The sequence below is a fragment of the Macrotis lagotis genome, chromosome 1, assembly GCF_037893015.1.
Source record: "Macrotis lagotis isolate mMagLag1 chromosome 1, bilby.v1.9.chrom.fasta, whole genome shotgun sequence".
Classification (NCBI taxonomy): domain Eukaryota; kingdom Metazoa; phylum Chordata; class Mammalia; order Peramelemorphia; family Peramelidae; genus Macrotis; species Macrotis lagotis.
Genome location: NC_133658.1, coordinates 858,131,391 through 858,275,569, shown reverse-complemented (window position 1 = coordinate 858,275,569; position 144,179 = coordinate 858,131,391). Strand labels below are relative to the sequence as shown.

Genomic DNA, 144,179 nt, shown 5'->3' with positions numbered 1-144,179 from the left:
TTAGTGATCTCTTTTTCTATTTGAATTTGACCTTCTTAATCTAGAAGATGTACTCAACTTATTGGGTAGACCTCCTAAGGAGGATTTATCAGAGGATAGGGACAAGGGTCTACTGAATGGGAAGACATGGACAAGACTCAATATGCATCATTGGATATGAGATCACAGAAACAATTACATTCAGATTCAAAAACTTCACAAATCCTGAATAGTAGAAGAAAGGTTAGAGTTCCTAATCTGTTCCTAAGAACAGGAAAAAAAAAAAGGTCTGGGGGTTTTGGTGAACTGCATGCTCAGGTTGGAAATTCAAGACACTAATTTGATCTTAGGCTGAATAAGATAATATTTATAAAGCACCTGACATTTAGTAGATACTATTTGTTCCCTTTCCCCTTCTCTGAATGGATAGAAATATAGTGGATGCAAGGCAAGTGATGATGGGAAGCATTATATTCAGGCATCACATTTTAGGAAGGATATTGTCAAGTTGACTTATGCTCAGAAAGGGGCAAACAGAATGGTGGAGGGCCAGAGACCAAACTACATGAAAAAAAAAAAGAGGATGTTTAATCTAGAAAAGAAAATACTTGGTCAAGGGAGGGTCAGAGTTGAAGAAGAGCATGGTGGGAGATGAAGAGAGTAGAGGAAAAGATAGCCGCCTTTAAACAGTTATCATGTCAACAAGGGTTTCAATTTGTTCTTTGTCCAAGAGGGAGGAAAAACAATAATGGAGGGAGGATATAGAAAGAGATATTTAGGCTCACTGGGAGAAAATATTCCCTAACAATTAGAGTTGCCTAAAAGTAAAATGGGCTACTTTGGTAAGTAGCAATCTCCCTGTCACTGGAGAAGTTTGAGAGAAGACAAATGACCACTTGTCATAGATATTGTTGAGGAGGTTCTTGTTCAGGCATAGGTCCTATAAGATTCCCCACTAAGGTTGCTTCCTATCTTCAAATTCAAATTAGTCACATGGGATTTAGAGCTAAAAGAACCTTGCTATCTAGGTCAACCCAGGTCTTCCAACTCCCACAGTCTTTCCACTGAAATGTTATGATTCTGTGATTCCATGACCATCCCTCCTCCTCAACAAGACTAAAGTGTAAAGATCTAGAATAGAATCAAACTCAAAGGGCTGTATTTGTTAAATACTCAAAAGATATGAATAGGCAGTTTTCAGATGAAGAAATTAAAACTTTCTATAATCATATGAGAAAATGCTCTTAATAACTATTAATTGAGAAATTAATAGGGGTACTTCATCACATGTAACAGATTGGCCAACATGACAGTAAACAGAAATGATCATCATTGGAGAGAATGTGGGAAAACTGGAACACTAATATAATGTTGGTGGAGTTGTGAACTGATACAAGCATTCTGAAGAGCAATTTGGAATTATGCCCAAAGGGCTATAAATTTGTGCATACCCTTTGATCCAGCAATACCATTACTAGGCCTGTATTCTAAAGAAGGAAAAGACCCACATTTACAAAAATATTTATAGCAGCTCTTTTTGTGGTGGCAAAAAATTGGAAATTGAGGAGATGTCCATTGATTGGGGAATGGCTGAACAAGTGGTGGTATATGAATGTAATGGAATATTATTGTTCTTTAAGAAATGATGAGCAGGTAGATTTCAGAAAAACCTGAAAACACTTATATGAACTGATGCTGAGTAAAGTTAGTAGAAGTAGGAGAACATTGTACACAGTAATAGCAAACTGTGATAACTTAATTCTTCCACTAATGGAATCTGAATGCGGATCCAAGCATACTGTCTTTATTTATTTTAATTTTGTTTTTTACTTTCCCTTCTTGTTCTGAATCTTCTTTCATAGTGTGACCAATACGGAAATATGTATAACTCAATTATACATGTATATAACTATATCAGATAGGGTGGCAGGGGGAAGGATGGAAGGGAGAAAACCTTATAAAAATGAAGGTTGAAAATCATCTCTACATATAATTAGATAAATAAATAAATAGATAAATAGATGAATAATTAATAAATAAAAGAAATTATAACCAGGTTAACTTCAGAAAATCCTGGCAACACTTACATGAACTAATGCTGAATGAAGTGAACAGAACTAAGAGAACATTGTACACAGAAACAGCAATAATGTGTGATGATAACTCTAAAAAAAATTTGTGGTGGAAAATGCCATCCACATTCAGAGAAAGAACTATGGAGTCTGAATGCAGATCAAAGTATATTATTGTTAATTTTTTCCATTTGTTTTTGTTTTTCTTTCTCTTGGTTTTTCTTTTTTGCTGTGATTCTTCTTTCATAGTATGACTAATATGGAAATAAGTGTAACAAGAATATGCATTTACAACCTATTTCAGATTACTTGCTATCTTAGGGTGGGGGAGAAGAGTGGAAGGGAGATTATTTTACAAAAATTAATGCTGAAAATTATCTTTACATATAATTGGGGAAAAGTAAGAATTTTTTTTAAAAACAAAGGGTTAGGGGCGGCTAGGTGGTGTAGTGGATAAAGCACCAGCCTTGGAGTCAGGAGTACCTGGGTTCAAATCTGGTCTCAGACACGTAATAATTACTTAGCTGTGTGGCCTTGGGCAAGCCACTTCACCCCATTTGCCTTGCAAAAAAAAAAGGTTAGAAAAGGAACTTCAGAGGACATCTGATTCAAACCAAATCCTGAACAAGACTCCCATTTGCAATATACTCAACACGTGATTGCCCATCATTTGATTGAAAATTTCTCCCATGCAATGCATATGGATCTATATTCCTACCCACTGGATAACAAAACTCTTCTCTGTTTCTTAACTCTTCTTGTTCAGTAGCCTCTTTTTTCCCTTTCTCCTTTGGGAGACATTCTCTGAACTTCCACCTCTAGATCCAAGTTTTCCCACCTGACTTTTCTTCTTTGTTTTTCTTGTTTCTCCTTTTATGTTTATGGAATGCTTCCATTCTCCTTCATCACCTTGAGATGGAGAGGTTTCCTCCACCTCCTTTAGAAGGAATCTTCCTCTAAAAGAGAGTCACACTTTGAGATCACAATCATTTGACTGTGACAGAAATACCTAAACCACACCATCTATGCACTGAAAACTTCTCCATACTTCCTGCAAGCAAGATCCTCAGTCTTTTCTTGTTCTTTCTAGTCACAAATCCTAGAGAAGTTCAATGGCAAACTGCCTGGTGAAGTCTTAAATTTCTGAATGCCAAATGCATCTTTCTCATCATTAGCACCTTGGTGGCCACATCCAACTTTTCTTTTGCCTTCCTAGCCTCTTACTTTGTCTTTCCAGATTGATTTACTCTTTTCCCCTAGTTCTTCTATGTGGCCTCTTTGGATCTTTCTCCTTAAATCTTCCTTTTTCTTCTACTTCTTCTTCTTGGGTTCTTCTCATTGAGTCTTCCTTATTTCCTCACATCCTTCTCCTTAGAAAAAGATCTGAGGGTTTCAGTAGCCTGAAAATTCAATATGAAATATCCATATGAGACAGAAGTTCAAACAGTTCATATGATCTTAGACTGTCCTTCTCTCTTGTGTCCCTCAGCTCAAATCATTCTTCAAATTCTCCATTTTCCTTTCTCTGAATACAATCTCTAGGTTTCTGTTTGACTCCAAAGTCACTGTTTGACTCCAAATCACTATTACAAAACTTTCAGATCCTTCAGTTCCTTCACCCACACTACCTTCTACCAGGAAAATTAGAAGTAGAGTGTGCCTGGCTAGTTGTCTTGCTGTCCCTGACTCCAGACTGTAATAATGTAGGAAGCAGAAAAATGCGAGATTCATTCATATGATTGTTCTCACTACAGGATCTATCCACTTCACCTCCATTCCTCCTCACCATCTCCCTATTCTCTGGCCCTTTCCTCAAATGGGGTGCAAAGCCCTCCACACCCCAACCACCCCTCTTAAATTATAGAGTCTTTTAGGTCTAGTTCCAAGTATGTCTCACCTCTTAAAACTTTACCAGTCATTTGTGAGGGAAAATACCATACATATCCAGAGAAGAAACTATGAAGTCTAAATGCAGATCAAAGCTTACTGTATTCATTTTTTTAATTTGTTGTTATGTTTTATGGTTTTTTTCCCTTTCATGTTTTTTCTTTTTGTAAACTGATTCTTCATTCACAACATGCTTTATATGGAAACATGTTTCACATAGTTATACATGTATAACTTAAATTGCACTGATCCCTATCGGGGGAGGGGGAGGGAAGGTAGAAAAATGTGAAACTTAAATTCTTACCAAAAAAATGATTGTTGAAAACTATCTTTGCATGTATTTGGAAAAATAGATTGTGAAATGCTTTCTGAGAAGTAATCTGGTGCAGGGTACAAAAGGGAAATAAGGGTTCAACACCAGCTTTGAATATTGACCAACTATGTGATCACAGGGAAGTCAGCCAGCCTCAATATCCAACACCTCTCTCACCTTTCTATTTACTCACACAACCACCACCTTAAATCAGGACCTCATCACCTATCTCCCATTGCTTTGGAGTTCAGTCATTTTTCAATCATGTCTAACTCTTCATGACTCCATTTGGAGTATTCCAGCCTCTTGATTGGTCTCCCTGCCTCAAGTCTCTCCCTTATTCAATACTTTCTCTGTACCATTCAACCACATTATACTTTACTCCTTTCTCAAATTCTGTGATCCAACTAGCACCTTCTAGCTGTTCAACACACACAGCATGCCATCTTTGAATCCCCTACCTTGAACTGACTGCCCCAAGCAATCCTTTCTTACCTCCTTCACTCAGAGCTCCTTTTTTCTTCCCAAATTCAGCTCCAATATCATCTTCTACATGAAATCTTTCCTAAATCCTCCAGCTGCTAATGCTTCTCTAATTACTTTAAGTTATTTTTGTATATACTTAATATGAGTACAAGCTATCTTTTACCACCTTGAGCCTCCTTTCTCCCACTCCTCACCAAAGGGTGTAGGCTTCTTGAGGACAGGAACTGTTTCATTTTTCTCTATCTCTCCAGTGATTTCTGCAATGTTTGTTACTTACTGGGTGCTTAATAAATGCTTGCTGATTATTAACTAATCTATAAAATGGAGATAATTATGTCTACAATACCTACCTCATAGCATTGTGAGAATAAAATGAGATCGTGTACATGCAGCAATATGAGGTGAGAGTATATGATGCCAGATATAAGTGATGCTCCCCCCCCACTAATTTTCTTTTTTTATTATTAATTTACCAAATAGCAGAATGTTTCTCAGAGGTAGTCAAGGACACCATGTTAGAAGGTAAACTACTCTGTCTGCTCTGACATTTTCAGGAAATTAGCAAAACTATAGAAATTCTCTCTAATCAGCTGTAATGAGAGTAAAACCAGGGAAATTCTCTTTTCCCATGGACTAGATTCCCCTCTCTCCATCTTGAATCATGAATTTATAGACTTAGACAAAATCACTATTAATGACCATGTAATTTATTAGCAGTATCTAGTAACACAAAAAAGCAAATAAACATTCCAAAAAATGGCATACAAGAATGCAATGAGGCTCACAGACAAGGCTTCTCCCTTCCTTCATCCTATTTCCAGGCAATGGGGAGGGGAGATTCTAAAGCATAAGATCAAGTTTTAATTCTCCCAGCACTTTGCTCTGAGGAAAACAAGTTCTATTGGCTGGATTTCACTCTCACCAACTGACCCAACTGCCTCAGTTCCACTATATCAGTTCCACCACGTCTTTTGTCTTCTAATTCTTGAGTCCACATGCCCATCTATTCACATATTAGTCTTGAGCCTCTATCTTTTCCATTTGGCACCTTTAAAACCTGAATAGTTGTCCCTTCCTCCAACTCATGGAAATCCCCAAACTGAGGTCTCTTGAATGCTATAAACAGTCTAAGCCAAGGAGTCACTCTCATCCAAAGAAGATCTTCTGAAGTCCTCTTGGAAGCTTCTTAGATCTCTTCAAAGTCCATCATATACATATTAAAGTGCTATATGGATGTCAGATGTTACTATTACTTTTAGTATTATTAAAGCAACTTAGCAAGTGCTTATTATGTGTAAGCCACTGTTAGTGATACCAAGACAAAAAAAGAAACTGTCTCTGCCCTCAAGATACTATCATTCTATTGGCCATTGAAGAGGAAGGACAAGACAGAACACAAGACATCCCTAAATCACTTAAGCAGAATGAGATTTGGAAAGGGAGAAAACTGTAGCAACTATTTAGCAGAGTTTGAGAATCAAGGATTGCTTTCTAGAAGGATTGGTACTAGAACTGAGTCTAGAGGGAGACTAGGTGGCGTAGTGAATTAAGTACCAGCCCTGGAGTCAGGAGTACCTGGGTTCAAATCCGGTCTCAGACACTTAATAATTACCTAGCTGTGTGGCCTTGGGTAAGCCACTTAACCCCATTTGCCTTACAAAAAGAAAGAAAGAAAGAAAGAAAGAAAGAAAGAAAGAAAGAAAGAAAGAAAGAAAGAAAGAAAGAAAGAAAGAAAGAAAGAAAGAAAGAAAGAAAGAAAGAAAGAAAGAAAGAAAGAAAGAAAGAAAGAAAGAAAGAAAGAAAGAAAGAAAGAAAGAAAGAAAGAAAGAAAAGAAAGTCAAAAAGATTTCAAGAGGGAGAGATGAGGACCTGGTGACTTCCAAGCATCAGGATGGTAAAGGAAGCTTTTAAGAAGCCCATCCAAACTCTAGTGTCTTCCCTCTTTTAATTATCTCTCATTTATCATGATTCATGGATGCAAATACTGACTGTTAAGCCTGGAATCCAACCCAATTTGGCTATAAGATGGAGTTTGAGAGGAGTATTGTGAAACCAGAGTGGGGAAAATCAAACGAAGGCAGGCTGAAGAGAGCAAGTGGCAGACTGAGGAGTGTGTCCTAGAGGCAACAAGATACTCCTAAGTGTTTTTGAGAAGGATTGATTATGAAGTCAGGCCTGTCTGCTAGGAAGATTATAAGTAAAACAAAGGATGGGCTGGAAGGAGAACTGGAGTCAGGTAAGGGAATTAAGAGGTTATTAAAATAGTCCAGAGAGAGCTGCTAAGGGTTTTGTGAGGAATGAAGGGTGTAGCTGGTCTTCACAGGGTGTGGAGGGGGGCCCCCTTTGAAATCCATTACAAAAGGGGAATGGCTCCAGTCAATCACAAAACTGGGAGAGTTCTCCTAATCCCATTCCAAAAATGACAAACTAGATTAGAAGAAACTAATCTTTAACTGGTCAAGAGTAACCTAGTCTTGACCTCCTTTGCACATGCTCAAAGAGATCTATCTGTTCTTGCTCATTAGTATAATGAGCAGGGTGGGGAAACATATAGGAACCAATGTATCAATTAGATTTGTGACCCCAACCTATGGTTGTCATGAAGGGGCAGGAACAAAGTCTTTCAAAGTGCATAAAAGAGCTTGTATGTCAAGATTTCCCCACCCCACTCTCTCTCACCATGAGAGAGGTGTGCCATTTTGTTAAGATATCTTAATAAAATCATTTTAATCACTCTGGACTAAGTATTCTCAAGCCATTTAAAACAGGTTTCAATAAGGTCTTTGCAATAGGACTAGGAAGAAGAGGACAAATATTGTGGAAGGACAGTTGTTAAATCTTGGCAAGTATTTGGATGTGGAGGAGGGGAATGAGATAGATGACTTCAAATTTTCAAGCCAGGATTCCTGGGTGGGTGGGTGGTGGTATCTTCAACAGAAATGGGGAAGTCAGAAGGAGAGGCAGAATTATGGAGGAAGATGACATATTCAAGTTTAGACCTGTGAGTTTTGAAGTATTAAACATCATAGCCCAGGTGAGAATGTCCAAAAGGCACTTGAAAATGCTGGACTGGAGCCCTGTAGAGAGGTTGGGGGTGGATTTACAGTAGTCATCCACTCTGAGATGTTGATTCAAGCTCTGGGAGAAGATGAGATCATCAAGGAAGAGACTAGAGAAAGAAAGAGGATCCATAGAAGGACACCCACACTTTGTGGACAGAGCATGAGGAGAGGGTTGAAATAAATCAGCATCAAAAGAAATTGAAAAGGAACCAATGACAGGCTACGACTAAGAAGAGAACTGTGTTCCAGAAGCCAAGGGAGGGAGGGCAATGTTATAGAAAAGATAGCATTCAGTGGTGTAAAACACTGCAGAAAAGGTCAAGGAGAACAAATTATTTATCAATGAAGAGATCATTGGTTTACCTTTGACAGTAGTTTTATCAGAATTGTAGAAATAGAAGCCAAATTAAGGGGAAAAGAAAAGAATGGCTGATGGGGAAGAGAAAATAGTGAGTGGAAAGTGTGAAGTAATCTCTTAATTTAAATTTAAAAGGCCATTTCCAATGGCCTTTTCTCAAACTTTATTCATCTTGACTTCTTTGCTCATTCTCTCCTCTTTAAGGTTTGTTTGGATACCTTTCTCTCCATGTTCTCCTCTCATCAGACCACTCCTCTCTCTCCTTTGTTGGATACTCATCTACATTATGCCCTCTAACCTTAAGCATCCTATAGGGTTCTCTATTAGACTCTTTTCTCTTCTCCTATGCTATTTCACTCTACCTTTCAGACTTCTCAAAAATGGCTATGCAATAGACATCTTATAATCAATTTGTACAAAACTGAACTCATTATCTTTCCCCTAAACTCCCTTTATCTCTACCTACAGCCTTGGCTTCCTTTAAGCCCTACTTAAAATCTTCCATAAGAAATATTTCTCAACACCATCTTAATTTTAGTGCCTTCCCTCTTTTACTTACTATCAATTTAATTATTTCCTCTATGTCAATGATTCTCAGATCTATCTACCCTACCTTAATCTCTTTTCTGGCCTTCAGACTCACATCTGCAACTGCATTTCAGATACCTCAAACTGGATATCCAGTAGACATCCTGTAATCAATATATCCAAAACTGTACTCATTATCTTTCCCCTAGACCCTCTTCATCTCTATCTCTTGGCTTCATTCAAGTCCCAATTAGTCCTGCAGGAAACCTTTTTTTTTTTTAACACAGCTTAATTTTGGGTAGAACCTTCCCTCTTTTAATTATTTCCATTTATCTCATACATAACTGGTTTCCACATATTTCTTTGCTTATTTCCCCTGTGAGCTCTTTGAAGGCAGAGACTGTCTTTTGCCTTTTTTGTATTCCCAACACTTAGCAGATTTCCTGGTACAGAGAGAATAGGTGCTTAATAAATATTTATTGACTGAATGATTGAATTTAGGCTACTCTATACATTTAATCATAAATGAGAAAGAGAGATTTTAGGGTAATAGCTTGAGGGGATATAATGGTCAAGGACTGGCATTTTGTTTTGTTTCTTAATGATAAAGAAATCACAAATGTGTTTTTAGGCATTCATTCAACAAGCATTTGCTAAGGAACCTTCGGTTTGGGGAGTTTTGAGAATGGTGAGCTGATCTGGAGGAGAGATAACTGACCCACCCTTTCCAAAAGTAATAACTATGCTGATTTATTTACTGTGTTCAGAGCAGGGAGAGGTGGAAAGATAGTGGGGATTGAGGGAAGGTATGCCATTTAAGGTAAATGGTAAAATGACTTGGGTGGATGGTTGGGTGGAATGTGAAGCATAATCTGAATCTCAAGCATGGAGGGCTGTCATAGCAAAAGAAAATAAAATGTTATGTGTAGAAACCATCAAATTGACCATTAGTGAAGGGGAATGATAGGGCAGAAGCTTGAAAATGATGTTTGAGCCAGATTGAGAAAAGTTCTTAAAGCCAGAGGAACTGGTTTTTCATCTTATAGATAAGAGGGAATTACTGGAGCTTCTTGAGAAAAAGAATGACAGGAACAGGACTCTGCTTTGGGAATAGAAATTTGAATGCTGCTCAAAAGGAGGATTAGAGAGGGGAAGAGGACAGAGGTAAAGGATGACGTCTGTGTAAGTGGGAGAGGTGACAGATGTGGGATAAGTGGAGCTAAAATACACACTTGGAAACTATTCGAATATGTGGGGTAAGGAAGAATCAAGGGTAATTCAGAAGCTGTAAACTTTAGTGACTGAAAGTATGGTGATATCCTCAAAAGAAAAGAGTTTGAAAAAGAAATAGATTCGGGGGCGGCTAGGTGGTGCAGTGGAGAGAGCACCGGCCCTGGAGTCAGGAGTACCTGAGTTCAAATCCAACCTCAGACACATAATCAACCTAGCTGTGTGGCCTTGGGCAAGCCACTTAACTCCATTTACCTTGCAAAAACCTAAAAAAAAGAGAGAGAGAAATAGATTCGTTCTTTTTTGAACAGAGAGAAAAAGTGCCAATTGAGAAGAGAAGGGGAGAGACAGAGACAGGCAGAAACAGACAGAGATAGAAACAATGACAGTGATAGGGACAGAGAGTCAGGGAGAAAGAGAGACAGACAGAGACTCAGAGACAGAGATACAAGAGTGAGACAGAGAGAACAAAGAGAGAAGAGAAAAGAAAAGAAGCAAGAAAGAAAATGTTAGAACAAGGTCTACAAGAAAATAATAAGGGGATAGCATCAGGGGCACAGAGAGATATCTTTAAAAAATAGATATAGAACTGAAGATGATCTGACATTTTTACAGAAGACAGAACTAGGGCCCAGGCAAGTTCACTGATTTACCTTGGGTAACAGGTGGTAAAGTCAGTATGTAAAACCCAGGTCTTCTAACTACAAATCCAACTATTTTTCTACTGTCCCACCCTGACTCTCCTCTGAATCTCAATGAATGAAAAAGCTGCTTCACAGATTAGTTTCAAGTGTGATGAACTTGGAGTCAGAAACTCTGAGTCTGAATCCAGAATAGGCTACTTACTCCCTATTACAGAGAAGTCATCAACTCTTTTTGGAACTCAGTTTTGTCTGTAAAATGAGATTGGGTGAGTTAACCTCTAGGGTCTCTTCTAATTCTAAAGCAATGATTCTGAAGATGAGATGTGGAGGAGAGAAGACTGGAAATTCAGGTTGAAAGATCTCCATATTTGATTTATTTTTCTTTTGGGGTTTTTTTTGCAAGGTTTTAACATGGGATTAAGTGATTTGCTCAAGGTGACCCAGCTAGTAAGTATCAAATGTCTGAGATCAAATTTGAACTTAGGTCCTCCTGACTCCAGGGTCGGTACTCTTTCCACTGTGTCACCCAGCTGCCCCAGGAGATGTATTCTTTATTAAAGAAGATAGAGGTAATTACAAAAGATAAAATAGATAACTAGGATTACTTGAAACTGAAAAGCTTCTGCACAAATAGCATTAATGCATCTAGGATAAAAACAGAAATGGTTGAATGAAAGGAATCTTTGCATCAAATTTCTCTGATTTCTCAAAGATTTAGTGTAAACAATTAATATACATAAGTCTAATGACTATTTTCCAAAAGATAGCCAGAGAATATGAAAAAGTGATCAAAAGAACTGCAAAGTATTCACAACCACGTAAAAAATGCTTCAAATCACACAAAATAGGAGAAATACAAATCAAAATCATATTGCAATTTCATCTCATAAAAATTGTCAAAAATGAAAAAATGGCAGCAGTCAATGTTGCAGAGGTTGTGAAAAGATAGGCATACTAATAATTATTGGTGTAGCTATGAAATGGTACAATCATTTTGGAGAATAATTTGGAATTATGCTAATGAGGTTTCTAAAATTTCTATACTCTTTGAACCAGAGACTCCATTATACCCCAGAAAGCCATTGATGAGAACAAAGTTCCCATATACATCAAAATATTTATAGCAACACTTTTTGTGATAACTAGGAATTGGACATATAGTAAATATGCATCAACTGAGGAATGACTAAGCAATTGTGGTACATGAATATGATGGAATATAATGGACCACTTATTATACTATAAAAAATTACACATGTGATGAATATAGAAAGACTTGGAGAAGTCTATGTGAAGTATGCAAAGAGAAGTAAGCAGAACCTAAAAAAACAATATAGACAGTAACCACAATAATGTAAATAAAAAGAATGACAGTAAAAAAAGTAGATGTAAAAAATTATAAAAATCAAAGAAGAAACACAATAAGACACCCCCCATACTGCCCCCCTTCAAGGAGGTAGGAGGCCCATAGGTATGATACATTGCACATCTTCAGACTTTTTCAATGTATTGATCAGTTGTGCTGAATTTTTTTTTCCCCTCTTTATAAAAATACTATTTCTTATATAGAATGGAGCTCTAAAAGAAGAAAGGACACATGGGATAATGGTTATGAAGTAAGAACAGAAAATAAGAATACAAGCTTATTTTTCAAAAAGAGGAGGCAAAACAATCATGCTTATTCCAGGGTTAGGATTCAGAGGTTGAAGAGAGAGATTTGGAACAACAACCAGTGATGGTGATGAAGTAAATAATGTAACAGAAAGTCCTTTTCTTTCTTCCAAAATGTGATTCTGGGGATGGGGATCATATCTGCCATATCAGTGCCTCTGAGCTTGGCAGATTTGCAGATTTTCCCCTATAAATTTTTTTTTCTGTTTTCTTTTTTTTTTGTCTTTTTTTAGGTTTTTGCAAGGCAAATGGGGCTAAATGACTTGCCCAAGGCCACACAGCTAAGTAATTATTAAGTGTTTGGGGCCGGATTTGAACTCAGGTCCTCCTGACTCCAGGGCCAGTGCTCTACCCACTGCGCCACCTAGCCGCCCCCTGCCCTATAAATTTTTTATGATAATCATATAGTCCAAACATAAACAAACATAAATCCTCCTGGACTGGGCTGAGATCACTTACTGGTGGCACTGATAGAACGAATGCAGAATGAGAAGATCGGTTGTTTCCCATTCAAACAGCAAAGGAGGCAGGCACAGTCTAGTAATAGATTTTTGGGGTTCAAATCTCACCTTGGATATTTACTCATCTCATGATCCTGGACAACTGCTATGAGCCTCAGTTTCCTCAACTAAAAAATGAGAGGTTTAGACTCAATTTCTATAGTACCTTTCAGCTCTGGATCTATCATCCTATGGTCTATGTGTCTCAAGGGAGACTAACCTAAAGTCTAGCAAAGGACTGATACCCTAGTCCTGGGAAAAGGTCACCTCAATGTCTGAAGGGTTAAACCAGGAAAGGGTGGTTGGATTGGGGGCGGGAGGAGTGACTTTCTCACCTCAGCCACAGATGAAAGGAGGGACATGCACATCAATACTGTGGGAGCTGTTTTGTTTGGGACTGGGTGGAGGCATATTGGTGGCTCACACACATTCTGGGGCTGTGTTTGCCACCTGGGGTCGGGGAGAGGAGGCCAGGCACTCATTGGAAGGAAGCCCCCTCCCCCTCCAGATCCCACCAGAACAAAGTCAAGTTTTGAGAAAATTCCATTGTCTGAGGCCACGTCTTTCCGTCCTCACATAAGCCAGGAAGCCGCTTCCTTTCCTCAATCAAGAGGTGCCCCCTGCCCAGAGGAATGGGGGGAGAAGGGCGGGGCAGGCCTGTCTGAGACTCTCTGGGGCAGAATTTTCTATGTACCTTGAAACAATCTCTACTTACCAGCAACCCTGAAATGTTGCCCTTCCCCATCCCCTGAACCTTCCCACTTCATGAGAAGACCCAGAAGTACCTAGGAAGCAGTCCCCTGTCTTCAAACACATGCTCCTCACTGAGGACTAGGCTAAGCTCCCACAGAAGGATGATGGGGAGGAAGGCAATGGGAAAAGGAGAAGGAAGCATGAGATAGTCAAAAAGAGTACTAGATTCGGACACAAAAGTCCTGTGTTCAAATTCTAGCTCCAACACTAGCCTTCTGATCCGGGACAAGATATTTCATCTTTCTGCACCTTATTTTTTTCTTCTGCAGAATGAAGCTGACCCTTACCTTCCTTAACTCACAGGATCACTGTTTTTTTCTTTTCTTTTTTTTTTGGTAAGGGTTCAGTGACTTGCCCAAGGTCACACAGCTAAGTAAGTGTTAAGTGAATGAGACCAGACGTGAACTCAAGTCCTCTTGACTCAGGTCCTCTGTCCATTGTGCCGCAGGATCATTGTGATGAGAATACTGGTCACAGAGATAGGAATTGTTCTCAGTGTTATTATGACTAATAATGATTGAATAGCCACATCTCAAAATTTCAGAACTGCAATGGACCACCGGGACAAGCATCAGCTATCACCTGAACAGGAATCCCCTTCTCAGCACCACTGCCGTGGCCACCCCCCCCAAAGAGCTTATCAAACCACAGTTCTCTTGAGAGGGTGCCTACTGCCTCCTACAGCTTCCCGGTCTGCCTTCTCTCCTCCTCATTTTAGGGAATGTCTCCCAACAAGAATTCTCCATCTTCCTCTCATCAGCTTCTAGACATCTCTCTTAGTTCTGCCCTCTGGGCTCACATTGAATGAAACTAATCCTCCACATGTCGGTCCTCAAACACTTAAAGATAGCTCTCTGTTCTTCACACTCATGTCCAACGTCATTCAGGTTCCTATCCTCACCTGTGCAGGTCTCTGGCTGCAAGGGGCAGAAACTCATCTGTGCCCAAGATGAGAGGAGTCTGAGGCTATGACTTGCTATCCTAGAACCCAGGAATACACACACGCATACACACACACACACACACACACACACACACTACAATCAACAGGTACCACAGCAGATGCACATAAGTGTGTGCATGCATGTATTGAAGACACACATGTGTGTATACACTGTGTGTCAGTATATTCTATGGGTGTATAGCTATGGTGCACCTAGGCATTGCATGTATGCACACTTCATAGGACCACATACAACATATGTACCACACATAACACATTCATCATGCAGGCATATACAAACATCTGTGCTACACCAATTCATATAACATGTAGATCCACAGATCACACAGAGAGGCTCACATACAACCCAACACACACACATCCCAGACACACAACATCCACTTTTCATAGACCTGATCAGATGCTTACACAAGGAAGCTGCTTTACTGAGATCTAACATGCTGGGACCTGCGGTAGAGTTTGATGACTGAAGACTTGGGTGTGTTCAAGTTCTGAGGGGGCACTGGGAGCTGGTGAAGATCCCCAGAGGTGGGAGGGAGGGGGGAAATCCCCACCAAGGAGCCAGCAGTCCAGGAAGTGCTCCTGAAAGAAGGGGACTTTGGAGCTCTCCCCCAAGATGGGAAGGAGAGAGGATAGGGGATGGAAAGCATGGTGGGTGCCAGCAACTGAATGAAGTGCAGTTGTTGGGGATGGGGAGATGGGAGTGAGAATAAGCCAAAGAATGGGAAAAGTAAATTGAGATTATTCAGAACAGATCTCTAATGAGCTTAGAAATTAGGCAGGCCCAAGAGATTTGGGGCCAAGAGTTTGGGTGGGAGTAGGGAGAGTTTAGAAAGAAGTGAAAGGTAAAAACTCTGAGGCCAAAGTCAGAGTTCCTCTGGATGGGCCCCAAAAGAAGGTGCTGGTGCCCAGAGAAGCTCAAGGAGAACTGGAGCCTTCCTGCTCAATCTTCCTCTCCTTCCTCTTCTCATGCCCCCCTTGTCCTCAATCATCACTGACTCTTTCTTCCCCTCAACTCCCAAATCTCCTTACCTGACAAACCCTGTACTAAATCTCCCTCACCACACTCTCCTTTCTACCTATAGAGCTCCCTCATCTCTTCTCATCTATTCTATTATTCTTCTTGCCTCCAGGCTCTCCCCTCTCCAATCCATCCACATACAGAAAAGAAATCTTTTTTAATAATGCTTAACTGATTGATATCTTTTGCTTTGATATCACCTTCATTTTCAAATATATCCCTTCTGCCTCTAAAGGCATCCCTTGTAATCAAAGATTAATTGGAAAAAAAATCAATCCAGCAAAACATATCAATCAATCCTGGCAGTATATGCAAAATTCCACATCCATAGTCCTCCACTTTTGGAGATCAAACACATTTTGTAAGATGCCACTTTAACTACATCACTCCTCCATTCAAAAACCTTTGATAGCTCCCTAGTGATAACCAGAAACTCCTAATCCTGATATTCAAGGTCAACCACAATGTAACTCCAGTCTATCATCCATCCTTGTTTTAGGACCATTCTTCACATGCTCTGAAATCTAGCCAAATGGGGATGCTTTCAGTACTTTGTTCCCACTTGTCTGAGTTCTGCCCTTTCTCATCTCTGGGACTTGGCTCACATCATCTCCCATGCTTTGAATAAACTCCCTTGTCATATCTGCCTCTAAAATTTCTTCCCTTACCTGGAGGCTCAGTTCAAAGGCCACCACCAATGAAGCCTTCCCCAACTTGCCCAAATAAAATTGTTCTTTTCTCCACCTGCTCCCCAGCATTCTTTGCCTTGCTTTCCCAGAATTATGGAATCTCATTGCTGAAAGAGACCTTGGACACTATCTCATTCATCTATTAGAGGAACAAGAATATCCTTCAACAACTTCACCAGTTGTTGGTCATCCAACATCTGTACAAAGACCTCCAGAGACAGGGTTATCAGAACTTCCCATGTTAGCCCAGTCACATTTGGATAGCTCTTAGAGTTAGGAAGTTTTTCCTTGATATCAAACCTAAATTTGTCTTGTCTCCCTGCTCTAGTCCTTCCTACCAGGGCCAAACTAAGATTGTATCCCTTCAAATCTTTGAATATAGCTTCCATGTTCCTCTGAGTCTTCTCTTCTTCAGATCAAACAAGCCGTTCCTTCATTTAATCTTCATAAGTCAAATTCTCTAGTTCCTTTGCCATTTTAGTCATGATTTTCTGTAGGTTCCAAATTCATTCCCCAAAAAGTAGCCCCCAGAACTGAAAGAAATACCCCTAATGTAGTCTGACCCAAGCAGAAAACATTAGAAACCTAACTGTAATCCTAATCCCACCTTTTCTTGATGTACCTCTCTCTAGTTTTTCCCTTCTTTTGAATTTATTTACTATTTTATTTTTACTCCAGTTACATGTAAAAACATGTAAAACATTCATTTTTAAAATTTTAAACTTGTAAAACCATTCATTTTTAAAATATAGAGTTACATCATCTTCCCTCCTTGAGAAGGAAAGCAACTCAGTATAGGTTTTTCATGTGTAGTCATGCAAAACATTTCCATATTAGTCATGTTATGAAAGAAAACATAGATCCCCCTCTCAAGTCTCAAGAAAAATTTAAAAAGTGTGTTCCAATCTGTATATTTCTCTGAGTAAAAATAAAATTTTTCATTGTAAGTCCTTCAGAGTTGCCTTTAATCATTGTATTGATTAGAATAGCTAAGTCATTCACAACTGATCATTTTACAATATTGCTTTTACTTTGTTCACAGTACATTTCACTTTGGTTCATTTAAGTCTTTCTAGTTTTTTTCTGATATCCTGCCCTTCATTTCTTAAAGTATAGTATATAAAATAGTGTTTCATCACAATCACATGGCATAATTAGTTCAGCCATTCCCCAATTTATAGGCATCCCCTCAGTTTCCAATTATTTACCACCAAAAAATGACTACTATAAATACCTTTCAGTGGAATTTAGAATAGCTTTGGTTTTTTGCTTGCCATCTTGGTTTCCTGGTTGACTCATCTTTACTTCACATCACATTAAAAATTTCCAGATTCAGGGCATTTAGGGGGCACAGTAGATAGAGCACTGGTCCTGGAGTCAGGAGGACCTGAGTTCAAATCTGACCTCAGTTACCTAATACAATGCCTTGAAAAAAGAAAAACAAGAAAAAAGAAAATTTCTATTGTTATCAAATGAATTGCTTGATTTGTTTCTCCCCATCTGAGAGGATGAGACTGACTTTTTGGAACTTATGGACAGAACTTCATATTTAACTCTAATGCTTGTTATCTTATTAGTGTTGGCTTACTATTGTAGCCTGATCATATTTTTTTCCATCCTGGCACTGTTGTCTAATGTTTTAGCTGTATAAAGAGGACAGGATTTTTTGTTTTGTTTTTGCTGTTGTGTAAGGATTTCAGGGAAAAGGCCCCCATCTTCATACCTCCCCCACCCTCCTGGGTTACTAAATGCTTCCTTGATGCTTATCAAAACTTCTAGGCAATTTGCATGGTTCCTGAGCAACCTTCCTCCAGGGACACCACAGGAGCTGAAAAGACAAATGAAAACAAGTACATATGTTTATTTCTGGCCATAGAAAAAATCAGCAAGAACTATAAACTTCATGGAAGGGCACATAGCCTATGTTTTGAATGATAGATGAAGAGAAAGAAATTTACAGAATCAGCTAGGTGGATAGAGCACAGACCTTGAATCAGGAAGAATTGAGTTCGAATCCTTGACCCTGACCAAGTCATTTAACCTTTGACTATCTCAGTTTCTTCATCTGTAAAATGGGCAGAATAATAGTATCTACCTCCTAGAATTGTAAGGATAATTTATAAAGTTTTTTGCAAATCTTAATACATCATATGAATATTAGCTATTATTGTTTTTGCTCACTATAGCCCCTTTTTAATAGTTTTCCTAAATTTTTAATTTATTTAAATTAAATTAATGATCAATTTATTATTAATTTTTCATTCATTTTTTGAGATAAAAGCTTGCTTTATTATTATGCTCAAGTTATAGGTTCAGTCCTTAGAGAAAACCTGAACCTCCATTAAGATCTTTTTTTAAAGATTTCATTTATTTTGAATTTTACAATTTTTCTCCTAATCTTGCTTCCCTTCCCCCATCCCTCACAGAAGACATTCTGTTAGTCTTTACATTGTTTCCATGGTATGCATTAATGTAAGTTGAATGTGATGAGAGAGAAATCATATCCTTAAGGAAGAAACATAAAGTATGAGATATAGCAGAATTACATAATAAGATAACATTTTTTTTTAATTTAAAGGTAATATTTGGTCTTTGTTCAAACTCCACAGTTCTTTCTCTGGATACAGATGGTATTCTCCATTGCAGATATTCCAAATTTGTGCCTGATTGTTGCCCTGTTGGTATGAGCAAGTCCATTAAAGTTGATCATCATTCCCATGTTGCTGTTAGGTTGTATAATGTTCTTCTGGTTCTGCTCATCTCACTCAGCATCAGTTCGTACAAATCCTTCCAGGCTTCCCTGAATTCCCATCCCTCCTGGTTTCTAATTGAACAATAGTGTTCCATCACATACATATACCACAGTTTATTTTTCTTCCTCTCTCTCCCTTCCCCTCTTCTTAAAACAGTAGGCAGTTTGATATAGTATGTATGTGCAAAGATGTAAAACATATTTCCATATTAGTCACAGTTGTGAAAGAAGAAAAAGATCCAAAGGAAAAAAGTAAAAAAAAAAAATGAAGTGAAAATAGTATGTTTTGATCTCTATTTAGAATCCATCAGCTCTTTCTCTGTATATGGATAGGATTTTCCATCAGGAGTATTTTGTCATTATCTTGGATCATTGTATTGCTAAGACCAACTCAATTATTTCAGTTCATCATTATGCAATGCTGCTGTTACTATGAATAATGTTTGCCTGGTTCTGAAGAACCTTTCTAATCATGGAAGCTAAGTAAGCAAGATCTTGGAAGTCCTTTGAAGGTGTATCAGCTGAGACTGATGTTGATCTGATTAATAAAAGAGTTAGAAATGTGCTAATAAGCCCCAAACACATTGGCCAGTAATAAGTTCCCCGGAAAGATAATTAAGGGTAGATAATAATTTCTTCAATAATTAGCACCTGCTATGTTACAGAGACTCGACTAAGTGCTAAGGCCACAAATAGAGTCAAAAGACCTACCTTCAAGGAGCTCAAAATCTAATAGGGAAGGCAATATGCAAATACATATATACAAACAAGATATAGACAAGATAAACAGAAAATGATTAATAGGGGCTGGGAAAAGCTTCCTGTAAAAGATGAGATTTTTGTTAGAACTTACTGGAAGCCAGAGAAATCAGTAGACAGACTAATCAAAAAAGAACACAAGTTTAATCTAGTTTGGCATGATTTGTCCTTGATGAAACCATACTGATTGTAAGTGATCTTTATTGCCTCTAGGATAAAATACAAAAGTTTCAGGTTAGGATTTAAAGCCCTGGTACCATCTGGCTCCGATCTAACTTCTTGATTTACCTTATATTCTGAACATGTCTTTCTCCTAATCCTGCTCAAGTTTGGATCACAATTGTTATTCCCTATCTTGGTATTCCATCTTCCTTCTCCAAGCATTTGTACAAACCTTTTCCCAAGAATGAAATACACATCTTCATCTCCAATTTCAACCTTCCCTTTTTTAAAAACTCTATTTAGTTGTGGCCTCTTCCATGAAACCTCCCTTGATTCTTATATCCAATACCTTCCAAAGTTTCTTTTCCCTTTCAATTGCCTTTGATTTATTTTGTTGTTGTTGTTCAGGCATTTCAATTTTAGTAATAGTTGCCCCTCAATATCTATGACATCATGACTTGTACATAAGATTTATTAGAGTGAGGGAATCTTGTGCAAAGATGCCATTCTCATTATCCCATGTGAGTCCAGTGGTCTGACATAGTAAGATCAGGACTGTTGATGATCCATGGGAAACTTTGACCTTTTAGAGTCAGATCTTTCCCATATCATTGAGGCTTTTTGATGGTATGATATGGAAGCTCTTTGATATGGTCAGGAGACAGATTTTCACCAATAGGATAAAGCTAATCTGACTTTCCATGATCTAATCATCAGTATGGTGATTTTCAGGCAACAAACTCTCATCCAATTCCTCTTGACCCCATTTGGAGTTTTCTTGGCAAAGCTACAAGGCAGGTTTCATGAAAGTCACAACTAAATAGAGTCTTAAAGAAAGCAAAAGCTTGAGTGATTGAAGATGAAAATATGCATTTCATTCTTGGGAATAGGTTTATATAAATGCTTGGCGAAGGATGATGGAATACCAAGATAGGGAATAACAACTGTGAATCAAACTTGAGCAGGATAAACAGAAAGACATGGTCAGACTATAGCATAAGTCAAAAAGTTAGGTTGGAGTCAGATGGTACAAGGCTTTAAATCCCAACCTGAAGCTTTTGTATTTTATCCTAGAGGTGAAGAAACTAAGGCAAGAAGGGCTAAATGACCTGCTCGGGGTCACAAAGCTAGTAAATGTCTAAGGCTAAATTTGAACCCAAGAAGATGAATCTTCCTGATTCTAAGACCATTTATTTACTTTTCTCTACATATTTCGTACTCTCCCCATCCAAGAAAATAAAAGGAGGGCAAGGATAGTTTCGTTTTTGTCGTTGTATCTCCAGAAATGCTTAAATAATGTTTATTGAACTGAGCCGAAGTCACTTCTCTTTCTTAAATGTTCACAAGGACCTATTTAATAATGTACTCTGGAGTTTTTCCAAGATTTGAAGTCAAGTTGATTCCTCACCCTTTGCCTCTATCATAATCTAACTTTAATAACCCTTATTCATGTGGATGTCATATTTCCTTGAACCCCTCAAGGCCGGAACATTTATTTTTTTCTTTTTTTTGTATTCCAGTGCAAAATGTACAAGGCACATTTTTGTTGTTATACTGTTGTTGACCCCATTTGGCATTTTCTTGACAAAGATACTGAATAGTTGGCCATTTCTTTTCCAGTTCATATTACAGATGAGAAAACTGAGACAGACAAGATTAAATGACTTTCCCAGAGTCACGTAGTTACTAAATGTCTGAGACTAGATTTGAACCAAGGAAGATAAGGCTTCCTGCCTAGCACTATCCACTTTGGCACCACTTATCTTCCCAACTCTTGCACATGGTTGGAATTTAATGAATGTTAACTGAATTTAATGGAGCTATATACTGTGGAGATCAGAACTAGGATAAACTGTTTAATAAATGACTTGGATAAAAGTGTAAAGGTCTGAGTAATTGTATTTGCAGATGACTTAGGCTGGGAGGGATGACTAACTCATTGTAAAGCAAGGTTAGGATAGAAAAAGATCTGACAGGCTAGAGAGGACAATGGACTGAAGGTAATAAAAGAAAATTCAACAATGTTAAATGTAAAATCTGTTATGGCTTCAGATAAGCAACCATCCCAAAAAGTGGGAATTAGGAAGATGACACTAACAGTAGTTCATGAAATAAAGAACTGAGTCAGAGTTAATCTGACAGCCATCATCATCATCATTATCAGACTGCATTTAAAGAGACATGTTGTGATATGATATCCTGTTTGAAGTCTTGATGTCGGGAGACCCCATTGTTGGAATCCAGTCTCCCAGATTTCCCAGTTAAGTAACATGGGACAAATCCCTTGACTTATTGAAGTATCTCCTTATCTGTGAAATGGAAGATTTCTTTTGTTTTGCTTTGTTTTTCTTTTTGCAAGGCAATGGGGTTAAGTGGCTTGCCCAAAGCCACACAGCTAGGTAATTGTGTCTGAGGTGGAATTTGAACTCAGGTCCTCCTAACTCCAGTTCCAGTGCTCTATACACTGTGCCACCTAGCTGCTCCTGTGAAATGGAAATTTAACCACAGGGTTGTATGGGGATCAAACAAGACCTGTATAAAGTGCTGTGAATATCAGAAGGCCTATATGAATGTCAACTGTTTCCTATAATCTCCCTTCTCCCCTTTGAAATTTCTTCCACCATGATGCAGATCTCTTCATCATCTCATGTCTGGACTGTTGCAATAGCTGCTGGGGGATCTTCTTGCTTCAATTCTTTCTCCTACTCCAATCTACATTCTATTCAACTCTCAAAATGATCTTCCTAAAGTCCAGATCCAACCATGTCATTCCTCACTGTTCAGTAAACTCTAGTGGCTATCACTATCATGATAAATGAAAAACCTTATTTGATTTTCATAATGATCACTTTTATAGCCCATAGTATAGACAAGTACATTATGATTAATTATCTCATTAAATTCTCACACCAACTCTAGGAGAGAGATACTATTGTTATCTCCATTTTACAGATGAGGAAACCAAGGCAGAAGTTAAGTGATCTGCCCAGGGTCACAGAAAGAGTAAGTGACTGAAACCAGGTGATCAGAACCTTTCATATAATTGTTGCCTCTCCATCCCACTCCCCTACCATTCTAGTCTTCTTATCTACTACTCTCTGCCCTATGATCAAGTGGAGCTGGCTTCTTGCTATTCTTCAAAAAAAGTAACCCATCTCTTAATTCTGCTTTTTTTTTTTCCACAGGCTGTTCCCCATATCTGAGCTGTTCTTTCTTTGCATTTCTGTCACCTGTTCTCCCTGGCTTCCTTCAAATCACTTACATTCTACTTCCTATGCATAGGTGTACTAGGAAGCCTGGCCCAAATTGATTAAAATGCAATTGGGAAATAGTTAACAAAATCAATAAAAAATGTAATAGAACATAAATGATATGTTAATGTGTGGTTATATAACCAGTGGGGATCCTTATATACAGTTTAGTGGCTCACATATCCCCTTGAGTTGGACACCATCATATTTATAGGGAGCCACTGTGGATCTAGCACAAAGCAAAATCCTTATCAGCCAATCAGAAATCTTTCTAATGACCTAGAATAAAGGTTTCTGAACTAAGATCTGTGTGCCTTCAGAGGGAAGACAAGAAGTTAATGAATATTCCTTTTGAAATATTTCAAAAATAGTACTATTTCTGATAAAAAATGTGTAGCATGAAAGTAGAGGGAAGGCAGATATGGGGAAGAAGACAGAGAACAACATCTTGGCCCATCTGAAAAATTCAAAATGAAGCAGTTGATGAATGAATTCCATTTGACCAAAACAAAAGAAATGAGGTTCAGATACAAAACCTTTTTTCATACTGAGACATAAAAAAATCATTAAGAACATCTCAAGACAGAATGAACTAACCAATCTCTGAAATAACTTAAGATTCCAGATTGATTTCCAGTCAGTAAAGTTCCAATACCTTTGGTGTAACCTTAGAGAAGTAATTTATTTGCCATCTATTCATAATACCTCTGTGAATCTCTATAAATGGAAATTCTCAGTCCTATTCTCAATCTGTTCTCAAGAAGCTCACAATGTAATGGGAAGCGATGGCATGTAAACAATTGTGTACAAAAAGATATAGATAGGGTAGATTCAAGATAATCATTGGGAAGGCATTGGAATTCAGGAGGATCAGGAAAAGCTTCCTGCAGAAGCTGGGTTTTAAAAGAATTCAGGGAAGAGATGAGGAGAAAAAGAATTCCAGGAATGGCAAACAGTTAGTGAAAATACCAGGATCTGGTGATTGTGGTTTGCTTAAAGAATATCAAAGATGCCAGTGTTGCTGGATCCAAGAGCACATGAGAGTGAGTATAAGAAGACTGGAAAATGAAGGGAGGGGCAGGTTATGAGAAACATATATCAACTTTATGTCACTAAAAAGTGTTTTGTACTGAATAAAGCTTTTTCCATGAAAACTAATTTTTGTATTTTTTCTTTTTTTTTTAAAGAAAGCAGAAGTATTTATTAGCCATTCAACATAATTCAACTGTTTTCGGCTTTAATTAGGAATCATTTCTTTATTAAAATCAATACCTTTCAAAAAGTATAAAAGGACAATTTCCAGAAACCAACTCTAGTCAATCTTTTTGCTCTGATCGCTTTTGCCAAAGAATCTTTTGATTGGTTTGGGTTCCATCGTTAGACATGATGAGATGAAAAGATGTTACTGGGAATGGCATCTGGTCCACTGAACCAACCTTGTTACCTCCCCTCTCCAAAAAAGCACATGATAAAGCTTAAAAAGGAACAGATAACCATGTTCACCCCTGGATGCAAAGCGACATCATGGTCATCAAAGTAGTTGTCCTCACAGTTAAGACATCACTTCCTCCACTTCCCTTGACACATTTCCTGAGTCGATCTTGGAATCAGACAAAATAAATGACTGGGAAAGCACCAGCCAGAGGGGGCAGGTTCACTGTGAAAAGGGAGAGGGGGACAACAAATAACCTTCAGAAAAGAAGACTTCACTGGTACAAAAATTTGTATTATTTTTCTTAAATGGATTCTTTTTTTTTTAGGTGTTTTTTTTTTTGCAAGGCAAACAGGGTTAAGTGGCTTGCCCAAGGCCACACAGCTAGGTAATTATTAAGTGTCTGAGACCGGATTTGAACCCAGGTACTCCTGACTCCAAGGCCGGTGCTTTATCCACTACGCCACCTAGCCACCCTAAATGGATTCTTAAACTCTAGAATTTGTTTCTAATTAGGGCATACAGGGAGGTCTACTCAAAGTCAATGAACTTAGAAGATTCGTGGTATTTAATTCACTTATCCTCCTATAAATATATACAGGTTTAATGACTACAAATCGGACAATTGAAGTTTATCCTATCGTCTTAAAAATCAGAGAAAGTCCTCTCAAGACATGCCTTTCAGTTATAAAGCATCCCTCATTTCATATCTAGAAGTCTCTTTTTTGTCCCCTTCCAAATTACCCAGAACCCAACAGGTAGAAAGAGCACTAGGGTCTTACTCTACTGTGTTGACCCAGAGCAAAATGGGTCTCTATAGGTCTCCTTAATATGTAGTGACCACACTTAGCAGTGATGTTCTCAGATTCTCTGATTCTCTGATTCAGTCATTCATTCCCTCAATTCAGTCATTCATTCATTCAAAATGATTTATTAAATGATCAGAACAATTTCTATAATAATAGCAACATCAAAAAGACAATTTTGAAAGTTATAGGAACAGATCAGTGTAATCAATGATCAAAACACTCATCTGAATATCCAAAAGATCAATGATGAAATATGCAATCTGCATCTTTTAACAGAGAGGTAACAGAATTGTGGTGCAGAATGAAACATACAGGGTGTCCCAAAAGGAGGGGCTTTAATCGCACTAAGACTTTTGGGACACCTTTATGTATTTTTGAAACTACCCATTGAGGGAATTGGTTTTGCTGGACTTTGTATATGTATTTATTACAAGGAACTTGCTTTTCTTTTTTTCTTCCTTCCTTTTTGCAATAGGGAAGGGGGAAGGAGAGAAAATAGAATTGTCAATTTTTTAATCAAAAACATTTCAATCTATAAATGGGGGTTAATACAAATATAGAATGGTACATTCACTTTCAGATGACATTGTTAGCTTCGTTTAGTTACAAGAGACCTCTTTCTCACACAGTGGACATGATCCATAAATATCTGGAATGTAAAAACAAAATATATCAATAAAATTTTTTAAAACCAAGAACTGGAAGCAAAGCAGATGTCCATCAATTGGGGAAAGGCTAAACAAACTGGGTTACTTGGATATAATGGAATATTATTATGCTGTAAGAAAGGATACAGGTAATGAATACAGAGAAACAACAGCTACCTGAATCAAATCAGAACCAAGAAAACAATATTAAGAGTAACTTACAGTATTATAAATGGAAAGAACTATGATGCACCAAAAAGTCAAAACTGAATGTAACAAAATTATAAGTTCAAGCATAATTCAAATGAAAAACTTTGAGAGAATCCTCCCAACTCTCTCCATAGAGGTAGAAGATCCATGATGTAGCACATTTGTCAATGTATCGATTGGTTGGGCTGATTTTTTTCCCTTCTCTAAAAATGACAATTTTGTCACATGAGATGGCTCTCTGGGAGGGGAAGAGGGAGGAATTATTAGAATAATTGTAGCAATATAAGAAACAAAAGATTGACAAAAACTTATTTTTAAAAAAAATTATAAGGAAGATATAGCATTTACATATGACGCACATTCAGTATGTATTTTATACAAAAAGAATTTTTTTTTCCTTGGTCTGGATTTGTGATTTCTTAGGTCTATGAAACTCAGGGAATGTATGGTCTCTTTACTGAAGCAGAAGCCACATAGCAGAACTTTACATAACAGAAAACTTGGGATTTATGACTCCAAGATTTACAGACTAGGAATACATACAATCAAGAGTTCAGATGCATGAGATATATTTCTCAGCTGCTATTAAAGGTCTGTTATTGTTGTTCAATGGTTTCAGTCATTTCTGATTCTTCATGGCCCCATTTGGGATTTTCTTGGCAAAGATATTAGTATGGTTTGCCATTTCCTTTTCCAGCTCATTTTATGGATGAGAAAACTGAGGCAAACAGGCTTAAGTGACATGCCCAGAATTGCACAACTAGGAAGTGTCTGAAACCATATTTAAACTGATGAAGATGATTCTTCCTAATTCCAGGACCAGTGCTCTATATAGGGTCCCAGGATCACAGTGGGACACAGGAGTGGAGACCTGAAGCAAACACCAATCATCCACATCCACGTTAGGGTGTGCAGAATCCAATTCTCACAGACCAGAGAGCCAAGCTGATTGCTAAATTTCCAATATGAGTATTTACACTTTGGAAATTAGCAAATGCTATAAATCAGTCTTCTGATGTTATTTTTTGTTGCTGTTGCTGTTGCTTATCTAGATTTTAGAAAAAAAAGAAGAAAATGTTAATAATGCAGATCAAACTTAAAATTGTCTCTTGCTGTACATTTTTTCACCTAGAGAGCCGATTGTTAAACACCTTACCAACACAACCTGCCCTAAGAGCATCTTCTGACATTCCAGAGATAGAAAACAGATGCCCAGGGAGGACAGACATAACTACTGGCATAGAACAGAAAAGACCTAGCTACCACCACCCTCTGCCAGTCCCTAGAGGAGGTGAGACATATTTGGAGAAGTAAATTTAGAGATGGACTGGAACTCAGCTCCCAGCTTCCCAGTAGTCAGTGAAGGTTCACCAGAGGAGTTGAGATGACTGGAGGGTTTTGCGAGAGGGAACTTGGGCAGAAATCTGAAGGAAGGATCATCTTAGTCCAAGCCGTGACAGGGAAAAGGAGGAAGAGGAAGAGGAAGAAGAGGAAGACTCTGAAGGGCACAATGTATTATGGACACTCTGTGGCTTGAGGGGAGGAGACAGGTAGGGCAATGACCTGAAAGATTATCAGTGCTGGAAGGGAACTTGGAGTCCATCCAATCCACCCCTTCATTTTACACATGAGACAACTGAGATCTATAAAGGATGGGGATCTTTGTGTAAAGTCACATAGAAAATTAGTAGCAATACCAGAACTAGAACTCACATATCCTTCCAAATATGAAAGTTCCCCCTTCCCAGAGAAAATCCCAGCCTGAGTGAGATGGACCACAGGATTCCACATCTAAATCTCCTTGATCCAATGACATCACAAGAGTAGCGTCTCAACTTTTCAAGTGAATTAGATTGAAGTGAGGCAGAGTTGTGCCAGTATTATCAGTTCTACTCTCTCTTCCAGAGTCATTGGAGTCTAGGGGGGAAACAAGTCAAGAGGAAGGGTGATGGCCCAGGATGCTGTGGGCGATCTTGACCTTTCTAAAATAAGGTCTTTCTCAGATTTCAGTTTGTCTGAGGTAACACCTATTCGGTGACCAAAGGAGAGGTAAAAATTGAGACAAAAGATAAGAGAAGTGATCAAGTGTGTGAGGTTAGAGGGAGTCTAAAGTCATGCTGCGGTGAGTTGGGAGATCCTCAGGTATGAGGGATCCCAGGTAACCCAAACATAAAACATCAGACAGATTGCAGGTCCAATTGTCCGAATTCAATGAAGGTGAAATAGTGAGAGATCTTAGGGGCCAAGATATGAGGACCTGAATAGAGAAAAATGAGGCAGAGAAGTGGCAAGATAGAAGATATCTGATAACTTATAAATGGAAAAGGGGAATAAGAAGTAGGAAAACATGTTAAGCGGCTGATAGATGGACTTCTTCTTGAGACCTTCTGACAGACAAAAGTGGAGGCAAGCATCAATTTGCATTGCCAAGAATGGCAGAGAAAGCTAGTCACATATAAATGGCACTAATAATTCTCATTCACACGGTACTGTGAGCTCTGCAAGACTCTCTCCTCACAATAACCTAGTTAGGGAAGTAGGATCAGTTTATTTATAGATAAACAAAGTTTCTTTCTGGAAATCCCAACACCTGAGGCTTCCACAAGTCAACAGGTGTGTGGGACAAGAGGTTTAACTTCAGAAGGAGCTATTCACAGCAACTATAGGAAACTGAAGACTTCATTTAAAGCAAGTCACAAGGGGAGGGGAATTTAGGAAGGACTCAGGGAAGGACTGTGTTTGCTGTTGCCAATGACAATTAATAGTTATGTCTGAGGTACAAGTCGTTCTGTCTGCTAGAGGAGATGGTGAATAAGCTGGAGGAATGCTTCTCCAGTAGCCCTGTTGTCATCAGGGAAAAATAAAATATTTCTTGTAATACAGAGTGAAAAAATTGCTTCAAAGAGAAAATATTGAGAGGAAAGGATCTAAAGAGACCAAGTAGAATGATTAACCTCTTTCAGGAAAGTAGAAGAGCCTTGACACAGAGAAAGGAGAGATCATTGATTTGGGGGCTGAAGAAAACTTAAAGTTTATTTAGTCCAACCCCTTGATTTTACAGATGAGGAAACTGAGACCCAGAGAGGTCTAGTGCCCAAGGTAGATACAGGTGGAATTTGAACACAGGTCATTTAACTTTAGAACTCACATGATTTCCAATATACCACACCACCAGATTATGGAGGACTATTAAACATTTGGACCTATGAGAAAGATGAGAATTTTCCCATAATGGAGGATGATAACCATTGTAATAATAGCTAACATTTATATAGCACCATATGCAAAGCACTTTACAAATATTATCTCATGTGTTCCTCAACAACCCTGGGAGATAGGATCTATTAATATTATTATTATCCTCATTTTACAGATAAGGATACTAAGGCAAGCAGGGTTAAGTGACTAGCCCAGGGTCATACAGTAGTAAGTTTCTGTTAGAAATAATTAGTATTTATGTAGCTTAGAAGCTTTCAAAACACTTTGCATTCATTTTCTCATTTGAACCTCACAACAACCCTGAAAGGTAAGTGTTATTATGATCCCTAATTTATAGGTAGGAAAACAGAGACTGTGACAATTTAAGTGGTTTGTCCTAAGGTTATACCGCCAATAGGTTGGATTTGAACTCTGGCCTTCCTGACTCAAATCAAGTACTTTTTTTTTTAGTTCACAAGCTCTTTATTAAATGAAAAATTACACAAACGTACAATTTTAAAACATTAAATACAAGTCAAATAGAGGGGGAAGGAAGTCTTATAGTATCAATAGATCTCAAATCTTTTAGCTGTATAACATGATACATTTTAACTAAACTTCAAAATGGTTAATACTCTATAAAAATGCAATATAAAATCATCACAATACAATTTAAAGAATATAATTCGGAAGTCAATGCTCTATAAATTCAAACAAAATAATGTCTAAAAGTGAAATAGTTACTTATGCATTATATCATGTAACTGTCCTAATGCTGATCCAGGGATATGATCCCTCTGACCCTTCACATCTAGGCAACAAACACTATCAGATAACAGCTTCTCTAGTAACAAACACAGAAAGAAAAGAGAGGTAAGGTGGCTTGTAATTCCCTACTAAGAGACACCAAGGCAACCCTTGGAATAATAAAAAGGTTTGCACTGTTCACAAGGCAGGTATGTATCCAAGATGTAATAAAGAAATCCTCAAAATGGAAGACCAACTACCCTTCCTGGTAATTAATTCAAGGACAAATAATAGTGCCAAGAGGAAGCCTGGAGTCTGATTAGACATTAGGAAATCTCAGCTAGATGGTACAATGGATAGAGCACTAGCCTGGAGTCAGGAGGACCTGACTTCAAATCTAGTCTCAGACACTTGACCCTTACTAACCTTGGGTAAGTCATTTAACTCTGATAGCCTCACATCCAGGGCCATCTCCAGTCATCCTGATTCATATCTGGCCACTGGATTCAGGTGGTTCCGGAGAAAAAAGTGAAACTGGTGACTTAGTATAGCATCACATCCATGATCATGATCTTCTTCCAAAACAGAAGGACAAACATCAGAAAATCCCAAGGAGAAAACTGCTGCCCTGAGAGCAGAACCTCTAAATCTGGGATCCAGGAAATTGGTGATGGAAATTTGATAACTGTATTTCAATATAGTTGGTGTCCCATATATTTTATTTTAAAGTTTCAAAATCATGATTAAGAAGGGATCCAAGATATATAAATATATGTACACACAGAAAAGGTTTTATAACCCTTGATTTAGAGACCCAGTGATATATAGGTAGGGGTTTCAGACAATAAAAGCAGATTTGAAAATATGGGCAGCTGATTTAAGAGAGTGAGAGCAGGGCATGGCTTTTCAGATTGTAACTTAAAATATAAGATTGGTGAATTGTTAACAAACTAAAATTAAGTATTTCTTAATCACCTTTGGAATGGCAGGCACCATATCTTGTGTGACAGCTACAAGCACAAAGAATAAAACAATTCCAACTCACAAGGGGGCTATGTTCTAATGGGGAAGACAATAATACAGATAAAGATGTAATCAGGCAAATCTCTTTCTCAAAGACATCCAAAAAGGGGGGGAAGGATGGAAGGACATTTTTGTACAAAAATATTTATAGCTACTATTTTTGAGATGGCTAAAAGTTGGAAATTGAAGGTATGTCCATCAATTGGGGAATGATTAAGTAAATTGTGATATATGATTATGATGGAATACTATTGTGCTATAAAAAATGATGAGCAGGTAGATTTCAGAAATACCTGTAAAGACTTATAATGAACTGATGCAAAGTGAAGGAAACAGAACCAGAAAAACATTGTACACAGATAAAGCAACATTATGCAATGAAGAACTGTGAATATTGTACCTATTCTCAGCAAAATAATGAACTAAGACAATTTCAAAGGACTCATGATAAAGTATATAATCTGCCTTCAAAGAACAAACTGATACTGTTTGAACACAAACTGAAAGTGAATATTTTTCTCTTTCTTCTCTTTTTTCTTTTCCTTTCTTTAATTTATTTGAAACTTCTTGTACGAAATAGCTTATATAGTTGTACATGTACATGTATAACCTATATCTGTTTACCATCTCAGGGAGGGGGAGGGGGAAAAGGATTGAGGGCTAGATCTTGGAACTCAAAATTTAAAAAAACACAAATGTTAAAAAAAATTTTAGCATGTAATTGGGGAAAATATAAAATGTCATATATATTTTAAAAAGAATAACTATAAAGAGAATAAATACAAATAAATACAAAGTAACTCCAACATGGCAGTTTATAAAAGAAGGACCCTCAGAATTAGGGACATCACATAAAAGGTGGTGTTTGACTAGCAACTTACAGGAGAACAGATGATCTGTGAGATGGAGGAGAAGAAGAAGGATGTTCCTGTCATGGAGAAGGGAGAAAGGAAATTGAGTAACTTGTATGAGGAACAGAGAGGGCAGTTGGGCTGAAATACAGAATGTAGGATAGGAATGCTATTCAATGCAACTGGTTATGGTAGCTTGGTAGAAGATTATGAAGGGCTTTAAAAACTAAACAGAGGAATTTATATTTGATCCTAGGGGCACTAGAAGTCATTAAAGGCAATTGAATATACCTAAGGAAAATCACTTTGGTATCTGTGCATAGGATGTAAGACCAATGAGACTATAGGTGAGAGGTGATGAGATCTTGAACTAAGATGATCATATGATTAGATGTCATGAAGATATCGATGGCAAAATTTGGAAACTGATTGGATAAGTGGGACAAGGAAGAGTGAAGAGTCAAGGGTAATGCCAAAGTTACATACTTGGAAGATTTGAAAGATGGTGGTATCTTCAACAGAAATAGAGAAGTTTGAAGGAAAGGAAGGTTTGAGAAGAAATCATGAATTCAGCTTTGACCATGTTGAATCTGAGACGTCTCCAAGACATCTATTCTGAAATGTCCAATAGGCATTTGGTGATATTGGACTGAATCTGGGGGAGGGAAGGTTCAAAAATACTTGAAACTCAGGTGTGAAGATCATGGGGCCCCAGGCATAGGTATAAGAGATCAAAGGGGCTCAATCCCAGGTGTAGACTTCAGAAAGTATCAGGCCCAGGGGTAAAAGGTCAAAAAGGGCCCAGTCCAAATTGTGAGAGATCAGAGTTCCTAGGCCAAGGAATGCAGAGTGAGGTGTGCTCCAGACCCAAGCATGAAAGATTACAGGGCCCTAAGGCCAGGTATCAGAGGTCAGGGGACCAACAATCTGAGGGGCCAAACCTGGGTGTGGAAGTCACAAGAATTTTAGATTCATGTTCCAAACATTCTGCTCTCCTCTCCTCAAACTCCCGACTCCATAGTTTCCCCTTTGCCTTTCAGAAAATAATTTTGACATTATCTTTTTCAAAAAATATTGAGATTATATTGGAGAATCTCAACAGCTCCCTTTGTGCATCTTAAAATCTGAATCTTTATTAATACTTTCCTCTTTTGCTCCAGAATCAGTGGATGAGGGATGCCTATTTCCTCGCAAAGCTAAGTTCTCCACCTGTATCCTGGTTCTATGTCATCCCTTCTGTTTCCTCAGTGTCATTACTCTATTATCATTGCCCCCTTCTTTCTCTCTCACCTTGAAAATAACTGCATAGATCTCAGACTATTCAAATGGAGTTGGTAGCTGCTCAGTCCTATCCGATTCCATTTGAGGTTTTCTGGGCAGAGATAGTGGAGTGATTTGCTCCTTCTCCAGTTCATTTTACAATTGAGAAAACAGAGACAAATAATAACTCGCCCAGGGTCACACAGCTAGATAGTATATGAGGTTGGATTTGAACTCAGAAAGAAGGATCTTTCTGATTCCAATGCTAGTGCTCTACCACTGTACTATCTTCCCTTATGTGATAGACATTGTATTATCAGAATCGATTAAAATAAGAGCTATGAATTGTTTGAGAAAATTAATAGGTATTAAATTAGAAATGTCAAACCTAGCAGGTAGTCCATGACCCTCCCAGTGCTGCCACAACCAGGTTAACATGTAAATGGGAAATACTTAACAAAATGATGAAAAATCTAATACAACATAGAGAATGTTAATTATTTCAATTGAGATGGGACATGGTTGGCATTCCTGATTCAAAGTCTAGAAGAGCCAAGCTCAAAGAGACTTTGTGATACTTGTAAACTATGGGGCACTGGGCAAGCCAATTAATTAATGAGCCTTAGTTTCCTCTTTTATAAGAAGAAGATAACAATCCCTATAATAGCCATCTCCCTCACAGGATTTTTTGAAGCTCAAATGAGATAATGACCATAATGAACTTTGTAAACTTTGTGGCAGTATCAGTATCCATTAGTAATTACTAGTTGGTTGAAAAAATTAAAAATAAAAAAAAAGCTGCCATCAATTCAGGAATATTTAATATATTTGTAAATTATTATTCAAGACAGCTTTTAGATTTGAAAAGAGGAATTGTTGCCTTTGGTTCAATTTAAGAAGCATTCATTATATACCTACTGTGTAGGAAACATCAAGCTAGATGTTGGGGATCCAACTGAATAATCAATGGTCTCAGGAATTGGCTTAGTGGCAGTTAGACGCACATACCTAGCTAGATCAATATATGATAACTGGAGGCAATTGCAGGGATAAGAGGAGGAAAGTTGCTTGGAAAAGATGGCACCAGACCTGAACTCTGTAGAAAGATAAGGATCAAGAAAAGTAAAGATAAGGAAGAATACATTCCACACATTCTATGCCACATATGAAGACAAGAGCTAGCATAAATCCAGATCAAAACATGGACTAGTCTCCCACTGTGCTAGAATGTTGAAACAAAGCTGGAAATGGCACCAGGTTGTGGAGAATCTTAAACACCAGACCAAGTCCTTTACATTTTATTCTGGAGATAATGGAGAACCATGGGAGGTTTTTGAGCAGGAAGGAACCTAGTAGTAAGTTCTAGGAAGATTATGTTGATGACAAATTGGAGAGTAGACCAGAGAAGAGAGAAAATGGAAGGATGGAAATTAATTAGGAGGCTACATCAATATAGTATAAAGAGACAGCATGGTATTGTGGATAGAGACTTGTTTTAGAGTCAAGAAAATTTGGGTCTTGATTTAATCTCTGACACATACTGGATGTGTGAGCATGTCATTTAATCTCAAAGTATTCTAAACATCTCAATAAGAATATGTGGAAGGGAAAGTGCTGACAAGGTTTCCTCATCTAAAATGTCCCCATATCAATAATATCATAAGCCTTGTCCCTATCTTCTCCTACATAATCCAAGTGAGAAGGGATGAATGCTTAAATTTGAGGTGTTGATTACAATGGGTAGAAAAGGGGAAGGTGATGAGGCATTAGGTTCAAGAAGACCTGGCAATGGACTAAACATGGGGATGTTTCCTTTGCCCCATTCTTTAATCTCCCATGACTTCCCATTACTGCCAGGAAGAAATTTAAAATCCTGTCTTTTCAAGTCTTTCATATATGACCTCCTCCTACCTTTCCAGTCTTCTAACACCTTATTACTCTCCACAAACTCTGAAGTCTAGCACTACTATTCTCCTTCCTGTTTGTCCAATAAGATACTACATCATCTCCCAGATCTATCCTCCAAATTTTCACTGGCTATCCCCCATATCTGAGCCATTCCTCCTGGATTCCTTGGGTTCCTCCAAGGATCAGAGAGACCCATCAGGAGGTTATTACAATAAGTGAGGTTAGAGGTGATGGGGGATCAAATGAAGACAGTGGAGCTTTGGGAATGGAAAGAAAGGGTAGAATTTGAGGAATGTTGTAGAGGTAGAAACAAGATTTTGCAACCGATTTGGATATAGGTGATGAAGCAGAGGAAGGAATTAGGGTTAATGTCAGATATAAACCTGGGAAATTAGAAGAATGGCAGTGCCTTTTACATAAAGAGTAAAGTTGGTTAAGGCCCCATCATCTGCAAGAAGTCTTTCTGGGTCCTTTTTAACTTTGGGTCCATCTCTTTGAGACCACTGCAAATTTTTTTTAGAGAGATAGAGATATAGGGAGATAGATATAGATAGTAGCAGTTTTGTGATACAGGAGATAGAGCACTGGCCTTCAAGTCAGGGGTTTGGAAGTTCAAATCTGGCCTGAAACAATTGACACTTACTAGTTGTGTGACCTTGGGCAAGTCACTTCACCCTGATTGCCTTACATCCAGGATTATCTCCAGTCATCCTGATTCAGATCTGGCCACTGGATCCAGATGGCTCTGGAGGAGAAAGTAAGGTTGGTGACTTAGTCCAGCATCCCCTCACTCAAATCCAATTAATGAGCTTGTCATGGCATCACCTCCCTGATGTCATGGTCCATTTTGCAAACAAAGGACAAACATCATCATCAGATATAAATAATAGATATATACACATGTATACATATATACAATACACAGTTTGTACACAAATACAATATTTATAAGTGTGTATATGTAAATGTGAATAGATATCTAGATGTTCACATCTAGATTGTCTATGTATATTTATCCATATAGCAATATGATACATATCAATATACATATATGTGCATACAATTTTTGTATATATGCACATGAATAATATGTTTATATAAACAATATTGTGTCATATCTATATAATATATAAATAATATATATATATATATATATACCCTTTTCAAAGCTGTATCTCTGTCTCTTCTATTAAACTGAGCTCTTTGAGAGCATTTCTATTTTTGCCTTTCTTTATAGCTCCAGAACTTAGCATAGAGGACACTATAAATGCTTCAGGACTTGATTCACCTTGACTTAGGTAAAGGAAAGGAATCAAGGAAGACTGATCTTATAATCCTAAAAGACCAGAAGGATAGTGTTACCTTTAATAGAGGTAGTAAAAATTCAGAATTGGGGAAAAAAAATGAGTTCCATATACCAATGGTATATGAAAGAAAATATGGCTTCTGGGAAACTGATGGTTTGGGACTACTGGGTCAGAAAAGAGGTTAAAGCTGAATGAATTTCGAAAGTCATCTGCCCCGGATGATAATTGAACCTTTTGGGATTGTTGAGATCACTAACGGAGAAAGAAAGGGAGAACTAGAGAATGCTTTAGCAGATATTCATAGCAAAGAGGTGATGGGCTAAGGATGAGTGATAAAGATTAGGAAGAAGCAATCAGATAAGTTAAAGGAGAACCAGGGAAGTGCAAAGTTATGGAAGTCAAGTTAGGAAAAATATTGAAGTGAGGGTATTGCTGGTCTCTAATAACTAATATCAAAGGTCATTGGGTGTGCTAATATCCCAATGGGAAAGTTCACATTTGCAGAGGTCCTGATATAATTGATAGAGCACCAAGATCCTGGGTTGGAAGGAGCCATCTCTAGTAGGTGTGTCTGATATCCAGACTCTCTTTCTTTGATGAACAAGCCAGAGATAGACTTTCAGATCCCACCTTCTAAGAATTAAAAACCCTTTTCAAAACTGTATCTTTGGGGGGGCTCTCTAGTTAGGAACACCACCCCCACCACACACACACACACACACACACACACACACACACACACACACAGTCCTACATAATTGGGAATTTAGAGATGAATTAATAAATCTGTTTGTTAATCTAATTGCTTTGCATTTAAGGATTAGGACAAACTCTGAGGGTTAACACATGTTTAATATAATTATTTTTAAAGCCCAAACTCAGTGAGGATCTCTCTTCATTTTGAAGGACCCCTCCACAGTATCAAAAGCTGCTAAGACTTAATGAGAACTGAAAAAAAAAGCCCTGAGTTTGTCCACTAACTTTAGTAACTGTAGTGTAGTTCTGACAAAACTAAGGGCTTAGAAACCAAATCATAAGATGTTAAAAAGTGAGAGGATAATGAGGAAATGGAAACAACTTGTGTAGATAATTATCTCTAGGAGTTCTTAATCTGAGGTCCGTGAACTATTTTTTAAAAATTTAATTTCAATAAAATTGATTTCCTTTGTCATTCTCTGTATTTTGTTATATGCCTTCAAAAATATTATTCTGAGAAAGGGTCCATTGATTTCACTAGACCCCTAAAGTGGAACTAGGTGAAAAAAGAGTCCCCCAGACTAACAGTTTGACTATGAAAGGAAAAAGAGAGAGAGCAATTGTTTGAGGAGATTACTGAGTTAAGTGAAGAGTCTTTGTTTCTGTTGTTTCAGGTTTGTTTGTTTTTTTAGTTTGATTTTTAAGGATTGGGAGAAGTTAGGTATTCCTGTAAGGCAGCAGAGAAGGACACTAGGTAGGAAGAGTTTGAAAGTTGAAAGACTGAAGGATTGAGGGAGTAAGTTCCCTAAGGAAGGGAGTGGATGAGATGAAAGGGGTCATTTAGAGAGTTTGATTTTTCGGCCCCCACTTTCTCTGAGACAGGAGTAAATAAGGAGACAATGGGTGAAAATGTAGGTGGATTTTGGAATTGGAAAACAGGAGAGAAGAGGATACTCCCAACAGATGGACTGTTTTCTCCAAACAGCAAAAAGGCAAGGTCTTCAATTGGTATGTAGAGGACAGCATACAAATGTAGGAGGTTTAAAGGGAAGGTGTGGGAAAACCAACAAAACAAACATCACAGGAAATCCATGAAGAAGCAAAGGCCTCCTCTGAGGTTGCAGCAGCAAGGTTCCCAACTAAGAGGAGAAAACATGAGAGTGTAGGGGACACAGTCTGCAAAGTTGTGTGACTTCCTCAAATAACATTCTATTTATTCGGTCTGCAGAAGGCATGTTTGTTTATTTATTATACTGAGTCATTTAACGAGATGAGGACAATTCACTGCAATAACTCCAAGAAAACGTGGGTGGGAGGGAGGGAGGGGAGGTTAGAGAAAAGGCACTGCATCTGTTCTCAAAAGGGTTTATCATTGAAACAAATTGCTTTTCCTCTATAAGCCTCAGTGTCTTCATCTGTAAAATAAGGATAAGAAAACTTATATACTCCCTCTCTCAGAGGTGCTATGTAGAATATTCTCTGCAAAACTTTTCTTTTAATCTGAATTTATCTCTTTTATTTTTGCATTTCTCTCTTACCTACCTCAAAAGTCAAGCCCTTATAATGGAGAATTAAAAAGGAGAAAAAAGCAGACATTCCAACCAAATCTGAAAATAAATGAAATGATCTGCAGCCATTTTTCTCTCTCATTCCAACAAAGAGAGAAGGGAAGTAAAATTTTGCTTCGTAAATCTTAAAGCAAAAATAAATATGAATTCTTTTCTTTTCTTTTTCCAGTTTTACTGGTTCCTTTTCTGAACCTGAAACATGCTACAGATCTCACTTATCCTAAAATAAACATCCTTTGACCCTTCTAACTCCACAAGTAGTTACCCCCATTTCTCTCTTCCACTTCTAGAATCACCTACATTGCCATTCAGGCACTATTCATTCTCTTGCAATCGGCCTCTGCCCCCATCATTATAGAATCAACCAATACACATTTATGTGCCAGCAACTGTGCTAGATGCTAAGCACACAAAGACAAAAACAAAAGTCCCAACCTTTAAGAAAATTACATTAAATAAGGGAAGACAACATATGTACATATATGACTGCAAAATATATGTGAAAACCTATTTCAAAATTCTATCCTACTTATTGTCACTATAGCTTTAAGAGCCAAATGGAATGTTATGGAAACAAAGGTTTTAACTGTCATTTTGGAGAAGCTGTTCAGAATAATAGCTTATGAGAAACTGAAGAGACTTTTCAAGTCAGGACAAGGAGAAGCTAGAAAAAAGAGACCGAAAGAAAATAATGAGATCTTCTTTCCTGATGATACTATTATAGCCTATATCTTTTGAAAGAAATGAAGAGGATACTTGTAAAGAGACTTTATTATCTTGAACAAATTAGATGTTGTGGAATTGTGTTCTAAGAAAATGAGAAGTCAAATGTAATTACAACAAAGGTTTGAAGTAACTGTGGCTGTAATCTTTCTCATAACTAAAATTTCATAAATAATTGACTGATTATGTTTTCTTATTGATTCCAGAGTGTATGGGATGTTCAGAAAGGTTCAGTACCTCTAATATGAGGGCTTTCTGACCCCTTTTTAGGGCTGCCCCTCCATCTTTGGTATTCACCTTTCATCCAATTCTCACCTATGTCTACGTAGCAGCCACACCCAGTAAAACTATCTAGGCAAATGAGTTAAGCAGATTGCTGTAACAGACTGGCTTCAAATCCTTTGGTGAGTTAGGGTAATATCTACCTCCAGCAGGTGAAGACTCCCCTCCCAACTCTACCCCACATTATGGGTGGATAAGAACAATTTGTTCCAAAAGCCATGAAGATTACTGAAGTCTTGAAGCTGCAGAGCTGATTCTGGAAGAATAAGTGAGGCCAGGGGCAGCTAGGTGACATAGTGGATAAAGCACTGGCCCTGGAGTCAGGAGTACCTGGGTTCAAATCCGCTCTCAGACACTTAATAATAACCTAGCTGTGTGGCCTTGGGCAAGCCACTTAACCCCCATTTGCCATGCAAAAACCTAAAAAAAAAAAAAAAGAATAAGTGAGGCTGATAATTTTGTGCAATTCTGTCTCACTTGAATTCAATTCACAACCAAGTTAACATCGCCTATGATCATTGGTCCTCTTGGAAAGAAAGAGCAAAGAATATTGTTGATTCCATTTTTAATAAATTCCTTAAATTAGTATTAAATAATTTTGGAATTATTAAATTAAATAACTTTAATTGTTTAATCCTAAAAGATTGAGTATTTTAGTATCTAGAGACGAATAACTACTATTGGACAAGGAGATTTCTCCATATTATTAAATAATATTTAATCAATTAGGGTTAAGGTTCAGAATCTAGTTGATTGAGAGACATGTTGAAAATTAATAAAAGATATAAAAACATCCCTAAATTACCCTACTGTTCAGGAAAATATTAAATATAAGAATGAGTCATTAGCCTGAGAAATGACTGACAAATGATGTTAGCAATAAATGCAAGGCAATTGGTTGGGTGAAACACAAACAACCATTGGAGATTAGGAGAGATCTCTTATAGAGATTAGCATTTGAACTGAGCTTCAGAGGAACATAGGTATTCTAAGGGAATAATGTAAAGAGAGAATGAAATCCAAGTATAGAGAATAGCCTATTGCAGAAGGATGAAAATGGAAAATCTATAAGGAACAGTAAGAAGTGATTTTGCTAAACCAAAGATTTCATGAAAAAGGAGTAGCAAACCAGAAAAGGTATATTAAAAGAAAGTTGTAAAGTTCTTTTAATGCTGTACAAAGAAATTTGTATCTGATTCTAGAGGAAATAGGAAATGACTGGAGTTTAATGAGTAGTTTATGTAGCAACTACTGATTCCAAGGTCATTATAACTAAATCTAATGACTTTTTAGATCATCCTCACTCTCCTATCTCCAGTAATTGATATTGTGAATCATCACTTTGTTCATGATACTTCCTTCTTTGACTTAAAGTACCAGGGGCAGCTAGGTGACATAGTGGATAAAGCACTGGCCCTGGAGTCAGGAGTACCTGGGTTCAAATCCGCTCTCAGACACTTAATAATAACCTAGCTGTGTGGCCTTGGGCAAGCCATTTAACCCCACTTACCTTGTAAAGTACTTATTTTATATATCTAGGATCATAGGTTTAAAGCTGGAAGGTATTCTAGGCCATCTAGTTTATCTCCATCTTATTTTACAGATGAAGATACTAAAGATTAGAGAGGTTAGGTAATTTGCCCAGGGTTACATAAGAGGCAAGTAACAGAGCTGGGATTAAATCTTAAATCATCTGGTTCCAAATCCAGTTTAAATCCATTGTATTTTCAAAGCTCTCCTCTTCTATTTGATTGACTTCTCATCTGCCTCCCTTAACTCTTAAAAATGGGTTATCTCCTTGGTTCCTTCCCCTTCCTTCCTCTTTTTCTTTTCTTTTTCTCTTTTCTCTCCCTCTATAGTTCATCTACTCATGGTTAAAATTTTTACCTCTAAGCAGATGATTTCCAAATCTCTATCCTTGACCTCTTAGTTCATTCCATAATTCCAGCTGCTCACAAATTTGACATGTCCAAAATAGAATTAATCTCTTTTTTATCTCTAAACTTCCTGGTCCCTCACCTTCTCTATTTTTATTGAGAAGGTGTCCCCATCTTCCCAGTCATCCAGCTTCAAAACTTTCAAATTATGTTTAATTCTACCCTCTTATTTTCTCAAAATATTCACATGAATTCAGATCTAGAAGAGGCTTCAGAGAGCATCTATTATCTCCATAATATCCATTTATATACTTGGAGAAACTCTGCTCCTCAGTCCCAATACACTGAGTAGACCCTTTGAGGTTGATTTATGGAAGACAGGAACAAAAGCTCCAATAGCTAAGCAGGTAGTACTTTCTGTCCCGGAAAAGACATCCATATTGATGAGATGTATTAAGTACTGGAGTAAGATGTTTGGGGATACCCTAAGTGTTGCAAATCAATTTACACATATGTAAGGCATGAAATCCTTAGTTTGGTATTGACAATCCTCCAAAACCTGACTCCTATCTACCTTTCCAGTTGTGTTTTACATTATTCCCTTTCACAAAAAACACTCACCTATCCAACCCACCCCTCTTCTAAACCCCTATATCTGTCAAGGGTACCTCCAGCCTTCCAGTTTTCCAAATTTGAAATCTTGGTGAGTCTATCTCATCCTACATTGCCAATCAGTTGCCAAATGGATTGTTGTTGTGCTCTAAAACCTCTCCCAACTGCCTCTTTCTCTCTACTTCACAGGATCACCACCCTGGTTCAGGCCTCATCGCTTCTTCCCTACACTGTTGTAATAGCCTAAGACTTGTTCTCTCTCCCTCAAGTTTCTACATAGCTGCCAAAAATTATTTTCTCATAGCACAGGATCTGACCATGTAGATAGAGAGATGGATGGATGGATGGATGAATGGATGGATGGAGTGGTTAGATTAGAAAAAGAGAGCTGAATGATGAATAGATAAATTAGAGAGATGAAGAGATAGATGAATGGATGGGTTGGTTGTCTTTCATTCTTGAATGTTGAAGTCAAGGTACCATGTGTCCCACTGTGGCTGAATAGACCAATATGAGCTTAGAAGAATCTTCTACAAATTGGGCACAAATAGTCCATGTGAAAATTTGGAATGGAGAAGTCTTTAAATTTGTGCATCTCACATTTCTTTTGAGCTTCTGAAATTCTGCTTCACACATAGAGCACACCATCTTCTCTGATGCCAACACATCTTACTGGGTGGTCCCTTGCCAGTATCTTCCATGTCATGCAATACATTCCAAAGTTTTTCAGAGAGAACTATGGAGTGTCTTTGCTTCTTCTGACCCCCATGTGAGTGCTTGCCTTGTGTGAGTTTTCTGTAAAATAGTCTAGGTAGATAGCATTTGTTAAACTCTCCATTACCTAACTTTCTCACCTAGTAATTCATCTCTCAATCCCATGCCTATTCACAGGCAGCCCCCTTCATCTGGAACGCTTTCCCTTTTATCCTCCACCTATAGAATCCCTAGCTTCCTGCAAAATATAACTCAGGTCCTATCTCCTATGTGTGACTTTCTCAGGTGCAGATCTCCTTCCTCCCCCAACTTTCCCACATTTCCTTGAATTTATGTTTTATTGTATACCTTTTGTATATGCGGTATTTATATATGTCTGTGGTGTTTCCTCCAAAAGAATGGGAGCTTTTGAAGTCAGGAGCTAGTTGCTTTTTGTCATTGCATTTCCAGTACCTTGGGAATGGTACCTAATAAGTTTGTGTTCAGTTGAATTGAGGTAGATAATAGACATCATTATTTTAGAGATGAGATGAATCTCAGAGATGGTCACATAGCTAGGTGTGTGGTACCGAACCCAGTGTGGTCTAGGTCCAATGCTCTAACCATTAGAGTGTGACTGAATTTTCTTCAGAATTTAGATGATGTGGAAAGAGCTCTATTTGGGAGGCAAGAGACTTGGCCCCTGTCACTAATTGCCACAGACAAGCTCATTCCTGTTAGGAGCCTCAATAAAATGCAAGTGATAATTTCCCAGCCCTTCCCTCTTCCTAGGATTCTTGGAAGGATGGAATGAAAGGAGGAATGTAAAAGGGCTTTAAAAAGTAGAAGGTCAGGAAGAGATCATTAACTCGGCTCTGGGGAGAAACACAATTGTAAAAACAAAACAATGGGCTGTTTTTTCCACCAGCCCCAGGTGTACATCCAGCAACCCCAGATCCCTTTTTCTTTCTCCCCCCAGGACTCCTTCCTCCCTGGACTTCTGCAAAGGAATCACAAAGGCAAAGAATCTAACTGGGAAAAGATAGGATGGGAGTGGAGGGTCAAGGGTTATCACCCTCACTCACTAAGCCTGAGGCTCCCCACCTCATCCCCAGATCTGGTTTACTTTCTGTAAAGCATGAATACTTAGACCTAAGAGTCTGTGTGAACTTTAAATATATATATATATATTCCTAGAGTTGGAAGAGAAACTGAGACCAACAGTGGCCAACAGGAATCAAAAAAGGACTTCATTCTGCACCAACTCTAACAAAACACCTGGGGAAGCCGAAGTTCATTCACTTGCTCACTTTTGGACAGCTCCAATGGTGGGGAGTAAGGGATAGATTTCCTGGAGCTGTAGAAAGAGGACTGAATTTTGAATCAAGAGGACCTAGGTTTGAATCCCACATTTTGCCCTCAAGGAGTCTGTTTTATTCCGTCTGTTAGAAAAAAGCTCGGTAACTTCCAAGATTTCTTCTAGTCCCAAATCTATGGTCCTGTGAGATCAATCAATCAGCAAGCATTTGTTAAGGATTTCCTAGTGCTGAGAAAGACACTAAGGATTGGCATGGAGGGAGAGGTGAAGGAGAGGAAGTGCCAAAATAGTTCCTGCCCCTAAGTAGTTCACATTCTAAAAAGGGGAAGTAAGATACATAAATAAAAAGTAGACAGTCTAACCTCACAGGGGATGGCCAGGAAAAAGGAAGACCAGGATAAGACTATTAAAGAAGTCGGTGCCTGAACTGAGTCTTAAGCTTCAGAAATCTGTTGCATCTCTAAATTAGATGCCAAACACTGGTCAACAGCCTCAGCTTGAAGTTAACCAGCCTTCTTTCTTCTTTATCCTGCATATATCTTGCTTGTAAATTGCTGTTTAGAGATTGCATCCCCCATGAGACTGTGAGCTCCTATAGAGCAGGGACTGTGTTTTCCCCCCAACATGAGATACATAGTAGGAGCTTAATAAATGCTTATAAACTGATTTCTCCTCCTCCTGCTGCTGCTGCTGCTACTGACCAAGCCTGTCTTCTAAGTTCCAGGAACCTAAAGTATTGTGTCCCTAATTCACAAATTATCTCCACCCCCAATTCCTCCCTTTCATCTCTCCTTTATTTTTCCTCCATTCCTAGACAGCTCCCCTACAAAGTGGACATGGCTGACTGGATAGGGAGAGGTAGGCAAGGAGTGGCACTATTCTAAACTTTGGCTTATTATGAGGACTCATTTGTCTAAGACAGGAAGAGAGGAGAGATTGGAAATGTTTTACCTAAGCAAATTGACATTTTCAATCAAGTTCTCTGAGTAAATTGACAATTATATTTGTATAGTTAAATGGTATTATACAGTAAGGGCGTTTGGCTCTGAACCAAACCTGGAGCCCAGTGACGCACGGATAGAGACAAACATGGCCCAGGAGCCCAGAGGTGGTTTTCAAGTAGACAGGTGGAAATAGGAAGCTGTTTATTGACATTCAAGTCAGCTCATTCACTTCACAGGAGGGTCAGCCTGTAGCCCATCATATCACACATGCTCTGGTCTGGGGAACAGGTCCTTTGAGAGCAGACACCAATGATCTTCCATAGCTCCAGGAAAAGATATGTATTAGCTGTTGGGAAAAATTAGGAAGAATGGGAGTGATTTTACAGAGGATGGTACTTTGCAACTGACTGAGAGGTGAAACTAGCCATCCCCAGCATGGAGCAGGAGTAGAAGAAAACCAATGTCCATACCCAAACTTTAGAAGGGGCTCTCTGAGGGACGGGAGGATCTAGACAAGAGAAAAGCAGTTGTGGAAGGATGAAAAGGACCAGGAGAGACCAGAGCTCAAATCCAAATTCCACATTAAACAACTTGTGTGTAAATAAATAAACTATTTAAAATCTTGAGCATCAGTTTCTTCATCTACAAAATGGCAATAATATCTGTAATCCCAATCCTATAGGACTGTTGTTAAAAAAATCAATCAACAAGGGGCAGCTAGGTGGCGCAGTGGATAGAGCACCGGCCCTGGAGTCAGGAGACCCTGAGTTCAAGTCCGACCCCAGACACTTAATAATTACCTAACTGTGTGGCCTTGGGCAAGCCACTTAACCCATTGCCTTGCAAAAACCTAAAAAAAAAAAAAAATCAATCAACAAGCTTTGATTAAGTCAACTTTACATTCTAAGCAGTGGATACTTTTCTCTCCTAAAAGTTCTATTTTTTCTTAATCATCCAACCTCTTGGCTTCCCTGTTTTCCTTCAGACCCCAATTACCATCCCACCTTGACAGAAAGCCTTTCCCAGAACCTCTTAATGCATGTGACTTTCTTTTGAGATCCTTTCCAGTTTTCCTGTACTTAGGTGGGCTGTGTCATAGTGACCTGAATATTGCCTCACCCAATTAATATCCCACCTTCGACAGAAAGCCTTTTCCTACCTCTTTTATCTTACCATGTATCCTCAGCACTTTTTAACTGATGACTGATTCAATGAAGCAAAATAGTTACTGCTTTAGAGGAAATCTATATAAAGTGTTTTGAAAACCTACAAGTATTATATAAATGTCAATTTTACTACTATTATTATTAAGATGACCCTAGAACCAACCTGCCTTGATTCAATACACCTCAGTTACTCAACATGTATAACAAATAGTGTCAACAAATAGAAACAAAGACACCTGATCCACCCAGTCTATGATTCAGGCAACCAGGCTTTCTTCTTGTTCCTCACATACTTCATTCTAAACACCCCAGCTCTCATCTCTGTGACTTTGTGCTGGCTTGCATGTCTAAACTCTTAGAACATGCTTTCTCCAAAGCTTCACTTGTGTGACCTACTACACAATTCTCCTGATTCAGAGTGAAGCCTTCCCTTGAAATTACCTTTCATTTATTTCCTATATGTTTATACATACATGTGTCTCTCCTGATAAAATGTAAGCTTCTTGAGGGCAGATACTTTCATTTTTGTCCCCAGCTCTTGGCACAGTGCCTATAGGCATTCAATAAATACTTTTTGGGTTGGGGGGTTTTGCAAAGCAATGGGGTTAAGTGACTTGCCCAAGGTCACTCAGCTAGGTAACTATTAAGTGTCTGAAGCTGGATTTGAACTCAGGTCCTCCTGACTCCAGGGCCAGTGCTCTATCCACTGCACCACCTAGCTGCCCCAATAAATGCTTTTTAATGGATTGGCTCCAGTAGTCTAGATAGAGTCCATTTCTTTCCAGGCCTCTATCCTCTTCTGCTATTTTTTAATCATTCCACCTCTCCTTTCCCTTCCCTCTCAAATCCTGATCTCTGAAAAAACCAAAGAAGTCATTTCTCCTACCTACATATTTAAGAGACTTTGTACAGAAAGATTTGTTTGTTAAATATGAGCTATCAGGGTGGAGGAGGAAGCAGGATGCAATATAAGGTAGCAAAGCCCTGGCCTGAGAGTTGAGAAACTTGACTTTGAGTTCCATAGAGAGCATAACTTTGAGATCTCATCAAAATCAAATCTGACTGTGTGATCTTGGGTGCTACTTTTTTTGGGCTCACTTTCTTCATCTGTAAAATGGGGATAATTATCCATACCCAGCCCACCTCATAGGATCTTTGAGAAGAGATATGAAATCACTTTGTAAGCCATGCAGATATTAGGACCTAGTTATGAGTGTGGAATAAAAGTATGTGCCTTTTTTTATAAGAATCAGATTTCATTCAGCCAGCAAGTCAAGGTAAGGGGTTCATTCTTGGAATCTGAAAGACAACATCCCTTGAGTAACTAGTTCTTTTTAACCCTCCAAAATGGAACTGGTCTCACTTGGCCCCAAGGCTGAAAGAAACCAGTTTCCAGGGCCCAGAGTACTCAACAGAAACTAAGGAATGTGAAAATGAAGCTGAGATTGACTGCCAGGGAGGACCTCTTGGATAAACAAACAGATGGACCTCTCAGGGGCTAACAGCCTTTACTCACTAAGGAATTAGTTCAGCGCTTATTTGGGACTAGTTGGCAATGGATAAGTTGCCAACCTCCATCTGGTGAGGGAATTTCTACCTCATAAATTTTGTGAAACTTCAAGTCCCTGACAAAACACATAATATTGATAACTCATTTTTTAAAATATTTCATTTGTTTTTTAATTATATACAATAGTGGTTTCTACCTATCATTTTTTGTAAGGTTTTGAATTTTACACTTTCCCCTTCCCTCCCATCCCCCCCACAGAAGGCAGTCTAATAATCTTTGCATTGTTTCCGTGATATATATTGATAGAAACTGAATGTGTTGAGAGAAAAATCATATCCTTGAGGAGAAAATAAAATATTAGAGTTAGCAAAATTATAAGACACTTTGTTTAAATTCCACAATTCTTTCTCTGGATGCAGATGGTATTCTCTTGTCCCTGATTTTTGCATTGATGAAATGAGTAAGTCCATTAAGGTTAATCATCACCCCCATGTTGCTGTTAGGACATACAATGTTCTTTTGGCTCTTCTCCTCTCATCCAAGTCTTTCCAGGCTTCTCTGAAATCCCATTCCTCTTGGTTTCTAAAAGAGCAATAGTGTTCCATAACAAACATATAGTGTTACATAACATACATATACCACAATTTGTTCAGCCATTCCCCAAATGATGGACGTTCATTCTATTTCCAATTCTTTGCCACCACAAACAGGGCTGCTATGAATATTTTTGTACAAGTGATGTTTTTGCCCTTTTTCATGATCTCTTCAGGGTATAGACCCAGTAGTGGTATTGTTGGATCAAAGGGTATGCACATTTTTATTGCCTTTAGACATAATTCCAGATTGCTCTCCAGAAAGTTGGATGAGTTCACAGCTCCACTAACAATGTATTGGTGTCCCAGATTTCCCACATCCCTTCCAACACTGAACATTGTCCTTTCTGGTCATATTAGCCAATCTGAAAGGTGTGTGAGGTGGTACCTCAGAGCTGCTTTAATTTGTATTTCTCGGGTAGCTAGGTGGTACAGTAGATAGAGCATCAGCCCTGGAGTCAGGAGTACATTTTGATCTTATTTTGATATAGAATGTGAGATGTTAGTCTAATCCAAGTTTCTGCCATACTAATATGCAATCTTCCTAACAGTTTTTATTAAAGAAAGAGTTCTTATCCCAGAAGCTAGACTCTTTGGCTTTAAGTAGATTACAATAATCATTTCCTGCTGTCTCTTTTGCACCAAATCAATTCCACTGATCCACCACTCTGTTTCTTAGCCAATACCAAACAGTTTTGATGACTGATGCTTTAATAATATAATTTTAGATCTGGTAAGGCTAAGCCACCTTCTTTTGCACTTTTTTTCATTAAATCCCTGGATATTCTTGACGTTTTGTTTCTCCATATGAAGATAACTCATTTTTATCTAGCATTTTCAACTTTAACAAGGGTTCTGTTCACAATGACATACTTTTTTAATAGAAGAGATATGATCCCTGATTTTTCAGTTTCCTTTTATGAGTAGCCTTGCCTCATTCTCAGCTCCTTGAGTGCAGGTACTCTCTTATTTGTATCACCAAGCACTTAGCATGGTGTCTGACCCATAATAAGTTTTACATATAATATATATAAATGTTATATTTTAAGGGCTTTATAAATGTTTGTTGAATTGCATTGACTTGCCATTCTTTCAATTCTTTCTATCTTTTGATCCTATGATTTCCCAGTCATTCCTCTCATACACAGTGGCACCCTCCTTGAATTAGTGGGTGAATGAGAAAAAATATCATAAATTCCTAGGGACAAAAAGTTTACTTTCACTGTTGATGTCTGTACTCCCAAGGACATCATATGGTCTCATAGAATCCTAGTAATTCTATCTTGGAAGGAACCTCAGAGAGCAAAACTTTGAGCCAGTAAAATGTAAAATGAGGGATTGTGTAGCTAGGTGGATAGAGCACTGAAGTCCTGAGTTCAAGTGTGGCTTCAGATACTTAATAGCTGTGTGAACCTGGGCAAGTAAATTAAGCTTGTTTGCCTCAGTTTCTTCATCTGTAAAATGAGTTGGAAAAGGACAAACCACTCCAGTATCTTTGCCAAGAAAACCCCAAATGGGGCCATGTCTGACTGAAACCAATGAACAACAATAATAACAAAATGAAGAATTGAACTTGATAAAATTCAAGGTCCCTGCTAGCTCTAGACCTAAAGTTCTTTGATCTAAGGTTGAATCCATCTCTGCCTCAGTCATGTCTCATGACATCTTGTAAATCCCTTTCCCTCTAGGGACCTCAATCTCTTCATCTATAAAAATCTAAAATCTAAATATCCATCCCTCAGGGCCAGATGAGTTCTAAATTCTATGCTCCTACTCTATTGTTCTTCCTCTTCTCTGAATTTTCTTTGTAATAGAAATGTCTGCCTGGCATTTTAATCCTTCATTATGCCCTGACTCTTGTGTGAAACACATAGTAGGTGCTTAAAAATGCTTTGTTATGTATACTAATTTTTCTATTACATTATGCCCTGATTCTTGTGTTATTCTTTAATTCTGTCATTTTCAATCTGCAGGCCACCAGGTTATTGAAAAGGATCCTTGAATCCATATGGGCCACAGATTTCATTTAAAATTCAATTCTAGAACACTCCAAATATAATCAATTGCCATCTGGTTAAATGATTCAGGATGTTAAATAAGCAATCATATCTTCTAAGGAATGAATGTGGGGCAATTGGATGGTGCAATGGATAAAGCATGGGCCCGGGAATTAGGAGTACCTGAGTTCAAATTCGACCTCAGATACTTAATACTTACTTAGCTGTGTGACCCTGGGCAAGTCACTTAACCCCAAAGACCTGCAAAAAAATTTTTTTAATTTAAAAAAGAATGAATGTCATTTTTCTACACATACAAGTGCTGCTTCCTTTAAATAGATGTAGATACTGTTAAGGAGAATAAAATACTCATACTAATTGGAAAGTATTGCTGAATTCAGATAAGGTCTCCCCCCATTTCATGTACTCTCTATCAATGCCTTTTTGTTGCTCAGTTATTTAGTTGTGTTTGACTCTACATAATTCCATGAACTATAGCATACCAGACTCTTCCATCATCTGCTATCTCTTTTTTTTTTTAGATTTTTGCAAGGCAAACGGGGTTAAGTGGCTTGCCCAAGGCCACACAGCTAGGTAATTATTAAGTGTCTGAGACCAGATTTGAACCCAGGTACTCCTGACTCCAGGGCTGGTGCTTTATCCACTACACCACCTAGCCACTCCTTATCTGCTGTCTCATGAAATCTTTCCAAGTTCATTTTGACTGTTTCCATTATAACTAGCTATGCATTTCATCTTCTACCATCCCCTTCTCCTTTTGCCTTAAATCTTTCCCAGTATCAGGGTCTTTTCCAATGAGTCCTGTCTTCCCATTATGCAACCATTTTTAAGCTTCAGCTTCAATATTTGACCTTCCAGTGAACAGACTGAATTAATTTCTTTAGGTATTAACTAATTTGATCTCCTTGCTACTCAAGGAACTCTCAAAAATTCTCTCTATCATCAAAATTCAAAAGTGTCATTTCTATGGTATTTAGCTTTCTTTATAGTTCTACTCTCACAGTCATGCATTGCTATTGGAAAAATCATAGCTTTGACTACATTGACCTTTCTCAGCAAGGCAATGTCCCTGCTTTTTAGTATGCTATCCAGATTTGTCATAATTTTCTTTTCAAGGAGTGTCTTTTAATTTCAAGGCTGCTATGACTATCTGCAGTGACCTTTTGAGCCCAAGAATATAAAATCTGACACTGCTTCATTACTTCTCCCTCTCTTCCTCCTCTTAAGGCGTGATGGAACAAGTTGTCAAGATCTTATTTGTTTTGTTTTGTTTTTTTAATCATAAGCTTCAAGCCAACTTTTATACTGGCTTTTTTTTCATCCTCAGCAAGAGACTTCTCAATTCTTCATTTTCTGCCATCAGGATAGTATGCATATCTCCTGCAAAACTTAATTCCAGTTTTTGATTTGCCCATCTGGCATCCGGCATGATGTACTCTGCATGTCAGCTAAATAAACAAGGTGACATACACAGCTTTGTTCTACTCCTTTTCCAATCTTCAACCAATCAGTTCCTCCATGTTCATTTCTTATAGTTGCTTCTTAGCCTACATACATGTTCCTCTGGAAACAAGTATGATTATCTTGTACTCCCAGGTCTTTGAGGACTTATCATATTTTGCTGTGTTGCACACAAAGACTTTATTTAGTATAGTCAAGGAAGCAGAAGTAGATGGGTTTTTTCCCCTAGAACTTCCTTGTTTTCCATAATCCAGTGAATGTTGACAATTTGGTCTCTAGTTCCTCTGCCTCATTGAAAGTCATTCAGTTCTTCTGTTAATTTAGTCCACATATTCCTGAAGTCTAGCTTTTAAAATCTTAAGTATAACATTGATGGTTCATGAAATGAGCACAATTGTTTGGTAATTTGAACATTCTTTTGCATTACCCATCTTTAGAATTGGTACATAATTGATCTTTCTCAATTCAGTGGTCACTGCCAAGTTTTCCAAATTTGCTGATATATTGAGTGCAGCCCTTTATTAGTATTATAGGATTTTAAATATATCAGCTAGAATTCTATCACTCCACTAGCATTACTGTTGCCTATTAATGGTATTATTACCACTAGGTATTTAGTCTAAGAAAATTCTTAGACCTTTGAAAAGGGGTTTACATATACTTTTGCCCCCCTCCCAATCAAGCCAATATTTTCTTTTCTTTAGTTTTAGTTTTTGTTTTTTGTAAGGCAATGGGGTTAAGTGGCTTGCCCAAGGCCACACAGCTAGGTAATTATTAAGTGTCTGAGCCCAGATTTGAACCCAGGTACTCCTGACTCCAGGGCCAGTGTTCTATCCACTGCGCCACCTAGCCACCCCTATAATTTTCTTAAGGAGGGGGACTATATCCCATTAGAACCCAAGCAACCCAGTAGGTCTTTAACCCTTATTCATTTCAGGAGAGAATGAGATATTCGATTGCATGTTAAGAGTAAAAGTCAGCCACAGGACAACAAAAATGTGCATACCCTTTGATCCAGCAATACCACTACTGGGTCAATACCTTGAAGAGATGATGAAAAAGGGTAAAAACATCACTTGTACAAAAATATTTATAGCAGCCCTATTTGTGGTGGCAAAGAATTGGAAATTAAGTGTATGTCCTTCAATTGGGGAATGGCTTAACAAACTGTGGTATATGTATGTCATGGAACACTATTGTTCTATTAGAAACTAGGAAGGATGGGAATTCAGGGAAGTCTGGAAGGATTTTTATGAACTGATGCTGAGTGAAATGAGCAGAACCAGAAAAACATTGTACACCCTAACAGCAACATGAGGGTGGTGATCAACCTTGATGAACTTGCTCATTCCATCAGTGCAACAACCAGGGACAATTTTGGGCTATCTGCAATGGAGAATACCATCTGTATCCAGAGAAAGAATTTTACCATTAATTAAAGAATTTTACCATTAATCTGGAAAAAAATCCATTATCTTATTATGTAATTTTGCTCTCTCTTATACTTTATTTTTCTCCCTTAAGGATATAATTTCTCTCTCATCACATTCAACTGAGATCATTGTATACCATGGAAACAATGTAAAGACTAACAGAATTTCTTCTGTGGGGGGTAGAGGGAGAGAAGCAAGAATGGAGGGGAAATTGTAAAATTCAAAATAAATAAAATCTTTCTTTAAAAAAAAATGAATGACAATGAAAGATTGATGTAAAAAGCGGGGGGGGGGGAAGAGTAAAAGTCTCATCTTTGAACAAACACTAACAGTGTGACTGAGCAAGTCAACAAGGGAAGTCAACAAGTACTTATTATTTACTTTGCTAGAAACTGCTAAGCACTAAAGAAAAAAATACAAACAAAAAGAATGACAGTCCCTACACTCAAAAAGCTTACATTCTAATAGAAGAAAACACATAAAAATAATAAAAAGCTGGGGCGACTAGGTGGTGCAGTGGATAGAGCATTGGCCCTGGAGTCAGGAGTACCTGAGTTCAAATCCGGCCTCAGACACTTAATTACCTAGCTGTGTGACAGTCAAGTTAACATTATATATACAATAAACATGTTTACAGATTAGTCATTTTTGGTTTGAGGAATTAGGATCAAGGGAAAGAGATACATTAGAGATAATTTTTATAAAGTGTTCATCAGATTCTGAAGGGGTTTTTGGGTTTGTTTTTTATTTGTTTTGTTTTGTTTTTCTTCCTCTGGATGGAGATAGTATTGTCCATAGCTGGTCTAATATGGTTGTCCTAGTTCTCTGAACTGCTGAGAGGAGCTGCCATCCACCAAGGCTGATCATCTCACAGTGTTGTTTTCTTGGTTCTGCTCCCTTCGCTCAGCATCAGGTCCTGTAAGTCATTCCATGCTTCTCTAGAGTCTGATCATTTATGGTTTCTTATAGAACAAAATTATTCCATAGTATTCATATAGCATAACATGTTTAACCATTCCCCAATTGATGGGCATCCTCTCAATTTCCAATTCTTTGCCACTACAAAAAGAGCTGCTATGAATATTTTGGAATATATGGGACTTTTCCCATTTTTTAATGATTTCTTCTGGAAATAGCCTAGAATTGGAATTGTTGGATCAAAGGATATGAACAGTTTTATTGCTCTTTGGGCATAGTTCCATTTTGCTCTCCAGAATGGTTGGATCAATTTACAGCTCCACCAACAATAAATGCATTAGTGCTCCAATCCTCCTACAACCTCTCCAACACTGATCATTTTTTCTTTTTGTCATCTTAGCCAATCTGATAGGTGTGAGGTGATACTTCATAATTGTTTAATTTGCATTTCTCTAATTAATGATTTGGAGTATTTTTGTATGACTATATATAGCTTTAATTCCTTCATTTGAAAACTGTTTATTCTTATCCTTTAATCATTTAACAGTTGGAGAATGACTTGTAACTTTATAAATTTGATGCAAGCCTCAAAAATTTTAGAAATGAGACCTTTATCAGAACTCCTAGTTGTAAAGAATGTTTTCCAGCTTTCTGCATTCCTTCTAATTTTGACAGCATTGATTTTATTAGTGCAAAAACTTTTTAACTCAATATGGTCAAAATCATTCATTTTGCAGTTTATAACATATTCTATGTCTTGTTTGGTCATAAATTTGACTCCTTTCCATAGATCTGACTCCTTCCCATAGATCTGGTCTATTAATTTATCAATGGTGTCTCCCTTTTATGTTTAAATCCTATAGCCATTTTGATCTTATTTTGGTATAGGGTGTGAGATGTAGGTCTATGCCTAATTTTTGCCATACTATTTTCCAGTTTTCCAACAATTTTTGTCAAATAGTGAGTTCTTATCCCAGAAGCTGATGTCTTTGAGTTTGTCAGACAGTAGATTGCTGTCGTCATTTACTGTGGTTTCTTCTAAAACTATCCTAATCCAAGATCTGGTAGAGGTAGTCCACCTTCCTTTACATTTTATTTCATCAATTCCTTTGCTTTTCTTGATCTTTTGTTGCTCCAGATGAATTTACTATTTACTATTACTAAATTACTATTTTTTCTAACTTGGTAAAATCGTTATTTGGTAGTTTGATTGGTATAGCATTGAATGAGTAATTTAATTTGGGTAGAATTGTCATTTTTATTATATTAGATCGACCTAACTATGAGCAATTGACATTTTTCCAATTATTTAGATCTGACTTTATAAAGTGCTTTATAATTGTGTTCATACAGTTTCTGGATATGTCTTGGGAGCTAGATTCCCAAGTATTTTATGTTGTCTATAGTTACTTTAAATGGAATTTCTCTTTCTATCTCTTCCTCTTGGGCTTTGTTGTTCGTGATGCTGATAATTTACGTGGGTTTATTTTATATCCTACTACTTTGCTGAATTTGTTAATTGTTTCAAGTAGTTTTTAAGATGATTTTTCTCAGGTTCTCTAAGCATAACATCATAGCATCTGCAAAGAGTGAAAGCTTTGCTTCTTCATTGCTAATTCTGAGACCTTCATTTTCTTTTCTTATTGCTAAAGTTAGCATTTCTAAAACTATATTGAATAGTAATGGTGATAATAGGCATCTTTGTTTCAGCCTTGATTTTATTGGAAATGCTCCAAGTTTATTCCCATTACATATAATATTTGTTGATGTTTTAGATAGATACTATTTATTATTTTAAGGAAAACTCCATTAATTCCTAAATTTTCTACTGTTTTTAATAAGAATGGATGTTGTATTTTGTCAAAAGATTTTTTCAGCATCTATTAAGATAATCCATGATTTCTATTGGTTTTGCTATTTATATGTTCAATTAAATTGAGTGCTTTTCTAATATTGAACCATCCTTGCCTTCCGGATATAAATCCTACCTGATCATGGTGTATTATCCTCATAATAACTTGCTGTAGTCTCTTCATTAGGGAGATTGGTCTATAATTTTCTTTGTGTGTCTTGCTTCTTCCTGGTTTAGGTATCAGCACCATGTTGGTATCAAAAAGGAATTTGGCAGAACTCCTATTTTTTAAAATCGTTTATGAAGAATAGGAATTAACTTGTGAATTCACTTGTAAATCCATCTGGACCTGGAGACTTTTTATTGGGGAGTTTATTGATGGTTTCTTCAATTTCTTTTTTCTGAAATAAGGTTATTTAAGTATTTTATTTCCTCTTCTGTTAATCTAGGCAGTTTGTATTTTTGTATATACTCATTCATTTCACTCACATTATCAAATTTATTGGTGTACTATTCAGCAAATTAGCTCCAAATTATCTCTTTAATATCCTCCTCATTGGTAGTTAGTTCACCCTTTGTTTTTTGGTACTGGTAATTTCATTATCTTCTTTCTTTTTTTTAAATCAGATTAATCAAAGGTTTGTCTATTTTATTGACTTTTTCATAAAATCAACTCTTAGTTTTATTTATGAGATCAATGGCTTTCTTGCTTTCAATTTTATTAAACTCTTCCATGATTTTCAGAATTTCTAATTTGATACTTAATTGGGGATCTTTAATTTGTTCTTTTTCCTACCTTTTTTAGTTGCATACCCAATTCATTGATCTCCTGTTTCTCTATTTTATTCATATAGGCATTTAGAGATATAGTTTCCCCTCAAAAGTGCCTTGGCTGCATCCCATAAATTTTGATATGATGTCTTATTAGTATTATTTTCTTGGACATAATTGTTGATTATTTCTATTATTCACTGTTTGATCCATCCATTATTTAAGGGGCAGCTAGATGGCATAATAGATAGAACACCAGTCCTAGAGTCAGGAGGACCTGAGATCAAATCCAGTCTAAGACACTTAACAATTGCCTAACTCTGACCCTGGGTAAGTCACTTAACCCCATTGCCTTAAATAAATAAAATTTTAAAAAAGCAAATAAAAAAAGATTAGGTTATTTAGTTTCCAATTATTAGTTTATCTTTCCATGATCCTGTATTATATGTAATTTTTATTGTATCATGGTCTGAGAAGTGTTTATTTATTATTTGAGCCTTTCTTCATTTGATTATTTTGATTTATTTTGATTATTTGATTTTTGTGCCCTAGTACATGGTTACTTTTGGTGCAGAAACCATGTACTGCCAAGAAAAATACATAATCTTTTCTATTCCAATTAAATTTTCTACAGAAGTTTATCATATCTAAGTTTTCTAAGATTTCTTTCATCTTCTTTTTCTCCTTCTTGTTTATTTTGAGGTTAGATTTATCTAGTTCTGAGAGAGGGAGGTTGAGGTGCCCCATTATTAAAGTTTTGCTGTCTATGTCTCCTTGTAATTCACTCAGTTTTTCCTCTAGGAATTTGGTTGCTATGCCACTAGGTGCATACATGTTTAGGAATGATATAGCTTCATTACCAATGGTGCCTTTTAAAAACGTGTAGTTTCTTTCCTTCTTTCCTTATCCTTTTTTTTTTTTAGGTTTTTGCAAGGCAATGGGGTTAAGTGGCTTGCTCAAGGGCACACAGCTAAGTAATTATTAAGTGTCTGAGGCAGGATTTGAACTCAGGTACTCCTGACTCCAGGGCCAGTGCTCTATTTACTGCGCTACCTAGCCACCCCCAGTATGTTCTTTCAATGGCTGTATTGTCTTCTTATTCTAGCAGACTTGAACAGTTTTCCCTAATAATTTCCTGCATGATGTTTTTCAGGTTCTTTTTTTTTTTTGATCTAGGCTTTCTAGTACTCTGATGATTCGTAGATATCTCTCCTGGATCTATTTTCCAAGTCATTTGTTTTTCCTAAAAGGTACTTTGTTTTGTTCAATTTTTTTCATTCTTTTTATTTTGTTGTTGGAATATGGTATTCTCATAGATTCATTGATTTCTATTTGTTAAATTCTAATTTTTAGGGTTTTATTTTCTTCAATTACCTTTTATATTTCCTTTTTAAAGGTGTTGAATTCTCTGGTCAATTTTTCATAATTTTCCTGCATGACTCTCATTTCTTTTTTCCATTTTTCTTCTTCCTCTCTTCTTTGCTTTTTTAACTTCTTTTTTAAACTCTTTGATGAGCTTTGGGATTTGAGTCCAATTCATAGACTCTTTTGAAACTTCCCCTGTGAGTGATTTTTCACTGATTTCTTCTTCCGACCTGGCATTGTTATCATCTTTGCCTGTAAAGTAGTTTTCTATAGTTAGCACTCTTTTAACTTTTTTGCTCATCTTTGTTGTTTTAACATTGTTTCTTTTTATGCTTGGGCCTGATCCCTGGCTTGTTGTTGGTTAATATGTTGCCTAGGCAGTCCAGGTCTTGCCTTTGGAGAGATTTGTTTCCTCTTTTATATCCAGGTTCTAGCTTAACAGTGGTTTGTTCCTGACTCAGGCTTGTCTTTTGCCTTGGTGTTCCAGAGCATGAAATCTTAAGATGTCTCAAGTATTCTTTCTCAGTACTGAGAATAACTTGTGTTATAACCATCTCTGAGCCAAAAAGTAGACTTGAGTAATGTCTGGGAGTTTTAAAAAAGACACACTCAATCTTGAGAATGACAACTTGAGAGGAAGGTCCTGGGGCTGTATGAACTGAGCAGCAGCAATAGATGACATTTTCAGTTCTCTGTCCAAGTTCTAACAAGCTGATATGGAGAAAAATGATAGCACAGGACCAATGATGAGAAAAAGAGAAAGGGGGGGGGGGGGGTTGAAGAGAGTATGGGGTGTGTGTGTGTGTGTGTGTGTGTGTGTGTGTGTGTGTGTGTGTGTGTGACAGAGACGGAGAGATGGAGAGACGGAGAGACAGAGACAGAGATGAAAAGTGGTAGATGTGGGAAAAAAAGGTAAGACATTGATAATATTTCCAATGCCTTAATTAGCTTCATATATTAAAAAAAAATCAGGGTTAGTCATGAAGGCTTGGATTGTATAATTAAATGATAATGATGAAAAAGAGGCAATGGAAGAAGGTATGAGTTACTTGGAAATACACAAAATCCAAATTGAGACAGAGAGCAAAACCTTTATATCAAAAGAATATTCCTAACTGGAAGCTCTAAGCTAATGTGATTTTCTTTTTTTAAAAATTGCTTTATCCAAAACAAATACCATGAATTGTTAATAATTTTTCAATCAATTACAAATAAAGGTACTAAGTGACTATTTATATTGCCCTTAGGCTAAAAGTGAGATAATTACTGTAACAGTGTCACTGATTAAATCTCAGTTTTCCACTTGAGTGAGATGAGTAAATTAAGGCCTGAGAAGATTTAGCTCTATCCCTTCCCAGCAGGTAGGAGGGAATACAAAGAATGGAATAATGGCCTAACAATGCTACCTTCCACAGTAATACTTCCCAGTGTTGGATTGCAAAGAAGCAATTTCTTGATATAAGAAAATTGTTTTTATTTTTTATTTATTTAATTTTTAGGTTTTTGCAAGGCAAACGGGGGTTTAGTGGCTCACCCAAGGCCACACAGCTAGGTAATTATTAAGTGTCTGAGGTTAGATTTGAACTCAGGTACTCCTGACTCCAGGCCCGGTGTTTTTTCCTACTGCGCCACCTAGCTGCCAAGAAAATCTTATTAACAACTAAAACTATCTCAAAATGGAACAGGCTATTTCGAGAAGTAATGGGTTCACCATAGTTACAAAAATATAACAACTTTTTATGCTATATATAGCAGAGAACTGGAAACTGAGTAGAAGATGCCCATCAATTAGGGAATAACCAAACATATTCTAGTATGTGAAGGTAATGGAATTTTATTTTGCTATAAGAAATAACAAAAGAAAAAATTTCAGAGAAATCTGGCAAGACATAGAATTATATAAATTCAACTATCAATTCAGAAAAAAGTGGGAAGAACCAGGAAAACATTCACAATTACACTGTGAAGAAAACTTGAATGAATTAAAAACACTAATCAACGCTATGGCTAACAATGATTCCAGAAAACTGATGAAGAAACATGCTACCCACTTCCTGATAGAAAGCTGATGGACTCATTGTGCAGAGTAAAATGAAAATGTTACAAAAAAAGTCAATGTAGGAATTGTTTTTTTCATTTGATTATGCATATTTTCTGCAAGGATTTTATTTCTTTTTTCCAATAGAGGAGGAAAGGAAGGAGATTGGCAATTAAAATGTTCCTCTCAAATAGGAAAAAAAAAGGTTAAGTAATGAGTTCCCCCATATTGAAGATCTTCCAACAAAAACAAGATGACTATTTGGAGAACATATTGTACGTGAGATTTTGTTCCAGGTGTAGATCTGACTAGATGGCCTCTAAGATCCCTTCTGACTCTGAGATGATTATGTCCTTTCTGTGGTCATAGAATAAACTGTTCTTTTGCCTCCATTTTCCTCACTCTTTTTGCAAGTCTTCCCATATTTCTCTGGTCTTAATTTTAATAATATTTTATGACCCAGAATTAATATCCCATTGCATTTGTCCTACTTCCCCAATATCAAGCTCAAAGTCATTTCCAATTTTTTGCTATTACAAATGAACTGCTCTGAGTATTTTTACATATAGACCAAAGCAACATTTTGATGCTGGTGTTTCTATGAGAAGGTCAACACCCACTCAGCAGGTCACTATGAATTTTAAGATTAATCCAAGTTTGGAACAAGAATATCCAGAAACAAGGTTCTACCTCTCCCCTCCCAACTCCCTTCTCTATAAATCAAAGATGACTTAAGATAAAAAAAAGGAAAGAAGGAAAGAAAGAAAGAGACAGAGAGAGAGAGAGAGAGAGAGAAGAAAGAAAGAAAGAAAGAAAGAAAGAAAGAAAGAAAGAAAGAAAGAAAGAAAGAAAGAAAGAAAGAAAGAAATTTGCTCCTTTAGCACAATAATCCTTAATTCCATTCTCCACACTGCTAGGATTCAATTCAACTCAAGAAACATTAAGTGCTTATTATTTCCAAGGTACTCTATGCTAAGTAATAGAGGAAAAAAGACAGAAAATGAAACAATTCTCTCAAGTCCCTAACATTCTGGTTAGAAAATGTAATGTCTAAAAGTCCAGCTCATTATATCACTCTCCTGCTCAGAAACCACCCAAAACCCTCTATATGGATAATGCTTGGATAACACATAGATAATAATATTTAATCTACTCAGTCTATCATTCTAGACCCTTTATAATTTGGAGTGTCCTCTTCCCCCCCACCCCAACCTTGTCAACCTTACTCTATATTTCTCTAGTTCTCATCAAACTATACTACTCACACCAGTCCCCAAATGCACACACCCTTGTCTCACTTTCCTATCTCTGTTTTGTTCCTTTTACCTGTCCCTCCTGTCCCCATAACGGCTTGTCAAAATGTTACACATCCTTAAAGGTCATGAAGTTTTCCCTGATTCTGCTTCTCTTTCAGCACCAGTCTTTCTTCTTTCTTTTCACTTTATATTACATTATTCTTTAGTGATTTATCCCTTTTTTTAGTTTTGGGGGGTTTTTTTTGCAAGGCAATGGGATTAAGTGGCTTACCCAAGGCCACACTGCTAGGTAATTATTAAGTGTCTGAGGCCAGATTTGAACTTAGGTACAACTGACTCCAGGGCCAGTGCTCTATCCACTGCACCACCTAGCTGCCCCCAATTTATCCCTTTTAAAGCATTTTTCACATAAATTCAAACTAAAAGTTATATTTGTAATTGTCATCTCCCTGACCTTAAAAACAGGAACCCATTTATCTGGGTTCAGATCCTACCTCTAGCACTTACTTTCCATGTGGGAAGTGACTTTGACCTTCGGAAAGTCACTTATCTCTCTAGGCCTCAGTTTATTTATTTATAAAATAACAGGGATAGTATATGATGTACCTTCCAGTTTCTAAATCAATGAATCTCTGATTCTGGTATCCTACACAACTGAATAATAGATATTTTACAAAATATGTTTTTTTTACAAAATTTTTACAATTTCACAAAATATTTTCCTCACAACAACCCTGTGAAAAAGGAAGTCCAAAGAATATTATTTCTATTTTTTTATATGAGAAAATTGAGTCACTGAAAAAGGAAATGAGTTATGCAAGGTCACATAGCTGCATAGAATAAAATTTACATAGTATTTTAAGGTTCATAAAGGGTTTTACATATATGATCTCATTTGATTCTCACGTTTACCCTGTGAGGTAAGTTAGAACTGCAGATATTTCCAGATTAGAAAACTAAAAATGCTGAAAATGGTTATATAATTTGACCAGGGTTGCATTGCTAATAAGCATCTGAGATGGTCTCTGATCCAAATTCTTCCTGACTATAGGACCCTGACTATAGGTCATGCCATAAAATTGGTAGATGGGTGCAAGCAATGGATTCAGAGACAGAGGACCTGAGGTAAAATCCAGACTCTGACACATATTAGTTCAGTAACCTTGAACAACTCTCTCTGGGTCTCAGTTTCAATTGTAAAAGAACTGGGTCAGACTAAATGGCTTCTAGGGACCCTTCCAATCCTTAGGATCTAACAGCAGAGCCAGAGTTTGAACCCCAGTCTTCATGACCACAAGTCTTTCATGTCTAAAGTCCATAGATTTTGAGCCCCAAAAGAGGTTATCTGCTGGGATGGCTAGGGGGTGCTTCCCTGTAGAGTCAGAGTTGGGTTTTTATGACATGCAACTATATAGCAATCCCATTATATTAAGATATATCAGCATGGATATTTTGATAGGTGCTGCCAGGAGCCAGGGAGATAGGACTGAACTGAATAACAAGAAGAGAGTGGTTTGAAATGCATTTGGGAAATTGTGCAATGCTTTCTCAGAATCCCAGAATTGGAGAGTTGAGAGAGAACTCTGCAACCATCCAGTCCAATTCATATTCACAAAGAATCCCCCCCTCAAACATATCTAAGGCATACTTTTCCAACCCCTACTTAAAGACCTTCAAAGGGAAGAAGCCCACTCAATCTAGTGGTGGCCCATTCCATTTTGCAGAGTTCTATTAGTCATCCAACAAGAATTTTTTTCAGCACTTACTACTTTCACAATACTACGTAGTAAGGACTAAGTAGTAATGAAAGACAAAAAATATGATCCTTGCCCACAAGGAATGTATATTCAATGGGGACAGGTAGTATTTAAATAATTAGAAACAGAGAAGACATATATAGAGTAAATAGAAGGAAATCTGTAAGGGAAACTACTAGAAACTTTGGTAGGAGTTGAGACAAGGTTGGGTTTAGGGAAGGGCCTTCTTAAAAAGGTAAGATTTGAGCCGAATCTTGAAGGAAGGTTTGCTTTATGTTCAGTGAAATCTTCCATCATTGCTCCAAATTCTGCCCCCCAGGGTCAAAAAGAAGCAAATATAATATCTCTCTTCCAGGATGGTCCTTCACCCACTAAATCTTGGTGAGATGTGAAATCCTGGCTGTCATCCTCTAAGCATACTCTCTACTACATTGACTCCTAGAACATGGAAGCCAAAACAAAAATCAATGCCACAAGTGTGATCTGATGAGGTCAGAGTATACAGAAGGATTATCATCAACTCCCTAGTCCCATATCCAGTAAATACCCTTGATGCCTTCTCATATTGAGATATCTCTCTGCTAAGAGCACCCAATATTTTTGAGAAGAATCATTGATTAATGTAGTTTCCTCATCTTGTATTTATGAAACTGACATTCTTTCATCCAATCCTTTCTCCCTATTGAATCTCAACCATAAGATGAAGTTCACCAAGCTCATCCATTGGATCATTTGGATCTTGACTCTATTGTTAGCAATCCCTCCTAGTTTCATGTCATCTGCAAAATTAATAAGCATGAAAGAATTGACAATCGAGGGGATGTCCATCAATTGGGGAATGGCTAAATAAATTGTGTTATGTGTATGTGATGGAATACTATTGCTCTATAAGAAATCATGAGGGATGGGATTTCAGAAAAACCTTGGAAAGACTTGATTGAATTGATGCAGAGTGAAAAGAGCAGAACCAGAAGAACATTATACATATTAGCAAAAATATGGGGTAATGATCAGTTGAGATGGACTTGCTCATTTCATTGGTACATTAATCAATACAGTTTTAAAAGACTTGTAATGGAAAATATCATCCATATCTAAAGAAGGAATTATGGAGTGTAAATGAAGATCGAAGCTTATTATCTTCAATTTTTAAAAGTTATCTTATGTATCATATCATTTTTTTCTCTCAACACATTCAATTTCGATCTATGTTTCCCATGGTTGCAAAAATAAAGTCTACATCATATTGCTTTCTGGGAGGGACAGAGAAGGGAGGATGAGAGAAAAATTATAAAACTCAAAACTTGCAAAAGAAAGATTGGTTAAAAACTACCATTGCATGTGACTGAAAAAACAAATAAAATATTGATTTTTAAAAAAATTAATAAGCATGTCAAGCCTTTATCGTGAAAAAAAATTAAAACACAAAGCACCAAGAGCTACCCAAGGCATTCTACTTGGACAACTTCTATAAAACTAGTATGGAGTAATTAATGTCTAGTCTTTGCATAAGACCATTCAATGAATTCTGAATATACCTAGATGTACTATTATCTAGCCTATAGTCCTTCATCTTTTCTCTATCTATTCCAAGAATAACATGGGAGGAACACAATATGTTAAAGGGGTATAGGCATATATGAGTTATATTTGTGGAGCAATGGAAGGAGGGTCTAGATTCAAATCCCAGCATTTTCATTTACTCCTTATGTGGGCCTGGATCAGTTACTTAACTTCTTCAGACCTCGGTTTCCTCATCTATAACATGAGGTCATTAGATGATATGACCTCTAATGTCTTTTCCAACTCCAATTTTCCTTGAGTTGTGTGAGAAAATCCAGGAACTGATAAGAGAAACATAATGAAAAACATTTAAGTGAAGATCAATAGATGCACAATTCTCTTGTGAATGTGATAATGAACCATACTCTCCATCTTCTAACCAAGAGGTGAGGGACCCAAGATAAGTACATGAAGCATGACCAGTACAGCAATTTATTTTTGCTTTATTCTTCATAACTGTTACAAGGGTTTTGTTTTTCTCTTTTTTTTTCAATGGGAGAATGGGAGAAGAAAAAGGGGAAAAATGGTCATTTTAAAAAGTAAATAAAAGTTACACTTTAAATCAATGAATGAAGATTTAGACTTTATATTGTCATTGGAATTTACTACAGACCACCTGGTCAGAAAAAGGAAATAGATGAAGAATTTTGGAGTGAAAGAATTATGTTATCTACACCCCAAACTAAAGCTCTTGGATTATATGTCTAAGGCTTTAAAGGAAAAGGAAAAGAGTTTTAACCCCCATGTCCACATTCAACAGGGCATAAAATTTAAGTTAAGTTTTATTTCAACCATTGTGAAACCCCAAATATGACTCTGACCCAAGTGCATAAAAAGACAAAACAACTCTTTTTACTTTTTACCTTGTTCTTCATATCCCCAGGGTTGAAGCACTCCCACCACTCCCTTTTGATTTGGGACCATTAGCCAAACACTTTCTAGCCAATAAACCCCAATTTCCAGAAATTTCTATCATCTCCTTCAGACTTACACATTTTAGATGCAAAGTACTATCCTGGGAGGAGCCCATCCACAAGAGTAAAGCCCTCAAACCTGCTGCAGAGTTAGCTCTCTTTCCTCACACTCATACAGCCAGTGAGGGTCAAATTCTGGTTTTGATCTACCATATCCTAATTTTATTCCATTCTTAACCTCACCTCTACCTCCATCATGTCCTCATCTCTCCTATGCTTAGAACTCAGAGGATTCCATAAACCCCTTCTGCCTGTGCCCAGGAGACTTGGTCCTAAAATTCTCCTGCTTATTCAGGAACCTCATACTGATCTCTATGGCCCTATAATTTCCCCTGCTTCCAGTTCTTTCACTGCTTTTCTGCATGTCCCAGGAACTCATCACTTCATCTCTTCTGCTTCTGGTTGCTGTCTCAGATCACTGCCATCTCTGGAGCTGTATGGTACCTTCCTCTCCTAGGGTCATATAATTCCCTAGTAGAGTTACATAGATGTACAAAAGCTTCCTCTAGGAATTGGAGTCTGAGCTTCTGCATCTCTCAGCTCTGTTATCCCTTCTAAAACCCAAGCCCAAGACTATCATTCAGATGTATAATTAACCAGATATTCATGGGGAAATTTTCACTTCAACCAGGGGAGTGTCATCAATACCAGAACAAAAAAAAGTTAGGGGATGCCAATGCCCATATCCTGGTGTATACCTATCACATACATGAAAGGATGATGTCAAGGATGGGGGGGGAGGGTTGAGGGGAGGGGGAGGATGGACAATTGTCCACACATCTGTGGGAGAGTCAACAAAATAGTTTTTAAATAAAATCTTGACTTCCCTTCATGATAATTTTACTCTCCAAAGGGTGAAGGAATCAGTGCAAGAGACTTCTATTGTGAACTTGACTCTCACCAAAGAAAAAGACCTTGTGCTGATGGAAAACCTCAGAGGCAAATTTGCAATAGAGGAGAGGAAAGTCAAGCATAAAACCTGATATGCACTCTAAATTTGAAGAGTTCAGATTTCAAACAACTCAGAGACAACTTAGATAGTCTCTTTTTCAAGAGAACTCAGACCAAGGAGAATGGGAAGCTTTAAAGAATAAAATTATGAAAGCTCCATGAGAAACAATACAGATGAAGAGGAAATAAAGGGAAATTATCTAATGAGGAGGTCAAGAAACTGACACATCTGAATTTTTTCAAAGATAGAAGCAAGAACAGGAAACAGAGAATGAATACCAAAGTTGGGAACCATTCTGGGAAAATAGTGTCTGGAATGTTAAGCTTAGAATAAGCCTGCTAAGGAAGGCTAAAGACAACAAAAAGGGTTTGGTTCATTTGTGTTTGTTAATATATATGAGGGAAGGGAGAGGATCAAAAAAGAGATAGGACCCCCTGTTCAGGTTGAACAGGGTGATAAGAATAGATGATGAGACAATGAAGGAGAAAGCAAAGGGGCCAAGCTCCCATTTTTTTTTTTCTGTTTCTTCTCACTGGGAGAATGATCTTTTGACTGGAAGGAACAGAACAAAAATGACTGATAAGGGAGTGGACATTCAAGAAGATCAATAGGGAGATAGCAGAGAAACATCTGGCTACCCTTTAATGAGTTCCAGTGACCTGGTCTGGATTAGCCACATATTTGAGAAGAGAAAGAACTGAACAATGTGATTGATGAGCCACTGTCAATGATCTGGGAAAGAATGCAAACCAGGACCAGGGAAGGGCAGCTGTTCTCCCACTTAAAAAAAAAAAAATTATGAAAGACCCTGAAAACTTCAAGTCAGTGAGTATAGCAAAATTTTCCAATGTGTCATTAAAACATAGAATTGGAGAAATCTAGGATAGAAGTCACACCAGACTAAGCTCATTTCTTTTCTAATTGGAGTTGTTTAACTGTTACAACAAAGGAATGCTCTAGGGCAGAGGTTCTTTTTTATCCCTGTTTGATTATACTTTGATTTTTTTTTACTCTTTTTTCTTTCACTTTTAATTGCATTTTATTTTTATCTAATTATATATAATTTTCAACATTCATTTTTGTAAAATTTTGAGTTCCAAATTTTTCTCCCTCTCTCCTTCCACCTCCCCTCCCTAGCATCCTTAGCATCAATATGATTTAGGTTATACATGCACAATCATGTTACACATATTTCTGTATTACTCATGCAGTAAAGAAGAATCAGAAAAGGGAAAAATCAAGAGAAATAAAAAGCAAAAAAGCAAATTTTGAAAAGTAAAAATAGTGTGCTTTGATCAACATTCAGTTTCCATACTTCTTTCTCTGGTTGTGGGTGACTTTTTCACTGAAAGTAGTTCAAAAGAAATGTGAGATACAAAAATTTAGAGTGCCCACCCCACATGTTCCCATGGACTATTTGTGCCCAATCTGTGGTAGAGCATTCCGAGCTCATGTTGGCCTGATCAGGCACAATCAGACACACTGCAACTTGCCTCCAAAGTAATGATGTCATTTTGATCTTCTTTGAAAATGAAGAATAAGAACCACGATGGTATTTTCCATCACAAGTCTTTTAGAATTGTCTTTTCACTCTATTGCTGAGAAGAGCTGTCCATCATAGCTGATTATTGCCCAATGTTGCTGTTACTGCATACAATGTTCTCCTAGTTCTACTCACTTCATTCAGGATAAGTTCATGTAAAAATCTTTTCCAGGTTTTTCTATAATCTGCTTGTTCATCATTTCTTACAAAACAATTTATTTCATTACATTCATCTACCTAAATCAGGGGTTCTTAGACAAGTAGTCAATGGAGAGATTTTAGGAGGAACAAGAATTTGAAAGAGGAAAAAATTACATTTTTTATTTCAATGGAATCGATTTCCTTTGTCAGCCCATGTATTTCATTTTAGCATTTAAAAATATGATTCTATGAAAGGGTCCTGAGACTTCATCAGCCATGACCAGGGGGGACAGAGGTTAAGAATTCCCATTGTAAATATAGTTTAACTTGTCTTCAGTGAAGCATTTGACAAAATTTCTCATGGTATTCAGGGAAAAGATGAAGAGCTGAATGAAAAACAACCATAAGTAGTTTGGTATCAATTTAAATTTCTCCAGGGTAGACATGTTTTAGCAGTGACTTGGATAAAAATCTTTACTTGGAGTTCTTACTAGGTTTGTAGTTGGCATGAATCTTTGAGGGCAAACTAACCACCAGGATGACACAGGCAGAAGTTTTAAAAGATCTCTATAGGTGAGAGGGGAGGGCCTGATCTAATAGGCTAGAATTAAATAGAGATAAATGTAAATTCTTAGACTACAGCTCAAAAACTCATCTTCACAAGTTGTTCAAAAAAAATCAATTTCACAAGTACAAGGTGAGAGGGAAATAGTTCTGAAAATTGATATGGCAACTCACTTGAAGGCAACACTAAGAGATGCCCAGTATCCAGAATGAGGAAAAGTGATAGTACTGCCAATACTCAGCTGTGGTTAGGTCATATCTGTTCTGGGCTCCACATTTTGAAAAGGGCATGCATAAGTTGTAGAGCAAACAAAAACTGGAAAAGAGCTTGGGGTCCACACCACTTTAATGATTCCTTGAAAAAACTAGAAATAGGGGGGCGGCTAGGTGGTGCAGTGGATAAAGCACCCACCCTGGAGTCAGGAGTACCTGGGTTCAGGTCTGGTCTCATACACTTAGTGATTGCCTAGATATGTGGCCTTGGGTGAGCCACTTAACCCCATTTGCCTTGTAAAAAGAAAAAAAGAAAAAACTAGAAATGTTAGCTGGAAGAAGAGAAGTAGAGAATATATGACTAGTGTCCTCAAGTCTTTGAAGGGTTATCATAGACGGGAGAAATTAAATTTGTTCAATCTGGTCCCAGTAGATCCACCAAATGGGTGGATATTTCAGAGGCAGATGCAAACTTCTTTAGGAAAAAGTTTCCTAACAAATAGAGCTATACCAACGTTGCCTTGGGAACTAACAGGTTACCCTCAACAAAAGTGTTCAGACAAAAGCTGGATGACAAGCTGTGAGATTTATAGAAGGGGATTCTTTTTCAACTGTGGGTTAGCTTAGATTGTTACTGAAGTTTCTTCCAGGTCGGTGATCCTGTGAAATGACCCAGGAGTCATAATTTCCAGTGCTTTTCACAAGCCACTCAATCACTTGTGTTTATTCTGTGGGAAAGACCAAGCCTTTTGGCTTGGTAGCACCTGCCAAAGCTTATACCCCAAAGGCATGACCTTCCAAAAGTCCAGAGTTTCTTCATGGCCTAGGGAGTATTAAGAGTCTTTGAGAGATGTAGAGAATTCATTTTGTCCAAGATCCAGAGAATCCTCATAAACTTGTGTCCTCCTGGGGCCCCAGAGGCTAGACAAGAGAATTTGCTAAAGATTCCCAGAAAAGGGGGTTCTCCTGGTCCTGGAAATGATGAACGATGAACTCTGAAGGCTTGTCTGGACACCAAAAAGATCACAGAGGCCTAGGAGAAGTTAAGCATGAGTATTCCATCTCAGTGACCTTGGTGGCATCAGGCCTGACTGGCATGAGTAAGAGAGCAAGGGTCTGGCATGAGGTGATGGAAGGGTTTGTCCCTTAACTCTCAATCAGGTAAAGTTAGGGACTGGCTATTGAATCAAGTGGAGGTGAACAGGTCAGGAGATTTCTCCAGAGGCCCTGTAGGAGTCTTACTGGGGGAGGAGGGGGTGGGGAGGAAGGAAGGTAAACAGGTCCTGCTTGAGTCCTGGCCATCCATTCAGCAATAGCATCCTGGGTTCTGGGCCCACCTTTTCCAGTTCCAGGATCTGCTTTTCCCCTGCACCCCCCCCCATCACTGCTACCCCTAGCCAGGGCCAAACCCATCACACACATTGTTCCCAAGTCCTAAGAGCCCCCCTTCCGGGCAAACAAAGCCCCCAGCCCCCGCCTACCGCCCCACTGGCACCTGGGGGACTCTTGGGCCTGGGAATCAAAGATTGTTTTGCAAAGGAGGCCCCGTGTTTGGAGAAACACCCATCCCCTGCTGCCCCAGAGCTTCAAAGGGCCCACATTGTTCTTTCCTGAGAAGGCGCCTCTTGACGCTGGCCAATCTTTGACTGACGTGGGCAGATCTCTGATCTTCAGCCAGGGTCCCCCTCCACCACCGGGAAAGAGGAGACAAGGGGGACCAGTTTGCAGAAACCCTTTTGGCGTGGGCACCGCGCCCATGAGCACCCACGCCCAGCCCAGCCCCCTGACCTATGCCCATCTTGTGATGTTGTGAAACCTGGTCCCCTCAGGACCCCATTCCCAGAGCACTCTGCCCCCTTCTCCAGGTATTCTGGACCTTCCAGAGCCCTTGTGTAGCCCTATGCCAGGTTCCTCAGTGCCCCCTATCTTTCCCTCATCTTCTCCTATGTTCTGCCTTCTATTAAATAACTTCAGTGTACATCCCAATGTTCTCTTATGTGTCTCCCTCCCAAGTACTGCAGTGTCTCTCAAGTGTCCCTACACAGCACCTTCAGAGACCCACCAACATCCTTTATTTTCTTCCTCACCGTACTTTATGTGTTCCCCGCAGAGCCCCAGGAATATCCTTTTTCCTCTCCCTCAGGGTTCACAATGTGCCCCCCACCCATGTTCCCTTATTGCTCTCTAGGTCCTGCCTTCTGTTTCATTAACATCCCTTTGTGCACCCTCCCTATTTTTCTAAGTATTTCCTAGAGATCCTCTTCCAACTCTATGTATACTCTCCCATCTTCCTCAGTCTCCGCTGTGCCTCTTACCTCAGCTCCCTCAATGCCTCCTAATATGAGTCTTCCTGGCTCCCTCAGTATCCCCTATATTCTCCCTTCTAGTTTCCTCACTACCCCCCACCCCAGGATATCCCTTCCTAGCCTCCCTCCAAGCATGTCCCTTCTCAATTTCCTCAGTTATTCTAGGTGCCTTCTTCTGAGTCTCTAAGGTCTCTCTATTGCCCCCTTCTATATTCACTGCCCAGAGGCAGCTAGGTGGCACAGTGAAAAGATCCCTGAACCTGGAGTCAGGAAGGCCTGAGTTCAAATGTGACCTCAGAAATTTACTATTTGTATAATTTTGGGCAAATTACTTAGCTTCTATTTGCCTCACTTTCCTCAATTGTAAAAAAAAGGGTCATAAAGCATCTGCTCAAAAGACTCAGATAAGATTAATATGAGGTGCCAAAAATGAATTAAGCTTCTAAGATGCCCATATTCAGTATGGAACAGATGAAGAACAAAGAAAATTAGGTCCCAGACTCTGCTTTCAATGAATTTACAGTCACCTCCCTGATGTCCTTGGCCTCTAAGCAAAGGAATCTCAAACAACAACAATCTAATGAGAAACAAAATAAATAAGCAAATACCTAAGAGATAGAGATATGATATATTATATATATATATATATGATAAACATATCTTATATTTATACATGCACACAGATATGTGTGTGTACAGATATGTAAAGAAGAGAAAGATAAATGCAAGGAAGGGGTGAAGAGCAAATACTAAGAGGGATGTTTTTTAGTGGGGTTAGGAAGGGTTTCAGAGAGGGCAATGTCACCTGGACTTGACCTTGAAAGAAGGGAAGGGCTTTCATAAAAAGAGACAGGAGACAGGAATGTTCTATTCATGGGGGATACTAATAAAAGGCATGGAAACAGAAGGGGAGGGAGAACGGTGGATCCACCTCTGTAGTGGAAATGCCATTGATGTTAAGGAGAGCAACATGAGATAAGATTAGAAGAGCATGTGCTGCCCAACAGAAGAGCGTCTTGAATGGCCAGAGTTGGGGTCTACTTCATTTCCTTACTTGGTAGGGAATGGAGAGTCGTGGATGATTCTGTGGGGGCAGAGTCGGGCACAAGGGTGACAGAACACATACTGAGAAGATAATTTTGGCAACTGAGTGAAGGATAGATTGGTGAGGGGAGAGAATGGAGACCAGGAGACTAAATAGGGGCTAGAGCAGTAGTTCACACAAGAGATCAGGAAGACCTGGAGTGGAGAATGAGAGAGACTGGTGAGTTTGGGGAAGTGCAAAATAAGGGAAGAGAGTTTCAGTAAATGGTGGTTCTGACAACAGAAATAAGAAATTACAAGAGATGGGAAGGTGACCTAGAGACGGAAAAGATGATGACCAAGATGTATCATTTTTGAGGTGCTCGTGGGATATCCAGGGACATGTCTGAGACAAGGAAGTGAGGTTTGACTTGAAGGCAGAGATATAAAGGATAGACTCTGGAGCTAAAGGAACCTTGAAGGCCTTCTAGTTCCATCCCTTCACTGTACAAAAGAGAAAACTACAGAGAAGTTAAGAGATATGCTCCGCATCAAATAGCTAGCAGCAGAGAGAGGATTTGAACAAGGTCCTTCAACTATAAATGCAGGGCTCTTTCCACTGGAGTTTTTTCTTAATCACACTGACTTTTAAAACATAGAAATAATAATGACAACTATCATTTCTAGAGTGATTTGAGATTTGAAAATGCTTCACACATACTATCTTCTTTGCTTCTCACAACAATGCTGGAAGGTGGATGCTGTTATTATCCTAATTTTACAGATGAGGAAATTGAGGCAGGCAGAGATGCAATGACTTGCCCAGGATCACACAACTAGTAAGTGGCTGACATGGATTTTTTCCCCCTGATTCTGGGTTTAGTGCTCTATCCCCTGTGTTACCCAATTATCTCTAGATTGATGTATAAATATAGATGTAGATGTAGTAGGTTGGCATAGTGGATAGAGAACTGACCCTGCAGCAGATGACCTGGGCTGAGGTTGTGCTGGATATTTATTGGTTGTATGGTACTTAACCTCTCAGTGCTGTAGGAAATTCCTTAAGACCAGAAATTTCAGAGAAAGCTTTCATCATTTGGAAGTTCCTTTACCAATGAAATCACAGAACTAGTTCCTTTCCCTAAAGATAGAAATCCCTAGGTGCCGCCCCTCCCATAATTCCCTTTCCAGCAATCCTACTGAATATGTTGGACTAGTCACAAGCCAATGAGGGAAAGCAATCCATTTCTGGGTCCCTTATTCTACCAAAGGCCACTGTAGGATGACTATGAGAGGCTAGACCTCTCATACAATGTGTCTGAGAGGAAGCATCATTCTCAAAGTACATCTGGGGACTGGGCTCAGGCCTTAAACCTCTCTCTCTCTCTCTCTCTCTCTCTTTCTCTCTCTCTCTCTCCCTCTCTCCCTTCTCTCTGTGTCTCTGTGTGTGTGCGTCTCTGTCTCTATCTGTCTGTCTGCCTCTATCTGTCTCTGTGTCTCTCTCTGTGTCTCTGTCTCTGTGTGTGTCTCTCTGTGCATGTGTGTGTCTCGTGTGTGTGTGTGTGTGTGTGTGTGTGTGTGTGTGTGTGTGTGTGTGTGCTGAGACTCCCCATGGCTCTGGGGATTCAGCTTTCCCACTAGGGCAACAGTCAGACTCTCCACTCCATGCCTCACGTCCTCTTCAGGCCCAGGAAATTGCTGATAACGTAAAGGTTCACAGAAGCTCAGTCCTGAAGTAAGGAAAGGCAGAAGGGTATCTCTGTGTATGTTTATGTGTGTTTCTCTTTCTGTGTCTCTGTGTGTGTGTGTGTGTGTGTGTGTCTCTCTAACTAGCTAGCTAGCTAGCTCTGTCTCTCTGTCTCTGTCTCTAACTCTCTGTCTCACTGTCTCTGTATTTCTGTCTCTGTCTCTCTGTGTCTGTCTTTCTCTGTCTCTGTCTCTCTAAGACTCACACTCCCAACATTCCCATCCAAAATGAAGCCCTATTGCTGTTTCTCCTCAAGATCAAGTATAACCACCCTCCTGACACTCCAGAACCAAGCTCTGTGAACCTCTACGTTATCAGCAATTTCCTGGGCCTGAAGAGGACGTGAGGCATGGAGTGGAGAGTCTGACTGTTGCCTAGTGGGAAAGCTGAATCCCCAGAGCCATGGGGAGTCTCAGCACACACACACACACACACACACACACACATACACACACACACACACACACAAATTCCAGGAACCAGAGTAAGGATGGCTCAATTCCAGTGAGACCAATAGCAGGGCCAAAGTCTGACCCAGAATACCTTCACATACATATTCTAAAGTAGAGAAACCAAGAACTTTCCAGTCACATAAATAAGATTACATGTCACTCTCCTTTAAGGCTCTCTCTCCACAATCTGGCCCCACTGTTCTCCTCCAGCTGACTACTCTTCTCCAGAAGGCTTTGCTGGCCCTCTCCCTCCAAACATACCTCCACTTCCCTTGCCTTCCTCTTTGTACCTTCCCCTTTTCTATAATTCTATCCAGCCCTCAAGACTCAGCTCAGATCACACCCTCTCCAGCAAGTCTCCCTAATCTTACCACTCCAGGTGCCATTTGACCATGTGGTTGGGTTCTCTGTCATATGCCAATGTGTTCTCAGGCAGCCTAAGAAGACCAAGCAGATATGGTAATATATTTTCTTCAGCATCTCCTTCCCTTCCCCCTCCATCTCCATCACATCTTTATTCCTATATCAGGCCAGGTACCCAGGAGGAACTTGGTAAATAACTGAGTGATTTCTCTCAAAGGATGGAGCTCTAGAACTTTCCTAAGAATACAGAGCAACAAACCAACCAAAATTTCTATCAGGACCAGAACCAAAGTCAATTGAGTCCTAAGACTCCTCCAAGAAACCAGGCCTTGCTTGTTACCCCTGTTAAGCAGGAGACCTTAGCACTAGCCCATTAAATCAGGATCCCATTAAAACTTTTATTAGGATGACCTGGAGACATGTTTTTGTCTTCCTCACTATAAACTCCATGAGGATTAAAAACTATGACCTAAGGCATTCAACAAACAATAAAAGCCTATAATACATTTCAGGATTTAAGACTGGAAAGGAGGTTAGAAATCATCTAGTCTAACTTTCATTGTATATAAGGAAACTAAGGCATTGAAATTGAAGTAACTTGCCCAAGATCACCCATGCTGTAAGAAATAGAGCAATAATAAAATCCAACACACAATGCCAAAACAATCTTAGATGGCATCAAGAGAGGTGTGACATACAGAATGGGGCAGCTAGGTGGAACAGTGGATAGAGCACTGGCATTGAAATTAGGAGGATGGGAGTTCAAATCTGATCTCAGACATGGACACTTACTAGTGGTATGACCTTGGGCAAGTCACTTAACTGATTGCCTCACATCCAGGGCCATCTCCAATTGTCCTGGTTCATATCTGGACACTGAATCCAGTTGACTCTCAAGGAGAAATGAGACTGGTGACTTAGCACAACCCCACCCTGCCCAAATACAATTCCTGTGCTTGTCATGGCATCATCTCTCTGATGTCATGGTCTTCTTTGATAATGAAGGTCAAATATCATCATCATCATCCGAATGATAAAAATTATCATCCCAGAGGGGCAGCTAGATGGTGCAGTGGATAGAGCACTGGCCCTGGAGTCAGGAGTACCTGAGTTCAAATCCAGCCTCAGATACTTAATAATTACCTAGCTGAGTAGCCTTAGGCAAGCCAGTTAACCCCATTGCCTTGCAAAAAAACCTAAAAAACTTTATCATCCCAGAGTCCTTTACACAGGTCAGAGCATAGCTGGAGGAGCAGATAAAAGTTAGGGCACCATTTTTTAGGAAAGACATTAATAAACTGGAAATGGGCTAGAGAAAATCATCCAGGAAAAGGATGGCATTTCCAAATGACCTGGGAATGTTTAGTCTAGATGACTGGGGTGGGGGATGGCACATTTTTATTACCTTTAAGTATTCAAAGGGTCATCCATGGGAAGAGAGATAAATTTTATTTTTTGCTTGACTTTAGAGAACTGGTTACAAGGGTGGAAAGTACAGGGGGCATTTGGTTGCTTAGGGAGAGAAGGGAAAACTTTCTAATAATTCTGGTTAGCCATGGGAAATGGTGAGTTCCCTCTCATTGGTGGTCTTCTTGCAAATGTCAGATGACCACTTGTTGAGGGGGTTCTTGCCAAGAGATATTGGTCATATTCTGAGAATCTCCAAGGTCTCCTCCTTGTCAGAAATCTCTTTTGGCAGTCTACCATTTATTGCAGGACACTTCCCACAGTTTATCTTTCCTATATATGTGTTAATTAAAAACGATGTTCAGTTAAAAGTCTTAGGAATAAGGGGAAAGAGTTCTGTGACAGAGGTTCCCAGAAATTAAGACTGGAATTTACCTTAGAGTTCAGTTATCCATTCTCCATGTTTTTCAGAAAAAGAAACTGAGGTCCAGTAAGGAGAAGGGGCTAACCCAAGATCACACAATGAAATCATTTAAGAGTTAATATTCAAAATCAGGCCCACTGATTCCAAATTCAGTGCTTTTACCACTCCCTTCTTATCATCTCCCTACACATTCAAAGTCTGGCTTGGCATCATGCCCTGCATTTTATGTAAGCTCAGGAAGAAGCTCTGACCTCCTCTAGCATAGTAGATAGAGTACTGGACCTGGAATAACAAAACTCAAGTTCAAATCTTGCTTCAGATACTTACTAAATTCTGTGACATGAGGCAAATCACAGTTTGCCTCAGTTTCCTCACTTGTAAAATAAGGATAATAATTGTGCCTACCTCACAGGATTGTTGTGAGGATCAAATGAGTTAATTTGTAAAGCATTTAGCAGGGTGCCTATTTAATGAATGCTTATTCCCATTCCATCATCAAATCTCCCTTACTCACTGCTTTGGAGTAGTTGAGGCACAGGGTATTATCTTGAGGAGAGGACTAGGGGTACAGAATCCTGAGCCTACTTATTGGCTAAAGGGGAATATCTATGCAATGGTCAGACCAGAAGGCCAGAGCCAGTATTGGGTCCCAAGTCTGACACAATGAACAAATTCCATTTCTTGCAGTAGGCAAAGAATGGAAGGCATATAATGTAGTAAGAAATAGCCTGGAGGGGCGGCTATGTGGTGCAGTGGATAGAGCACCGGCCCTGGAGTCAGGAGTACCTGAGTTCAAATCCGGCCTCAGACACTTAATAATTACCTAGCTGTGTGGTCTTGGGCAAGCCCATTGCCTTGCAAAAACCTAAAAAATATATATATATTTAAAATTTTAAAAATTAAAAAAAAAAGAAATAGGCTGGAGTCAGGGAGGCCCTGAGTTCAAATGCAGACTAAATAATTACTTAACTGTGTGACCTTGGGCAACTCATTCACACAATAGCCTGCAAAAAAAAAACAAAAAAAGAAATAGCCCTCACTCAGGCTGAAGACCTGGGTTCACATCTCAGTTCTGTCACTTAGAATTTAGTCAAGTTTCTACATTTCCCTTTAATAATTCTCTCTGTAAAATGTGGGCAGGGGGAGGAAAGAGGGGAAGGGGACCAGGACACAGAATAAGATGATGGAGTCATCCAAATGGTAGAGTGAATAGAATATTGAGCCTGGAGTTGAGAAGACCTGAATTCAAATTCAGCCTCAGACACTTACTAGTTTCTGACCCTGACTAGTATGACCCTGGGCAAGTCGCTTAACCCTTTTACCTCAGTTCCTTCAGCTGTAAAATCAACTGGAGGAGAAAATGGCAAACAGCTCCAATATCTTTGCCAAGAAAATCCCAAATAGAGTCACAAAGAATCAGATATGACTGAAATGATTCAACAACAATAAATATAAAAAATTTTGCTCTTAAGGGTCCCCTGAGAAGGTCCCAGGTCCCCCAGCAGGTCCCAACAACATTTTGAGAGTGATCGTTCTAGACTTGGTGATTTCATCAGCTCCCATGAATTGAAAGACCATCTCTATGTTTATGATTCTGTAATCTATCTATTCAGTCTTTACCTCTTTCCTGAACTCCAGGATCAAATCTCCAACTGCAATTAGGTATCTCAAACTGGATTCCCCACAGACATCTTTAAAATAAGCAGGTCCAAAACTGACTTCTCCTTCCAAACTTTTCTCTTCTGTCAATGGTATCCTCAGACTCTCAGTCACCCAGGCTCGCTCTCTCTCTCTCTCTCTCTCTCTCTCTCTCTCTCTCTCTCTCTCTCTCTCTCTCACACACACACACACACACACACACACACACACACACACACACACACTCACTCTAGATTTTACAGGTTCTATTGAATCTACCTCAGAAGCATCTCTCAAACAAACCCTCTTCTCTCCTCTGATACCAACCTTTATCACCTCATATCTAGACTATTCCAATAGCCTGCTGAGCCTCCATTCAGTTTTCCAATTGACCTCCTTAAAATGCAAGCCTGACTATGTCACTCCTCTATTTACTAAACTTCAGTGGCTCCAGATAATCTCCAGAATCAAATAGAAAATCTTTTTTGGAATTCAAAGTCTTTTATGACCTCATCCCTTCCTACCTTTTTAATCTTCTTATATCTTATTCTCTATCACCTACTCTGTGATCCAGGTTCTCACTCATTCTTGGAACCAACTTGTAAAAGAGGTATTAGATAGTTCTGTTTGACCCCAGGGAGAAGAATCAAATATAAGCAATGGGTGAGAGAGACACAGACAGGCAGAGTTCAGTTCAATGTAAGGAGCAATACCTAGAAGATGGAGTTATCCCAAAGAGGTGTGAGCTACTTAGAAATAATTGTTTTCCTTCAGTTGAGGATTTAAAACAAAGACTAGTTAATAAATCCTTTTTTGGAGATGCTATAAGAAAGATTCTTGGTAAGAGATGGGTTAGATTATATGGATCATGTAGTTAGGGCTGTAAAGTCATCAAGTTCAATCTCCTTCATTTTATAGGTGAGGAAACTGAGGCATAGAGAAATTAAGTGACTTGTCCAGAGCCACACAGCCAGTAAATTTCTATGGAGGATTTTGACACCGAGTGCTATGTCTTACTATTCCGCTGCCCTCATGGCCTCTGAGGATTCTGCCAACTCTGAGAATCTATAAGTTATACTATTTACCTTCTCAAAGTATCCTACCTTAAAAGCATTTCTTCATCCCTCATCCCAACCAATATTTTCCCTTGAGCATTGGGAGATAACTTCTGATAATCTCAGTAGATTTTAGCTTGATTCTCAAGTTTCTGGGCCCACTAGCAGAATGAGTAGGTTAGTCCCTTAATCAAGTGCTTTGAGACTCAGTTTCCTACTCTGTGAAATGGGGATAAGAATCTTATATTATCTCTCTCACTGAGGCCTGTTGAGAGAAGCACTTTAGAAATGTGCTTTATTCTTATTGCCCTCCTGGGAGCATCCGGCCCAGGGTCCCTTTGTCACTCATACTTCCTGCAAACCCCCCCCCACCCAACATCCCAGGCACCCCGTCAAAGGCTTTGAAAGAGACTTCCTTCCTTTCCTCCATCCTGCCTTGAGGAGGAAAGGCATTCCTTGAGACATTCCAGCAGCCTGTGGTCACTTTCACTAGGACAGTGGGATAGGGTGGGCCAGAGGGAGATGGGGCCCTTCTACCTTCCCCCTGATCCTCTGATCCTTACTCTCAATCCTAGCTGGGAAAAAACTTAGTTTTCTTTTAAGAATAACTGGCATTTATTTGTACTGTGAAAATTATAAGCTTTGAAAACTACCTCTTAGCATTCAAATCTTACATTAACCCTGTAAGATAGTTATCATTAGTATTCATTCTTATGCCTATTTCATAGATGAAAGAAATGAGACTGAAGAGATAAAAATGACTTCTAAGGTCCCAAAGCCTCGGGTCAATTGTACTTTCCTTGTATTTATTTCCCCTTCTCTTTGCTCACCATTTTGGTGAAAGCCTTTAATGGGTCATCATACTTAGACTATTTCCACAGCCTCCATTTTGGGTTCTCTTCCACAAGTGTCTCTCACTCCAATCCATTCTCCACTTAGCTGCCAATGTGATTTTCCTAAATCAGAAGCTTCACCATGTCACTACCCTCCTCATTAAACTCCAGTACTACCACCAGGATCAAATATGAAATCCTGTTTGGCTTTTAAACTTCATAACCTGACCCTTTCAACCTTTCTGATCATTTCATAGTTTTCCCTTCTATAAACAATATGATCAATGACATTGGTTTTCTTACTATTTCTTACAACACTTCATCTTCTGACTAGATAACTCCCATTCTTGTTGACGTCTCATTTTTGCCTCTCAGAAAACAATTACTCGGTAGAAAAACAGACTTATTAAGCTCCTCCCACGTGCCATACACTGTGATAGGTGCTTGGAAATATGAAGGAAATAGATCCAAATAAAAACCGAATGTTGGGGGGTTGGAGAAACATCAGCATTTGGGGGAATCAGGACAAATAACTTAAGAGGAGTCTCAAAGCAAAGGAGGAATTCTAGGAGTTGGGGATGAAGAGGGATTCTATTTCTGGAATGGATGGAGCATTGACCCTCAGGACCTGAGTTCAAATTTGAAATCATTTAACCCTCATTGCCTTAAAAAAAGTAAGAAAGATGGTTGACTCTTAAGTTAGGAGACATGGAATTTGAATCCAAGCTCCAATACGTATAACCTGCATGATCTGGAACAAGTCACTCATTCTGAATTTCCATTTCCTTATCTGAAAAATGGAAATAATCACAAGATGTTGCAGGTGAAGTAACCTAAAAGTACAATGGTATGCACAATTATGTGTACAAAAGTACAATAGATGTTCTATAAGAAATCATGAGGGATGGGATTTCAGAAAAGCCTGAAAAGACTTGCAAGAACTGATGCTGAGTGAAATAAACAAAACCAAATGTATAATAATCAAAGACAATTTTTAAAGACGTGATGGAAAATACCAACTATATCCAGAGAAGGACCTAAAAATAAGAGGACTTTAAATGAAGATCAAAGCTTATTACCTTCAATTTTTAAAATTATCTTATATGTTATATCATATTTTTCTAATGTTTTCTTCTGTTTGGATCTAATTGTTCTCTTTCACAATATGATCAATATGGATCTATATTTAGCATGGTTATAAAGGTAGTGCCTAGGGGCAGTAGATAGGGCACTGGCCCTGGAATCAGGAGGACCTGAATTCAAATCCAGTCTCAGACAGTTGCTTAATCCCATTGCCTTTCAAAACAAAACAAACAAACAAACAAAAAAAAGGTAACATCCAACTCAACCTGGGGACTAATAGTAGCAAAGCAGCTTCAGTAAGAGGAAGGTAGTTAAACTGAGACAAAAGCCCCACTTCACTCATCCAAAAAATATTCTAGATAACCTTCCTTCATTGGGATCCTTGATTGCACATTCCTGGATATATTCACTCAAGAGAGAGGGGACCCTTCCCATAGGGGATCTGAACCTGGAAGGGGCTGAAGGGGTCACTGAGGCTGACCCTGTCATTTTTCAGACAAGAGAAGGATACACATGATATAAACCTGATTCAATCTCAGTTTTCAAAACTAGACATTTAACCCTCAAAGGGAAAGTTCCCTTTCCATTGTAACAAAGGGTTCTCATGAGTTATTGGGAAAATGTCTTCTGATGGGTTCCTGAATAAAATTCAAATTCTTTTGTCTGGTAAAAATAAATAGATAGATAGACAGAAGTAGCAACTATAGCAGATTGTTTACTCTCAGGGGGAGGGAGGGAGAAAAATGTAAAAGTCAGAACCTTACTAAAAAATTAGTCAGTTAAAAACCGCTGCTGCATGTGGTTGGAAAAACAAGTAAATAAAATATTTAAAATTATAAAAAAAAAAAAGATTTGAGCATAAGATTCTTAAGGTCATGTGCCAGCTCCCTTTTTGTGGTTGTACTCCTGACATTTAATAAATGCTTTTCCCCCCACTCCAAAAAAAAAAAAAGGATAAGAGTATTGTACAAAAGGGCAGCACAAGGGTGATGAGGGCTACAACAGCGAAGATGACAATCTGGGGGGGAGGGAACCCCAGGAATTTAGGCCCCTATTCCTGAAACGCCTGTGGAGAGGGTAATTTGAACTAACTTTAGGGAAACTGAGGCAGAGCTCGGGAGCGGAAAGGGGGGCCGGAGAGGTTAAGAGCTGGAGAGCTTTTCAGACACGTGGGACAGAGAAGGGGAGCCGTCAGCGGCCCCACAGAGCTGAGCCCCCGGGCGCAGGTCTCCGACCCCAGCCCCGGCTACATCCGAGAGAAGGGCCCCCGATCCCCATGACCTACGTGCCAGCCCCCCACAGCCCCGGCCCGCCCAACCTGGGGAAAGGAGAAGAAGAAGGGCTGGGGGAGGGGCCGCCGCCCCTTGGGTCTCCCCATCAATCACCGTCTGGGGGAGCTGGGGGGCTCGTGCCTGGGCTCACGGCGGCGGCCCGGGCGGGAGAGGCCCAGGAAACCCGGCGAGGTCGGAGCCGCCTTAGGGGCGTCCCCGGGCTGCCCGGTGCCCGCCCCTGCCAGTGGGCAGAGGGCCCCCCCGGCCCCGCCTCCCAGCGCCCCGCACGTAGCGGGCGTAGGCGCCAGCTCTGACAATGAGCCTCCTGTCTGGCCCGGTGTGCCGGGAGGCAGGGCAAGGCCCGCCCCCCGCGGGACCCCAGCCGGGGCCCCCTGCCACCCCGGGCCCTCTCTGCCGCCCGGGGCCCTCTCTGCCGCCCCCCTCTCTGCCGCCCCCCTCTCCGCAGCCCGGGGCCCCTCTCTGCCATCCCCCTTCTCTGCCATCCCCCTCTCCGCAGCCCGGGGCCCTCTCTGCCATCCCCCTCTCCGCAGCCCGGGGCCCTCTCTGCCATCCCCCTCTCTGCCGCCCCCCTCTCTGCCGCCCGGGGCCCTCTCTGCCACCCCCCTCTCTGCCATCCCCCTCTCCGCAGCCCGGGGCCCCTCTCTGCCACCCCCCCTCTCTGCCATCCCCCTCTCCGCAGCCCGGGGCCCTCTCTGCCGTCCCCCTCTCTGCCACCCCCCTCTCTGCCATCCCCCTCTCCGCAGCCCGGGGCCCCTCTCTGCCACCCCCCCTCTCTGCCATCCCCCTCTCCGCAGCCCGGGGCCCTCTCTGCCGCCCCCCTCTCTGCCATCCCCCTCTCCGCAGCCCGGGGCCCCTCTCTGCCACCCCCCCTCTCTGCCATCCCCCTCTCCGCAGCCCGGGGCCCTCTCTGCCGCCCCCCTCTCTGCCATCCCCCTCTCCGCAGCCCGGGGCCCCTCTCTGCCACCCCCCCTCTCTGCCATCCCCCTCTCCGCAGCCCGGGGCCCTCTCTGCCGCCCGGGGCCCTCTCTGCCACCCCCCTCTCTGCCATCCCCCTCTCCGCAGCCCGGGGCCCCTCTCTGCCACCCCCCCTCTCTGCCATCCCCCTCTCCGCAGCCCGGGGCCCTCTCTGCCGCCCCCCTCTCTGCCATCCCCCTCTCCGCAGCCCGGGGCCCCTCTCTGCCACCCCCCCCTCTCTGCCATCCCCCTCTCCGCAGCCCGGGGCCCTCTCTGCCGCCCCCCTCTCTGCCATCCCCCTCTCCGCAGCCCGGGGCCCTCTCTGCCACCCCCCTCTCTGCACATTTCACTCGGCTCCCTTGGAAATCACGAAACCTGGGTCGCGCTGCTTTGGAGCCCGGGGCCTTCTCTCTGATGGTTTCTTCATCTAAAAATGAGGGGTTCCGCTATCTGATCTGCAAGGCCCCCACCTCCATCCAGTCCCTCTTATGCCCTTTCAGCACAGTTCTTACCCCACTGAGTTGCTCCTTTATCCTCCACTGATACCTTTGTTTGCCCCACACACACAAACCTGTCCCCATACCCCACTTCAGTTCCCCTCTGAGCCACCATGCTTCCTACCACCTCCCCAAGGACTCCCTGGACCCAAATTTCTCCCCACTGACCCACCTTGCCCCTACCATCCCTCCCCACCCCCCCCAACAAAGGAAGATGTTCTTGTGATGTCAGAAATCACACACACACACACACACACACACACACACACACACACAAAGACCCAAGAGTGACTGTTTTCCTTTGCTTCAGAGGAACCCCAGGGTTCCCCCTAAGGACTCCCTGGATTCAAACAATTTCTCCCCTCTGACTCACCATGTTCCCTACTATCCCCACCCCCAGCAAAGAAAGATATCCATATGATGCCACACACACACACACACACACACACACACAAACACAGAGAAACGCTCTCCTTCCCTTTATGGGAACCCCAAGGTTCCCTAGGACTCCCTAGACTCCACAATTCCTAGATAAAGGGTGGAGGGGAGGGGCAGGAATCACCCATGTGGACCCAGATATGCAAATCATCATCCATGCACACGGAGTTACAGAAACAGATCCACCAATAAAGATCACAAGTTACAGTCCATAAAAGCATCTTTCTCATAACAACTCTGTGAGGCAACTGGAGCCTGTGTTTATTCCATTTTACTCATAAGGGGACTGAGAATTAAAGAGGTCAGTTCATTTGCCCAGGGTCCCAGAATAAACAACAGAATCAATACTTGAACTTGACTCTTACATTTTTGTTGAATTCTTGTGGCCAGAACCAAAAAACACTTACACTTGGAAGGGGAATGTAAGAAAACATTTCTGGGTATACCTCATTTTATTGCTTTGAATTGTACTTCAGAAGATATTGATTTTTATTTATTCATTTATTTATTTGGGCTTGGTTTTTTTTAACTGAAAGTTTGTGACAGTCTTACACCAAGTAACTATAGTTGTCATTTTTCCAACAGCCATTTGCTTACATTGTCTCTCAGACTCACATTTGGATAATTAATTCTCCCAATATTTCAATTTTTTGTTATCATCATTTCTGCTATGGTGATCTGTGATCAGTGATCTTTGATATTACTATTGTAATTGTTTTGGCGTCACCATGAATCATACCCATATAAGAAAAACAGAGAAGTTAATGGATAAAAGTATGTCTGACTGTTTCACAGACCAGCCTCTCCCCATATCTCTCCTTCTCCTTGGGACTTCCTTAATTTCTTGAGATCCAACAGTATTCAAATAAGATCAGTTAATAACCTCACCAAGGCCTCTAAGTATTAAGTGAGAGGAAGAGTCAGTAGATGATATGGCAAACTTCACTGTAGTGTTGTTTTAAGCCACCCCAACTTTCAGCAATCCCCACTTTGTTCAATCCAGAGCCAACAACATAAAGGCAAGATCAGCAAAAAGATTATGACTCACTGAAGACTCAGATGAAGGTTAGTATTTATTAGCAATAAATTAAGGCTTATACACTAATTTTTTTTAATTTGAATATTTTATTTGTTTTTACATGCAATGGTAGTTTTTACCAATCTTTTTTTTTTGCAAGGTTTTGAGTTTTACAATTTCTCTTCCTCCCTCCCTTCTGCCCCCCAACAGAAAGCAATCTGATATAAGCTCTGTATTTATAACCATGCTAAACATAGATTGATATTGAACATCTTGTTGCAGAAGAATCAGATCCAAATGGAAAAAAGAAAACATAAGAGACCCAAAAAAATGATATAATATATAAGACAACTTCTAAAGATTGAAGATAATGAGTTTTGGTCTTCAGTCAAACTCTGCAATTCCTTCTCTGAATATGGATGATATATTCCATCACAAGTCTTTTAAAATTGTCTTTGATTATTATACTGCTGAAATGAACAATATGCTGCCTTTTTAGACATAATACTATTGTACACTTTATAGAATACACTATAGTATAAACATAACTTTTATATGTACTGGGAAACCAAAAAATCTGTGTGATTAAATTTATTGCAACCATAACAACAGCTTTATTGTGGTGGTCTAGAATCAAATCTACACTATCTCCAAAGTTTGCCTATAAATGGAAGCATACCTGAGTTATACAAAAAAGACCTGTCATCCAAGTTTTCCAATAATGGGGAATTATTACTTTTTTCAAAATCCATTTCTACTTTTACACAGTTAACAGAAAGCTTTTTCCTTACTTCAAATCAAAGTCTGCCATTCAGTCCTTTCTTCCCATTACTCTTCATTCTGCCTTCTAAGGCCAAGCAAAGCAAATCTAACCCTTTTTCCAAGGGTCAGATAACTCTCCTGGACACCAAAACCTTCTCTTTTTCTGTTTGAATGGACCCAGTTCTTTAAATGAGCCATCAAATGGCATTCTTTTCAATTGGACTAGGTCACCTCTGAGGTCATCCCTCCCAGCTGCCCTAGTTCTAGGACCCTCTCTATTGCTCCAGTGTAACATTTGCCAAGATTTGAACCTATTGTTATCTCATTTGATCCCAACAACGACCCTGGGAGGTGAATTCTATTTTTTTCCAATGATTTATCTGTTTTTAACATTCATTTTCTAAAATTTTGGGTTCCAAATTCTCTCCCTCTCTCCTGTCCCTCCTTTGAGAAGGCAAGCAATATATCAATTATACATGTGAAGTCATGCAGAATATATTTCTGTATTAACCATGTCACACACAAAAAATAAAGGCAAGGAAATAAAGTGGGAAAAAAGTATGCTTCATTATACACTCAGGGTTCATATTTCTCTCTCTAGAAGTAGATAGCACTTCTCATCATGAGTCTTTTGGATCATTATTTTAATCACAATAGCTCAGTCTTTCAGTTAATCATCATTATAATATTATCGTTAATGGTCTTCTATTTCTACTCCTTGTACTTCACATCAATTCATGTCTTCACAGTTTTTTTCCCTGAAAACATCCCTCTTATCATTTCTTATAGTACAATAGTATTACATCACAGCATCCCCTTAATGTTCAATTCTTGCTGAGACAAAAAACATCTCCGATAAATATTTTTGTACATATAGATCTTTTCCTTTTATCTCTTTGGTATATCAAACTAATAGTGGTATTGCTGGGTCAAAGAGCATAGCATATTTTTATAGACCTTTGATCATAGTTTCAAATTATTCTCTAGAATGGTTAGGTCATGGTAGGGTTATTAATGGACCTTATTTGAATACTGTTGGATCTCAGGGAATTAAGGAAGTCCGGGAAGAAGGGGAGAGATGGGGAGAGGCTGGTCAGTGGAACAGAACACATACAACTTTTACCCATTAACTTCTCTATCTTATATGGGTCTGGTTTCCTAATGACACCATGACAATTACAATAGTAATATCAAAGATCACTGATCATAGATCACCATAACATATATGATGATAACAAAAAGTTTGAAATATTGGCAGAATTAACTACCTAAAAGGTGGAGTCTTTGGGGTAGTTGCTATTGTGATATTCTCAATTTACAGGTAAGGAAAGTGAGCCTAAGCAAGATTAAGTCTTATTCCTAGGAGGAATGTGAGATGAGATGCAAACTTTGGTCTTCCTTGTCTCTCAGTTCTGCTAATTAAGCAGTATATTATACTGTTGTGGATGCTTGCTTATCTTGCTTATGCTATAAAGAAGGCCCAGTATTCTTTTTTTTTAAGATTTTATTTATTTTGAGTTTTACAATTTTTCCCCTGGATCTTACTTCCCTCTCCCCACCCCCCACAGAAGGCAATTTGCCAGTCTCTGCATTGTTTCCATGGTATACATTGATCCAAATTGAGTGTGATAAGAGAGAAATCATATCCTTAAGGAAGAAACATAAAGTATAAGAGATAGCAAGATCAGACAATAAGATATCTGTTTAAGACCCAGTAATCTTGAAGGTATTTCTAGTAATGTGCAAATTTAGGCTATTTCAATTGTGTTTGAATCTGGATTTCAAACATGTCTGCTCTCCAGGGCCCAGTCTAGCTAACTGAAGGAGCTCAAAGCTACCAAGTATGAGAAGCAGTGTAGAAGAATATATAAACAGTGCTGACTTTGGGGTCCTGAGTTCAAATCCCACCCCTGACCCTAAGTCCCTTAAACTTAATCTCTCAGCCTCAGTTTCCTCATTTGCAAAAATAAGAATGATAATGACAGGGCCTCATATTGACTTTTCATCTGCTTGCTGGAGAGCTTGACATATCTAATCTACCTTAAAACACTTTTAGAACTCTAGATTCTAAAATTCATCAATTATGAATCTCAAGTGATGAATTATGAAGCTATTATGGCCCATTTGCAAGAGGAAAAATGCAAAGGTAAAAAATCCATATAAAGCTTCAGGACTTTGCAACTCCTTCCTGTTTTCTGATCATCTCAGATAAAGATATTTATTATTATTATTATTATTATTATTATTATTATTATTATTATTGCTGGGTCAATATATTCTGCGTGACTTCACATGTATAGTTGATATATTGCTTGCCTTCTCAAAAAAGGAGCAGGAGAGAGGGAGAGAATTTGGAACTCAAATTATTAATTAATTAACATTTATATAGTGCTTACTTTGTGTCAGGCACTAGGCTGGGTGCTTTACAATTATCTTATTTAATCCTCCAAAACACTCCCAGAAAGTATGTGTTATTATTATTTCCATTCTACAGTTGAATAAACTAAGTCAGAGATTAGGCACTAACCACTCTACCATTTAACTGCCTTCAATCAAATATAAAGATCTGAGAGGAGTCCAAAGGGAGATATTGTTTCATGGATTACTTTATTTCCCCAAAAAATAAGACCTACCTGAAAAATAAGTCCTAGCATGATTTTTCAGGATATTTGTTATATAAGCTCTACCTCAAAAATAAGCCCCAGTTAAGATTGTTAGCCAGACAGCTGACAGACATATTGAATTATAAAAAAAGTTAATATATAATTAAATATAAATAAATAACATTATTGATATTAATACTTAAAATAAATGATCATATAAATTACAATTACGTATTTGTAAATACCCAAGTGAGAGCCTTGGAACAAGAGGTAAACAGACATCTGTGTAAACAGATGAACTGGAAACCTATTGCCAAATGACCAGTTGGAGTATAGACACAAAGCACTGAATGGAAAGAAAGTTCCACCTCTAATCATCACTAAAGGGCAAAAAAGATAAGATTGAATTTGCTTCAGGCCTTTGTGTTCTTGAAACCCCAAAAGCCTGTTATAAGGAATTATAAGGAAGTGATTGAATGTTGCCATTTGTTTTGCTAGAGTGACCAGAGTCTGCTAGTCTAGAATTCAGCCAGCACCCACCAAGATAAAGATATGAAGAACTTCCTTGCAGAGAGAAGAATAGAACAAATCACAATTTCTGCAGGAATAACTACCTATTTCCAGACTTTTGATATTGCAATAAATAAGCCATTCAGGGACCATTTGTGCCTAGAAATCAATGACAACATTGAAAATAGAATAGAGAGAAATCAACATGGAAACTTTCTCAAGTCCAGGCCGCAAGAGGTTGTGACTTAAAAATAAATAAATATGTAAATACACAAATAAATAAATAAATGAAAGGGCAGCTAGGTGGTATAGTGGATAAAGCACTGGCCTTGGAGTCAGGAGTACCTGGGTTCAAATCTAGTCTCAGACACTGAATAATTACTTAGCTGTGTGGCCTTGGACAAGCCACTTAACTACAATTGCCTTGCAAAAACCTAAAAAAAAAAAAGAATTCATGGGATAAAATCCCTGTCAGCTGTGTTGCCAAAGCACTACAAGCAGGCTACATGGACATTAAGTATTCTTTTAAGGACAGCTCTATTGCTGAGCCTGAGAGATTGGGGCCAATGGTTCTACAGGAAATGCAGTAGCAAGAAATTAAGGCTAGAATTCAGGATCTGGAGAGTTATGATGATGTTCCAGAAGAAGATGACATAACTATATTTGAATAAATGTAATAAATCTGTAAATTTGTAAATAAATTTGTACATGAATAAATGTAGATTGTTGAACATAAAAAAGGACACCTCTTGAAAATAAGCCCTGATGTGTCTTTTGGAGCAAAAATTAATATGACCTAGTCTTAAATTCAGGGAAATACAGGATGTGTTCACGTTCTCCTTAACCAAACATACCTCCTTGAAGAGAATCTTAGTTAACAAGTCAACATCTGTTTCAGAGACTATAGAACCCTACACCTAGAACCACAACGGACAAAAGGGAGACCACCTAGGACCACACCTTCATTTTACAGCTGAGGAAACTAAAGCCTAGGGACTTGCCATCTGCCCTACTGCTTCCCCTACCATAGCCTGAGGTCTTGACTTTTGTTTTTCCACTGAACTCCGGTAACCTTGGAGAAGAAAATGAAGCTGATGACCTTGTGCAGTTCTGCCTCACTTAAATACAATTCACTCACCAGTCAAGATATCACATTCATGATGTCATTGTTTCTCTTGAAGACCAAAGGTATGGACAACAATCTCTGTGTAATAGTCACCAACTGTTTGAGTTGAGCAATACTATTTCTCTTCTTCCTTTGTATTCTTCTACTTCCTTCATCACATATGACCTTCTTTGTCCAAAGAAATATAATTTGGGGGGTTTTTATATCATTTTTTTTTCAAAAAGTTGGAACAATTAACTGTTTTATGCAGTTTTCATTTATGATTTCTTGAAATATAGCTCTGAAAAAACATTGTTTGATTTTTGATGGCTAATAATTGAATAACAATAACAATAATTGAATAACAATTATTTTCTGTCCTGGCCAGAAACTCTGAGGGTCTTCCCCTCCCAGATGAATTCTTCTTTGATAGAGAACTAGCTCATCTTCTGTCTCAGTCCTTACCTAGTGCTTGATCATTGAACGGGTGTTGCCTCAGATAAACTGAAATTTGAAAAAGACTTTAGTTTAGAAAGGCCAAGGTCACCCACTGCATCCAGGGCCATCTCTGGTCATCCTGATCCTCATCTAGCCACTGGATTCAGATGATTCTGAAGGTGGAAGTGAAGCTGATGAAGCACAACATCCCCGTCACTCAAATCCAATTCATGTGCTTGTCATGGTATTACCTTCCTGATGTCATGGTCATCTTTGAGAATAAAGGACAAACATCATCATCATTACTATATGCCAGGCAATCAGTGTGAGATGTGAGCTAGATGAGAACCAGGTCTAAATATCTCCTACGATTCAATCAGATAGACAGAAATCTGTTCAGATTAGTTAAGAGTCTGAGTATGAACTTCCATAAAAATAACAAACCTGCCCAGACTTAAAGAAGATTGCAACTGGAAGCTTAGTTGTGCAAAAAGAAGGGGTTAAGAGGGAAATTCTTGGGAATATTTTAGATTTCTTCTCCTCACTTTGATCAGAGGAGAGGACCTTCAGAAGTCTGGAATAGTTGTACTTTTCATCAGCATAGTGGCATTTATAGTAATTGCATCCAGAGTGAAGGACAGACTGGAGATGACGAGGAAAGACAGATTCAGGACTCTTCTGCAAGGGGTCCAGAAGAGTAGTTTCTGTATGCCTATGAAGAATTTCATGAGTAGTTCAGAGAAAGCAGGAAAAGACAACTAACAACTAGGCAGTCTGAAGCTGCCCTTTGCTGCACATGTTCTGTACTCACTTTCCTCTAGATTCTATATGAATTGGTGGGACAGTATATCATAGAGATTCGGGGGCCAGTGGGAGGAGAGGATTGTTATAACAATTGTTTTTACTAGTTACCCTAATTTTTCCTTTGGAGGAACTCTTTAAATTTTCGATAATGTGTCATATACACAAAAGCAGGGGTTCTTAAATTAGTTCCCCCCTCCCTCGACCCCATCTCAAAGCTAATAAAGTCTGACTGACCAATTGATATCATTGAGACTCATGATGGGGAAGCACACTAGTGGTGGCTCATGATCCCCCAGTCCCCTCAGCATTCCATGGAACCCTCAGGTTCAGCCACCCTCTGGGGAGCCAGACTATCAGTGTGAGTAGAGGTTGGGACACCACAAGGACAAGAGTTCTTAACCTGAACTCTACAGAGGGGTCCATGAATAGATTTCTGGAGATCCCTGAACCTGAATAGAGGAGGAAGGGAATGATATCTTTATTTGCACAACTTCTAAATAAAATGGAGTATTTCCTTCAATTATTTAAAAACATGATTCTAAGAAGGTGTCTAAGAGATTCACCAAATTGCCAGAGGGGGTCCAGGATGGGGGGAGGAGGGGCGAAACTAGTTTAAAACCCCTGCTTTGGTATATGTAACATATAATAGAAATTGATAGAGTTCCTCCAAAACAAATGAATACAACCTTCACACTTGGTAACTTTCATGCAAGGGTAGTTATAGTGAAGGAGGATGGTGAAATTATATTGGAAAATATGGTTTGGGATTCAGAACGGAAAGAGGTGAAAGATTTCTCAGAACCCTGGAATTGCAACTATGTTACAAATACCGATGTGGCTTTTAAAAGGGAATTATCAGGTTATCAGAGATCATAAACCCCAAACAACTCCTTCTTACAATCATCCTTGTGATGGTGGAACATTTTTTCTCTATGCTGACCCCCATCTCCCATTGGTGAATTCCTCCAGGAGCTGCCATTTTAGGGAGAGGCCAGACCAAGCTCCATTCCCCTTTCTATCTATATTCTAATTTGGGGGATTTCAACACCAAACCTGCTGAGCAAGAGCTTTTCCTTTCCCCTTTCCCCTTCCCCCTTTTATCCATTAGAATATAAGCTTCTTGAGGGCAGAGATTGGTTTTTTGCTTGTGTTTGTCTCCTTAGTTCTTGATAAAGCCCAAGAATATGATGCCTGTTGCCTTTTCTTACCTATAGTATTTCCTTGATTTATCAGCCTAGTTAATTCTTCAAATTAAAAATGAGGTAAGTCTAACAAAATTATTTTTGATAAATGTATACTAGTTTATATTCATTATCTCTTCACATTTCACCAGGCCTCTCTCTCTCTCTCTCTCTCTCTCTCCAAGTAAAAAACCATGCATGAACATTTAGAGTCACTGGGTTATAGGCAAGTGAAAACACACCTCCAGGAGACACATTGACATACAGACATACACAACATACCCCCTGGGATCATATTTATTATATGATCTTAACAAATCTGTTCCCTTCCCTGGGCCTTAGTGTCCCCAGCTAAACAAAGGAAGAGTTAGACTGATGTCTGAAGCTTCTTCCCAACTGTGACTCATCCTGACTCAGGAAAGTTTTAAGGGCCCCTAGCAGCCAATTCTCACCAAATCTATCCATTCTCCATCATACAATGGTCAGCATTTTGTCAGTTCAGACTGGGAAGCGCAGGCAAGAACAAGAAATGAATTTGGAGGGAAGACTTAATCTTGCCCAGACCAACACATACTCTACACCAATAATTGTGTGATTCAACTTCTTAATAAGGGACCCTCCCTCAATGATAAAAGACCTAGGTCCTCTCTCTCATTCCTGATGATTTTAACTAATAAAGATTCATAGGAATACTTGGGTGTGTAACGATGGGACAAAGGAATAAGTTAAGACTCAGAAGCCAGGAGCCGGAAGGGAGAGGAAAGAGGAAGGTCAGGGCAGGACTTTCAAAACCCTGACATCACAGAGAATGCAAGATAGCAGCCAAAGAATTGGAGGCTGGGAGCCTGGAATGGCAAACTAGAACCTGACAGTTGTTAGTCTAGCAGTTGGGGACTAGGATCTGGATGCTGAGGGTTGATGGTTCCAGAGCAGGAAATCAAGGGAGACTACTAGTGGGCCTTTAACTTGGGCAGATATTCATTGCTTCTGATCACCTCCCTCCCATAGCAAATCCACCTTGTTAAATCCCTACTGGAGGCAGAAACAGTTTGGAGTTAGACACTGGCCTTGCAAGATTGTAAAACTTTTTAGCCACAAATCCTCACCCAGTCTCAAACTCGACCCTGACTTGGACCCTTCCTGAGGAATTATAACTTCCTGTAAGAAATAGGGACCTGGAAAGGGTAAGTCTCCCAGAAACACAAGGCCTGGGAAAGACTACAGTGATGAATTGGAGAATGTTTTTGTCACCAGGGTAAGAATTCTAGGATTGGAGCCACCCTCTCTAAAGACAGGCTTGGCAAATCACTCTTGTTACTTGGAATAAATTGCAAACCATAAGCCTTCTTTGGCTTCCCTTCTTGAACCTCCTCCATTCCCTCTCACTGTCTCCATCACTCTCTCCACTCTGCTTTCTAGGCTGCCTGCCATTCTCATGGACCTCGTTTCTGATGAGAAATTTTGAAGGACTAGGAGACCGACAGGGGTATGGACTAAACCTCAGGCTTCATCTAACCCCCTCAGTTTTTAAGGGACTCCCACTTTCTCCATGAACTGGTCCAGGTCTAAAGAACCTTGTCCTTGACCCTAGGAATTTCACCTCTTTCTCACTTATCATAGTTATTTTAATCCCTCCTGAAGTCCCAAGCCCCTATTGGTTGATTTTGTCCTCATGATAGTTTTTAGTTCTCTGCTCCACTTAGTATTGCTAACATTTTTATAGAACTCAAGGGATTATAAAATGTTTCACAAATATTATCTTACTTTTATCCATATAGCAAGCTCTTATTCTAATGGTTACAGGACTCCAGATAAAAGGGGGAAAGGGAAGGGAAAAGTCCTTACTCAACAGGCTTGGTGTCAAAATCTCAAAAGTTAGAAGCAAAGACAGAAAGGGAATGGAATTTTGCTGACTTGGACCTCTCCCCAAAATGACAGCTTTTGGAGGAATTCACCCATGGGAGACAGGGGTCAGCATAGAGAAGGGATGTTCCACCATCACAAGGATGGAGGGTGTTCCATTGTAAGAAGTCCCCAGCTATTTTCTAGGATGAGACTGAGGCTGAGGTAGCTATCATAGATCTAGAGGACCTCCTAGGGCATCTGGTTCCAACCTTCCAATTTCAAAATTGAGGACTGAGCGCTAAAAATATTAAGTAATTTGCCCAGAGTCATACAGATAGTAAGAACCAGAGGTGAGATCTGAAACTGGTCCTCAGATCCCTGAGTCTGTTCTTCCCAGTATGTATAATGCATCAGGACAAGAAGATTAGAAGTAAGTATGGAAATTGGTATTTTTATTGACCAATTATGCTTGGACAAACTGTACAAACCTCAATAATTCATGATTCAATCTCCTACTAGGTAAAATTCCTCAAAAATCTTTAGCAAAACAATTTTAAAAGGATAACAGACACAGATGATACATGTAGCCTCACACTTCAGAAGTTTGTTAAAGAAAGGAAGGGTGTGTGCACTGAAGTTTTGCTAAGACCCAACCAACATTGTCAATTGTTTTTGACTGGAGTTTTGTTGTCTTCATGTAAAGAGGATCGTGGGTTGCATTAAGACACTCATAGTTTCCAGGAATAGGGAGGTGGCAGAATCTCTAGACTCCTCCTCGGGGCCATTGTATTCAGTTCCAGACACTAGAGTCTAGGAAGGACATTGTTAAGCTGGAGCCTGTCCAGAGGTGGATAATCAAGATGGCAATGGATCTTGAGTCCATAGTACATGAAGACTGGTTGAAGAAGCTGGAAAAAAAAAACAAAAGAAGATTAGGTGAGGACAAGATAGCTATCATCAAGCTTTTGAAGGACTGTCAAATAGAAAAGGGAGTAGACTAACTCTGTCTGACCCTAAAGGGCAAAACCAGGTGTAATAAGGAGAAGGAGAATAGGTCAAGAGGCAAATTAAGGCTTGATTCTAAAAGGGGAAAAACCCCAAAACTTCCAACCAGAGAAGTCTAAAAGTACAATATGCTATCCTGGAAGATAATGGTTTCTCTTTTATTGGAGAGTCTTCAAACAAAGTATGAGTAGCCACTTATTTATTGCAACAGAGATTCCATAATATTCATTAATCACAATTTCTTAAGCCACTTACTAGTAACTGGACACACAGATTGTTTCCAATTTTTACTATTACAAACAGTACTACTTATGAATATTTGGGGGGCAGACAGGCTTTTGCTTGGTATCAATAATGTCCTTAGTAATACAAACCCAAAAGTCTGTAGGATTGCTGGGTCAAAGGGTATGAACAATTTTTATGACTTTTCTTGCAAAGTTCCAAATTATTTTCCAAAACATTAAATGAATTCAAACTTCCACCAGCATAGGAATGGTGTTCCTGTTTCCCTATAGAACTGCCAGCATTTAATTTTTCATTTTTGCCAATTTGATAAGAGTGAGTGATCTTGAGTTGTTTAGATCTGCATTATTCCTGCTGAATGATTTTGAAAAATTTTCTAGGAGGTTGTTATCTTGCTTTGTTTCTTCTCTTTTTTAATTGCTATTACTGGAAAATGTTTTCATTTCCTTTCATCTTCCCTGACAAACCTGTAGTTTAATATTTCTTTTGAAAATTGTGTATACCCTTTGATCAGTGTCTGTTAGGAAAGCACCTAGATGTTTTAAATAGTTCTGCCTACATTTCCCTAGGCTAGGTCACAGGAGTCCAATTCTTTTGTGATTAAATGAGAATTCTTCTGTGGCAAAGATCAGATCTTCTGAGTCACAACTTTTTGAAGGCTGATTTGAGTTCCTTAGAGTTATTGGGTTCACACACACCCCCCTAACCCTAATTCTGAAAGGAGGCAATTAATGGAGTAATGGATAAAGGGCTGGGTCTGGAGTCAGGGACACCTGAGTTTAGATCTCACTGCAAATGCTGATTAGCTGGGAGATCCTGAGCAAGTCACTTAATTTCTGTTTCCTCAACTGTAAAGTACTTATCCAGTAGCTGAGACATAGCAAACACTCTATAAATCCTTCTCCTCATCGTGGACTGTGATTCCCACCATACTGGTCACTAATGACCTTTGGCTGTTCCACTCCCATTCCTACCTAATAACTGGCTACCTAACTTTATCCTCAGGTCAGGTGAAAAACAAGAAGTTGTTTTTTAAACCAAGAAAATATTATTGTAGCCTCAAAATGTATAATAATTCAATCCCAAATGTAGATCACCTTCAAAAGTTGAAAATAAATTCTTTCCTTCTAGCATCTCTCACCTCTTCCCCCACTATTCATTCAATTGGCTTCAACAACACAAATATTTATTAAGTATAGACTATGTGTATTTGTGTAAAGAATTTTCTGCTTAGAACTGGGGGTGGGGGAAGGGGGAATGATGCAAAGCTTAGATTAGACAGTTCCTGACTTTAAGAAGCTTAGTGTTGTGTCTATCAGATGCCAAAACATAGTCAAATTAGTCACATGACTTCTCAACGTTCCTGGCAAGTCTCAAACTCTAAGTTGGGGAAAACTGTCAATAAGCATCAATGAAGGGAATTTCCATGTAATCTTTTCCCAACCCCAATTCTTGCCCCCCATTACATTACAAAGATGAAGGCCAAGGGGCCAGGTAGACATTGTGAAATCTCAGAAAAAAATGAGGCTCAAAAACAAAATTTGAATAAAAGCTTAGGAGGAAAAAGAAAAAAAAAAAGAAAAGATCAGGAAGGCAATAGAACAGCATTTATTAAGCTTCTACTATGTGCCCAAATAATGTCTCATTTGATCTTCACAATCTTTGGAGGTAGGGGTTTTCATGATCCCCATTTTATAGTTGAGGAAACTGAAGTGAGTGAAAGTTGAGTGATTTGTCCAGGGTCACATAACTAAATATCTGAAGTCAAATTTGAACTGAAATCTTCCTGATTTATCCCCTATGTCACCTAGGACATGTTTGACTGATGTTCCTAGGAATACAGTGCTGTCTGTATATTGGACAGCATTATTTTTATAAACAGCATCATATTCCTGGGAACATGAGTCAACCAAAATCTGTCCCACCCAGGCATCAATATAGGTTCCCTCTCCATCTGCCTGATTTCATTTTCTACTTCTCCAGAACAAAATGCTCTTCTCTGGTCACCTCTCCTCTAATATCACCTTTCTCTTTATAGATTGTAAATTCCTTGAGGATAGAGATTTGCTTTTTTTTTTCAATCTTTGTATCATTTGTGAAGTATCTGGCACACAAGTAATCACCCAGTCTTCATGGGAAGGCCTCCAGTGAGGAGGGATGTCACCAGTTACCATGACAGATACATTAAATAATATTTGTTCATTCATTCCATTCCCACCATGAAACTCCCTTTCTAGGAGCCCAAGGATTTAAATCCTGCTCAGATTAGCTCAAGAGAAAACAGCAGAAATTTAGGTTTAGGAAAGTTAGGGCAAGTGGGGATGCCCAGAAACCTCCTGCTAGTATTTCTGGTACTTTTGCTAAAAAGACTTTTAAAAAATGTTTTTGTATCCCAGATTAAAAGCCCCTGACTAGATATTAGTTGTGTGGATAAGACATAAGGCTAAAATGGCCTTAGTACTCTGAGAAAGGCTACCATTTCCTAAGTAGCTGTTCCATTTGTCTTGGGTTCCCAGATTTTAGTTTATCCATTCTGGAAGAGATTCTAGCAATCAATGTTAGCACATGAAAAGGTGGGGCTCCCAATGGCTAGGGATGGAGTTCAAGTCATAGCTTTCACCTATAGGGCTGGGGGGCAGGGGTGGGGTGGTTGGGGTGGGAGGTTGTATTTGTGTGGGCATATGCTCTCCCTAGACAGGTACAAATGTAGTCCAGCCCCACTCTGCCCAGGGAGCAACAGGACACACCCAAAGTCCTTACCCCCAACCTCTTCAAGTTCTTAAACCATAACAGTGACCTAAGCAACACCTTCCTCCACTTCTCAATCCCCATTGTGTGTGAAGAGGGAAAATTATTCCATATAGAAGAGAAACAAAATAGAGGGTAGGCCCAACAATGATCTTACCTAAGTCATTGGCATTGGGATTATAACAATGGGAAAATTTCTTCATCTTTGCTCCTTTTATCTCCAAATAATTTATTCTCCAATTCTGACCCAGGGTCAGTGAGATAGAACAATCAAGAAAGTCATAGGGAAGGTGTTCTGGTATTGGGGTGAAAAGAGACTTGGACATAGAGCAGGCAACCTGTATTCATATCCATGTTCCCCTGCTTGTGCCCTAGAAGACTATCAGCAAATTACTTCACTTTTCTTGACCTCATTTTCCTGGTCTGTTTGGACTAGGGTGTTTGGACTAAAATCAAGGATTATTATTGTGGAAGTGAGAGGAAGGAAGGACTAGAATGGAACTAGAAATCTAGAAGGAAAAAAAAACCCTAGATTCTAAGGGGATGTCTTTGATTGGGAATGATCACATTGTGATATATGATTACAATGCAATAGTTTTGTATTGTAAGAAATGACAAAAGAAACAATATCAGAGAATCCTGGGTAGTATGAATTGATGCAGACTGAATGTGATTAGAACCAGAAGAATACAAGAGCAACAACATTGTAAAAACAAACGACTAAGTAAAAATCATGAAAACACTAATCTGAGGAGCAGCTAGGTGATAAAGTGAATAGAGCACCAGCCCTGCAGTCAGGAGGACCTGAATTCAAATCCAGCCTCAGATACCTAAACTTACTCAGCTGTGTGGCCTTAGGTAAGTCACTTAAGCCCACTTAAATCTTGCAAAAAAAGAAAGAAAACACTAATATGTCCAATGACCAAACTGAAGTTTGCTCTCCACTTCCTGATGGAGAAGGGATGATTGGAAGGTACAAAATGAAACATCCATTTTTTAACAGGACCCCTACATAGATTTTTCTTTCTTTCTTTCTTTTTTTGACTTGACTGCTTAGTTCAGGAGTCTTTTTTCCCCTTAATCTCAATTTTTTTAATTGAGGTAGGGAATTGAGAAGAACAGAGGAAATTAGAAATAGTAATGCCAAAAATAAGACAGTAATGGAAACATTTTTATAAATTCACAGAAGAGAACTAAGGAAGTTCAAAAGGAAGCACAGACAATTGGTATAGTTTTGAAAGTATATGTGCATGTGCACACATACCCATTCTAAAATATGAGTTGTGAAATGGAGAGTCATAATTTCATATGCAATCCATGTTCTGCTACATATGTGGAAGTGGTTTTTTTAATGTTTAAGTTCAGAGTGAAAAAAGGAATTTTAGTTTTAAAAGATTTTAAACACTTTGAAGGAATTTGGGACATATTTTTTTCCACACCCCTGCTCATTCTCTGTGTCTGTGTCCAGGCCAAAAGGAACATGCCAGTCCAATCGTATTGATGATTATCTTATGCTTTGAAAGTCAGAGGAAATGAAATAAGGAACTAGTACTTTGGAGCTCATTCTAACCAGACAAAAGAAACCGATTTCTGAAAAAGAAATAACATGAACATGCCCACTCTTTGAGTAGTCATATATAAGAAGAAGCATCTTGAGTTCAGAGATTCTTCAAGGAAACTGGAGTCTCAAGAAACTAGAGTATTCAAGGAAAGTCTCAAAGAAGAAATTCTAACAACACAAGCAGATGGGATCCCAATGAGTTAAAAAAAAAAAGAGGAACTATCTAGAATAGAGATAAAGATAGATATGTTAGACATGCAGGGGAACTGAGTTCCAACTCTCATTCTTTTTTTTTTTTTAGGTTTTTTGCAAGGCAAATGGGGTTAAGTGGCTTGCCCAAGGCCACACAGCTAGGTAATTATTAAGTGTCTGAGACTGCATTTGAACCCAGGTACTCCTGACTCCAAGGCCGGTGCTTTATCCACTATGCCACCTAGCTGCCCCCTAACTCTCATTTTTAAAGAACTATGTGATAGAGGATCAAGGGTTTGTAATGGAGGGTGGATTAAAAAATAGCAACACAAAACTGAAGAATAAGAATAATTTCAAGAGTTGGGCATGGTGAATCATATCTGTAATTTTTTTTTTTTGTTTTTTTGCAAGGAAATAGGGTTAAGTGACTTGCCCAAGGACAAACAGCTAGGTAATTATTTAATGTCTGAGGCTAAATTTGAACTCAGGTTCTCCTGACTCCGGGACTGGTGCTCTATCCACTGTGCCACCTAGCCATCTGTAATTCCTGCTACTGGAGTGGCCGAATCTGATTTTACTTGAGCTCTGGAGTTTTGTCTCAGCTTCAATGGTTTAAGCCAATAGATTATTTGAACTAAGTCTTGCATCATTATGATGAGCCCCCAAGAGCATGGAGTAGAGTGTTACTTAAGGAGGGGCAGATAGAACTAAGTTGAAAATGGAACAGAACAAGACTCCTATCACAGTAAGTACTGTATTTCCTCAAAAGACCAGGTCTTATATTAATTTTTTTCTCCAAAAGACAAATTAGGTTTTATTTTCAGGAGATGTCTTAATTTTTTCATGTACATCTGTCTACATTTATTAATTTATTCATGTGCAATAATCTAGATTTATTCATGTACAAAAATTTACATTTATTCAAATATAGACATGTCATCTTCTGGAATATTGTCATAACTCTTTAAACTCTGAATTCTGGCCTGAATTTCTTTCTGCTCCATTCCCCATAGAACCATTGGCTCCAATCTCTTATGTTCAGCAATAGAACTCTCCTTAAATGAGCACTTCTTATCCATGTAACCTACTTGTAGTACTGTTGGCAACACAGCTGTCAGTGATTTTATCCCATGAATTCTTTATCTAAGTCAGGACCCTTTATAGGTTTCCTTCGTGGTGGTGGTGGGGTGGTAGAGCTTATATTACAAGCATCCTGAAAAATCCTGTTAGGTTTTATTTTCAGGGAAATACCATAGAAGAATAAGGTCTGTGAGAGGTTGCTGCATTTTCAGCCTTAGCAAGATAGAGATAGGGATGATGATGATGATGATGATGATGATGATGATGATGATGATGATGATGATGATGATGATATCATCAAGCATTCTAAAGCTCCAAAGGAAACAAATCTGGAGAAGAATTTGAAAACCACAAAATAGCTTCATTTTTTTAGTTTTTGAGAGGGCAAAAAGATCAGGCTGCTGCTTTTTATTCAACAACATAGGTGACAGTGATATTCAATAATATAGGTGATGGAGAAAAAGCAAAATTATTAAATTCTCCTTTTCCTCCTGTCTTCTTTTTTTTTTTTTTTTAGTTTTTGCAAGGCAGTGGGGTTAAGTGGCTTGCCCAAGGCCACACAGCTAGGTAATTATTAAGTGTCTGAGACCGGATTTGAACTCAGGTACTCCTGACTCCAGGGCGGGTGCTCTATCCACTGCACCACCTAGCCACCCATCCTCCTGTCTTCTTGACCAGTGGCACATAGAATAGAAAATGATTCCCAGAGAGTTGAAATCCAAGACAAGTGAGGTAAGAAAGCATTTACTGAGGCTCTATGAATTCAAGTATCCAAGCCCAGTTGAACTATGTCTCTATAGTATGAAAAGAACAAACAATTGTAATTGCCAAGCCATCAGTAGTGATATTTGAAAAATAATGGAAAATGGAAGAGTAGATGTAAGACTGGAAACAGTCAAATGTAAACTTGATTTTCAGATAAACGTTTTTAAAGGAGAAAGAGCTGATTCTGCGAACTACTGGGCTAGTGAGCATGACCAATTTCTGAAACACTTCTGGAACATATGATTAAATGCATGGTTTGAAAGAATTCAGAAAAGGAAGAAGTGATCATTAAGGGAAGTTAGCATGACTTCACCTAGAATAAGTCATGCCAGGCTAGGCTCATTTCCTTTTTGGCAGGCTGACTATATTGCAATTTAAGGGAATGCTTTAGGCTTACTACACTTAACCTTTGGCAAAGTATTTGACCAAATCTTTCATACTATTTGCAGACCAACTAAAGAAAAATAAACTAGATGATAATACAGTTATAGGATTCAGGATTGGTTGAATAACCTAAGCCCAAAGAGGAGACTCATTTGGTGGGTATCAATTGGGTGCAAGGTGTCTAACAGGGCAAAAGAGATCTGTCCTTGGTCCTATACTGTATAGCATTTTTATCAATGATTGGTGTGAAAACACAGCTGGCATGTTCACCAAATCTGTCAATAACATGAAGTCATAAGATCACACCTGAACCTGAGAGGAATAGCTAACATTCTAGGCAGGAGAGTCAGAATTCAAAAAGAGTTGGATAGGCAGGAATGGGGACCCTTTTTTCTACTAAAGGTCATTTGGATATTTAAAACATCATTCACAGGTTATATTTAGTCAAACATTTAATTAATTCACCCCTAAAAAGCTCCTAGTCTGTTTAAATGTTGAATCCTTTATTTGATTGCCTTGGCAATGCCAGATCAATACAGCTCGGAAGATCAGAGGTTCCCTGCCCCTCATTTTGAACAATGAATTATCTTAACTGAAATGAAATTTGACAACGACTATAAATTAATAGAATTCCAAAATCTAAAGCTGAAAATGACCTCGGGGGCACCTATTCCAACTTGTAACTGACCAAGAGTCCTTTCTACAAAATTCCCAAAGATCAATCAATCTGTTTGTTTTAAAACCATCAACTACTAGTAAAACTACTACTAATCCTTTAGTATCGAAGAGGACCACACCAACCAAAGAGATAATTGGAGGCATGAGTTGCACAATTGTATTTTATATAGTGAGGGGTATGCTGTGCAAGGTATCCTTCTCCCTTGCCTTTACCAGAATCATCCCATTCCAGAGCCAGATTTATAGAAAATAGGTCTATTGGAAATGGTCTGGCTATTTCAGGTGTTTCTTGGCCTTAAATGGTTTCATTTCTTCTCATATCATGACACATTGGCAATGTCAGGCAAGCACCAGCATTATTCTGGCTACAGAATTTTCTGTGACCCTAGGTGAGTCACTTAACTGTTTGCCTCAGTTTCCTTATCTGTAAAATGGAGATCTTAGATGGGCATCTATTGCCCAAGTTCCTTTGAGGATAAATTGAAATGATATTTATAAAATATTTTGAAAATCTTAAAATGCTATATAAATACAAGTTATTATGAAAGTTCCCAGACATTTTTCAAGGGATCCTTTGTCTTGTTTTTATAAAGTAGGTTTTTAAAAAATCCATGGTTGGACTTTACTTTCATTCCTACCTTATCCCATCATATTGGTACAATCTAATATCTCAGCCTGTCCAGACCTTTTGAGATCCAAATTTGATCATTGGCTATCCAATTTGATCAATTGGCCAACTAATTTGCAGATCTGATATAAGAGAAGTCCAGTAAAGCTATAAAAATAATGAGCAAATTAATTTTTGTAATAGGTCATTTTCAGTTTTAGATTTTGGAATTCTGTTACTTTATAATCATTATTAATATCTCCAACTGTAGATATTTGCAATATCTACATCAACTGCAATATAATACAGAAATGAAAGCTCTTGTTATTGTCCTTTGCCCAAATTCTCTTTATGCATAAATATTGCAGGAACTGACCCTTGGGTCTAGTAACAGTCCTTTATGCTTTAATTCCTAGGGCTTTGTACAATAATAGTATTCATTATATTTATAATAATAAAAGCTAACATTTTTATAGGGGCAGCTGGATGACTTCAGTGGATAGAATGCCAGGACTGGAGTCAGGAAGACCCGAGTTTAAATCCAGCCTCCAATTCTAGCTGTGTAACTTAGGACAAGTCACTTACCACTAGAGAAGGAAATGGCAAACCATTCAAGTTTCTCTGTCAAGAAAACTTCATGGACAATATGATCTGTCAACAAAGCATAAAGAGTCACTGAATAGCCGCAACATTTCTACATGTCAGACACTGTGCACCTCGTGTGATCTTCATAACAATCCTGGAATGTAAGTGTTATTATTATTATTATTATTATTATTATTATTATTATTATTTACAGATGAGGGAACTAAGGCAAACCACAGTTAAGTGACTTGTCTAGGGTCATTCAGTTATAAATTGTCTGAGGATAGTTTTGAACTCAGGTCTTCCTGACTCCAGATTCCAGTGCTCTAATCACTGCTTATGGTTTCTCCATAACATCCAGGAGGCATCCTTAACCCATTTTAATATAATTTAATTCATTGTTCTTCTATTAAAGAATTTCTATAACAGGTCCAGGAAGCTTATGTGATTTGCCCAAAGTCACCCAGGTAAGTGGTAAGTAAGAATTTAGTTCATCTCAGGGCTGGGGTTTAAAGCAAAGTCCTCTTACTACTGAGCCAGTCTTCTTTCCACTTGTGCTATATGACCTTGAGAAAGGTAGTTTTTAATTCAATATATGGAGGAGGAAAACAAAACTTCCCAGGAATTTAACTATCCCAAAGTAGAATACACTGTTGCAGAAAGTTGTACATTCCTCCTCAAGAAGAGTCCTTCAAGCTGAAACTAGATGGCCACCTGTAGGGCTTGCTATAGAAGAGATTTCTCTTTAGGCCTAGGTGGTAGTATTAGGTAGTTTCTACCATCCTTGCCAGCTCTAGAGTCTGTGATTCTATTGGCCAAGCTGTATAGGCTGAGAAGGATTTGGATTGCAGGAGACAACTCCGGCTCAGGTCCAGAATTCTCAAGATAGCCAAGGGAAGCTACTATCTAGGAGCCCTCTTCCTAAAGGCATCCAGGAGGGATGCAAAATAATAAAGGAAGATGCAGGGAACTGTAAATTCAGCTGAAAGTATTTCATCAAACAGCCCTTGCTTAAGACATTTTCAATTGTTTTGTAATCACTAGTTAAACACTAATTCAGTTGCTCACCGAGAGACATCCCCATCTCCACTCAAATGAATATGAATTCAGATGTTGAAGCCCTGTCCTTTAGTGAGTCAAAGACTCACCACCACTGGAATTCTGAGACTGGAAGACCAGTTTAGGATAGAGATACTAAAGATGGTGAGACTGGTAGAAATTATATAAGTTTTCTATGACCAGCTGGGTCTCTCCTTAGACAAGAGGCTCCCTTGTCCATGTCTTCGGGGACAGGAAACCTTGAAAACATTCATTTCTGACCTATGCAAGGAAGTTCTGTACTGACCAAGGGACATGATGACCTCATCTCTGTAGCCGGCCAACTCTAGGGTTTTTTGGATCACCCTCAGAGACCAGGAGCCTCCCTTTTAAAGGCCTAAATCAGCAATGCTGAAAAGGATACCCTGTACTCTAGGAGAGTGAGGCACATCAATTATAACAGTAACCTTGCCCAGATAAAGAGACCAAGGGCAGATAATATCTCCTGCATACCAGCCTTCTTCTCAGAATTCTGCCCCAAGACTCCCTTAACAACCTGTTTTAGCGACTATGACTTGAAAGTGTTTCTGACCTGAGACCCCACTTCTCTGGCTTGTTGACTGACTCTCCAGGTCTACTATTTCAGGGAAAGACCACCCATGCTTCCCTTCATTCCCTCTTCTCTAGCCACTTCCTCCAGGGTCTCTTCCCCAACTGCCTCATCTTAGCAAGTCTTTTTCTTCCCTATAGCCCCTTTCCCCCTACCAGTCCTGGAACCATGAACCAGGACCAAATCAACTCTATCACTGTTCCTGGATGAATTGGATCAGCACACATCCAGTCTTGAACATAGAATTTGAAATGTGGCCTGACTCAAGGCCCCATTCCAGGCCACCATACCTGTAATTTTCTGGGCTAAATTCAATAATTATCATTTTTTTTTTAGATTTTTCAAGGCAATGGGGTTAAGTGGCTTGCCCAAGGCCACATGGCCAGGTAATTATCAAGTGTTTGAGGTCAGATTTGAACTCAGGTACTCCTGACTCCAAGGCTGGTGTGCTCTATATCCACTGCTCCACCTAGCCGCCCTAAATTCAATAATTATTAAGTATTTTTTTAAGCACCTGCTATGTGTCAGACATTGTGCTAAGCAATGGGCTTACAAATATAAAGAAAAAAGATAATCCCTGCCCTCAAGTAGCTTGCATTCTAATGAGGGTTGATAGATTGATGTTTGTCCTTCATCCAGGAAGACCATGACATCAAAGAGTTGAGATCATGACATGCACATGAATTAGATTTGAGTAGGGGATGTTGTGCTAAGTCACCAGTCTCACTTTCTCCTCTGTAGCCATCTGGGTCCAGTGACCAGATATGTATCAGGATGAATGGAGATGGCCCTAAATGCAGTTGGAGACCTTGGACTTTTAAAGGCTAGATCTTTCCCTAAGTGCCCATTCAGTTAGGTAAGAGAGAGATGAAAAGAGGTCAAAAATGACCACTTTCAAAAAGACCCAAAACAAAAAGAAGTTAAAAAGTTGGGAGGGAGGGGCAGTTAAGTGGCGCAGTGGATAAAGCAACAGCCCTGGAGTCAGGAGTACCTGGGTTCAAATCTGGTCTCAGATATTTAATAATTACCTAGCTGTGTGGCCTTGCGCAAGCCATTTAACGCCATTTTAAAAAAAAAGTTGGGAGGGAAGCAAAGGAGTCCACCAAGATGGAAAAGTTGGAGGAGTCCAAATTGTTCCTCCCTGTCCATTAGTTTATTCTCCTATGTGTTTTCCCCTCTCCTTGAAGGCAAAGTCAATTTTTGCTTTTGTATTTTCATCCCAAGACCTAGGTCTAAGGTTTAGTACCTAGCAAGAATTTAATCAATGCTTTTTTTTTAGGTTTTTGCAAGGCAAATGGGGCCACAGCTAGGTAATTATTAAGTGTCTGAGACCAGATTTGAACCCAGGTACTCCTGACTCCAGGGCCGGGGCTTTATCCACTGCGCCACCTAGCCTCCCCTTAATCAATGCTTTTTAAGAATTTGTTCAAAAATACCCAAAGCCAGGGACTAATTATCATTTTGCCCCTGACTGGGTAAGAAATTGACCCAAATTTCAGATTAAGGGGAATAAACTCTCAGGGCTTTTCTTGACTTTCTGCTGAAGAACCTAGCCAGGTGAAGAACACCTGATTACATAGCTCCTGCCCCTAATCTGCAGTCATAAGGAGAAATGGTATAGCAAGGGAGAAAATACTGCCCTGGAAGTCAGAAGGCCCAGGTTGTCTGTCTGTCTGTCTGTCTGTCTGTCTGTCTGTCTCTCTCTCTCTCTCTCTCTCTCTCTCTCTCTCTCATCTCCCTTCTCTTTTACCCCTCACTGAGGAGAGGAGAACTTGGAACAACAGAAAGAACAAAAGCTTTGAAATCAGAGTTTTAATCAAAGTTTAATCTGTTATCGATTACTTGCATGACCCTGGCTAAAATAATTAATCTCTCTGAGCCGAAATTTCCTCATTTGGGAAATGAAGGAGTTGGATAAGATGACTCAACTCAAATGGTCTTAAAAATGTCTCAAATACAAATCATCATGTTCCTCCTTATAATACTTGCTCATGTATCTGTTACTCTGTCTAATCTATGACAGTCTTTCATGGCTAATTGTATATGTGTCTTAACTTGGGTTGTAAACTTTACATGAGAAAACAGCTACAAAAGCTTCTTTAAACTTTGTATCTTCTTACTCTGCACAGAACAGATTCTTAATAAATGGGATCCGACCACATCTATGACAGTCTTTCATGGCTAATTGTATATGTGTCTTAACTTGGGTTGTAAACTTTACATGAGAAAACAGCTACAAAAGCTTCTTTAAACTTTGTATCTTCTTACTCTGCACAGAACAGATTCTTAATAAATGGGATCCGACCACATCTGGGGTACAGAGTTGAAAAAGTCTGTGTCATGTTGGAAGAAGGACCAAGATATGCTAGAACATTCTTAGAATGTATCTGGAGGAGGAAGAAAAGGAGGAGAAAGAAGAAGAGGAAGAAATATAAGAAAGAAGGAGGAAAAGAAAATACTTCATGATAATAACTGTTTTCAAGTATTGTCACATGGAAGGGGGATCAGATATGTCCTTCTTGGTTACAACAGGACCAAATAAGCAAGCAATAGAAGTTGCAGAAAGGCAAATTGGCAGATTTGACTCAATGTAAGGAAAAAACTTTCTAAAAATTAGAATTACTCAAATGGGGAATAAATAGACTGATATAGTAAGGTCCTCCATCAAAAGTAGGGACTTTGGTGGGGGAGGGAAGCAAGATTGGGGGGAAAATTGTAAAACTCAAAATAAATAAAACCTTTCTAAAACTAAAAAAAAAAGTAGGGACATTTATGCAAAACTAGATAGATGGGTGTTTGTAGGAGAGACCAAAGAAGGGCTGAGCTCCCTGAGGGAAAGGTCTTTTTTTTTCCTCTGTGTATTCTCAGGATTCAAAACAAATTCTGGAATATAATAGGAGCTTAATAAATAATCGTTGATTGATTCTTGTTCAGGTATCAGTTGGATGTTGATTGCCTTCAGGATTCCTTCCAACTCTAAAACCCCATGATTCCAATTGTTGAGATAAATTCCTTAAGTTAAAGGAACTAAATTAATGGATGCCATGGAACATGTTGAGCTCTTGACAGAGTTGCTGAGAGTGAGAATCTCAGCCCTGTCTGGCTTCTGGAGCATTTTGACTCTTTTGCAGAGATCTGGGAGGATGGAGTCATGGGCCAGTCAGACAATTGGGTAAGAAAGACCCTGGAATATGACTAATATAAAAATATAGTAAACATGATTGTACATGTATAACTTAGATTACTTGCAGTTATAGAGAGGGGAGAGAAAAGGAAGGAAAAAAGTGGAACTTAAAAGAATTCAAAAAAATGTTGAAAACTATCTTTGCACATATTTGGAAAAAATAAAATGAAATAACATTCGAGAGACCCTAGGACACTGACTTCATACCTGAGGTTGGTGGAAAAACAGACCTTTGTTTTGGTTCTACAATTGTATTTCTCCCTAGAGCTGAGTTAATGATTCCTTCCGGACTTTGCAAAGCCCTTTCACATTCCTCCTTTCATTCCATCCTGGGAGGGGAAAGGGTGGAGATTATCATCTCCATTTTATAGAAGATAAACTCAAGGCCCAAAACAGGAATGAGTTTTCCCAAAGTAGGTCAGTGGCAGACTTAAGTACAGAACCCAAGTCTCCTGAGGTCCAACATGGTGCTCACTCCACATCATTCCTAAATTCTACAGCAAGTATACCCAGAGCAACAGAGGGCCATAACAGATAGCTTACTAAATTTGGCACCAAGAAGATTCAGCCTCAGGTCTTCTGAAACTAGGTAGCTATGTGACTGTGAGCAAGTCATTTAACCTCTGAGAATAATGATGCCTATTGCAAAAACTTAAATTCCATCCCAAAAACATGTTCTAATCACGAACTTTGGGTTAGGTTCTGAAAAAACAAAATAGTCCCTGCCCTCAAGGGAGGTGATGTCATAAAAGCACATGAATTGGATTTGAGTGAGGGGGGGGCTGTGCTAAGTCACCCTTTCTCTTCCCAGAGTCATCTGAGTCCAGGAGCCAGATATGGATCAGGACAAGATCCTGATGGCCCAGAATGTGAGGCAATCAATGTGACTTGACCAAGGTAACAAAGGTCAAGTGTCTAAGGACAGATTTGAACTGAAGTCTGTCTGATTCCAAGGCTGATGCTCTATTCCCTATAACATCTAGCTGCCCCTAGATTATATTGTAAGGGGGAGTCAAAAAGCATGTTTAGGTCAAGTCAACAAGTTAACAATAAGTTTCTACTATGTGAAAAGCACTTACAAGTATACATGGAGTAATTTCTCCAGGGTGAGAGAATTAGCAACTTGGGGGATCAGGAATGGTCTCATGTACTCATCTGGTCCTCAGTCTGGGAGATAAATGCTATTATTAACTCCATTTTACATATGAGGAAATTGAAGCTAAGAGATGTTAAATGACTTGTCCAGGGTCACACAATTATTAAGTGTCAGAGATGGAATATAAACTTAGGTCTTCCTGGCTCCAAGATACTCTATCCATTGCCCCATCTAGATGCCCAATTTGATTTCTCCCCAGAACTGAGCTCCCCCTCCCTACTATCATCTGGGAAGAATTGTAAAAGACTTCATATAGGATATGGCATATGAACTGAGTTTTGAAGGAAGATAGATTCTAAGAGGATGAGGGAGGGGCATAGTGTATAGAGCACAGGCCCTGGAGTCAGGAGTACCTGGGTTCAAATCCGGTCTCAGACACTTAATAAATTACCTGGCTGTGTGGCCTTGGGCAAGCCACTTAACCCCCGTTTGCCTTGCAAAAAAGCTAAAAAAAAAAAAAAAAAAGAGGATGAGGGGATGAAGGAAAAGCTAGGTTATATATATGAGGAATAGCCAGCTCATTCTCCAGTCAGTTTTCCTAGAAGGGATGAAAGGGAGTGATGTGTAATGAGTCTAGGAAAGAGAAAGTGCATTTCAGTCCAGAAGATCACTTGTCCAAAGACCATTGTTTGTCTTTCATTCTCAAAGAAAGTCATGACATTAGGGAGGTAATGTCATGAAAAGCACGTGCCTTGGATTTAAATGAGGGAGAGCAATGCAAAGTTACCAGCTTCACTTTCACCCCTGGAACCATCTGGGTTCAGTGGTCAGATATGGCTCGGGACAAAACTTTGACCTTTTTAAGCTAAGGTCTTTAATAGGTCTCAATTTGACTGAGGCAATGCCCATTCAGTGATTAAGCCTAGATGTGAAATGAAGCAAAGAATGAACTCTTACCAGTCCAAAAAATGTGTGTGTGTGTGTGTGTGTGTGTGTGTGTGTGTGTGTGTGTGTGTGTGTGTAACAGAAACAATTGCTGTTTACATCCACTCTGAGCCAAATAGGGCCCAAACAATGATCAAGTAGGGCTTGGCCTAGAACCTACTGTTGATCAATCAATAAGAGCCAGAGTAATTTGGGTTTAAGGCATGGTCCTTGAAAGAGAAATCTAGCTGGTAAATCTAAATTCCAGGATATCTTGCCAGGTTTCAGTGATCAAAATTCACATTTCTTTGGGTAGAGCACTCACTTTCTCCTTCAGAGCCATCTGGATGAAGTGGGAGACCAAAGATATAGAGGTGGTAAAGGCAATGTCATGTGAGGAGCAGTGGAGAGTATGTGAAGGTAGACAATGCAAAATAAGCCTGGAAAGGTTATTGTGAATCTCCAAAGTAAATAAAGCATTTTCTCAACCTTAAAAGGCTCTATAATGTCTTACCACAGTCCTCCGGCTGACCTGTGATCTCACTGTTCTCTATATCCTCCCATTAGTTCCCCCCAGAGGATCCACTCAATGTGCAGAGTGACATTTTCTAACATGTGCATGTCCTGTATTTTAAATAGAAAAGAAGAGGATAGAAAAGAAAGTCAAAAGTAAATGAGAGGGAGGGAAAAGGAAGAGGGGGAGAAAACAAAGCCAGAGGTCTTTTTTTGCTAGTCCTCATGTGAAGAGCCTCCCCCTTCCTCTCACCTTAGCTCTATGACCTTGCACATTTTTTCCATAAGGGCAAAATGGAATATTTTCTGTCTTTAAAATGGTGACACTTGCCCTGTCTCCCTCCCCAGGATGTCGAAAAGATCAGTAAAGGAGGTGGGGCAAACAGAACCTGTTTATGCCCACCTTGATTTCTATGCCTGCCCCAGGTACAGGGTCTTGCAGAAAATAGGTGATTATTCAATGCATTAGCATAGTGTCTCACAGACAGTAGACTATTAAAAAAATTTGTCAACTTGAATTAGATTACAGTAAGAGGTTGAGAGGGCCCAAATACAGGCTGGGGAAGAGAGAGAGAGAGAGAGAGAGAGAGAGAGAGAGAGAGAGAGAGAGAGAAAAGACAGCTATGGCTGGGTGCCAGCCATGCCCTCTTTCTGGCATAGTACCAGGCTCTACCTGCCTATCACATGAACAAGCAGGTGGCAGGGCCAGGTGACTCCTTTCCCCTTCTTAGTCTGACTCAGTCCTTCCTGGGGGAAAGAGAGTGAGAGCTTCTGGGAGCCTAATAGGACCTAGAGGCTTAACGAGACCCACAAGTTCTGTGTCTAGCCTACTGGATTTCCAAGTGAATCCATTAGTCAACTAGGGAGTTGCTGATTTACATAAATAATTCTCTTGTATTAGACTACTCACTTGACTTTATGAATAAATCACTTTCCCTCCCTGAGCCTTTGTTTTTCCAAATGCAAAATAGAGATTTTAACATCTATCTATGTATATATGTGTACATTCACATACATTTATCCTTTGACCTCTCTGGACTAAAGTTTCCTCATCTACAAAATGATGAACTTAGATGATCTAAGATGACCCTTTTCAGCTCTAATGTCTATCCTTCTATGAGATAAGTCATGAATTCCTTCTTCACAAGATTTATCTTTTCTTCCTAAAAGGAGCAGAAGAAATATGTTTCAGAAAGGGACACAGGCAATCAGTAAGGAAAGTGTTTCAGGGAATAGTTTTTTTGGCAGCAAAGAAAAGAGAGCTTCTCTCCAGATAACACCCTCCAAAGCCTCCTCACTACTGCTAATATGCCATTTCATCATATTTTTAAAAAAATATTTTTATCATATTAAAATGATTCTTGGATGCCTATGATTCACAAAGGTTTTCATATAGATGAAGCAGAAACCTGGATTTGGAGTCAGGAAGACATAAGTTCAAATCTGACTTCAGACACTTACTAGTTGTTAGACCCTGGGCAAGTCATTTAACTTCAGTCTGCTTCACTTTCATCATCTGTGTTCTCTTTTTTCTCTTCCTCTTCTTCCTTCCTTCTTCCATCATCACATGGGGTCCCTCCATCCACATGAGGAATCATATCCTTACATGTGGATGCTCTGTCCAAAGGAACATAATTTTTCTTGTTTTTTCAAAAAGTTTTCATTTATGATTCATTGAAATATAGATCTGAAAAAAACAGGGTTTGAAAAAAAGCCCACTGTGATTCAAATGGAGCTACTAGATTAAGTCTTTAAATCCAAAGCACTCTGGATTTCATAAAATGAACAATGACAGGGCACAGCCCAAGGTTCTATTGCCCAATTGTTGGGATTTTGATCACTAAGAATGAAGATAAAAAGCAATTATTAACTGTCCTGGTCCAAAACTCTGAGGCTTTTCCCCTCCCATATTGATTCTTTTTTGTTATAGCAAACTAAGTCATCTTCTGTCTCAATTCTTACCTGACTCTGGATCATTGAATGGTGATTGCCTCAAACAAACAGATCTGAGAAAGACCTTATTTTAAAAGGTCTGCATATCCTGGGCCAATGCCAGTAGTCTTGACTTTTATCCTTCCACTAGACTCTGTGACTGGAGGAGAGAGTGAGGCCGAAGACTTATTCAGTTCTGTCTCACTTAAATCCAGTTCATGAGGGAATCAAGACACCACCCGTGTGATATCATTGATCTTTTTCAAGAAGAAGGGTGAACACAAACAAATTTTGGCTCCTTTTCCCAGGGGCCAGTTTTTCATTCTTCCTGTTAGAAATAGAGAGAAATAAAGAAGAAGGCTGAGAAGGAATGGAATTTGGCCCATTTATTTAGTTAAAGATGTCAACTGCCCGTTTCCTCAGAGCAGGAGACATCAAAGACTCATAGGCTAATGCCACTCTAAGGCAAATTGTTGATTGTGTTCAATCTTCTTCTTTTACAGATGGAAAAGCAGAGGACTGGAGAAGAAGGGACTTGCTCAAGGTCACATGAAAGATCATGGAGGTCTGAGCCTTTTAGACTAGGGCTCTTTGTCTTGCTGCCTCAAGAAAAAGAGGGCATGGAAGTACCTAACCTCTAGAACAGGTGGGAGAGTGGCCAGGAAAAGGTTATGAAAGAGAGTGAAGGTCATGGATGTCAAACTCCAAGGTTCTGTTAATCCCAGAGGTCATTCATCTGGAGAAATTCCCCTTGCAGAATAGTTCTAGAAACACCCATTTTTTTAGTTCTTCTGACATCTGGCTCCAGCCTACCTTTCTAGGCTCATCACATGTTATTTTCCTTCACACATTACTAGCATTTTAGCTAAACTGACCTATTTGCTTCTGCCTGAAACTTCTCATTTCCTGCTGAGCTGGAATTTGGATTTCTTTGGCTTCTCTAGCATGTCCCCATTCCCCCATAATCTCATCATTGGGAAATAGAATAACCTTGCAAGATCCAATCAGCCTTTGTATTAACACCTCACCGGTACCCTCTGCCCCTCTGAATTTAGGGTGGAGTCATAAGCTCTCCTTGCTCATTATCCTGTACTTACTTGCCTGCTTACATGGAGTTATTCCTATGACCCACGGGCAGCTTTAGGGAAACTGAAGCCTTTGGGTTCCAGGAGGAATATGATTGAAAAATTGAGTAAAATAGATCATTGTCAGATAGGTTAGGGTAGTTTTTAACCCTACATCTACTGTTGCAGATTTGTCACCTAGTATGAGAACCGTAGTTCCATATATTGGATATATACCCTCCTGACGAAGATTTGCCCCCTAGCATGTGGGGTGTATCTGCTTGGATGAGGATCCAAAGGGATACAGCTACCAGTTTTGGAACTTTGAATGTCAATAAGTCAAAACCTCTAAACCTGACTATTGTACAAATGTTCAAGGTCTCTCATTGTATCCAGGCAAATACCAGTCATCCTGTTCCTACTACATCAGGCCACTGGGTTTTTAGATGGTTCTGGAAGAGATAAGTGAGAATGGGGTCTTTGCACAATAACTCCTCACTTTAGTCCAAATTACATGCAAATCATGACATCATATAATCGATGTCACGGTCCTCTTCCAAAACAAAGGACAACAGACAACAGTCATCATTTTTCTCTACAAACCTATCCTTCTCAACCTAGATCGAATATAAGCTCTGTTAGGCCAGGGACTGGTTTTTCTTTTCCCAGAAAGAAGGTAAAAAGCTCCTTAATTATAGAAGATATTAGAATCTTTACTGTGGAAGCAATGGGCTAGTTAATCTTTATTTATTTTAGTTTTTTTTTTTTTGCAAGGCAAATGGGGTTAAGTGGCTTGCCCAAGGCCACACAGCTAGGTAATTATTAAGTGTCTTGAGACCAAATTTGAACCCAGGTCCTCCTGACTCCAGGGCCGGTGCTCTATCCAGTTCGCCACCCAGGCCCCCCCCCCCCCCCCCCCGGGCTAGTTAATCTTGTAAAGCTGGGTAATCAATTGAAATCAATAAAAATATCTATTAGACTGCAAACTCCCTGAGGAGCCCTCCCTGCTCCTGCTTCTGGACTCCAAAACCAGATCTCACTGGCTCATCCTGTTAACTCCCCTAAATTTCTAGGTCTTCCTCACCCTAGATCATCCTACCATCCCTGAAGCCTTCTTAACCTGGAACATCCGCCAGTAGGACCCATCCTTTCTTTCCAATGATAAATTCTTCTTTTACTCTACATTTTTGTGGAGTGACCTAGGTTGCCTTTCATTTTCCTCCTGGCCCTATTCCTGGTTCAGGGACTTTGAAATCATGCTTCTTTCCCAAGTACCTTCATTCTCTGCCATATTTATGTCTTTTCCAACTTTTTTTTTTGAGTGCTCCTCAATTCAAATAAAAGTTCCCTGAAGACAAGGGCTATTTTTTTTGCTTCTATTTGTATCACTAACACTTGCATAGTGCCTTGTACTAGCATATAACCTCAATAAATGCTTTGTATAATTTTAATAAATATTTATTTCCTTCCTTGAGGTTAAGATCAGTCTTTTATCTTTATTAATTCAGCATGTAACTTTGGGAAAAATTATTTCCTTCCTCTGAGTTTGTTTCTTCTTCTGTAGAAAAAGGGGACTTGATAAGACGGTCTCTAAGATCTCCACTTCTGAAATCTTTTTTAAGGTTTTCCTTAAGCACAAGCGTTATATATTCTAAGCTTCCTTCCAGTTCTGATATTTTGTGTTCTAAAATCCTGAGTTCTGTAATTCATTAGGAAAGTCCCTTTCCAAGTATAACATTTAATGATTTCAAGTACTTCCGCCCCAAATAGCTTCTGTACAATTATCCCAGCACAGAACTGTATATAGGCTTGATATTGGATGGGGAATTAATGAAAGAGGAGGGTAAAACTGATGGTAGATAAGCTTGAAATAGTGGGACAAAAGGGGTAGTAATTAGACAAATCCAAACAAACATCTTTGTCCCCTTCAGACTATAAGGTCTTTATCAACTATTTATTATCCTTTATAAACCCATCTAATATCTTGTTTACTTGAAGCCTGGGAGGATTGGTGTTGGAAAACACCCCTAAATCCCCAACAGCTTGGCTCTCCCCCCAGTCTCTGAGGGACCTCTCCGGAACAGATCCCAGCCAAGTCCAGGTTATCAGAGGAATATTAACAGAGGGACACCATCAGATCTGAAACTAGCAGAAATCCCTCACCCCAGGGGAAAGAGAGAAAGAAGAGAGAATAGAGGGAAAGGAGATAGGGAAAAGGAGAGGGGGAAAAGAGTAGAAAAGGAAAGAAAGAAGAGAAAAGATCATGAAAAGGGGGAAAAGGAAATGGAGAGAAGCTCGTGAAGAGAAGGAAGAGGAAAAGAGAAAAAGGAAAAGTGGGAAAGCAGAGGGAAACGGACTTTCCTTTAAAAATCAAATAGGCTGCTTAGACTGACTTACTCACCAGACTCATCAAGAGTCCCACCCGGCCCCTCCCTCCCTGCTCCGGGGAGTAAATCGACTCTATTTCCACCACACACACACACACACACACACACACACACACACACACACACACACACACACACATTTCCCTCTTCCCTCCCCATTCCCCCATTACCCACGTGTGCTCACACACGCACCAACATAGCATGGGCCTTTCCTCTGCCTGCCTGCCACCAAGCTCTGCTTCCACCAGCCCCAAAGGTTTCCTTTCTTTTGTTGGTCTTTTGAAACTCTGGGAATAGATGCGGGTTCAAGCCAGGAATAAACTCAGCTCTTCCAAGACAAAGCGACCAGTGTGAGTCCAGTTAGGAGGAATGTTAGAAACTTTTTGCCTCTTAGCCTGCTTTTTCCTTGGGATCTCTAAAAGCTGCCTGACCCTCCTCAATAAATCCCTCCCACCATCCCCCAACTCACAGAGGCAGCATAGTGTTCCTTGTTAGGATTTGCAGGGAAGGAGAGAAGGCTGACCTAGAATATTCTGTAAGAAGGCAGGGTAAAAGATTGAGGTCCGGAATAAGTATTCTCCCCCTGAGCGTGTTTCCTATTTCTTTAAAATAGGGAGACCCACTTCCTGCTCTGCTAACCTTACAAATACATTTGAATGTGATGGATGGAGGGACTTCCTGAATTACTTGGCAAATGCTTTTTTTTTAGTTTTTTGACATTTTATTTGTTTCCCAATTATATACAGTAGTAATATGTACCCATCATTTTTTTTTTGCAAGGCTCTGAATTCTACAATCCCCCCCCACACACACACACAGAAGGCTGCCTGATAGTCTCTACATCGTTTCCTTTGGCAAATGAGTTAAATTGATGTGTGTGTGTGTGTGTGTGTGCATACATGTATAGCACGATCAATATAAGTAAGCTTCTTGGGGGCAGAGACTGTTTCATTTTTACCTTCGTCCTCCCAGCCTGGAACAGACTGGGCATTGGATTTGAGTGGGAAAAGAACTATATCATAAAGCTGTAGTAAAAAAAGGAAGGCATTATTTCAAGGGCGGGCTACTTCTCATTGAATCTTCAGTTTCCTGAGTTGTCCAATGGAGAGTAGATGATGGCAGGATGATGGATCTGGGGCTAGAAGGATGTCAGAAATTCCTCATTTTACAACGAAGGAAACTGAGACCCCAAGTTTCAGTGACTTACCCAGGGTCACACGGGGAGTAAGCATCAGAAGTGGGGTCTGAATCCGGGTCCTCGGAACCACTGCTTTTCCCCGAAGTCCTCGGGTGCCCCACAGCCCCCCGGCCCCACTGTGCCCCTCCTGGTTTCCCGGCCCTTGGGCGGGGATGGCTCGGAGATGCTCCCCATGGAAGAAGCCGCTTCCCCGGGGGCCCGGCCCAGGGTGTCTCCTGTCCTACACCCCGGGATCCGGCAGCCCCCCCCCCGGCCCTCCCCCGCAGAGGCGGAGCCCCCCGAGTCCGCGGCCAACACCCCACCCCCGACACACCCCCCCCCCCCCGGCTCCCGCAGCCAATCAGCGCCCGGCAGTCGCGAGCTCACGTTGCCTCTATAAACCACAGGCTCCGCAGTCGCGGCAAGAGCCGAGAGCAGCGGTGCCCGCGGGGCCAGCGAGCCGCCAGCGAGCCGCCAGGCCGGGGCCGCGCACCGGAGCGCAGGGGCAGCGCGCGGGGCCGGGGCGAGCCGGGGCCACAGTCGGAGGCCAGCGGAGCGCGGCACAGCGTCCCGCCCGGAGCCCGGGGACCGGAGCCGGAGCCGGCGCGCACGGAGCCGGAGCGCACGGAGCCGGCCAGCGCGCGAACATGGAGTCCGGCGGCAAGGTGAGCAGCCCCGCCCGGCCCGGCGCCCCGGCCGCGTGCTCCGCTGGGGGCGCGGAGGGGAGGGGCCCGGCGCCCCGGCTTCCGGCCCCGCGCCCCGGCGGGATCCGGGCAGCAGGTGGTCCGGCAGCCGGCGGGAGGCGCGGGGCCCCGACGGGCGGCCCGGGGCCGCGGAGCCCCGGAGCCCCGGAGCGCGCCCCCTGCCCGCCCCGGCCCCGCCTCCCCGCGCTGGCCCGGAGCCAGCCGCGGCGGGAACCTGGGCCGCCCGGCCCGGCCCGGCCGCCGCCCCTCCACCCCCGGGCCCCGGGAGCCCCGGGAGCCCCGCGGCCTCTGGGGGCCCGGGCCGGCCGGGCGCCATGCGGGCAGCCGAGCCTCGAGAACAGGCCCCTGCGGGGAGCGCAGGAGGCGGGACGCTCGGGCCCCCCGGGCGGCCCTCCGGGGCCCCCTGCGCCGCGGCGCCCGCCTGCCCTCGTGTGAGCCGGGCGGAAAAGATGCTCCAGGTCCGGCCCCGCGGGGGAGGAGGAGGGCCGGGGGCGGGAGGGCCGCGGCGGCACGTCCCGCACGCACGAGCCCTCCCGGGGCCCCTTCTCTCCTCGGGCCCTCCCCCAACTCCCTCTCCCCTCCCTCCCCAGCTCAGCAGCGGCCGGAAATTGGGGTGAGGGGCTAGGAGGGAGGGGCTTTCCGGAGCTCGCTCCCGATTGGCCACCCAGGCCGAGCCCCCTCTCCCTCTCCTGCCCCGGAGCTGGGCGAAGAGAAGGGGTGGGGGAGCCCCAGAGACCTTCAAGTGGGGCCGAGGGTTCTCTTAGGAGAAGGAAGCAGAGTCCGGGGGAGACGGGGACACCCCAGCTCCCCAGCCCTGTCCTCCTCCTCCTCCTCCTCCTCCTCCTCTTGTCTGATGGACTGGAAAGATACAAAAAGGAGAAAGTTGAAGGCTGAGTTCTAGCTTCCCGCAGAAGGGCTGAGGGGGAGGGGAGGGGAAACAGCCAGTCTCTCCTCTCTTCCCCCGGGTCGCCCCCGGTCGGGTCCGAACCCCTCTCCAGACACTGGTCAGTCTGGCCGGGCAGGCAGAGACACATCAGGAAGGCCCAAGTGTCCAGATCTGGTTGGACTCTTGATTGAACCCCACCCACTTTCCACCTTTCTCGGGGGGGGGGGTACCCCCGCCCCAACCAGGCTGGCTGAGCTTTTCCTAGAAATACTTAATCAAATCTACCCCTCCAGATGACTCTCATTATTCTGGCCGGCTCACATGCTTTCTTCTCCAGGTCACCCCTTTCTTTTCACCTCTCAGGTAGAAGAGAGTTGGGATCCTCTCATTTAGAAACAAGTTACAAGCTGGGGCATATCACTAAGTGGGAGAAAAAAGGTTTCCACGGTGTTCTGTGGAAGGAATATTTGGAATAATATTTGGAATCAGAATACTCGAAGTTCCTGTCCCAGCCCCTTCCTGACAATTTAACCTCAGGCCCAGCTTCTCACCCTCCTCTCCAAAATGAACGTGTTGTGATCTACTCATTTTGTATATATTGGGAGAATTAGAGGCTCAGGAAGGAGCAAGACTAGTATTAGAAATCTAGATATCCTGACTTGGAATTCTTTCTCCTCTCCCATGCATGCAGCCTCTCTACAATGGTTGCCTCCCGTACCATGCTCTACTATGTCTCTTTCTGCACACATAATGGACTGAATAAGGTCAGAGTGCCTCCCTCTTCCTCAGTCCATGAGCTCTTCAGTTTAAAAACTCTTAAGACTGAGGCCCAGAGAGGTGAAGTATAATTGAATTTGCTCAGTCACCCAGTGAGCCAGAATTTGAATCAGGACCTTTAACTCCAAATCAAACCCTCTCTCCACTATATCATCCAACTTTATTATACTATCTCCAAATTTGAGTGCTACTTTCAAAATACAAGACTCTAGGAACACAAAAGAAATCAAATGGATTTCAATAATTCCTACAAGTGAAAAAAATGATGCTTGTGACTCCTAAGAATTTTATCATTATCATTAGAAGACAGGGAACTAGTGTGAGTGGACTATGATGGGATGATTTAAAATTAAGGAGTGAAAATGAGAGGTGCACCAGGAGAAAAGGAAAAGGAGAGGGCAAATTCTCTTACTGAAAATAGATACAAAAGAGTTGATAGTGGAAAGACAGATCCAGGGGTTACAATACTTGAACCTTAACTCATTGGAATTACCTCAAAGGGGGGAATAGCATACCCATCTAGTTGGGTAGAAAAAACTTATCTTACATAGGGAAGCAGAAGGGGAAGGGGATCAGGGGAGCTGATTGAAGAGAGGACAGATTAAGGGACATAATGGTCTAAAACAAAAGAGACTTTTTGAAGAGAGGTTAAGGTAAAGAGAAAAATAAAACAGGAAAAAAAAGGGTATTGTGACTGAATTGATGGACTCACCCATAAGATGGATGTGGATAGCAGAATAGATAAAAAATAGAATCCAACAAAATGCTGGTTTCAAGAAACACATTTGAAACAAACAAAGTATAAATAAGGGGTTGGAGAAAAATGTATTAAGCTTCAGATAAGGCAAACAAAAAAATCAAAGGGGAAGTGGTAGCAATCACGATCAAAGACCAAGCAAACAGATCTAATTGAAAGAAATAAGCAAGGAAGCTTCGTTTTTAAAAAAAACTTTAGACAATGAAGTAATATTAATAATTTTTAAATTAAAAATTTTTAAATGAGTTTCAGGAAGAAATAGATAGTAAAACTATTACTAATTGGAGATAAATTGATGAATAGAATTTTAGAAGAGTTAAATATGATATATGGAGAAAATTTAATGGGAATAGAAAGAAATATATCTTTTTCACACTTGTATATGGCAACTGTGCAAAAAGTGACCAAATATCAGGGCATTAAAAACTTGACAGCCTAATGCAGAAAAGAAGAAATGTTAAATGCATCCTTTTCAGATGGTATTGCAAAAAAATTACATTCAATAAGGGGCCCTGGAAACAGATTAAAAATTAATTTAAAACTAAATAACTCCAAAGAATAAGTGGGTCAAAAAAAATCAAGAAACAAATCATACTTTCAGTGGAGAATGACAAAGAGATAATATGCTACCAACATTTATAGGATGCAGCAGTATTTAGAGAGAAGTTTAGAACTCTAAATACATCAGTAAAATACAGAAAAAAATAGGACTATTAGTTGGGCTTGCAATTTTGAAAACTAGAAAGAACAAATTAAAAATCCCTAATTCGAGCATTAAAAAAGGAAATCCTAGAAAATCATCAAAGGAGAGATTAATAAAATTGAAAGTTTAAAAAACCATTAATCTAATAAATAAAATGAGGAACTGGTTTATGGGAGGGAAAACAAATAGCTAAACATTTGTTGATTTGATTTTAAAAAAGAAACAAATAAAACTTGAGGCTTTGCCTAGGAAATGCAGAGTAGGTCCCATCCTGATATGGTGACTTCACTCAGAATAATCTGAACCCCAAGGCATTACAACCAGACCTTCAGGACAAAACCCCTTGGAATAAGTTAAAGGAAAGGGTGCTCAAGGTGGTTCTGTAGTTTCGACTTGGAATTCTTTGGAGGAATGAGCTCTTTCTGGTTATGAGGAAGGGAGGGTGCCTCCCATCTAGTGTCCAGACAACTTATTCAGGTTTCTACCAGAAATGCCAGAGTGGGAATCTTTCTATGTGGCCAGAAAATCCAAGGCCTGAAGGATAGCAGCATAGCTAGGGGCATCTATTGGGGGAAGACTATTAGTCATAAATGTTAGTTGGGGTTTTTTTTTTTTGTTTTTTTGCAAAGCAATGGGATTAAGTGGCTTGCCCGAGGCCATACAGCTAGGTAATTATTAAGTGTCCGAGGCTGTATTTGAACTCAGGTACTCCTGACTGCAGGGCCGGTGCTCTATCCACTGCGCCTCCTAGCCGCCCCATAAATGTTAGTTTTAACTTGAAACTGGTGCTAACCCTGAGACAAGACCCCCCCTTGTTCCTTCCTAGTAGAATGACCCAAACTTTTTATGCTTTTTTTTTTTTTAGGGACTAGGAATCAAATTAATCTAAGCTGTTTATGGAGTCAGGAGACTAGGATTCCTACTGTTCATTGCATGACCTGTCATTCTAAATGTTTTTCTCCACCTGTAAAGTAAGGGTTGCCCCTATTTCCTTCATCCAGTGGGTCTGGGAATCAAATGAGAATATACACATCTAATCTGTTAGAGAGAAGAGAAAGGGCTTTAGAGAGAATTAACCTCTTTAACCTCTTCATTTTAGAGAAAAGGAAACTGAGGCCCAGAGAAGAAATTAATCAAATCTTTATTGGGAAAAAGAAAGGAACCATAAGATTTTGAATTCCTAGAGGCCTGGCATTCTGGGAATTTACCTAACCTGCTTGATCTGGTAAATCTCTGGTTGGGGAAATTCTCTCCTGCCTAATTTCCCTGAAAGCCAGACACATCTTTACAGATGACCTCCTGGACTTCTTTTCTTATATGTATTAAGGGTGAAAGCACCGGGGTGCCCTTTTGACATCCCAGAGGCTAACTTCCTCCTGCCATTTATTGAGAAAGGCACTCAATTTATGACCTTGAGGTTCTAAGTATTTATTGTCAGAGCTGGGAGGGAACTTAAAATTTAACAATGCCATTATTGGGAGACGCCTTAGAACATAATGTTAGAGCTGAAAGCAACCAGAGAACAGCCAGTGTTAGGATTGGGAGGAACCAGAGAACACCCTGTACTCACACTGGGAGAGATCTTAGAATGTTGGAGGTCAGAACACAGACTCATACAAGGTTCCTTCTGGAAGGAACCTCAGGACATAATTTCCTCTGATGCGAACAAATCCCGAATAAAAATGAGCACTTCTGAATCTACACAGTACAAAAAGAGAATTGTCAAGCTATGAATTTTATCATGTCCTGCTTGCTTTTCAAGTCATAGGGTGTTTGCTAAGAGGATTCTTAGAACATAGAACATTAAGACTGGGAGAAAGGAACATTAGAATTTAGAATATCTGGAGTTAGGAGAGACTTCACAGCAAAGACTGGTGGAATCCAGAAAGGGACCATAGAGACCATCTAGGCTGTCTATATTATTTTACTGATGGGAAAACTTAGGCCCTGGGAAATGGAAGTGACTTGAAGTCAATCAGCAAATGCTTCTTAGACATTTCTATATCCTTTTTCTCCCCCTTGCTTACTTCCATGTTCTATACACACAAGACTAAGTCTGATAATACTGCCCCCACCCATGTCACCCCCTCATACTCTCCCCACACACATAGGTGCTGCTTACAGCCAAACATCACCCCCTCACACTTTGCTCTCAAAAAAATGTACGTATCTGTAGATTTAGAACTGAAAGAAGTGGACCATGGAGAAAATTTGCTCAATCCAGGCTGAATCTAAAGAATGTGGCCTTGTACCTACCGGTCCTGGGTCTGCCTGGGACTGGGTCCTGATCAGCCCACGCCTGGTCCAGTTCCAGATCCTTATTAATCAGATTGTAAGGGCAGCTGAATTCAACCTTTCCCAAGACACCTAGTCACGAGGCTTAAGCCCAGAGCTTCCCTTGAGCACCATGGGGCCCCTTCTTGGTTGCTGGCAAAGAAACCAGTGAAATGACAAGGGAACACTGGGCTAGGAATGGTCCCATTGAGCCCATCTTCTGACAGGGCAGATACTGCCAGGGGAAAGGAATAGGAAAGCCTTGTCTTGGGAGTTGATGTAGCTGGTGTATTAACAAGTAAAATATCCAGTCTTTCCTGAGCTCCTGACTTGGGGCTGAAAATCTGGAGATGTTCCTGCCTCAGTAAAAAGCCCCTTAACTCCTTACCTCCTATTTCACTTAATAATATTTTTCTTTATGAAGTGTTACCTAACTTCCTTTGATCCTTATGACTACCCTGTTATATAGGAGGCAATTAGATTCTCATTTTACGGATGGGGAAATTAAGGCAGCCAGCCATTTAGTGATTTGCCCAGAGTCACATAGCTATTAAGCATCTGTGGCTAGATTTGAACTCAAGATCTTCCTGACTCCAGGTCTGGCACCCATCTCCTATCTCACAAGAAAGACTATATATATTCATTGAACTAGGGTATAGATAAAGGATTCCTTCCAGACCAAGCTGTTCTGTGGCAGTTTAAACAATATCTCTATTTACATATTCATTTTACCCAAGATTCCAAAGGGGAGAGCCCTTTAACCCAACCTTGAAGACAAGTTCCACCAAATTTCTTACATCTCATCAGCTCCAAGCCCCCAAGTTCCTAAATCTCCAGTCTGCACATCAGTTGGCAGAAACATTGATTGTTTGGTCTATCTGTCGTCTGTTTGTGGGTTTCTGTGGAATCTGGGAACAGGAGGAAAACTCTGGAGGAGAATCAGTTAGAGCTGACCCTGAAGCCTAACACCAGAACTCAGGAGGTCATTTGATTTCTGAATGAGAACCTAACACCAGAGATCACCTAAAAGGTCATCCAGGTGTATGATGTCTGTCCTGATTCTGAGACTTTTCTGATAGATTAAATTAAACAATAGACTGCTGCCCAAGATGGATGTTTGGGACTAAGGATCCGGAGTCTGTAGCTGCAACATACTTGATGAGCAAGTCCCTTTTCTCTTTTTGAGCCTGTTTCCTTATTTGTAAAATGAGGGTCCAGGTTGGACCAAGTTCACTTTCCACTCTGACATTATGTGATTAAAAGACATTTACAAATCCAGGAGAGAAAGTAGAAAGAAAGATGGGCTTTTAGGCCAGCCCTGTTTTCCTTTTATCCCTTATCTTTGCAAAATGCTTCTGCTCTGGCCCAATAAGTTCTCTTGAGGGTCTGCTAGATAAAGCATCATTCACTCAGAGGTGTTATCTGGTCCAACTTGTACCTGAGGCAGATGTCTCTTCATCATCCCATCCATCTGGTCCTCCTTGGGCAACCCCCCCAAGAGGAGCTTCCCAAAGCATCTAGGTCATGCCATCCAGAGATGTCTCTTCCCATTGTTAGGAAGTCTTCCCTGATATACAAAGTCATTACTTCTGGTCCTACTGGGAGCACTTAAGAGCAGAACAAGTTCAATCTCTCTTACCCAAGATGGCCCTTCATATACATGTCATAGTTTTTACCAATTATGGCACCTCTTCGCTCCCAATTATGCTTAACTAGGGGGTGGGGAGGGCAAAGGAGCAGAAACAAAGTCAGCACTGCTTGAGAAAATTCTAATTGAGAACAGATACACATAAAGTTATTAAAGGGACAACCTAAAACCCCTATCCCTGTCTTAGCAATTTTCAGGACAAAGGAATTTGACTTTTACCAGTTGAGTGACCTTGGGCAAGTTATTTAACCCTGCTTGCCTCATATCCAGGGCCATCTCCTGATCCATGTCTGGCCACTGGATCCAGATGGCTCTGGAGGAGAAAGTAAGGATGGTGACATAGCACAACATCCCTCACTCAAATCCAATTCACATGTTTGTCATGGCATCACCTCCCTGGTGTCAGGGTCTTCTTCAAAAGTGACAGACAAACTAATAGTAGTAGTAGTAGTATAACAACCTCATCCCTGGAGCTCTTCAGGTTAAGACCAACTAACTTGTGACTTGGATTCTGGTGGAAAGGCATAGATAGATAGATAGATAGATAGATAGATAGATAGATAGATAGATAGATAGATAAGATAGATAGATAGAACCTGGGGATTCTGTGATTCTAGTGTCAGGAGAGGGTCATCAGAAAAGAAGGGAATTTGAGTTGAGTCTTGAATCTGATATTCTGATCTGACCTTCTCAAGGGACACTTCCATGGAAATTAAGGCAGAAATGGGAAGGGAAGGCTGGGAATTTGTAATGACTCATATTTTGGCAGTACTTGAAGGCTTATGAGTGCTAGGGTCTATCATTGTATTCCAGATAAAGCAACTGAGACTGAGAAATAAAGTGATTGGCTCAAATTCACACAGATCAGAAATTGGGGACACACATCTTTTGCCTGCAAGACCACATTTTGCAGTGGTCTTTTCTAATTCACTGCCTTACAACTGAGCCAAAGATATTTAAAACTCTTCCTTACTCTTCCCATCCACAAAGAGCTGCACCTGCCCCCCCACCCCACCCCCCCAGGAACCTAGGGAGAACTTGGAAACAACCCCTTTGCCTTTCAGATATTTCTAGAAATGGACAGTCCAGTTCTACCCAGCTCCTATCTTCTTCCCTCTCCCCTCCCTCTGAATGCTGGTTGCTAAGGTTATCTGCTCGGGGCTGATAAATCCAGCCCAGTTACTCCAAGCTGATAACCTCTCCTGGTATAGGCTATCTACATTCCTCAGTGACTTGGGGCAAGTCTTTTTTTTGTTCCCTTGGGCATCAGTTATCTCATCTGTGAAATCAATATTAATACTATTTGCCACTCTTTGCCTCATCAAGGCTGTATCAAATATGGTGTCTGGAAAAATGCTAGAGTAATGGGATCTGTTATTATTGTCCTCCTTACTTCCTGGAAGGGTAGCACCCTACTTTTCAATCAGGGTCTGATGTGTACTACTTTAAAACCACAGAGCTCTCTTCCCTACTCTGACAACTAGTATTAAGGCATCATTTCTTTTCTGTAGCCAGGTCCCTGCCCTCCGGGAGTTCCTAATTTAATTTGGGAGATAAGCCCCACACAGCATAAAACAATTATGGACAGACTGTTGGATGCTGACTGCTACTCTGAGCTGTTGAGGATCAAAAGAGGGCTTGAGGCCTATAGGGGACGGCTTCTTGGAGCACCTGGAGCTGAGCCATAATGGATCTAGAGCTGGAAGGGACATAGGTCTTCTAGTCTAGCTTTGGTTTTAGAGGCGAGGAAACTGTCCCAGTGAGGTGATGTCCCCAGGCCCAAGGACACACAGAATAGAAGACACATAGCCAGGGCTCCAAACCCAAATTCCCTCCCTGGCCTCCAAGTGGGGGAGGTGGGAGCAGCGTGGTCATATGCTTTAGAGAAAGAAGTTCCTGCAACTGAGGAGCTTGATAGAAGGGAGATTTTCCAGTTTGGCACAGAGATTTGGAATCGGGGTACGTGAGTTCATGGTCTGTCTCAGTGGGTCTTCCTCATCTGTAAAATCCAGCTGAAAAGTCTACATACGTATGATTTCTCTTGGGTTTAAGAAGTACAGTATCATGGGTACTGACAATGACTTCATGACCTTGGACAATTCACTTCTGGACCTCGGTTTCCTCATCTGTAAAATAGGGATCTCTTCCCCCAGCCCCACTGGGGAGAGGATGTAGTTGGTATTAGTCCTCTTTTACACATGAGGAAACCAAGCCCCAGAAAAATGAAGTGATTGTTATTAGTTTCAAGGTCACAAGAGGCAGTGTCAGAGCCTCGATTTGAACAGTGTCCAGCACCTTTTCTGCTATTGTTTGTTTCTCTGTCTCATAATAAAAGCTTCTCAGCTCTGCTGCCCTTCCCTGCCCCCAGCAGAGGAGAAAAAGAATATCTTAGGCTTTTGAATTTAAAGGGAAATTAAGAATCCAATCCTTTCAGTTTTGAAAAAGGGCCACTTGCACCCGTGAGTGGAGGCTCAGGATAGAAGTGAGACCATGAGGGAATCGATCACTGGAGTGGGTCCTGCGGGAGTAGGCCCTGGGGCTGACACACACAGGCCCACCCCAACCTTGCCCTTTACAGGGACAAGACTGTACCAACACTTAAGTGAAAATTGATCTCTCGTCATACTTCACCTCAGCCCAGAAGTACTGCTCTAGAAAGCTGATTGCTACACAAGCTATGTGTCCACAAGGTCAGGGCTGCCCCAGACTCTCTCTCCTCTCTCCTTCATTCCTCTTCCCACGCCCCCACTTCCCTCTTCCCCTTTTCCTTTGGTGATTCCACCGAAAATCTTACATTATATTTGATCAGAGAGCCCAGGCCAGGAGAGTCCAAGGGATTATCTTCAAACTTGCAAGCAGTCAGACCAACAAGTAGCTAACATTCCACTCAGAGTAAAATTTAAGCTTTCATATGATTAGTGAGGGAGAAGGGAGATGGAAAGACAGACAGAGAGACCCTATTAGATTTTGGGACTTGGCTAGGAAAGATTCCCACAGATGACTCCTAGAACAGACTTGAAAGGTCTTTTTCAGAGGTGAAAGTTGGGCGGTGGGGAGAACCCTTCCAGGTTGGGGTAGGAGGGTTGACTAGTATGTACAAAGGAATCAGCCAATTTGGCTGGAACAGCAAGTGCATAATAGGGAATAATGTGAAATAAAAAGTCTGAGGCTTTGGCAGGGAGGTTCCTTTCCTGGGAAACAGGGCCCTTGACTGCCTGCTGTTGTCAGACAGTGACCTCATCACCATACTGATCTCCTGTATGAATTGGGGGCTTAGAAGGAGACACACCCTACTGCCCCTGCCTGACCACTCCTATTTCAATTTAATTTATCATATCCAGTCAGTCTTATCAAATGAGATAAGTGATTATCACAGACAAGTCACACAGAATAGGTAAATTTTTAATCCATATTCCATGGAAATCATTTTGAGTGATTTATGTATGATGAGTAGTATTTCCTGCCTTCTTGACGGCTGTGAGTAGAAAGAAAAGAATTTGTATTAAAAATAAAAATCAAAGAAAATAAATAAATACCCATTCCTTTTTCCTCTACACGATACCCTACCTCCACCACCACCACCTGTCTTCCCTTTGGTTTTCTCCATCTTTTAACCTGCAGAATATTGACCCCTACATTCTTGACTGAGAATATAAAAAAATGTTGGAACCATTAACATATCTGTTCAAACAATGTCTCCCCTCAGGGGCTCTGAATATAACCCAGAAGCTCAATGACTAACTTCTCTGTCTGCTTCTCTGTCTATAGCAAGTCACGGCCTCCCTCATGCTGGCTGTGGGTGGTGCGGTCCTGGGCTCCCTACAATTTGGCTACAATACTGGAGTCATCAATGCACCACAGAAGGTGAGTACTCCCCTCCTCTCCTCCTCCCTATTGCTACCATCCCCTCTCTACCCACACACTGTCCTCTTGGGACATCCCCAGGGTGGCCAACTCTGTTTATGATCACTCTCACCCAACAAAGTAGGATCCTGAGAGTTTTGGGCCAGATTAAAATGGCCCAAAGGTTTCCCCGGAGCTGCAGAAAAGAAATGGCAGTGACCCAGGCCAATCTGTGTTATTTGGAATGTGGGTGCCTACCAGACCACACCCTCTGGGAGTGGGCAAGTCACAAGCAAAGTCTGGGATGCTGAATCATCTTTCATTGGCTTCAGGGATCTTTAACAGAAGGTGACTGAAGTTCAGTCTAGTTCACCAAATATCTGTTTAGCAGCTCACATTGCTTGACACCCAAACCAGCATTAGGAAAAACATGGTCTTTGTCATCATGATGCCTGTAGTCTAGGAGAAGGATGAGACACAGTCAGGTAACTGTAACGGACGTGATTAGATGCCGTGAGATTTCTTAGGGAGATTCAGAGGGACCCCTGGTCATCTGAACCAACTCCCTATTGACATCTGAGGAACCAAGGCCCAAACTGGTCCCAGGGACTTTCCCGGAGGAGGCAGCATTTTTAAAGGATGACATTTTAGATATAAAGAAGAATGGAAGCAAAGACCCAATTTAGAAACGTGGACGGCACATGGTAGGTCCAGAGGGACCTCAAGTGGTTCTATTAAGCTATGCAGGGGGAAAGAGGGTGAGATAAGGTTAGAAAGGAGAATGGAAGCAGATCATGGAGACCTTGAAGAGAAGCTTGGATGGGTTTTTTCATTTTTTAGGCTTTTGCAAGGCAGTGAGGTTAAGTGACTTGCCCAAGGCCACACAGCTAGGTAATAAGTGTCTGAGGTCAGATTTGAACTCAGGTACTCCTGACTCTCCAGGGACGGTGCTCTATCCACTGTGCCACCTAGTTGCCCCAGAAGACACTGATATGACTTGCTTCAGGGACTTAGAAGATTAGTCTGGTAGATAGCACATGAACAAAGGATAGATTTGTTCAGGATGGAGAGAAGAGGAATTAGGAGGAATTGTTTTAGAGCATACTGAAGTGACTAAACCATGTATTATGCAAGTGGCCATGGTATTAGAGCACTTTTTTTTTTTTTTTTTTTTAGTTTTTGCAAGGCAACAGGGTTAAGTGGCTTGCCCAAGGCCACACAGCTAGGTAATTATTAAGTGTCCGAGGCCGGATTTGAACTCAGGTATTCCAGACTCCAGGGCTGGTGCTCTATCCACTGTGCTGCCTAGCCGCCCCTAGAGCACATTTCTAATCTAGCTTGAGGTTAGGAATAGTTTTTCCTTTCTCTCAGAAGTAACAGGAGGTTGTCTAATGTATTTGACTCTGACATGTAAAGTTGGATTCCTTGAGACAAGTTAGAGAAAAAATAATAACTTGAATTTTTATAGTGCTTTCAAGTTTATAAATCATATTCCTAGAAATAGCTATAGAAAGTATTTTTGTCTCCTCTCTTATAGAAAAAGAAACCTACACTCAAATCTTTTTAACCAAGTGACTTAGCCAGTCATTCAGCTAATAAATGCTGGATTGTGACCTCAGGTTTAATGTTCTGCTACCTCAACCTTTTCACTAGATCACATTACTTCTAAGGAACACTCCCCTCATACATATGAGGACATGTGCTACAGTCCCTCTAACCTGGAGTGACTGAAAACCAGGAAGTTAGCTAAGAATTCTGAAATACACATCACAAAGTCCATTGATTCACTCATCCGACGTGAGAGGAGAGGTTTTAGGGCTGTCTACGTCTCCCACTTATGTCCCACATTGACCTGAGTCACAGGACTGCTTTCTTTCCAAATATGAGGGTTGCCTCAAAGGCAGACTTTAAAATAGCAGTAACAAGAGGTGGCTAGGTGGTGTAGTGGATAGAGCACCAGCCTTGGAGTCAGGAGTACCTGGGTTCAAATCCGGTCTCAGACACTTAATAATTACCTAGCTGTGTGGCCTTGGGCAAGCCACTTAACCCCATTTGCCTTGCAAAAACCTAAAAAAAACAAAAAACAAAAAAATAGCAGTAACTGGCATTCATACACAAAAACTTTGGGAATCATTTTCCACAATTTTATAGATGAAGAAACAAGGCTTACCAAGAGCCCCTTAAACACATGAGTTAAGAATAAGAAATGAATTTAAATTTATGTCTTCCTGACTCCAGGAGAAGCAAGAGTACGAGCCCTGGAGTCAAGAAAATTATTTTTCTTGGGTTCAAATCTATCTTCAGATGTGATCCTGGACAAGTCACTTAACTTTCATTTTCCTCATTGGTCAAACGAACTGGAGAAGGAAATGGCAAACCACTTTAGTATCTTTGCCAAGAAAACCTCAAATGGGGTCATAAAGAGTCAGACATGATTGAAAAACAGCTAAACCACCTAACTCACAAGTTCAGCAGTCTCTAGCAACATCTGGGTAGAAAAATAATCATTGCAAAGTGAATTAAAAGGAATCACTGCTATCATTAGACCTAGAGTCAGGGATCTGGATTCAAATCCTGCCTTGGACTTTACTAGTAATTTGGCCCTAGATGAGTCACTTACCTTCCCTTGCTTTCTTCTTCCATAAAACGAGGGATCTAAAATTCTAAAGTTTCCTCTAGCTCTAAAACTATAATCTTTAGAATTAGTGATCAGCAGGTGATGCAAGCACAGATAAGTTTGTCCCTAGCCCAAGTCTGATTCCTGCCCTTCCTGAGCTATCCTTGCACAAGGATACCTACCTACCCTAATTCCCCCCATGGAGACTAAGAAGGCCAGACCTCATGAGAAACAGCTCATTGCTGCTGACTATCCCCTTTGAATGTTAAAGAGCACTGAGCTCCCATCCAGAAAGCTTTGACCATTTCCCACAAGTTCTGTAACTGGCAAAGACACCAGTACAGAGAACAGAGCCATGGAACACATCCAGAAGGGAGATGCCTTGTAGGAGATTGGAGGACCCAGCTAAGAAGATAGAGGCATCAGAAGGAGGAGGAGAAAGTTATCAGTAGTCATATTTTGACAAAGGTCAAAAGAATAAGGACTAAGTAAAAAGGCCTTTTGATTTTGGTAAATAGGAAGTTATTGGTGATCTCTCAGGCATCAGTGAAGTGGTAGAGACAGAAGTCTGATTGTAGAGGATTTAGATGAGATGAACTCTGAATTTCTCCCAGATTTTATGAGCAAGTGATGAGAAAATAAAAGACATTTCCCTGTTTCTCTCACCTCCCATTCCCCAAGGCAGTTTGTCATATGATGAATTGCAGTGACAGGGCATCTGTTGAACCATCACCTTTATATGTGACCCTGGCAAGTTTTTTTTTTCCTTCTCTCGGTTTCCTCATCCATCAATGAAGAGGTCAGATGAGATGGGCTTAGAGCCTCATTCCAGTTCTGAGGATCTTTGGGATGGCAGGAAGGGTCCCAGCTGGGGCCTGAAATCCTGTGCAGCATATTCAGGTTCAGTCCTCAAGAGACTTCTTTTGAAACACCCTTCATATACATCCTCCTGGAACCCATCCCTCCATTATTAGGCCCTCTGTCTGACCCTAAATGCAGGTTTGGAAATCTGCAAGTTTTTCTTGAAGGCACTCAGGGCAAGGAGCCCAAGACCTGCCTGTCTCCCTTTGCCCCTCCACACATCTCCCCTCAACCCTGATCAAGATGAGGCAAATGCCCTAAAGTGGTAGTGGCCTTAATTTCTGAGTCCAGCCTGATATCTATCATAATACTGACTCTCTGAGTGCCTACCTGCTAAGGAATTGAAGTTGGAGTAGAGATGATGATGAAGAGCCTTCATAGAGGAAGTGATTTGTCTTGTTTCTCCTTGGTCCCCGCAGAACTGAACAAAGAGAACAGAGTAGAAGTTATAAAGAGGCAGCTATGCCACCCAGAATGGGCTGCCTTTAGAGGTAGTGAGATTTTCAGGCAGAAACTGGATGATTTATCAGAAATTGTGGAGGGAAAATAATTCTTATTTAGATTTCATTCAGACTGGTCCCCATTACACCTAAAGGCCCTTTTAATTCCAGACTCTTGGTGATTCTGATATAGAGACTCTCTATAAACTCAGTTTAGTTATCTTTGAGATTGGAATAACTCCAAAGAGTCTCATTTAGCCAGTAGCTTCACCTATCCAAAGTGAAGCCAAGAACCTTAGAGGATTGGTTTCCTTTAGTTGCTGGGTAGGGTTGAATAAACATTAACTTTTGTAGTTGGGTTCAGTTCTTCCCTCTATCATTCACTACCTTCAATGTTCTTGGACAGATCCCTTAATCTTTTTTTTTAATAGATTTTATTTTGAGTTTTGCAATTTTTCCCCTAATCTTACTTCCCTCCCCCCACCCCCACAGAAGGCAATTTGCCAGTCTTTGCATTGTTTCCATGGTATACATTGATCCAAATTGAATGTGATGAGAGAGAAATCATATCCTTAAGGGAGAAACATAAAGTATAAGAGAGCAAGATCAGATGATAAAATATCAGAATTTTCCCCTAAATTAAAGTTAATAGTCCTTGGACTTTGTTCAAACTCCACAGTTCTTTCTCTGCTTACAGATGGTATTCTCCATTGCAGAGGGTCCCAAATTGTCCCTGATTGTTGCACTGATGGAATGAGCAAGTCCATCAAGGTTGATCATCACCCCCATGTTGCTGTTAGGGTGTACAATGTTTTTCTGGTTCTGCTCATCTCACTCAGCATCAGTTCATGCAAATCCCTCCAGGCTTCCCTGAATTCCCATCCCTCCTGGTTTCTAATAGAACAGTAGTGTTCCACAACATACATCAGATCTCTTAATCTTGGTGGAATTTGTTTTCATCATCTGTAAAATGAAGGGATTTCTACTGTACCCTCTAGATCTAGGATTCTAAGGCTTTGAGTAGCTTTCTCTGCCTTTTCTGTCCCTTAAAATTCCTAGAATAGTGCCTCTTGCCTCAGTTAGTGTGACTCAGCTAGACTTGTTTACCTTATTTTAATGGCCACAATGGATTAAGGAAAAGATTTAGTCTCTGAGCTGAAGCCAGTGGGACAGTGTTAGTATTAGAAGAGGAAAGAGGACAAGATAAGCATGATGAAACAGTTGATCTTTTAAGTTTTAATTCACGTTATTTACATATTTTCTCCATCACTTTCTACAAAACAAATCAAACCCTGATTTGTTACTTGTTTATTACAGGCAGGTTTAAGCTGACTTCAGTATATCCCATCCCATTACTCAAACTTCTTCAGTCCCAGGAGAGAAACTCTCTCAAATTGAGTCTTTGAGAAATAGAGAATGATAACTCCAGATACATTTCAGTATGATTTTCCATCCTAAACAATTAGAAGTCCTGCTATTTAATAGGCCTAACTGCTCTCTGGGAACCTCACATTTCTGGGGATGCCAGGAAGAGGCATCATTGGGCTATCATCCTCCTTTTGGGTTGATTTATTGGTCTGGATGAAGGAAGAGAGAGCTGAGAGCCTTGGGGATCTACCAAAAAAGAGCCAGTCTCTGATTCTGATTTTGAGCCTCTCATAGCTTGAGATTGGAATAACTCCATCTTCACCAGTAATTTCCTTTATCCAAAGTGAAGCCAAGAACCTGGAAGGATTGGTACGGGTGAAAAATGTAAGGGAAAATAATACCAGTTAGAGCTATCCAAAAGTGGTATGGGTCTAACATACATGGTAGATAGTGAGTTCTCCAGCACTCCTAAGTAACCACCAGATCAGTTTGTTAGGGATGTTTTTAGAAGAGATACCTGTGTGACTTTAGGCAAGTCATATAAGGTCTCTTGTATTCAATTCTTATCTGAAAATTAGAGGCTTGGATTAGATCTTTGACCTTATGGATATGACCTTGTTGGATCACAACTGCCAAATTCTGGAATTCTTTAAAGGAAGTACCAGTTGAGTTGGGTAATGAAGATCGCTTCTCAGCCTTTTGGCTAAGATCAAGTGGAGTTGGGTACTGAAGGAAGGGCTGTGGTGGTCATAACAACTGGTGGTAGTGGTAGGAGGAGGAGGAGGAGGAGTGGTAGTACTAGCAGAACTGAGGCAGAGTTTAAGAGATTTGCCTAGGGTGACACAACTAGTTTGCATTTGAACTTGGGTCTTCCTGGCTACCAGTATTTTTCTGTGAATGATGTCATCTTAACTGCCTCAACTAGCTCCCTAGCAAGGCATAAAGACCTTGGGATTGGTGAATTAACCACTTTGCTTGAGCTTGAACATAGGATACGTACCATGTTTGTGATACAGAGTGGGTGATGTGAGAGGAATAACGCTAGGTAGGAATGAGCAGAGTTACAGTTCAGTTTCCCTAGACAAGATTTCCATTCCACTATTCCCAGCGTAGCCTTTTTTGGACCCAAGAAGATAAAAATGCTTTGGCTGTTTTCCTACTCCATGGATTCCTTGTCTCTGTTCTGCATATAAGTGACCCCTGGGAACCTCAAGGTTTGTCTCCATCTTCCCCTCTCTCTCCCTCATCTTTCCCTTCCCACCCCCATACTAGCCCTCCCCACAAACTTCATAGATATTTATAGAGCTACTTTAAAACATTTATACTCCAATTATAGAGTAGACCTAGTTGCCCTGAGATTCCTTGTTTCTGGAAATGGGCTTTGGAGAATCCTAGAATCCTCTATGTTTAGAGCTAAAGGAATGACTGACCGAAGATTGGGCACTATGGATAGGGATGGCTTCTGCGTACAGAAGAGGGAGTTTCAGGAGACTATCCTCACCCTTCCAGAGTGGCCAAGCTTAACAAGTCCAATAAGGTCGATTAGAGAAGAGGTTGAATTGTGAGCTCCTTTGAGGAGAAATGTCCCCTGACCTTCCTACTAGGATAGATCAGAGTCTACCCATCTTTGGGCAGATAAGAAACAATGTGGATGAGAGGTCATTTGGTGTCCTGGAAGTGATCTTCCAAGAACCTTCCTCAAAAACACCCAGCACTGCTCCCCCTTGACTCCATTCAGTCCCAAGACCTGCAAAGAGAACTGGGTGGAGTGTGTAGAGGAGAGGTGAGAAATGGGCGAGCCACCTCCCCATCCCAGCCCTGGGAAGGCAGGGGTCCCAGTCTATGGTTTCCAGTTCTAACCAGATCCAGATGATATCCTAGGATTGGGCCAGGCCAGGAACCAAGATATCTGGCTTGGTGCTTAACTTAGAACTTCCCTCACTCAATCAATTGAGCATTTATTCAATACCTAATATATTCCAGACACAATCCCTGCTCCTCAAGGACCTTTATTAGTCTTTCTTTTTCATTTTCTTCTTGTGCCTCAGCTTCCTCCTCATGAGAAGAAAAAAATGTTTTGAGTCTGAATTAGCCCTAGCATGAGCCTCTCAGCTGTTCTTGAATCCACTAGATTCTGGCTCCCCAACTCATCTGGGGGGGGGGCATTAGGACAACTGGGGATTTTCCACTACTGTGGGCAGACCCCATGCCTTTCCTCAGCGGCCAGGACCAGCCAACCCCAAGTCCCCTCTCTGATCCCCAGGCTGTATGGATTGCCTTGTTTGCCTACAGGAGGTGTTGTCCAGTCGCTATCTCTTAAATGCAGGCCCTTTGTGTACAGTTGTCTATCATACCTTCCTGTACTCAGGGCAGGAGCAGGAGCTGCCTCCTGCATACCGCAACTTTATGCCCCTGCCAGGCTCAGTGACTACCCTCACTGGCTCTCACCTGGCCAGGGAGGGGCGTTGCTATCTTGGAGGCTCAGGTGTTTGCATTTCCTAGAATCCTTGTTCTTCCTTGTTCTTCACCCACTCCCTGTTACCTCCATTCCCCATCCCCCAACTAAGCCAGGGCTCTTTTGCCTCCCTTTTCCTAATCTTTGGGGAAAGCTGTATTGGTGGGTGAAGGGCAAAGTGGTATGAGCTGGCAGAGTGGGGAGAAGAATTTGGAACCCAGGCTCTTGGGTGCCACTCTCGTGTTCCAGGACCTAAATACATACATACATACTCTCATTCTCTCTCTCTCTCTCTCTCTCTCTCTCTCTCTCTCTCTCTCTCTCCTCTTCCTCTCTCTTCCACCCCCTGCTTCTGGCCTTGGGGGGGGGGGCACCCGTCTGATGGCAGAACCTGTCTTTCTGCATTACCTCTTAGCCAGACTGGCAAAGCTGCTGTCATTGCCAAAGCCTAGGTAGTGGGTGGGACTAATCCAGGACACAATATGAGCTCTGCTGCTAAGTGAAATCACCCAACATATAAAACCTCTACCAGGAGACAATTCATGGGGACTGTTAACACTCCGAGGAACCAAGGTCTCACTCCGAGGAACCAAGGTCTCACTCCCAAGCCACTTGCCGTCTGTATCCTGTCCTATAACAGACACTTTTCATTTCCACCACCAGTCATTTAGCATCAGCAGCTTGAGTTGTTTACTGTGCATCAGGAAAACCTCACTGGCTGAAATACTCTGATATATGAAAGTGGGATATCATTGTGGGAAGGGACTAAGATGAAAGAAACTTGGGTTCCGGAACGGGGGTGTGGCTTACTTCTTAAAGTTCCTAGTCAAGGTGCCCCCTTCAAAGGACTGGGATATTTTCTTCACAGGTGATAGAAGAATTTTACAATAATACCTGGTTGAAGCGGTATGATGAACCCATACCATCCACCACGCTGACCACTCTGTGGTCCCTCTCCGTGGCCATCTTCTCTGTTGGTGGTATGATTGGCTCCTTCTCCGTGGGTCTCTTTGTCAATCGTTTTGGCAGGTAAGAAAATAATATCCACTTAAGCCAGCCTAGTTCTGTCCCCTTCTAACAAAGCAATAACAGAAGAAAATAATAATTTAGCCATGACTGGCAGTGTATGCCTCATTCCTCACCCATATTCTACTTTTGTGAGAAGAACCATACCCTCTGATAGCCTCTGTCTCAGACTTTGACCCTTCATTCTACCCCCATTAACCCCAGATCCCTGGTCTCTTGTCTCCCAGGCGAAACTCCATGCTGATGATGAATAGTCTGGCCTTTCTTGCTGCTGTGCTCATGGGCTTCTCCAAAATGGCTATGTCTTTTGAGATGCTGATCTTGGGGCGCTTCATTATTGGCTTATACTGCGGCCTCACCACAGGCTTTGTGCCCATGTATGTGGGGGAGGTGTCACCCACTGCCCTACGTGGAGCCTTGGGCACCCTTCACCAGCTAGGCATTGTCATTGGCATCCTCATTGCCCAGGTAAGTCCTTCTTGGGTGGAGTTATCTCTTCCCTTTCCATCCATTTGCATCCAGCTTTCCTATTTCACCTAATCCCTAGAACTATATAGCTCTTGCTAAAATCTAATCTGAATCCTTTAAGTTTGATTTCAACCCTCTTGTCCTTCCTGGGCTACAATCCCTCATTCCACACCTGGGGCTACTAAGCAGCCCAGATACTCAACTGCTGGGGCTAGTAGGAACCCTACTATGGGGGGGGGGGTGATGACTTGGGCTGGGCCTTCAAACTAGGTAGGATTTAGATGCATTAGAGAAAGGGATAAGGCTTCTTATCTAGATAGGTAGCTCAAAACCTGAGCAGAGTTTGGGAGTTAGGATGTGTTCTAAGAGGGAAGACTCACAGGACCTGGCCAAGGCAGAGAGAGTCATTTAAGGTCAACAAATGGCCTTTCCTCTCCTCTTCCTCAACTCCCCAAGTGCTGTTACTTGGGAGTGGAGGGCAAGATTTGCCCAGCACGGACATTGTACCACCTCTCCTGGACTCCTCATCTGTAAAATGAAGGGTGGTGATGGACCCGTTCAGCTGATCCTATGACTCAAGTCTGGATTCTTGGCTTCCCTAGGTGTTTGGCCTGGACTCCATCATGGGTAATGAAGAACTGTGGCCCCTTCTCTTGGGTTTCATCTTCATCCCATCCCTGATCCAGTGTGCCCTGCTGCCCTTCTGTCCTGAGAGCCCCCGTTTCCTGCTTATCAATCGCAATGAAGAGAATAAAGCCAAGAGCGGTCAGTAACCACCTGCTGCCATCTTTCTCCTTTGCCTGCCCCTTTGGCCCTGTTTGTGTACTCACAGCTCTTGTCCTCTCACCCTAGTCCTGAAGAAGCTTCGGGGAACCACTGATGTGAGTAGCGACCTTCAGGAGATGAAAGAGGAAAGTAGGCAGATGATGCGTGAGAAGAAGGTGACCATCCTGGAATTGTTCCGCTCACCCATGTACCGGCAGCCAGTCCTCATTGCCATGGTGCTTCAGTTGTCCCAACAGCTATCAGGAATCAATGCTGTGAGTGATTCTCCACAACCCCCCCACCCCCAACCCAGCCAGTCTCACAGACCCCTTTTCAGGACCTTGAATGTTACTGTGAGCCCAACATCAGAACAATGCACATGGATTTGCTGAACCTGAAACTCAACCACACTGACCTACCTCCTGGCCTGATAGGGTTCAAGTGAAACTTAAGCCTGGCCCTTTCCCTGGCTGCCTGGGCTTCCCTTTCATCTCTACTTTTTAGTCCCACATCCTTCTGTGTAGAGGCAACGTATTGGGAGTAGAAGCCTTTGATTTCCCCCCAACCTGCTACATCTCTGCTCTCTGCTTTTCAGGTCTTCTATTATTCCACCAGCATCTTTGAAAAGTCTGGAGTTCAACAGCCAGTCTACGCTACCATTGGTTCCGGGGTGGTCAATACTGCTTTCACTGTGGTATCGGTGAGTTTCCAGACCAGCCCACTCTCAGGACCCTTCTTTCTGTCCCAAGGTTGGCCCCATTGGATATTTCTGCTAGAGGACTTCCTTGTTCTATGGAGATGGGATCCTACACCTCTTGTCTCTCTTCCTCCATCTTCCTGAGTCTAGCATAGAAGCCCAACTACTTGGAGCTCCTGGACGTGGGACACTTAGACTGGGAATGGGAGTGTTGAAGGTTGTGGCTGATGGAACCCTAGGAGTAGGGCACACAGAATGTAAGGAAATGTTGAATGTGCATGGGGTTCTGATGCCTCTACTGTCTGCCTCTACAGCTGTTTGTGGTGGAGCGGGCCGGACGGCGGACTTTGCACCTCATTGGCCTGGCAGGTATGGCAGGCTGTGCTGTGCTCATGACGATCGCCCTGGCCCTGCTGGTGAGTCAGGCTCTGCCCACTCTGGAGGAAGGGTGGGATCAGCGCTGCCAATAGACAAACCCAGATTTCCCAAGTCCTAGATCAGGGGCCTATTATAATAGAAGATTAAGATTCAGGAGGGACGCCTAGAGAAATTGCCTTACCCAAGATTCCATGGGTATCAAGTGGCAGAACTCTGGATTAAAACCAAGCTCCTGCCCAAATCCTGTGATAGCACAGAATCTGGACAAAGAGTCAGATTCTGCACTGCTGGTTGGCAGGGATTCCCCACCCTGCAGGTTAACAAGAGTCCTTCCCAATAACAAGGACCCTTCCCTTGCCCCTCTCCATCTCTTAGTGGCTAGAGATCCAAAAAGGCTGAGCCCTCTGACATGAAACCTGGGGAATGTGCTGACTGGACCATGTCCTCAACTAGCCCTTGGCGGGGGTCTAGGGTTTGAAAAAATACATTTCAATTTACCAGGCAACTACTCTCCAACCTCCCACATAACTAGGGATCACAGTGAAGGGGGGAAGGTATGGGGAAGGTATCCCTCAACTACCCAGCCAAACATTGAGCTTGTGCTGCCATAGGCACTGGATGGGATGTCTAGGAACACAATTGATAGGAATGGTGAGAGCAAAGGAGCATAGGACTGAAACCTCACCCTGCTGGGGGCTTTGGGGAGGTCAGTCTCTGTAGAGCGTCCAAGCTCCAAGGAATCCTGCTGGGTGGCCTTCTCAGAGAAAGGATCACTAGAGTCCCCTTTCCCCCCCCCTTCTGTACAGGACCATCTCCCCTGGATGTCCTACATAAGCATCGTGGCTATCTTTGGCTTCGTGGCTTTCTTTGAGATCGGCCCTGGCCCCATCCCATGGTTCATCGTTGCTGAGCTATTCAGCCAGGGCCCTCGCCCAGCTGCCTTTGCCGTGGCTGGCTTGTCTAATTGGTCCTCCAACTTTATTGTGGCAATGTGTTTCCAGTATGTAGAGGTGAGTCTTTTATGCCCTGCCATTCCCCTACCTCCTGCTATTTTACTCCATGCCCTCGAAGACATGGAGATCACAAATTTTTGTTCGCTTCAAATTGGTGACTGCATTCAGTCTTCCCATAATTTAGAATTTAGGCAGCTAAGACCCAAGACACCTTGTTTGTTGAAAGTAAACCACAGAGTCAGAAGAACAATGTCTCTCTGATCACTTGGATAGCATTAATGCTCCTCCAAGGCCAGGCCACTCACAGACATCCCTTTGTGTTTTTCAGCAACTGTGCGGCTCCTATGTCTTCATCATCTTCACTGTGCTGCTCGTCCTCTTCTTCATCTTTACCTACTTCAAAGTCCCTGAGACAAGGGGCCGGACCTTTGATGAAATTGCCTCTGGCTTCCGGCAAGGGGGAGCTAGCCAGAGTGACAAGACACCTGATGAGTTCCACAGCCTGGGAGCTGACTCTCAAGTGTGAGGAGTAGGGCGGCAATTGGTCATCTTCCTGGCCATGGGCTTGCCTGCTGGATGTCCTGAGCCCCAGGAATCTTCTCTCTCCTCCCTATCCCACTCTGGCCCTCCCCAGCCTCGCCATCCTGGACAAAAACAGATGACTGGGGCTCCTCTTCCTCTGCCCCCTGACCTGCATCTCTAAACAGAAGGATCCAGCCAGAGACACTGACCAAGGACAAGATGGGGCTCAAACTCTCCAGATTTTATATAGGAGGAAAAAAGTCAGAGCTGAATCTTTAGCAAACATTTTTTTAAAAAACTTTTTAATTTTTTAAAAACATTAAATCAGCCTGAGTCTGATACCCCAGTTGGGACACTATGGAACATGTGAACTGGAGTGTCTGTGGCAGGGGATGGAGGAAACATTCCTAGGCCTATTCCTTTCTTATCCACTACATTAATCTCTAGGGCTGGATCTCCAACCAAGGACAGACACACTAACCCAGAATATGTTCCACACTTCCCCTTATTACTACCCATTCCTCCCCTCCCCACAGAGAAGAATCTCTGTCCAGAAGATGCTGGACAATCTGGGGAGCAAGGAAGGGTTGAGAAGAGGGACACAAGCTCCGAGGTCACTATTTTGCCACCAGCAGCCCCAAGCTCAGGAGTTGGTTGCCAAACAGAACCTTGGAGAAAAAGGTTGACATAGAGAATCTGGCCATCTGAGGATGCTGACTGTCAGAGACATGAATATGTCTGGCCTGCTGTGTATAGATCAGAAGATATTTATATATTATATATATATATATATATATATATATTTTGTTTGTTGATGTTAATAGCAGTAAGTTATAGCATATCTGAAGAAGAGGTCAAATTGTAAATATCCTGCACATCCATTCCCCATTATCTAAAGCCGAAAGGTGCACTTATAAAACCTGATTTCTATATTGGCTGTCTGTCTGTCTTATCAGTTCAGCATCTTGCATGAAACTTTTTCACAGGGGAAGCTTTCCTTTTACCTTGGGTGTCTGGCTCTACGAAGCCAGGTCTCAAAGACATGGGCATTGACCCATGTGGAGTTACGTGGCATCTGGAGCCTAGAATGCCTGGATTCAAATCCCCCACACCTCAGCTTGCTACGTGTGGGATGTTGGGCAAATTTCTTTTATTTCTCTGGAACTCATAAAGATGAAGTTAATTCAGACTGCCCACAGTCCTTTTCTGCTG

The 144,179-nt window shown here is 40.3% G+C and overlaps 1 protein-coding gene and 1 long non-coding RNA gene across 2 annotated transcripts; one reads left to right on the top strand and one right to left on the bottom strand.

Moving 5' to 3' along the window:
- Nucleotides 1-95,525: 95,525 nt before the first annotated feature.
- Nucleotides 95,526-118,990, bottom strand: LOC141490946 (uncharacterized). The gene is made up of 3 exons (XR_012469402.1): nt 118,856-118,990; nt 104,901-104,966; nt 95,526-95,960 (listed from the first exon to the last, which is right to left on the bottom strand). It is a non-coding gene; the product is annotated as an uncharacterized LOC141490946 (long non-coding RNA).
- Nucleotides 118,991-119,296: 306 nt separating this feature from the next.
- Nucleotides 119,297-143,902, top strand: SLC2A1 (solute carrier family 2 member 1). Its single transcript, XM_074217825.1, has 10 exons — nt 119,297-119,490; nt 130,343-130,438; nt 139,027-139,187; nt 139,412-139,652; nt 140,255-140,417; nt 140,505-140,692; nt 141,013-141,117; nt 141,429-141,530; nt 142,299-142,502; nt 142,774-143,902. The coding sequence occupies exons 1-10, from the start codon at nt 119,473-119,475 to the stop codon at nt 142,969-142,971; spliced, it is 1,476 nt and encodes a 491-aa protein (XP_074073926.1). The 5' UTR covers nt 119,297-119,472; the 3' UTR covers nt 142,972-143,902.
- Nucleotides 143,903-144,179: the final 277 nt, after the last annotated feature.

What these genes read in the sequence shown, in the direction of transcription:
- SLC2A1 (XM_074217825.1), top strand. An exon ending in TCATCAATGCACCACAGAAG is followed by an intron (nt 130,439 to 139,026) that starts GTGAGTACTCCC and finishes TTTTCTTCACAG; the next exon opens with GTGATAGAAGAATTTTACAA. An exon ending in TTTGTCAATCGTTTTGGCAG is followed by an intron (nt 139,188 to 139,411) that starts GTAAGAAAATAA and finishes CTTGTCTCCCAG; the next exon opens with GCGAAACTCCATGCTGATGA.